The sequence below is a fragment of the Giraffa tippelskirchi genome, chromosome 11, assembly GCF_054371585.1.
Source record: "Giraffa tippelskirchi isolate mGirTip1 chromosome 11, T2T-mGirTip1v1.2.pri, whole genome shotgun sequence".
Lineage (NCBI taxonomy): Eukaryota > Metazoa > Chordata > Mammalia > Artiodactyla > Giraffidae > Giraffa > Giraffa tippelskirchi.
Window position 1 is genome coordinate 103,941,118 of NC_137285.1, and position 121,896 is coordinate 104,063,013.

General features: G+C 43.0%; 4 protein-coding genes, 1 long non-coding RNA gene and 2 other non-coding genes across 35 annotated transcripts; 4 read left to right on the forward strand and 3 right to left on the reverse strand.

Annotated features, from left to right (window-relative positions):
* The first annotated feature begins 17,238 nt into the window (after window positions 1-17,238).
* KMT2A (lysine methyltransferase 2A) lies at window positions 17,239-91,198 on the forward strand. Of its 5 annotated transcripts, none has more exons than XM_081541104.1 (37): window positions 17,239-17,692; window positions 19,785-19,883; window positions 42,294-42,363; window positions 45,196-47,849; window positions 49,139-49,316; window positions 50,176-50,410; window positions 52,178-52,242; window positions 52,868-53,245; window positions 53,575-53,648; window positions 54,614-54,745; window positions 55,855-55,968; window positions 59,205-59,351; window positions 59,736-59,831; window positions 60,038-60,158; window positions 61,700-61,822; window positions 62,384-62,568; window positions 64,928-65,101; window positions 65,784-65,894; window positions 66,195-66,268; window positions 66,866-67,059; window positions 67,370-67,476; window positions 68,319-68,456; window positions 69,615-69,773; window positions 70,023-70,140; window positions 70,260-70,338; window positions 71,378-71,538; window positions 72,802-72,987; window positions 73,201-77,443; window positions 78,119-78,199; window positions 79,087-79,151; window positions 80,463-80,633; window positions 81,545-81,619; window positions 86,105-86,283; window positions 86,444-86,547; window positions 88,471-88,554; window positions 89,027-89,156; window positions 89,616-91,198. In XM_081541104.1, exons 1-37 carry the CDS (start codon window positions 17,255-17,257, stop codon window positions 89,889-89,891), a joined length of 12,018 nt encoding a protein of 4,005 aa, XP_081397230.1. In that variant the 5' UTR covers window positions 17,239-17,254; the 3' UTR covers window positions 89,892-91,198. The 5 variants fall into 5 exon arrangements, with proteins under 5 accessions (XP_081397230.1, XP_081397231.1, XP_081397232.1 ...); XM_081541105.1 differs by having other exon boundaries at window positions 61,700-61,813; XM_081541106.1 differs by lacking the exon at window positions 19,785-19,883.
* Window positions 39,092-39,224, forward strand: LOC145528074 (small nucleolar RNA SNORA42/SNORA80 family). The gene has a single exon (XR_014070146.1). It is a non-coding gene; the product is annotated as a small nucleolar RNA SNORA42/SNORA80 family (small nucleolar RNA).
* On the reverse strand, window positions 60,833-60,967 carry LOC145528057 (small nucleolar RNA SNORA70). Its single transcript, XR_014070130.1, has one exon. It is a non-coding gene; the product is annotated as a small nucleolar RNA SNORA70 (small nucleolar RNA).
* A 2,568-nt stretch (window positions 91,199-93,766) lies between the features above and the next one.
* LOC145526156 (uncharacterized) lies at window positions 93,767-99,683 on the reverse strand. Its single transcript, XR_014068723.1, has 3 exons — window positions 99,116-99,683; window positions 95,243-95,348; window positions 93,767-94,902 (listed from the first exon to the last, which is right to left on the reverse strand). It is a non-coding gene; the product is annotated as an uncharacterized LOC145526156 (long non-coding RNA).
* On the forward strand, window positions 95,268-99,564 carry TTC36 (tetratricopeptide repeat domain 36). The gene is made up of 3 exons (XM_081541139.1): window positions 95,268-95,382; window positions 96,318-96,506; window positions 99,235-99,564. Exons 1-3 carry the CDS (start codon window positions 95,268-95,270, stop codon window positions 99,495-99,497), a joined length of 567 nt encoding a protein of 188 aa, XP_081397265.1. The 3' UTR covers window positions 99,498-99,564.
* A 69-nt stretch (window positions 99,684-99,752) lies between the features above and the next one.
* Window positions 99,753-104,266, forward strand: TMEM25 (transmembrane protein 25). 7 transcript variants are annotated; one of them, XM_081541120.1, is made up of 9 exons: window positions 99,753-99,786; window positions 100,317-100,410; window positions 100,655-100,966; window positions 101,400-101,690; window positions 101,892-102,020; window positions 102,324-102,354; window positions 102,508-102,608; window positions 102,749-102,835; window positions 102,974-104,266. In XM_081541120.1, the coding sequence occupies exons 2-9, from the start codon at window positions 100,341-100,343 to the stop codon at window positions 103,045-103,047; spliced, it is 1,095 nt and encodes a 364-aa protein (XP_081397246.1). In that variant the 5' UTR covers window positions 99,753-99,786; window positions 100,317-100,340; the 3' UTR covers window positions 103,048-104,266. The 7 variants fall into 7 exon arrangements, 6 of the variants coding, with proteins under 6 accessions (XP_081397246.1, XP_081397247.1, XP_081397248.1 ...); XM_081541121.1 differs by lacking the exons at window positions 99,753-99,786; window positions 101,892-102,020 and having other exon boundaries at window positions 100,258-100,410; XM_081541122.1 differs by lacking the exons at window positions 99,753-99,786; window positions 101,400-101,690 and having other exon boundaries at window positions 100,258-100,410.
* A 2,207-nt stretch (window positions 104,267-106,473) lies between these two features.
* On the reverse strand, window positions 106,474-121,364 carry IFT46 (intraflagellar transport 46). 19 transcript variants are annotated; one of them, XR_014068719.1, is made up of 13 exons: window positions 121,225-121,364; window positions 120,174-120,270; window positions 119,451-119,530; window positions 116,429-116,559; window positions 114,416-114,490; window positions 114,165-114,258; window positions 113,632-113,760; window positions 112,423-112,544; window positions 111,993-112,059; window positions 108,203-108,263; window positions 107,835-107,920; window positions 106,799-107,108; window positions 106,474-106,615 (listed from the first exon to the last, which is right to left on the reverse strand). XR_014068719.1 is itself a non-coding variant. In XM_081541134.1 (12 exons), the coding sequence occupies exons 3-12, from the start codon at window positions 119,493-119,495 to the stop codon at window positions 106,556-106,558; spliced, it is 870 nt and encodes a 289-aa protein (XP_081397260.1). In that variant the 5' UTR covers window positions 119,496-119,530; window positions 120,174-120,270; window positions 121,225-121,364; the 3' UTR covers window positions 106,474-106,555. The 19 variants fall into 19 exon arrangements, 13 of the variants coding, with proteins under 13 accessions (XP_081397260.1, XP_081397253.1, XP_081397264.1 ...); XR_014068722.1 differs by having other exon boundaries at window positions 107,835-107,960; XR_014068718.1 differs by having other exon boundaries at window positions 116,429-116,562.
* Window positions 121,365-121,896: the final 532 nt, after the last annotated feature.

Genomic DNA, 121,896 nt, shown 5'->3' on the forward strand with positions numbered 1-121,896 from the left:
CTGTACTTGCACCTATGTAGCTGAGTGCAGCTGGAGGAAACAGCCAAGGTGGCTAGTCTCAATATATACATGATCAAAACCTTAAGAAAGCACTTAGTGCTACCTGACAACCACACTGTGTTTCTCTGGGCTACAATTTGTATCTGCTGATGACCTGGCTTGCTACTTAACTAAGGAAACACAATTGGAGAACTTTCATTGACTCATCTCACATACTGCTATCTGCACTCATAAATATTCTCCCCCTTGCCTAGATCATGCTCCTTTTTAAAGCCAGTCCCTCCATTCAAGGTCTGTGCTGCTATCATTTCTGCCCTTTTCCTACATCATTAGTTTCTCCCCCTATTCAGTTGTTCCTAAGAGTGTATATACATATTATCTAACCCACTTTTTTTTTTTTTTTACAAAATTAGCCCCCTTTTGCAGCAAAACACCTCAAAAGTTATCAGTATCCAGTGTCTCCAAATCCTTTTCTCCCTTCAACTCATTCCAATCCAGCACTCATTCCTACCACTCCACTGGAACAGCTGTAACACATTAAATGGGTCACTTCTCAATCCTCATTTCATTTGATCTTTCAGTAAAACTGGCCTCAGCTGACTATTTCCTCCTGCTTGATGCACTCTCTGATAGACTTCCAGAGCTTTCCTTTGGCCTTCCTCCTTCCATTTTGTTCACTTCTCAGGTTCCTTTTCTGGTCTCTCCTTTCCTTTGAACTATTCCAAACATAAGGCTCAGTTCTCCCTTCCCCTCCGCCCATCATTCCATTAAAAATTTCCCTTAAAGGGAGATCTCATCTAGGCTTAGGGTTTGACACACATTAATTGACAACTCTCAAATTTATAGCTCTAGCCTACACCTCTCCTCTGAACTCGGCTTATATGCCTCTCCACCTCCACTTGTGTGTTTAATAGACACTCAATATATCCAAACTGAACTGATTTTCTTTTGCATCCCCACCCCAAACCAGCTCCATAGTTTTCCCGCTCTTAGTTGATGGCAGCTCTGTCCTTCTGGTTGCCCAGGCTAAAGACGTTTGGAGTCATCCCTGATTCCTGTCTTTGATGTTCCGCATCAATCCTTCAAGAAGTCCTATTAGTTCTATCTTCAAAATATGTCTATCTCTTACCACCTCCACTGCTAACACCAAAGTGCTGTCCTCTCACGGGGATTGCTGAAATGCCCTTATAAATGGCCTCCCACTTCCAAGATTTCCTGTCTGGTCCATTCTTTACTTCAAAGTGATCTTATCAAAAGGTAAGTCAGATCATGTCATTCCTCTGCTGAGAACACTTCACTGGTTCCTGCCTTGCTCAGATTCAAAGCTAAATCGGAGTGAGCTTACAGTAGGCTACAAGGTCCAACAAGATCTGGCTTTCACCTCCCTCCACCTTTCTCACGCTGTTCCACTGGCCCCCTTGCGCTTCTTCAAACACACCAGGCAACTCCTGCCTTAGCACTACTGATTCAGTTCAGTTCAGTCGCTCAGTCGTGTCCGACTCTGCAACCCCATGAATCGCAGCACGCCAGGCCTCCCTGTCCATCACCAACTCCCGGAGTTTACCCAAACTCATGTCCATCGAGTTGGTGATGCCATCCAGCCATCTCATCCTCTGTTGTCCCCTTCTCCTCTTGCCCTCAATCTTTCCCAGCATCAGGGTCTTTTCAAATGGCCAAAGTATTGGAGGTGGCCAAAGTATTGGAGTTTCAGCCTCAACATCAGTCCTTCCAATGAACACCCAGGACTGATCTCCTTTAGGATGGACTGGTTGGATCTCCTTGCAGTCCAAGGGACTCTCAAGAGTCTGATTACTTAGCTTGAAATGCTCTCCCTCAAGATATTCCCAGGGCTGGCTTCCTCACCTCACTCAGTATTTTCAGTGTGGGCTTCCCCAAACATCCTAACTACAATTACCAGAAACCTCCCTCCAAATACCCCTCTCCTGCCCTGCCTTTTTCCAAAAATTTCAAATTCTAACATTCCACATGATTTACTGGTTTGTTATGTTTATTGATTTACCTGGCTAAAATAAATGCAAACCCCAGAAGGGCAGAAATTTTTAAAAATCTATTTTGTTCACTGATAACATCCCAAGTTTCAAGTACATAGTCATTCAATACAGATGTGATGAATAAGTTAATTTATCCATTAATGAATCTGTACCTTTATAAATGCTATTCCCTCTGCCTTTATCCTGTTTCTTTCTACCTGCATATCTCTGTTGTGCTTTGAGAAGTCTTTTCTGATTTTTGTAAACTGCTTCCCTTTGCCCTCCTGTTGGGCCTCATACCACACAGCATTGTACCCTAATGACACATTTAACATTTGTTATTCCCATTGCTAAACTATAAGCTTTTTAAGGAAGGTACAGTGTCTAATTCAGCTTTGTAATCCTAGCCTATCACATTATCTATCTGGCTTCTATATCATAAGTTTTCAAACAGTAAATCAGCAAACTCTAACTTACCGTGTTTGGTGCTGGGTTGATAAACAGCAGGGTTTAGTGGCAGTTTGCCACAGAGGGAGATGCAGGCCTGGGGGACTCATTTCCTGAAAGCCTGCAGGCTCAGACTGCTACAAAGCTGATGCCAGCTGAGTCACTCCTGCTTCTCAACCTCTTAACTCTGAAAGTCAGAGATTTGGACCTCTGATTAGCAGACCTTCACTACCAAGCAAGGTTAAGTTAACCCAGGGCTGCCTTCTCATAAGGCCTCGGAGGGAAGAGTGAGAGGGTGGCAGCAGAAGATCCTTTACAGAAGACCTAGCCCGAAATCTGAAAATCCTAGAAATTCCTTAGGCATTGATCATTTTAACTCCCTCTTTCTCTGCCACGCCTGCCTTTCAGGATTTATATCCTTCATAGAGCTGAAAGAAGCACATCAATATCTAAGTTTGTAGCACCACACTCTTCCTGATAGGATTTACACATGCAAACTATGAAAGGATTTTTATAGGAATTATATGTTGAACTTATTGCACAAAGTAAAAAAGGTTATCTTTAGAGCCTCGAAGTTGTAATACATTCCAGTGTTGTCAAATCCAAAAGCAATTAAAACACTGTTGTATAGTTTTTGAATTACAGCCTCCTTGTTAAAATGGCTATTGTTTCCCCTAAGGATCACTTACATTTTTACCTTGATGTCATCTCACTTTAGGTCTCAAGAGGGTAAGGAAGTTAATAGAACAAGTGAATAAATATAGTTCTGAGATAACAGTGAATTCCAACATGATGGTAGTAGAAAAATGGTTACCGTTTTAATGACCTTTCGGGTGGAGGCATAGAAAGAAAGCCATGTAAGCCCAGGATTTTTGTTTTTGTTTTTAAAGTAATGTTAGCCAAGTAAATATTATCAGGAGTGATATTTTGATCATCATTGCCTTACTTTGAATCCTATTATGGTTTCATCTGCCTTGAATATTGCTAGTAGAAGGATGCCTTATTGCATGATAGCCACGTTACTGCTACATGAAGGAAACTAATTTCCACTTCACGGGAGGCTCCAAATTTCACCCCACTGCACTGAGGGTAAACACTCAAGCCAAATGGCCCGGGATTTGAGACCCTGGAGTTTGTTTACTCCATCATCACCATCTGGCCCCCCCATCCACCCATCCCAGAAGAAAGCTGCCTCTGAAGACTTAGAAGCAAGGCTCTCAAAGCTGTCTATGGGAAGGCCTACATAAAGAACATATCAGAAGCAAAACTCTTTTTCTTTTCTCTCTTAAAATGGCATCTATTGCTGCATGTTTTCCTTATTGCCGGTCTCAGCTAAGGCAAAGGCCTCCCCTTAGCTTAGAAGTTTTTAAACAAAATTTTACTCTCCTCACTTTTCAGTGCAGAATGAAATGAAGTGGAACCGTTGGCCGGAGGTGAGTGAATCAGGGTTAGAGAACTGGAATTGCAGGACCTGATTCCTGGTTTCCTAACTCTTAACTACATCTTCTCTATGCTCGGATATTTAAGCTGGTTATTGCACCCTGAGGGGCAGGAATGGGAGAGGGGGATGGTTTGCTTTTTATGTGTTTATTCACAAACTTACATCTGAACTCTAACTCATATGTAAGACACTTCAACTTCAGCAGGAACAAGTGATGATTCATAATGTATCATTTGTTTTAGAGTCCCATAATTTTTCCTGGGTCTTAAGCAATAGGATTTTCTAGATGTTACTAGACAGGACTCAGAGAAGAGAACAGGGCTAAAGAGAAAATGCTAAATGCTAATCCTAATTATTTTAAAAGTCAAATTAACCAGTGATCCTTTAACTACCAGGTCTCTACCCATAATGTTTCAAGATAAATTTCCAGTTTTTAAACTTGGTGTATAACTACACCCATTAGAGATATTAATAAATGCAGCTTTTAAAGCAGGCTTACATTTTTGTGTCACAGGTGATGAAGTCTTTCGGAGAAGGCAATGGCCTGGAGAATCCCATGGACGGAGGAGCCTGGAGAATCCCATGGACGGAGGAGCCTGGTAGGCTGCAGTCCAGGCGGTCGCTAAGAGTCGGACACGACTGAGCGACTTCACTTTCACTTTCACTTTCATGCATTGGAGAAGGAAATGGCAACCCACTCCAGTGTTCTTGCCTGGAGAATCCCAGGGACAGGGGAACCTGGTGGGCTGCCATCTATGGGGTCACACAGAGCCAGCCACGACTGAAGTGACTTAGCAGCAGCAGCAGCAGTTATGAAGTCTTTGCCTTGTGCAGTGATGGCCATGTTCTCATGCTTTTGTTTGTTTGGTTTTTTACCTTAATTATCTACCAAAAGATTTACAGTGGGCATTTTTTTAAGTCTAGGAATAAATTAAGCATAATGCATGCATTGTACTATAGAGTAAAAAACATATCAAAACAGCCTTACTCAACTTGCCTTGAAAAAAATTACCTTTGGGAAATCTTCCAGGACAGTCCTGATTGCTGGAGAGAAAATAACCAAATGTTTGTGACTCAAAGGGCTTCTTCAAGTGACAATAAATTCTAGTCTTTCAATGCTAACGTCTTCAATTGTGGAAATTGATCTCAGAATTCAGAAACTGGTAGCTTCCAGCTCCTCTGAGAATATCCCTCAATCAACAAGTTGTCCATCTAGCTAAGGGACAGCTTCCTAGAATTAAGACTGAAGAACCTAGGTTATAATTAACTCAGACTTCCTCCTCTTGTACCTTGGCCATGACCTTAATCCTCACCTAAAGTTTCCATCCCATCTACAGATAAAATTTGTTTTTATTTAGACCAACTGTATTCTAGTCTTGTTCGTTAAGGTGGGTTAGCATTGGTGACTGAAAGGAATCCTAAACCAATTTCAGACCATTTAGTTAGATTTTAAGCATGTCTCAAGAAAAGATAGACATCTTAGTGGGAGGATAACATTGTTCAGTTTTACCCTCTTTCTGCCTGTAGTTAACATAAGTTAAAACAAAAATTATATGGTAATGTTAAGTCTAGTGAATTTTTTCAAAGTAGTCTGTAGACAAGCAAAATGTTTTTAATACTAGGAACTTCAGCCTTGATAATACACAGAAGAAATTAAAAGAAATGATAAAATGGGGAGGGTTTTGGAATTTAGCAGCATTCATCTGCATGGATTTAAAGTCATTTAAGTGAGACTCAGTAGGTCCACTGACTTAACTAAATACCTCAAAGAGTTGTATTCCATGATCCCCTTGGCTCTTACAGTTTCACAAGAGGTAAGGTTTATGGGATAGAGAAGAGAATCAAGTGTCTAGTAGATAAGAAAGTTGAGATTCAAAGAAACTGTTATGCACCTTTGTTCACATGTAAGTCTTCAAGAAAAGAGGAATGACTTACCTACTACATTCAGATAAAAATGGAAACTATCTAGCACAAACCCCTTCAGTTTCCTCCCCCTCTTCAACTGATCTATTTCTAATTATACTCTTCCCTCCTTTCTCCTCCTGGAGGAAAACATTTAAAACATTCTTTCCAAAACTATCCTTCTTCATTTGCTCTTGATTCTCTGCCTTTCCACTCTTCAGCTGAAGACACCTACCCATTCCCCATTTTCATTTGTTTCATTTGTTGTTTCATTTATTTGTTCAGCAAACATGTATTACACTCTTGTTATTAAGTGCTTGGGATACCGAAAATAAAAGACACATTTCCTACCTTCAAAGAGCTCAAAGGGAAGTGGTAGCAAAATAAACAACTACAGACCACACAATTATGATACATCATGTAAAGATCAATGATAGAAGTCTGCATATTATGCTATGGTTGTGTACACAGGAGACGTTGAAGAAGGCTAGGGTGGAGGGGATGGCACCTGAGATGGCTCTAGAAGTTAGAGACCAAAAGGGGAAAGAAGGACTTTTTAGACAGAGGCAATAACATGCACCAAAGCATGATCATAGGAGAGAATTTAAAGTCCATAAGACAGGAACAAAAGGAATAGATGTGTTGGAGGCAAGGGGTGAGGGGAAAGTTAGACCAAATAACAAAGGATCATGAAGATGATAAGGAATTATCAAAGTATTCTAAGGATGGAAGTAATATGGTCAGACTTGTATTTTAGAAAGATCAGTCTTTCTATCAGAGGGTGATTAGACTGGGAACTAATTGCAGTTATCCTGAAGAGAAATGAGCAATTGGGAGTGCACAGTGGTGTAATTAGTGGAGGCTATACAGAAAGAGGCAAACTTTGGGGTAAACAGGAATTTAGTTTAAGGACATACAAGTGAAGATGCCCGACCAAGTGTTGGTTCTGTGTGTCTGAAATTAAAAAGAGTGATTAGTGCTGGAGATGTAAATTTGGAAGTGACAAGCACCGGGTGGGTATGGGGGCCTAGCTAAGGAGATGAGATTGCTTAGGAAGACTGGGTAAGCTCCAGAAGTTGAAGGCAGATGATTCTGTAGCTTTTGTTTATTGCTATATCCCCAGCACCTACAACTTGTGCCAAGTATGTAGTCAGCATTCAGTATTTGAATAAATGAATGAAATAATGAAAAGAGGATTAAGAACATAACTCTGAGAAACGTCAACATTTAGAGATGGACAGAGAAAAGAAGCAACTGGAGGGATTTGAGATAGCAAGGTTAGAGAGGTAGGAGGAAAAGCAGGAGAGTGTGAGAGGAAGCGAGCTTCTAGAAGTTCAGCAATGCTGCAAAAGACCAGGTACAACAAGAACTACAGTCTCCATCAGTTTTAGCAACTAGAAGGTCATGGGAGTTTATGATGGCAGCGGTTTCAATGCAGGTGGTGAGTGGGCAGATGATAGTGTTTGTAGAATATGTGGAAGATAGGAAGGAAGTGAGGCTATGAATGTAGGTGATTCTTTTCAGAAACTTGGCAGCATCTTCATTAAGCAGTTTTTCTTTCCTTTTTCATTGATACTACTCCTCAAGCTACAGATCTTAAAAACAAAAAACAAGAAAAAATACTTTCCTTTAATCATTCTCAACTTATTGACCTATCTTTCATTACACTTCTTCTCAAGTGAATGGAAGTATGTGACTGTATCTTGAATCCTCTTTCTTCTGTTAATTCTCCTAGCATTTCCCCTTTCCTTATTTTCTGACCTAGGCACCCCTTGTAGTGTACCACTCTATAATGAATATATACATATATATATATATATATATAATTTGTTTATTCATTTACTTATCTATTCATCCTTGCTTCTCCTCTTTCTCTCACTCCCTACATTTAATACATCAAGAAATCCTGTGTGCATGCTAAGTTGTTTTAGTTGTGTCTTACTCTTTGCGGCTCTATGGACTGTGGCCTGCCAGGCTCCTCTGTTCATGGGATTCTCCAGGCAAGAATACTGGAGTAGGATGCCATGCCTTCCCAGGGGATCTTCCTGACCCAGGGACTGAACCCACATTTCTTATATCTCCTGCATTGGCAGGTAGGTTCTTTACCACTAGTGTCACCTGGGAAGCCCCCAACAAACTCTTACTCTATCTTCAAAATATATCTGGAGTCTGCTCATTTCTCACCACCTCCACATTACCTCCCAAGGCCAAGACTCCATCACCTCTCACTTGGACCACAGCAGTCACCTGCCAACAGACCTTCCCACCTTTACCCTTGCCTCTCTATTGTCTATTTTTAGACCAACAAAGTGATCCTTTCAAGTATAAATTGACTATTTTGTCAGTCTTCTGTTAAGAGCCCTCCAGTAGCACATCATCTCATTTTAATTCTCTGTGGGATCTGAAGCATCCCCTCGCCCATTACTTGGCACAACTCGTTTCTACCACTGTTCCCGTCACTGACCTTACTCCAGCCACAATGGCCTCTTTGTTGTCCCAAACTCACTCCACCTCAGGCCATCTGCATTTTTCAGTTTATGCTCAGAACACTCTTTCCACAGACATCATTTAGTTTACCCTCTCACTTCCTCAGCACAGTGGAAGGTCTTAACCCGAAGGTCTTCGCTGGCCAGCCTTCATAAACAATTGTACCTTAGTCTCTCCCAGTTCTCCACCCTCATCATCCTACTTACATAGCGCTTGTCACCAGCTGACTTACGATGGTGACTTGTTTGTTGTCTGTTTTTCTCCACTAGACTCTGAGCACCTACAAACTGTCCCTACCAAGAGCACCTCCCTTGGAGAAGCGGAGACAAAGATAACCAAGAAACTATTCCTGCCCTTGAGGAACCCACACTTCAGTGAGTCATCCAACCTAACAAGTAATTAGAATGGAAATACTCAAAGCAGTCTGGATGCCAGAGTTAGGCCTCGGGGAGCAGTGCGGTTTGGGGTAGCAGTTCGGGCGCTCTCCCGCCAGGGTAGTAGTTACAACCATGAGTTCACTCTAAGAGAATGTGAGAAACGAAAAGCACTCAGCAGACACCAGCTAACGGGTGAAAGACAGAGGAAGCAGCCATGAAGAAGATGTGAAGACGGGCTGGAAGAATGGAAGAAAGACAAGAGAGGAGCTCACTGAGGTTGCAGCTACTATTAATAGATTATCTTTCTAGAATATTACTAACAATCATAGCAGTGAACATTTGTTAACAATTTGCTGGGAACTTCCTGGTGGTTCAATGGTTAGGACTTGGCACTTTCATTGCTGGGGCCCAGGTTCAATCCCCTGGTCGGGGAACTAAGATCCCACAAGCCAAGCAGTGTGGCAAAAAAAAAAAAAAAACAAATTTTCTACATGCCATTACTGTTCTAAGCATGTTCCATATATTCACATATTAAACCTCACAACAATCCAGGAAGTTAGGCACTAGTATGGCCCTGTTTTACAAGGAGGGAATATTTTTACTTACCCAAGGGTACCCACCTGCTGAGAAATAAAGATTAGAACCCAAATTGTTTGAGCTTGTACTCTTTTTTAAAAAGCAAAATATTTATTTATTGTTTAATTTATTTGGATGCCCTAGGTCTTAGTTGGGGGCATGTGGGATCTAGTTCCCTGACCAGGAATCGAACCCTGACCCCCTGCATTGGGAGTGTGGAGTCTTAGCCACTGGACACCAGGCAAATCCTGAGCTTGCACTCTTAATCACTATGTTGTTATCCATAATATGATACTATGCCAGGTGTATATGCCTTTTCCTATTTTATTGAGTACATATTAAAGGTCAGGTACTGTTCTAGGCATGGGCTTCCCTGGTGGCTCAGACAATAAAGAATCTGCCTACATGGAGACACAAGTTTGATCCCTGGGTCAGCAAGATCCCCTAGAGAAGGAAATGGCAACCCACTCCAGTACTCTTGCCTGGCAAATCCCATGGACAGAGGAGCCTGGCAAGCTACAGTCTATGGGGTCACAAAGAGTCAGATACGACTGAGTGACTTTTCATTGTTCTAGGCTGTGGATACAGAGCAGTGACATGGACCAGGTCCCTTCCTTCACGGAGTGCATGTCCTTGTAGGGGAGACTGACGTGAAACAAGTCCGGAGATGCAAGTGCTGTGAAGAAACACGAAATAGGGTAAGGTATCATGAATGACAGTGTTAGCCTCTCTGAGAAGGTGACATTTAAGTAGAGATCTGAGGAAGTGAGCAAGTGAGCCAAGAGGATATCTGGGGGAAGAACATTCCAGGCAGTGGGAACAGCCAGTGCAGAAGCCTTAAGGTGTGAGTGTGCCGGTGTGTTCCAGGAACTGCAAGGAGGTCAGAGCAGCAGGAGCACAGTGAACTAGAGAGAGAGTGGGAAATAAGGTTGGAAAGATACAGAAAGGCTTCCAGGATGTATGGTTAAGTGAAAAAGATCAAGGGGTAAGGCATAGTAAGTAGTTTGTATGGTATAATCACATTGAGTAAAGAAGATTGTGAGTGTGTCCGTGTGTACATCCATACAGATAAATAAATAAATAAATATTTGTTTATATTCTGAAGTAATAGACAAACTTAAAAGGGTGATTCCTTTCTGAGGAACGGAAAGGATATTTACACTTCTTATGTTATATTCTTTCCCATTGTTTGAAAAATTTTACCATGTGTATGTTACTTTTATAATAACCAAAATAATAGCTAAAAAAGAAATAAACTCTTAACCAGGTGTTAAGGGGATCCAGCTAAAATCCTCTTTCCCCTTATGGCTGAGCCTCTCCCAAGTTGCCTCCACCAGCTTCTTGCCCTCTCCCTGTTCTCTTCAACCAAACACAGACCGACTCCAGACTCTCATCTTCCTTGGCACTGTACATACAGGGCTCACCTGTGACTTCCCTGGGACCATGAGGAACACTCTTCAGTCCTTTTGCTTTTGGACCACTCTGCTACGTTTGACATTGTTTACAGCTCCTCTGTTTGAAGCTCTTGCTCCCTTGGCTCCCCTCTTGCCCTCTTTTACTCACTGATCATTCTTTTTTTTATAATTCATTTTTGAATTATTATATATATATATATTTGGCTCTGCTGTACTAAACATGTGGGTTCTTAGTTCCCCCTGTAGTGGAAGCATGGAGCCAACCACTGCACCTCCAGGGAAGTCCCACCCTGAGCGTCCTTTCTCAGTCTCATTCCACTGGCTACACTTTGTTAGCTTACCCAATAGGAAGATAGGTTTCTTCTGATTCTATTTTTGACCCATCTGCCTCTATGTGCCACACACACCCTTTTATGTGGTCTCATTCCTGCCCATAGTTTCAGCAACCCTCTTTATACTTCCAAGTCCCAGATCTGTATTTTTAGATTTTTCTCCTGAGCGCTAGCCTAAGACTCCAACTGCCTATTAGACAACTCCACCTGCAGATCTCATAGGATTTCAAACTCCACTCTTCTAAAACCAAGCTTCTCTGGTGGCTCAGTGGTAAAGAATCCACCTGCCAATGCAGGAGACATGGGTTCAATCCCTGATCTGGGAGGATCCCACATGCTGCGGATCAACTAAACCTGTGAGCTACAAAGAAGAGTAGCCCCCTGCTCACCGAAATGAGAGAAAAGCCTGCAACAGCAACAAAGACCCAGCACAACCCAAAATAAAAGTAAATAAATTTATTTTAAAAATAAATAAATAAAACCAAGCTCATCATCTCCAAGCAAAAAGATAAAGCAATTTTATCTTAGTTGGTAGTATCACCATCTGCTGGATTGACCCAGCTGACAACCTGAGACAATTCCACTTCTAGAAATTATACTACAGGTATAGTTACACATTTGCAAAATAAGATATGTTCAAGGTTGTACACTGCAGGATTGTTTGAAAGTTTGGAAATAACTTGTGTACACTAACAGAGAACTAGTTAAATAAATTATGCTTCATCTATTCCATACAGCCCCCTTCAAGAATAAGGAAATGCTGTCTACTGATCAGAATGATTTCTAAGATACAGATTTCTAAGCAGGATCCAGGAAATGGGTTTGATAGTCTTTCATTTGTGGAAAAATGTCTGTATGTATTTGCTTGTATAGGTATAGACTATCTTTTGAAGAATATACAAGAGACTGATAACCTTAGTTGCCACTAAGAAAGGATAGGGTATGTCTGTGGGAGGGAAGAGGAGGGAAGTTAAGAGTAGAGTGAAAACTTTATTTCTTTAAATTTGTAACCATATGTATTACAAATTGTATTAACATATATATAACCATTAGGTATTTGAGAAAAATAAACTGAATTAAAATTTAAAATAAAAAATAATAAAGCACATGTAGTTTACAATAACTTATGAGTAAGGCATAGAATGTCTTCTTTTAAAAAAATACATTCACATTGCTGTGACTTCCCTGGTGGTCCAGTGGCTAAGATTCTGTGCTCCCAATGCAGGGGGCCTGGGTTTGATCCCTGGGCAGGGAACTGAATTTCATATGCTGCAACTAAGATCCTGTGTGCCACAACTAAGACCTGGTACAGCCAAATATATATATATATATATATATATATATATATATATATATATATATATATATACACATATACATACATATAAAAGAGATGGGAATACCAGACCATCTGACCTGTCTCTTGAGAAACCTGTATGCAGGTCAGGAAGCAACAGTTAGAACTGGACATGGAACAACAGACTGGTTCCAAATAGGAAAAGGAGTACATCAAGGCTGTATATTGTTGCCCTGCTTATTTAACTTATATGCAGAGTACATCATGAGAAACGCTGGGCTGGAAGAAACACAAGCTGGAAGAAACACAAGCTGGAATCAAGATTGCTGGGAGAAATATCAATAACCTCAGATATGCAGATGACACCACCTTTATCGCAGAAAGAGAAGAACTAAAGAGCCTCTTGATGAAAGTGAAAGAGGAGAGTGAAAAATTGGCTTAAAGCTCAACATTCAGAAAACTAAGATCATGGCATCTGGTCCCATCACTTCATGGGAAATAAATGGGGAAACAGTGGAAACAGTGTCAGATTTTATTTTGGGGGGCTCCAAAATCACTGCAGATGGTGATTGCAGCCATGAAATTAAAAGACACTTACTCCTTGGAAGAAGGGTTATGACCAACCTAGACAGCTTATTAAAAAGCAGAGACATTACTTTGCCAACAAAGGTCTGTCTAGTCAAGGCTATGGTTTTTCCAGTAGTCATGTATGGATGTGAGAGTTGGACGGTGAAGAAATCTGAGCACTGAAGAATTGATGCTTTTGAACTGTGGTGTTGGAGAAGACTCTTGAGAGTCCCTTGGACTGCAAGGAGATCCAATCAATCCATCCTAAAGGAGATCAGTCCTGGGTGTTCATTGGAAAAACTGATGTTGAAGCTGAAACTCCAATACTTTGGCCACCTCATGCGAAGAGTTGACTCATTGGAAAAGACCCTAATGCTGGGAAGGATTGGGGGCAGGAGGAGAAGGGGATGACAGAGGATGAGATGGCTGGATGGCATCACCGACTCAATGGACATGGGTTTGGGTAGACTCCGGGAGTTGGTGATAGAGAGGGAGGCCTGGTGTGCTGCGATTCATGGAGTAGAGTTTCAGATTTATAAGACACGACTGAGCGACTGAACTGAACTGATATATATACACATTCACATTGTTGTGCAGCTATTACCACATCCATCCCTGTAACTCTTTTCATCTTATAAATCTGAAACTCTACCAATTAAACAATAACACCCCATTCTCCTCTCACTCCATCCTCTGGCAACCATTATACTTTGTCTTTATGTTTTTGACTACCCTAAGTACCTCATATAAGTGTGTGTGCTGTCGCTTCATTTGTTTCCGACTCTGTGCGATCCTATGGACTGTAGCCTATCAGGCTCCTCTGTCCATGGGATTCTCCAGGCAAGAATACTGGAATGGGTTGCCATGCCCTTTTCCAGGGGATCTTCCCGACCCAGGGATCGAACCCACATCTCTTATATCTCCTGCATTGGCAGGCGGGTTCTTTACCACTAGTGTCACCTGGGAATGAAGTGAAAGTTGCTCAGTCGTGTCCAACTTTTTGCGACCCCATGGACTATACAGTCCATGGAATTCTCCAGGCCAGAATACTGGAGTGGGTAGTCTTTCCCTTCTCCAGGAGATCTTCCCAACCCAGGGATCGAACCCAGGTTTCCCACATTGTAGGCAGATTCTTTACCAGCTGAGTCACCAGGGAACCCTAAGAATACTGGAGTGGGTAGCCTATCCCATCTCTAGTGGATCTTCCCAACCCAGGAATCAAACCCGGGTCTCCTGCATTGCAGGCAGATTCTTTACCAGCTGAGCTATCAAGGAAGCCACCTGGGAAGCCCCATATAAATGGAATCACACAATATTTATCTTTTTATGATTGATTGATTTTACTTAGCATAATGTCCTCAAGATTCATCCATCTTGTAACATATTTCAGAATGCCCTTCCTTTTTTAAGGCTAAATAATATTCTATTGTATGAGCATACCACATTTTGGTAATCCATTCATTGGTTGATGGATACTGGGTTTATATCCATGTTCTGGCTATTGTGAATAATGCTGCCATGAACATGGGTGTACAAATATCTCCTCAAGACTGTGGTTTCAAGTTTTGGGGGGTATATACCCAGAAGTGGAATTGCTGGATCATATGGTAATTCTTTTTTTTCTAAGGAATCACCATACCGTTTTCCACAATGGTTGCACCATTTTATATTCCTGCTAACAGTGCACAAAGGTTCCAATTTCTCCGTATCTTCACCAACACTTGTTTTCCATTAAAAAAAAAAATAATAGTCATCCTAATGAGTGTGAGGTGGCATAGTATGTCTTTCAGGGAATCAGCAGTAATGGTTAGACCCCAGTGAGATTTGGTCTTGCACTTACTTACTAGCCCTGTGATTTTGGACAACACACCAGTTTCCCCATTCATAAAATCAGAATTATCTTGGAGGGTTGGTGAGAACTGAATGTGCATAAAGCACTCAGGCTCACAGAAAGCACTCTACAGATATGTTATTCTTTCTGCCTTAAGAGCTCCAACAATAAACCAAATTCTGATTTGCTCGTGCTCCTTTTGGACTAGTCAGGAGGCAAAGAGACAAATTAGATGATTTTATCAAGGAGTTTTCTACTTGGAGGCTTGAATCTAAGGACTTCACACAGTCTTCAGGGACAGTCTTCCTTCCTGCTGTCCCCACTCAACCTGCAGACCTCCCACCTGTGCCCCAAGAAGTATGTTTGAAATGAAGAGGTTACTCAGAACCCAGCAGGTTTATGTATTCTCAGGGGTGGAGGACGGGAAGAAATCCTGTTGACACAGTTTTGTAAAGCCTGTCACTCAGTCCCCTGCCTATTACCTCTGTAGACCGTTATGCATATTAAAGAAGGGGGGGGTGGCAAATACAAAAGAAAAATAAGCGAGAGAGAGTGAGAGGGGGAACAAATCAGGATGCTTGCGGGAATCCACGTGGTCGCCAATCTGTAACTGATCAGAGCAGCGACACTGAAGCAAAACCCCCAGCGCCTAACGCTAAATATATTGCAATGGAGAAACCGTCCACAATGGGGTGTCTATGTCCTTAGCAGAGTCCTGGGGCTGCCGTTTAAGAGACTCTTCCCCTACTCCCACCCTTTTTGCACCTAGTAAACCACGCGCTGTAACAACGGAATCTGGTTCTGTGTGTGCGCTCTGTGTGAGTGTGCGCTTTGCAAACCATCTGGGCTCCATCCTGCGCGGTTGGAACCACGATCGATCCGGGACGAGTTGGGGGAGTTGAAGCTTGCCTGTGTCTCCTCCCTTTCTCCGCTCCTCTAGCCCCTCACCCCATCGTTCGCTCAGCACAAACGTTTCGCGGGTGGAGGGACGTAGGTTTTCAGCACCAGGAGGCCGTGGACCTTCTCTAGAGGCGTGCAGAGCACCCTCCAGAGGGCCAGAGCTGATTGCAACCTGCTCACCACGACCCTCCCCCTCCTCCCCAAATTCGCCGCCCCAGGCTGTTATATTACTGGCCCGGCGCCGTACGGGTGCGGGAGTCCAGGAAGGCTGCGTGACCTTCCAGCGAACTCCACCTCGGCCGGGGGGTTGGCGGGGGGATGGAGGCTGCCCCGGGGCCTGCAGGCTGTGTATCGATCCCCCAGCCTCAGCCAACGCAAGTTCTCCCAGTACAAACCCCTCCCTCCTTTCTGTGCTTTCCCAGCCTCGCAGGCTTCTAACGCCTAGCTTGAGGCGCCCTCCCCTCTTTCCCGCAATGAAGTAAACGGGGTGGATATGCATCCCCCGCCCTAACCCTCCTCCTTCCCCCTCCCCCCTCTGCCCACTAACCCCGCGCACAGAGCTCGCCGCCGGCGGGCCCCTTTCCACCCAGTGTATCATAATGCCCAACGCTCTTCTCCTCCCCCTCTCTTAATCAGAAACGTGCTGGCGAGCCCCCCTCCCTCCGCGTGCATATATTAGGGTCTGCTTTGCATGCGGCGGCAGGCAGAGAACGGAGGAAGAAGGGGGGGCGCTTTTGCCCGCCTCTTCCCTCCAGGCCCCGTTAGCCACCCAGTTTCAGCTTCGTTGTAACGCCGCCTCAATAGCGGAGCACGCCGGGGCCTCAGTGCCCGGGCCGGAGAAACAGTCCAACTCCCTGCAGAAGGGTACCAAAACCAGACGTTCCCCAGCCCCGAGTGCACAGTAAGAAGAGGAGGTGGCGGGAGCCCGAGCCACTCGGTGTACGCATTTTGGAGAGAGCTCCAGCATGAAAATGGGAGGGGCTCTTTTTTTTTTTTTAAAGCGCATTCACTAAGGGCCTTCCTATTTTGCATAGAGTAAACTGGGCAACAATTCCGTCTTGCCTGTAGCACAATAAGGGCTCTTTTATTCTAGAAGCGTTAAATCCGGGCTAACCCATCTCGCATCCGTGCCTCGAGGCGGAGAAGGCGCACTCGCCCCCGACCCGGCAGCCGCGTTAGACTGGAAGCGGCTCTCCCGGGCGGCTCGATTCCCAGCGCATCCCGGGAACGTGTGTAATCGGCCTCTCGGCTCTCGAGGCTGCGGGCGGCGGGGCTCCCTCCGCCTCCATCCTCCCCGTAGCCCTCGCCCCTCCCCCTCTCCCCGGAACCCGCGCTCCGCGTCGGGCTCCTGGGCTTCCTTCCCCCCGCCTTCTCCCGAGTCTGCCGCTCCCGGAGGGCGGGGCACGCAGTTATCCAGGTTACGGGGCAGGCGGGCGGGCGGCAGGCTGCGGCCCGGGCCTCGGGATGGCGTAGCGGCGGCCCGGCGTCGGCAGGGCGGGCCTGAGCCCGCTATACAGCTCGCTGGGCCGGGTGGCGCGGCCCGGCGCTCGGCATAACGGCGGCGGCCTGCTGGCGGCCGGGCGGCGCCGGGCGGCCCAGGCAGGTTCCGGGGCCCGCGGCCCCCCCCTCCGCCTCCCCGCCCCCCTGTGTTGTCGCCTCTCCCTCTCGCTGCTTCACTTCACGGGGCGAACATGGCGCACAGCTGTCGGTGGCGCTTCCCCGCCCGACCCGGGACCACCGGGGGCGGCGGCGGCGGGGGGCGCCGGGGCCTAGGGGGCGCCCCGCGGCAACGCGTCCCGGCCCTGCTGCTTCCCCCCGGGCCCCCGGTCGGCGGCGGCGGCCCCGGGGCGCCCCCCTCCCCCCCGGCTGTGGCGGCCGCGGCGGCGGCGGCGGCGGCGGGAAGCGGCGGGGCCGGGGTTCCAGGGGGAGCGGCCGCCGCCTCAGCAGCCTCCTCGTCGTCCGCCTCGTCTTCGTCTTCGTCATCGTCCTCAGCCTCCTCCGGGCCGGCCCTGCTCCGGGTGGGCCCGGGCTTCGACGCGGCGCTGCAGGTCTCGGCCGCCATCGGCACCAACCTGCGCCGGTTCCGGGCCGTGTTTGGGGAGAGCGGCGGGGGAGGCGGCAGCGGAGAGGTAAGGGGGCGAGGAACCCCCCAGGTCCGGGGTCTCGACCCTCTGCGGAGCCCCCCTCCCCTCCCCCATCCGGGATTGTGGAGCATCCCAATTCGGGGACCATCCCGGGGTCCCTGACCTGGGGCAGACGGCCCTCCCATCTCGGGTCCCCCATACCGGGGTGCAGACCCCCAGGCGCCCCCATCCCGGGGTTCGGACCCATCTGGCCGAGGGCCTTTGCCCCCGACCCTCCTTGCCCTGACCCTTCCTCAAATCCTTTGGCACAGACCCCTCTCCCGGGTTTCCCATCCCGGGACTGAACCCCTCCTCCCTTTCACAGATTACCTCATCCGAGCAAGATTCCTCCCTCCCTCCCTTCCTAGAGACTTGATCCCGCCACATCCCCGCCTCCCTCTCTGGGCAGATGTTTTACTCCTGGGGCAGTTTTCCTCTCGGGCATCTCTCGGGTGATGGCCTCATCCAAAGCCACGTTCTTCTCCCACCCTTAGGGATCGGTGTCCCTTCCAGCACCTTGCTTCCGAAGACCTGGTGAACCCTCGCCCGGTCCCCGGGCCAGGTCCCTACACCAGCAGCCACTCCCCCTTCCCTCACCTCCACCGGCGCCCCCCCTACCCCCAGCAGAGAGGTCCTCCCGTCATCCCGCCCTACCCCACTAGGAATAAGCTACTTTCCTCTCCACCTTTCTCCCTTCGCCTCCTTTCCCTCTGAAGATAACGGTGGTCTCTTCGTGCAGCAGTCTGTTTCCCCCCATCTTACAGAGCTGCAGTTTCTAGCCTACGGGTAGCAGGGGTTTACACTACCTTCACTCCACCCTTTCCCTCCTTTAGAATGAAGGATCAGCGGCATCTTTGCGGGGGGAAAACAGTCCACTGTCCCTCCGGCTCAGAGAAGAGCAGCTCTCCACCGTTTCCCCTGGAGAGGAGGCAGGCTTTCCCCTCCAGCTCTGGCGAAGGGGGCCCCCGTGAGGGGAGGTGTTTGTGGGGGACTTGGGCAGCATCCTCCCAGGGGAAGCAGCTGCTGCTCTCCTACCCCACCCACTGTGCCTGAGAGCAGGCAGTCTCCAGTCCTAGCTCCCTCCCGCCCCTCTCCTTTTCTCCGTCTTTTCATTATTGATCCACCTTTTCCTAGGCCAATCCTGGGGCTTGGAAGGGGTGGGGGAAGCAGGGTTGGGGTGAGGAGAGTAGATAAGGGGCAGTTTTACTGGTGGCTGCTTCTGGTGGAGAGAAAGAGGGTTATGAAGAGCTTATGAAGCAAAGTTATTCCTTAGAAGGAGTTAGGGCTTTCTCTCTGATTTGTTTTAAGGGAGACCCAGGGAGGATGAAGGGTCTCGAGCTTTGCTCCTTCCCCATTAGTACTGGGAGGAGAATGGGGAGGCTTTGATAGGCATTATTCGGCCCCCTTCAGCCAAAAGGAAAGTTGCCCTGGGAAGGGAAGTTGAGTTCAGGTTCAGCCAGTGGCGTTGCGCATTTGTTTTCCATTGGATGCAGAAGGGGGAGTTTGAATTGTAGGGGAAGGGGCAGAATGGCATGGGGGGATGCTAGGAGGAGGAAGAGCAGCTGCTTGGGGCTGAAGCCTAGTGGGTAGGGGGTTGCTGCTCTGGAGTGCTCTTGATTGAAACAGAAAGGGAAAGATAACAACCAGCCGTTTCCTGCGTGCTCTGCCGTTGGTGCACACAAAATATCCTGGGCAAACCCCTGGTCCCCTATTGTGCCCTGCGCCCCTTTAGATCTACGGAAAGTTCCTGGGAAGAAGGGGAGGGAGGAGATCCCAGGGACCCTGGCCCCTCCTTTCAAGGAGCTGGCATTTTTTAGTTGTTAGTCTTCCTGCCTCCTTTTTTAAATCGTTTCTAAGGCAGCATGATGAGACTGACAACAACCCGCCTTCTGACAGAGCAAGGAGGACATGATGGGGGCGTGTTCCTTGCTCTGTAGCTAGCTGCAGCGTCCCTCTTCCCTGCCTCTCTCTGCTCTCTCTCCACCTCCTTTTCCCAGCCTTCAGAAGGCAGCTGCAGTCAGCAGAGTTGTTTGAGACTATTTATTGGTTGCTGTAGATTATTATTTTTTTTTGAAAGGCCAATTCTGTATTTTTTAAGCTAACAACACAGATCCCATGTAGTTGGAGAACCAAAGGCCTCATACATGACAAAAAGACTGAACCGTTCAGGTTACTTGCATGGAGTTGGTGCTTAAATGTGAGTTGATTTTGCTTTTTTAAAAGATACAGCAGCAAAAAAAAAAAAATAGACTTACTGACATTTCATTTACCTGCTTATTTTCAAAACTGAGACTTGCCTGGGTATATGTAGAATTTTAGCCCATGTATACTTGAGTATAATAACGTCTCTATTAGGAGAAGTTAGTCTATTTTTAAGGGGATCCTGAGAAGCATTTTCTTCTTGTTTAGCATGCTTGTATATTTTGTATTGAAGGACCAAGTGCTTGTTCACATTCCAAATGTTGTTATCACATATTCAAAAGCAAAGTTTTATGCTGACAGCTTCCAAGCATAGCTTTTCAAGAGACTGGTTAGAAAGAGAGCCACCTGGATTCAGGGACCTAATGTCTGGGCACCAGAATATTTTATCTGTTGGTCTTTGACAAATCACCTTTAAAGTTTTAATCAGGTGCTAACATTTTCTTATCCACTGGCATTATTTTGTTTAGCATTAGTACATAGTGTAAAGCCTGTCAAGGAGTTGCAGTAATTTCAACTAAGAGCATATTAATACTTTTTTTTTCTTTAAGATTTTTGCGTGAACAGTAGTTGCTACTTCAGTATGAGAAGAGTGGTTGACTCCTTACGTTAAACTTCAGTATTTTTTCTGAATTCGGCTAGAATGAACTGTTGTTCCATTGGTAAGCCTTTCATGTGGTAGTTTGAGTTAATCTAGGATGGGTTAATGGTATATGTTCATGAGTACTCACCCATGGTATGGTTTAGTACTAAACCAAAGTGATTACATCCTTGGACCTGGTTGTTTTCAGTGTAGAAACCAAGCGTGTTGTTACAGAGTCTTACAAATCAATGATAAAAGTTCCAAAAAGGAGGTTTAGGGTTTCTCTGGACTAACATGGAGTTCTAAAGATTGTTTCTCAGAAGTTGCTCACAGATCTGTATCAAGCCTTGTCTGGTTCATGAAGGGGTAGTTTGTGATCCAGAATGATTCTGGCCTCTTTATATTCTGGTTTGCTTTAAGCGAATAATGACTATAATTTCTCCATAACAAAAGCATACTTATTGAACTGCTAAGTTCAAGTGGTTGAAAGATGACAGAACTTCCAGGTCAGTTCCCTCCTTCAAGTCCTTTAGTTGCAGAAGATTTGTCCCTTACTGCCACACATTCTGAACTTCCCTTGGGATTGAATCTCTCTCTGAGTAATAACTACATGTAAGAGTTCTTCATGATCAAATTTTGTCAGATGAGATTATTTTTTTAAAAAATCTACGTAGGTGTTGCTGGTCTCCTGTTGGGGCTTTCTTTGTCACAATTATGAAGTAGAATTAATTTGAGTTTTATTTGATTGTACACTGTAAGAAATCAAAACAGTCTGCTTTTTTGCCTTCCCTCTGCCCTGCATGGTGTCAGGGTCCTACTTTTTGAGGATTGTCTCAGGTGGTATTTATGTGAGTCTACTTTGCCATCTAAATATACATAGTTCAGCATCCTCTCTGTTGATTAGAATTGGGACTGTTTTAATATGAATCCCAGAATGGTCTACTTATCAGCATGTAGTCTTTGTTTATTACTTTCATATTCCAGTTACTGTTCATACCACCTCACAAAAGGTTAAAAGCAGTATTTTCATTCTGATTGAACATGGCAGACTTTGATTAGCTATAAATGGAAACTGAATCACAACATTGTTATGTATTTGTCTTTATACTTGAAATGGCAGTTTAGTTCAGGTAGCCCCAGGTCGACTCTTGAGTGGGGATTAGAAAAGATGGTAGTTCTGGAGTGGGAGAGCATCTGTGATTTTTTTTTTTTAATGGTCACTGGGCATATGTGCCAAGAGTGGGAGTTGCTCTTTCATTGCCCTCACAGCTAATCCTGAGCTCGGCAGAAGGAAAGTGAAACGGAGAACAAGTGGGCTGGAAGAAGCCCCTCCGAGTGGAAGTCAGTAGACATGACTTGAGTCCTCGTACTCATCTGTTTCACTCACCAGTCTGGACAATTTCACTTTTAACCTGAAACTTCCGATCTGTAAAATGAGAAGGTTGGGCCAATGTCAGTTCAGGAATCTTTTCTGCTCCAGTATTCTCATTCCTGTCTGTTATATTAATTATTTTCTCAGGTCAGAACTTATTCTTAATTTTTTTAAAGAGTCAGAGTCAGTGAACCTGTTTGGTAATTTTTAATATCAGAGTGTACATTAGCCCATTTAACTGCCATTATTATTGGGAAGAGAAATTTGAACTCGGTAGGAAAGTTTTCTTTGTATGGACAAAACGTAAGAACTCTATGGGAAAAGTTCTTAGCTGAAGTTGACCAATTTCATTTATAAGAAAACTGAAGATACAATTTTAAGTATAACTCATTATCTGGTATTTAGACGCCCTCTTGTTTGGCTAAATTTGTTTCTATGTTTTCAATATTGTTGATTCTTGACTGTCGGAAAAGAAATTATTTCCAGCCTAGGTGGTATATTCCTTTAGGTGTATAAGCTTTTAAATGGGAAAAAACACCCAAGACACTAATGTATTTGTAAGTCCAAAGTGATGGTACATACCCACATTGCAGGGAGTAGTTGTTAATAGGCTCAGAAACATACTCTGGTTTTTACTGAGCATCCCAAATGCAATCTTGAGAACTTTTCTTCATCTCTTACTGAAAGGCATATCACTTGTTTCCACCTTTGCTTTCCATCTAATTATCATAAGGCACTTGCTCTTGTAGGAAATTGTTGGGTCACAAAATAGTGATTGATCTTGATTGGAAGTTGAGAAAACACTCATCTTGACTCCCCTCCCATCTCTGCTCACCTGGGATCTGGCCTTCCACAGAACAGCTGTGCAGACTTACTACCCACTGCCTTCCTTGCCCTGTGGCTAAAGGGGGTGGTAACACTGCTATGCTTGCTCTGAGGCATAACAGACTGCACTGCCTCTCTCTCCTTTGGAGACTCACTGTTTTAATTGTAGGTCTCCTAATTAAGATCTCTTTGTGCCTGCCCACATTCCACTAGTGTTGGCACAGAACTTCAGCTTCCTTCTAGCACTTAACTGAAGGCCTTCAGTCAGGCCTTTTGTGAACATCTTGTCTCTTTCCATTCTTCCTCTGCCAAGGTGGAGAGCCCAGTGGCAGAGACCTGTGAGACTGGGGGAAGCTTTGTGACTGTCACTACTTTGGGAGGAATTTATTCTTGGATTGCTGGGATGGGACCTTCTTTTGTTTGCATATGTTATTTTCAGGAATTAAGAAAGGTTAAATTACTAATGAGTCAGACATGCGATACCTACATTTAAGTCAGATTCTTAACCCTGTAGGCACTAGTAGGAAGGAGGAAGCTAAAGCGTTTACTATTAAAAATTATTTGTTTGGGTCTTATCTACACTGATTTAAAGCTTGGTGAACAAAATCTTATGGAGTAAATCACGGACTTGGGCTTTCTCTGGTTTCGAAGATGATCAATCAAATGAAATGATTGATTAAATTGTATCAGATTTTTAAAAAAATACTTATTTTTATTTATTTATTTGGTTGCTCCAGGTTTTAGTTGCAGCACATGGGATTTTTAGTTGCTGCATGTGGGATCTAGTCCCTGACCAGGAATCGAAGCCAGACTCCCTGCATTGGGAGCTCTGAGTCTTAACCGCTGGACTACCAGGGAAGCCCACTGTATCAGATTTTAAAACATGGAGTTAACTTTGATATTTGAATTAACTTTTTTGGTTAGAGAAGATTTCCGGAAGGTATTGAAATTGTTAATTAAGAATACTCTCGTAAGTCTCCAGTATTTCTTGAGAAGATCAGGAATTGGCTAGTCTTCTAGAGTAATTTCAGAATAAGGGAAAGTAATTTTTCTGGAAAATGTAGTCTTACTCTAGTTCCCACTGTGTAAGTGCTCACAATACAGTCCTTTATATGTGGCATGTTAGAGGAACTGCAGTCTTTATGAAGAAAAAGGAATCTTGAATCCTTCACCTGGATCCAGATGGTTTCATTGATCACATCAGTATAAGACGGACAAAAGGCTACTTTTTTGTTGTTGTTATTGTCATTTCCTTGGTTGTGAAGAAAGCCTGAAAGAAGGAAGTCCGGGATCTTTATGGCATGCATGAAATGAAGCTGGAGGCCTGTACTCTTATACCTGAGTGGGTGGTTTTTATGGCCTAATTCTCTAATTGCTGGCATTTATGACAGTGTGGATGCAACTGGCTCTTGTGGCTGAGGTGGGTTATGTTGGGAATAGGGAGAAAAAAGGGGTCCATTTGTTAGCCTTTTCATTTTCCCCCTCAGTAAGTTCTCTGAGAAAGCCCTGAGGAAATACAGAGACACTTGGACTGAGGGAATGACATCCCATAAAATGGTTCTTTACGTTTTTAAAAAGGATGAGCTGCTTTTCTTGACCTATCCAAAGAAATCCATACCACCACTGTTAAATATTTCAGTGAGCTTTGTACCTTGTCAAATTACACTCCAGGGGAAGCCAACCAGGAGAAGGTTGGAGGCACTGCCAGGCGTTTGCTTTTAAAAACCAAGATATTTGAAAGAATTTTGTTGGGTGAATTTTATTGTAGTTGTTTTGGATGATATAAATCCTCTTGTAAGCTTAGTATGAAACTTCTTAGAGGCCAAACTTGGTTTAATTTTTTAGATGTTGAATATAACTATTCTAATGTGTTTTAGTTTTAAGGAAACAGTTAAAGATATAAATGGAAGAGTTAGTTGGCAGTTTTTCTGTGCTGTGTATGAAAATTCCCCTTTCTTTGAAATGAGTAGTTGTTTTTCTATTTGACAAATAGACTGAAGGGATTTCCCCAGCTATTTTACCTTTAATTATCACTACAGCAATGCCTTGTGTGGCACCAGTGGGTAGGATCTATTCAATTGGCATTTATTTCTGGAGTTGGAGTTTTTTCCCCATATATTTTATCTGTTTTCTTGCATTTCTTTTTTCGTGTTTGGTTGGAATATTTGAGTGTAGATGTTTCGATGTCTTTCAGCAGTAAGAGCTATGAACCTTTCTAACATTTGGACTGTTTCAGAGAGATCCAACCCTTACAATCCACACTTTGCTGAAGCATCGTTGTTTCATTCTCATTTTACAGCATCAAAGTAATTGTGGCTTTCTGTCTTGAATTAGGGGAATAATATTACTTGTAAGGAGTGTTTTTAGAGAAACTTTTTTTTAATGAAGCTCTCCTTTGTACTCTCTGTTCTAAAAACTGGGGAGTAGTTACACATATCTGTAATAAATATCTACACCTTGAGGAATAAATATTTACACATGCTTGTATTCAACCTCTGTCCATCCATGATTATTGACAGATTTTTTAGATCAAACACAAACATACAACATTGTCCCTAGATTATTGCCTTTAATTATAAGCAGTAAAACCATGTGGATAGCATCTCTTTAAGCTTAGTTAATGAAGAAATCCTTTTGTAATCTCTCCAGCAAGGATTTTTTATTCATGCATGTATAAATACCTTTACAAAGGAAAGGTAGAATCTCATTATCTAATCTGTAATAGTGTGAGATAGTATAGCACAATAATTAGGAGCTATTATGACCATGAGCTCTGGATTTAGACTGGCTGGGTTCAAATCTTGGCTCAGCCATTTAGTAGCTGAATGACTTTGGAAAACTTCCTTAACCTCTCCATGCTTCAGTTTTTTTCATTTGTAAATTAGTGGTAATTGTGCTTCAGAAGATGATTGTGAGGCTTAATTGAAATTATTATGCATACAAAGTATTTAACACTTTGCCTGGTACATAGCAATCTTTAATTATTGTTAGGACTCAGATTTAAAGGACAGGAGTGCTTCTTTTCCCACCGAGATAACAAGTTCTTACTACTTTGAGGTATACATATATGTGTGTGCACATATATATCTATTTGAGTGCTATAATCTTGACTTTAGAATGTCCTTGCTTTTGGTATAGGTGTCAAGTTCATCACTAAGCTAGGTGGAACCAAACTGAAGCCAGCCACTCATCTTGCTAACAGTGGGTACTATTGGTATCCAACTAGAATATAATTAGAGATAAGGCAAAAAGGCAGGGAAAAAAACAAGACAGTAAATAGGCAGGTAGGTAACCAAGGAAGACAGTGCCTTCATGAGTTGCATAATTATCAGGCCAAGGCAGCTATATTGGGGTTGCTACTCTTGGTCTCTGTAACTGGTATTCCTTATCTTTTCGAGTATGAGTACATGGTGATTTCCTGAAACAACTCAGAGGCTCTTCAGGGTGCTTGGCCCCCAGGTTCAGATTCATTAGTCTATACTTGGTAACTGTTTGACATTTGTTCTCAAGTTTCAGCTTAAGGAGAATAAGTGTAGGCCTATGGAGATCAATGCAACTACAATTTATTTACAGAAGAAATGCTAAGTTGTAGGCTGGAACTTAAACTTGAGACATAAAAATAACCACAAGTAAAATAGTCAAAAAATAAGCTTTAAGAATAGTTAGTAGAGGATAGTATGCTTAAGGAGGAAAAATATAGTTTTATCTCGCTTAAAAAATAGGTTTGCTAAAATACCTGATATACAATATTTTTTACAGATAAAAAAACAAGGTGCAGACATGTTAAATAGATTTCCTTAAGTCTTGTTGCTAGTAAGTGACAGAATGAAAATCGCTCAGTCATGTCCGACTCTTTGCGACCCCATGGACTCTCCAGGCCACAATACTAGAGTGGGTAGTCTTTCCCTTCTCCAGGGGATCTTCCCAACCCAGGGATTGAACCCAGGTCTCCCACATTGCAGGTGGCTTCTTTACCAGCTGAGCCACCAGGGAGGCTCATAAGTGATGGAGCTAGAATTCAAATCCAGACCTGTAACTATTTGAAGGCTCATTCATGCTCTTTGCACTGTGCTACCTTCTGTCCCTTTCTCTTCCCACCCCATCCAGTCAATTTCTGGGGCTTGTCTATTATACTGTTGTAGTGTTTCTTTAATCTGTCCCTGTTTTTTTCTGTTTTTATCGTCCTACTTTAAATTTCCATTACCTTTGCATGGATTATAATCATAATCTCCTAACCAGTCTTTCTGCTTTCCTTTTCACTGTATATACAGTGTTGCCAGTGGTTTTCTTAAGTACAGATCTGATTCTGTCACTTTATTTCTAAAACTCTTTGACTTCTCACTAAATGTAAAATAAGATTTAAAATTCCCAGCCTTTCATAATCTAGCTGGCCTACATTTCTACATTTTGAACATTATCTCCTGAACACACATTTTCACCTAATGTGCTTCAGCCATATTGAACTACCAGTCTGTTAGATGTTCTCCACAGTGTGTGTATACCTGCCTTTATACCTTTGCTAATGCCTCTCCTTTGCCTTAAAGTGTTTTCCCATCTTGACCTGCCTCTGACTTATTCATCTCTCATGGCTCAGTTCAGATCCCACTCTTGATGAAGCATTCAAGATACCACTACTGTCTGAAATTCAGCTTTTCCTTTTCTGTTTTCTTACTGTTCTTTATCCTACCCTTAAAGAATTCACTCCAGGATACTTTCTGTTTTACATACTTTTGATTGTGTCTGTCTTTCCCCCATTAGATTATGATTTCCTTAAGACATGGACCATTTCTGAGTCATCATTTGTGTTTTATGTTTTTTACAGTGGTGACTTTTCATTTAGAAGGTGACCAGTGAATGTTGAATTGAAAATTTGTTATACATACAACTTCCAGAAAAATTTTGTAAGGATATTCTGCCTAAGGTATTATGTTGTTCAAGACTATTAGCAGGATGATTCTGAAGCTAACTTAAGTACAGCAGAAGAAGGTCTAAGAGCCATCAAAGGACTTTTGTAAAAGTAGTGGTCGGGGCTTTAGAAATGACGTCGAGGAATCTGGATGGGGTGGTATCATCTTTTATATAGATAATGCTGGCACTGGTCACCCCCTTACTGGAGTGTTGTTTCCATTTCTAGGTTCCTCAACTTAAAAGGGATGAGGAGACCTTGGAGACGGTTCCGAGGAGACTCAAAAGATGATTATATGATTGGAAGTCAGTCCTGTGAGGAAAGGTTGGGAGAATGAAAGGTTAAGAGGCAACTTAATAACTCTTCAAAAAACATGAATGGATCCATTATTAGGAATGGTAACCAGCTGTTTTCCAGCTCCACTGATGCTCAAATAAGAGAAAAATAGGTTTAAATTGAAGCAAAGGATAGTTGTGTAAAGAACTTGGCTGCTAATGATAGTTTTTATGATAATGATGGTGAAAAGATTACTGAAATAATTTTATGATCTTCTCTGGAGGTGATTTTAAAGTACAGTCTTACATATGTGTAAAATGACTTCTCAAGCTACCTTCTAACTCTCTGAATCAATAATTTTTTTTTATTCAGATCCTGGAGGGTGTGGATCATGTTCTATACTTTTTAGTATTCCCCAAGGGGTCCTAGGGTCTCCCTGGCTCCCTGAGAAGTATTTTATTTGAATTGTCAGTTTATGGCAATAATTAACTTGCAGTAGCAAGCTCTAGAGAAAGGTCTTTATGAAATGATTTTATAGTGGTTTTATAGGAGAATAAAAACTTGGTAAATGGAGCTAAGAGGGAAATCTTAAAATCAAGAGAAACCAGGGGAGATAGTAGTTCTGGTCTCAATATAGGAAGCAAATATTTATAGCTTTAATATCCATTTTCAGTTGTAGTCTAAAGAGATGTGCTGCAGAATATTCCTTGTTGAGGGTATCACTGCTTGTGGATGCATTATAACAAGTGCTTTGTATATCGTTTCCAGTCTAATAAGGTTGGCTTCATGTGAATGAGGATTACAAAGGCCTCTGACCCTTGGCTTTTGAGGCCAGGAGGAGGGCTTGCATTACTGAGAATGAAACCTTTTTAGATATGTTGGGTTGCAAAAAGCATTTCCGGCACAGTCAGAATGAAAACTGAATTGGGATTATTCATATAGATTACCAAGAGTCTGGGCAGAACTGATATTAACACCAGCTCTTTTTCCTGCTAGCTCTTAGTCCACAACCTTGAGTGGGTTACTGAAGCTTTAGGACTTTGGAATTTAGTACTGGAATTGTGTATAAACTCCTTCTTGTAGGTAAATTGATACTAGGTTTATTTAAGGTTGTCTGGCCTTAAGTGATACAAATGTAATGAGTAGTTTCTAAGTTTCATGTAGAATGCTATCCACTATTAACCAGACCATCTCAAAATGACTGGAGTTCAGAGGTGAAGCTGGATTGTTGCAGGGATTCTGCAAGTGGTGGCAAAGTGAATGGTGGCTTGATTACCGAATTGTAAAATTGATGCCATCTGAGAAACTGGGAATTGGAAATATAAGAGAGTCCTACTTTTCCTGTGGGGTTTCCCTGGTGGCTCAGCGGTAAGAATCTGCCTGCCAGTGCACGAGACTTGGGTTCAATCCCCGGATCGGGAAGATCCCCTGAAGTAGGAAATGGCAACCTGCTCCAGTATTCTTGCCTGGGAAATCCCATGGACAGAAGAGCCTGGCCAACTGTAGTCCACAGGTTTACAAAAGAGTCAGAGATGACGTAGTGACTAAACAACTTTCTCTGTAACTTTTAATTGCTTATCATACAGGTATAAATTAAGAAAGCAAGAGATTACAAAGGCAAAGAATACTTCTCATGATTGTCTATTCTCCTTGAGAGATTCCAGTGTTAGAGTAATAACATACCAGGGGCTTTTTTGTTTTAGTGAGTTAATGCCACATAAACTTTAGTGAGCTTCTCAGAATATGATGATGATGTAGAAGTCAGTCAGTTAGTTTTTTAAGATAACAAGAACACAAAATTTCCAAATTCATACACTGAACATTAATTCTTCAAAAATGTTAGGTCATATTCTGTTGACTGATGTGGTAGCTTTGTTGTTTTGCCAAAGACAATGTTTACTTTTGTGTCTGAATTCACTTTGTTCCTTTAGAAAACTATTTGTAGAGATAACTCTATTTACCTTGAGAGGAAAGAAAGTTGTGAACTCCTCAGTGTTACTTTAGTTGCTATTGGTCATTTGACAGACCAGAAGGAAAGATGCAATCTGACTTTTGCACCAAGATCAGAACAACAAGCTGGAAGAAAAAAAAATTGAAATACTCTAGTAGAAATTTGTAATTGAATGAACATATACCTCAAAATGAAGTTAACTATTGGAAGTTGGCCTGTGGAGGACCAGAACTTCTTGTAATAAAAAGAACCATCTCTGAAAACAGTGTTGGTGTTTGTTTGTTTTAATTTTTCCAGGCTATTCAAGTGAATCTAGTCATTTTGTGGTACTTCCCTGTTAAACAAAGAAGAAACCCTGTCATTGTGTTGATTAATTTAATGTCTACAGTATATCAGTTAAGTGGGCTTTATTTCTTCTACTTCAGCAAGTAGATAAACCAGTTCAGACTTGGAACCTAGAAGTCTGAAAGTCTTTAATTTTTGTTTGTTCTGTTTTGGTTTTTTGTTTTGTTTTTAAAGATCCTGCAAAGTAATTTGGAGCATCGCCAAGAATCTGTATAGCTTACTATCTGATGTAGTGGGTTCATTTTGCCTTTTTTCTTTTTCTTTTTTTTAAAGATGATGAGCTGCTTTATGTTTGCCTCTTTTTCCGGAGCAGGATGGGTGGAGCTCACCTGTCTCTTGTGCTGTTTTGAGCATCTCTGCTTCTTGCTCCTGTTGATAAGGAGTGAGGATAAGGAGACAGTTCTTTCTCTAATTACAAAGTGGGTAGAGTTTGTGTTTTGTAAGTAACAATTGCTAGGTAGAATTGAATTAAATATTTGAGAACGATTTCATTCCTGCGTAGGTGAAAACTTAACCAACTGTTGTTACTGAGGGACAGTGGATTACTGTCTTTGCACTCTTTAATCCTAGGTGACTTTGGGGGGTTCAATATCAGAGAACATATTTAAAACAGTTGAAATCTCTTCCTTTCTATTACACATTCAAACAGCCGTAGTTCTCTTTGATGCGCCAAGAGTCAGAGAGAATCTGGCCTTGGCCCTGCCCCTGCCAATTTGTTGACAAGAGATGATGATGTCAGTTGAATAACTGTATACATCTCTAGGCTGGTTGGATTTCAGAAACCATCTTGGCTTAAGAAGTTTATCTCCTGATATCTGTATATTTGACTATGCTTGAATATTTTATACTTTTTTCTTATAAATTCAGTCAAATTATTTTTAAACTCATATCTGGAAATGATTTACAAGTGTCACTATATAGTTTTCTTTTGTAAATGATGAACAGCTTGCAAAGAGGCTTATCTTCCCCCAATGACATTCATAAACGTAGCACTCTACAAAGTAAGAGATAGCAACTGGAAATCTTAGCTATTTTTCTAAGAATGTCTTATGTACCTGGCAGATGACCAACTGTTGGGGCATTAGCCCTGAATAAGTCCCTTCCTTCATGAAACTTACTATCTAATTCCTCTTTACCGAGTTTGGCTTAAAATACAGCATGAATATAAGTACTAAAATTATAATACCTTGCAAGATTGGATATTGGTCATTTGAAGGTTGAAGCTCTCGAAGCTAGTATTAACAGAATTGTTCTTGGGAGCAATTCAAGTAGTAGTCTTTGTTTACTGATTCTTGAGTGTCAGTTATACCAAGTGTGTTTAATAGCTTTCTTTCCCTTTCCTGTTAAAAGAGAACTTAAGCACATGGGCTTCCCAGGTGGTGAAGTGGTAAAGAATCTGCCTGCCAATTCAGGAGACTCAAGGGATTTGGGTTCAGTCCCTGGGTTGGGAAGATCCCTTGAAGTAGGAAATGCAACCCACTCCAGTATTCTTGCCTGGAAAATTTTATTGACAGAGGAGCCTGGTGGGCTACAGTTCCATGGGGTTGCAAAGAGACATGACTGAGTGAGCGTGCACACACACAATCACTAGCACATCTTTCATTGCCTTCTGCAGCTGAACAAGTGCCACTCTCCACTTGTACCCTGGATTCCATCCCCTCTTATCTACTCAGGGTCATTCCTGCAGTTATCTCCTCCTCTCTCCTCCATCGGCAGTTTCTGCCTCATCAACATATAAAACTGTTTAACTGACTTAAATAGTTCTTTTAAAAAACCATGGGCCCCACATCCTTTCCCAGCCACTACCCAATTTTCTGTTCCCTTTCACAACAAAACTCCTTGAAAGTGCCATGTGTATTTGCAGGTGCCACTTTCTTACCTCTCAGCCACTCCTTGTCCCGTGCAGTTGGGCTTTTATTTATCCTCATGACTCTGTGAAATTGCTCTTATCAAAATCCTTAAGGGCGTCTTTCTTGCCAGATTGAAGAGCTAATTCTCAGTCCTTCTCCTATTCAACTTTGGGCACCTTTTGAACCAGCTGACCACTCCAGTCTTAAAACACTCCTTTCTTGGGTTCTGTCACACCACACTCCTCTATTTTTTTCTTAACTCATCAGTTATTAATTTTCAGTATTCTCTATGGCTTCCTTCCTTTGCTTAACTCGCCTGAATGTTGGAGTCACCTAGGAGTCTGCCTTTGGCCACCTTCTCTATCTGTGCATTTTTCCTAGATGACCTCATCCAGACCTTATCTGTATGCAGAGGACTCCTAAATCTTTGTCTCTAACTGTTGACTACTTCTTGTAGTCCCAGACCTATATTTCCAGCTGCCTGTTTGACACTCCATCTGCATAATAAGAACAATAAGCGTGATTAGCATTTACTGAGTGTTTGTGGTAAGCCAGGCAGTATTCTGAGTGCCTCACAGGTATTATCTCACCTAATCATGCCCACCCGCTGAGCCACTACTATTAGCCATTACTATTAGTAATTAGCCACTACTATTCCCCAGAAGGAAACGGGTATCCATTGAAGTGCTTGGATATCTAGTAGGTATCTTACACTTCCCGTGTCCAGAAAGTCTTGATTTTCTCCTTTCTCCTTGTTTCAGAATGACTCTGCTGTTACCCAGTTGCTCAGGTCTAACATATAGGAGTTATCCTTGATTTCTCCCTATATTCATATTCCAAATAACCCATCAAAAAAATCTGTCTGTATTACCTCCAGAATACCTTAAATCCAACTTCCTCGCATTCATTCTTCCAGCCCAAGAAGTCTTAGCCATTACAATCTTCTGGCTGGACTATTCCCTTATCTCCTTGCTTGTGTTCTTACCTCACTAAAGTTTGTTCTTCACACAGTAACTGTGGATTCCAAATGTAAATCCATCAATTCATACTATTTCCTCCTTTAAACCTATGGGTGTCTCTCCCTCATCTTCCCTCCCCCAACTGCTTGGATAAATCCAGGTTCCTTCCCCTGTCCTGCAAAGCTGTATGTGATCTGGCCTCTGATTGGGTCTGCTTCTCCAGCACCACCTCTTCTCATCTCTCTCACTCTGCTCCACTGCCACACTGGCCTTTTGGTCTGTCATACGTGCCATGCTCTGGGCCTTTGCACTTAACTATCTAGCTACAAAACTATGTCATCTAGATCTTTATACGTCTGTCTTTTTCTCATCATTTAGGTCTAAACCAGGATTCAGCCAGTTTTTTCTGCAAAGAGCTGAATGGTCTCTGTTGCCAGACTCCCCTCTGCTGTTACAGTCTAAAGAACAGCTGTAGACAATACAGAAACTGTGACACAAGGGGCTATGTGCCAATAAAACTTTTATTTGTGCACCATGAAATTTGGATTTTGACTAGACGGATCTTTGTTGGCAAAGTAATGTCTCTGCTTTTTAATAAGCTGTCTAGGTTGGTCATAACTTTTCTCCCAAGGAGTAAGCGTCTTTTAATTTCATGGCTGCAGTCACTATCTGCAGTGATTTTGGAGCCCAAGAAAATAAAGTCTGTCACTCTTTCCACTGTTTCCCCATCTATTTGCCATGAAGTGATGGGACAAGATGCCATGATCTTAGTTTTCTGAATGTTGAGTTTTAAGCCAACTTTTTCACTCTCCTCTTTCGTGTTCATTAAGAGGCTCTTTAGTTCTTCGCTTTCTGCCATAAGGGTGATGTCATCTACATATCTGAGGTTATTGATATTTCTCCTGGCAATCTTGATTCCAGCTTGTGCTTCATCCAGCCCAGTGTTTCTCATGATGTATTCTGCATATAAGTTAAATAAGCAGGGTGACAATATACAGCCTTGACGTACTCCTTTCCCGATTTGTAACCAGTCTGTTGTTCATGTCCAGTTCTAACTGTTGCTTCTTGACCTGCATACAGATTTCTCAGGAGGCAGGTCAGGTGGTCTGGTATTCCCATCTCTTGAAGAATTTTCCACAGTTTGTTGTGATCCACACAGTCAAAGGCTTTGGCATAGTCAATAAAGCAGAAGTAGATGTTTTTCTGGAACTCTTGCTTTTTTGATGATCCAGCAGATGTTGGCAATTTGATCTCTGGTTCCTCTGTCAATCCAACTTGAACATCTGGAAGTTCACAGTTCACATACTGTTGAAGCCTTGCTTGGAAAATTTTGAGCATACTAGCTCAAAATTTACTAGCGTTTGAGATGAGTGTAATTGTGCGGTAGTTTGAGCATTCTTTGGCATTGCCTTTCTTTGGGATTGGAATGAAAACTGACTTTTTCCAGTCCTGTGGCCACTGCTGAGTTTTCCAGATTTGCTGGCATATTGAGTGCAGTACTTTAACAGCATCGTCTTCTAGGATTTGAAATAGCTCGACTGTAATTCCATCACCTCCACTAGCTTTGTTCATAGTGATGCTTCCTAAGGCCCAGTTGACTTCACATTCCAGGATGTCTGGCTCTAGGTGAGTGATCACACCATCGTGATTATCTAGGCCATGAAGATCTTTTCTGTATAGTTCTTCTGTGTGTTCCTGCCACTTCTTCTTAATATCTTCTGCTTCTGTTAGGTCCGTACCATTTCTGTTCTTTATTGTGCCCATCTTTGCATGAAATGTTCCCTTGATATCTTTAATTTTCTTGAAGAGATCTCTAATCTTTCCCATTCTGTTGTTTTCCTCTATTTCTTTGCATTGATCACTGAGGAAGGCTTTCTTTTTTTTAACCATATAAAAAATGTTAAAAACCATCGTTAGTTCGTGGACTGAACAAACCAGGTGGCGGCCAACAGTTTGCCGGTGTTTGGTAAACTATCACTTTAGAAAAGCGTTTCCTGACCGTCCGAGTGAAAATAACTCCCACAGGTAACCCCTCATCAATCTTTAGTGCCCTCGTTTCCTCGTTATATGTTTATTTTCTCAAGGGTCAGAAATTGTGTCAGTTCTTCACCTGTGTATCTTTAGTGTCTAAAACAGTGTTCATTGACAATACATTACTTGCTGGAATGACTGAATACCAATCACATTTGAATTTTAACTGTAGACTGCTATCTGGTCTCCCTTTATTCAGTCTCTTTCCTACTCTAATTTCATATGTATATATTTAAATATCCTATCTAGAAGAAACAAATCTCAGAGTTACACCTTTTCTACATTTGAGACTCAAAAGTAGCTCCTACTGTTTAATGGCTGAGTTTTGACCATACCATCCTAGAATTAACAAGGTTCTGATAGTGCATTTGTCTTTGATCTTGGCCCTGCTGTGACTACCCCTTTCTAACCAAATCAGCTTTTTATCAATCTCTGCATCTTATTTCCTACTTCACTACCCCATCCCATTTATTCTAAATCAGCCTTGTTCCATGATTTATTTCCTTCAGAGCAGCGTGCTAAAAAAACTTTTGTGGATTGTGAGCCTCTTTGAGAATATGAAAAAATTTGTGTCTCTCCATCTGGAAGATGCCCATGTAAACAAGTTTTGCCGGTGGTATCAGAGAAATCTCTAAGCTTTCTCCTGCTTGTCAACTCGTCCACTGTTCATTGCATGCTTAGCCTCTTTCCTGGTGGGAGCGAATTCCCCTCCACTGCACTTTGCCTTCATTTCCTCTCAGTGTCCACCCCACCTTCCCATCCCTTTTCCATCTATTACTGATTTGCTGTTGAGAAATTTCAGCCTCTCCCTGGCTGCTGTGTCCTTCTTCAGCAAATGAACACATCTCAAAAAATCATCCTACCAGGCACATCCCTTCATTATGTCTGTTCTTTCCCTTCCCGTGTAATTGAGTTTTTTTCAAGAGTGGTCTATACTCACTTCTGCTGTAGTCACTTTCCAGTCACACCTCCACCCACTGCACTTGGGCTCCTCCTGCCTCTAACACTGCCTTGAAGTGGACCTCAGGAAGGTCATAGGTAACCTCCCAATTTTGATAACCTCTGTACAAGTTTCAGTCCTTGCCCAGCTCTGCCATCCCTTGATGTGTGTTCTTCCCTTGATGGTTACACAGATACAAGATTGTTCTCCTTGGCGGTTCCATCTCTGTCTCCTCCCTAAGCTTCCCTTTCCCCTGTAGGTGAAGGGTGGGTATTCCTTGGGAACCCGCCATGGGTCCCTCTTTTCTCTCTGTATTCTCTCCCTGGGTGACTGCATTTATACATACAGTTTCAGCATTCATAAATTCACTGAATCAGATGCATTTCCTCCAGATGGTTCTATCTAACAACTTGGACAGACATTTCACATTCAGTTGTCTAAAGTGATTTCCCTTCCCCCTCATAGAAGCTTCTTTCTTTAATCCCAATCTTAGAAATATCACCATAAACTTGCACGTCTTTACAGATAACCCTTCATATTAAAACCATGTTCGTTTTGCCTCCTAGCCGGCTATGTAATCTGCGCTTTCCCTCAATCCCCTGTGCCACTGCAGTCATTTTATAACTGTTCTTACTGCCTCTGGCTTTAAAGGTAATCTCTGCTTCCCCACTGCTGTCATAGTGATCTTTTGAAAATATAAATCTAATCATGCTTCTCTCCTGCCCAAAAATCTTACTGATGAGCTGGAGCTCTCAGGATGAGGCCCACACTTTCTTGAAGAGAGACTTCAAACTCATAAAGGCATTTAAGACCTTTCATGATTTGCCTCAGCCTTTTTCCCTTCAATATCTTATGCCTCTTTCCCACATCGGCCAAGGCCTCTCACGCCATGGCATGCTCTTTTGTACCTTTGTCCTTTGTATGTGTTATTCTCTCTGCCTGCAGTATCTCCCTTCAACCTTAATTTATTATCCTTCGGAAGTTGGAATAATTTTTTCATCCTTTCTGCAGTGGTTTTCCTGGCTCTTTCTCCTTGACTGAGTGAGTCACCTTTTTGCTGTGTTTCCATAGTCATTCCTCTGGCATGTGTATTCCTCTGGCATGGCAGGAAACACACTGCATTCCGTTAATTTTTTTAAATGTTTTATTTATTTTTAACATTTAAAAAACTAGAATATAGTTGCTATATAATACTAAGTTATAGGTGTACAATATAGTGATTCATAATTTTTAAGGGTTATACTACTCCATTTCTAGTTATTATACAATATTGGCTACTTATTCCATTGATTGAAAGATCTGTTTGTCACAGATTAGTAGATCCTTGAAGGCAGAAACTGTCTTTTATCTCTATATTCATTCCTTAACCCAGAAACGGGCTAATATATATTTTAATGAATGAATGGGTGAATGAATTGATTTAATCTCTCCTACCAGCCTAGAATCCCATGGATAGAGGAGCCTGGCAGGCTATAGTCCATGGGGTTGCAAGAGTCGGACACGACTTAGCAACTAAACTACCACCACCAGCCTGAGATCAATCTCCCTATGTATTCTTTTTTTTCCCCCCAAGGTTTACTTGTTTATTTATTTTATTTTTGGCTGCACTGGGTCTTGTTGCCATGAACAGGTTTTCTCTGGTTGTAGTGAGCTGGGACTCCTCTTCCTTGCTGCGCACAGGCTTCTCATTTCGGTGGTTTCTCTTGTCGCAGAGCATGGGCTCTAGGGCTCAGGGACTCAGTAGTTGTCGTGTGCGGGCTTAGTTGCCCTTCAGATGTGGGATCTTCCTGGACTAGGGGTCGAACCTGAGCCCTCAGCAGTGAAAGTGCCAAGTCCTAACCACTGGACCACCAGGGAATTGTAGCAGGTGACACACAGAGAAACGTGCCAGCAGAAGTGATAACTAACAGGAATAAATTCCCAAAGGAGAAGTGTTACTCTTTAACTGGAGCTACTGAGATGCACTGTATGCCTCCTTGATGTTTCTTCATCTTCTTTAGTTCTTAATAATTTTCATAGTTCTGTGGCCTCCTCATAGGATGGAACCATATATGATGATATCAAAAATTATAAGCCTTCAAAACAAAGAATTTCAAAGTTAGGCGTTAGGGTGCTTTTGATACAGTCTGTGGTTATGGATGTTATTTGTGAGTTGATCCATCAGTAAAACCTTTGTAGTTGAAGAAATTTGGTATTTTTAAACCCAAAAGAGTAAACATTTTGGAGACAGAAGGGTGCTAAGATACCTACCACCTAATTCAGTGCTCTGAAGTGCTGAGGAATCTCACAAGAAAAGAAAGGAGCTATGAGCAGGCACCCAAAACCTTATTCACTGAAGGCCAGATGTGCCCAAGCTTGTTTATTAGAGTAGTTTTCAAAATAACTTTGGAATCTCCACATAAAATTGGGAGATGGGAAAACTCCAGGTGAGTGATTTCTGCTCTAAGGTAAATCAGGAGGAATTTAGGGGAGGAGATAAAATCTATGCATTTTAGTTGGGAGTAGGGAGGAAAACACATTGGCCTCTATCAGTTGCAAGTTAGATCAGGTATCACTGGTATTCCTAGGAACTGTGTCACATCTAATCACCACAGATGATTTAGGTCTTGATTACTTAAACTCTCTTCGATTTCTAATGCTGGAGTGGTGCCTAGAACAACACTGAGGCATGGAGATAGACATTGCCATCCTTCGGAAGAATTTTGAAATGTGTTGCATATTTCTCCATGAACCTAATACTAATACAAGAGGAAGAATGAACTATTCCAAAATTTAAGCCAGTTTTTTAATTCCAGAATATGAATTACATGGTAATTTATCCTTCACCGACATTTGAAAGGAAGTCTGAGATTGGGCACCTGCCTATCTGCCTTAGATACTTCTTGGGAGCAGAGTCATGTCTTACTCCTCTTTTGCATCAGGAACAGATAGCGTATAAATGGTTTTTTAATGAATGGACAAGTAAAAGAAATAGTGCTTTGTTTGCAAAGTTATCCTAGTAGTACATAATTCCTTGAAATATAGAACTTCATGTATTTTTCTAAAATGTCTTCATCATTACATTTTATGTGTAAACATTATTGTCTGTAATACTTATTTTGGGTTCACTTAGGTTCTCTTGTGGAAAACATTCTTTATCGCTTCATCACAAATAAAAGAGCCATTAATGCATGGGTTTGGATTTATGGCAGGCTCGTCCCCCTGGGCCTCTCATAGTGTCCCATGCCAGAGCAAACCCAGCCCAGAACCATTGCCTGGCCTCTGCCAGTAGGCTGCAGGCACTGAAGTGGGTTGCACAGTAAAAAAAAAAAAAAGAAAAAAAAAATAAAAGAAAATAAAAGAGCCATTAAAAGATTAAAATCCTGCTATTAACATAAAATAAAAATCCTCAAATGTTAGGATATTTATGGGTAATGTAGAATTTGCTGTTAAAGATATGTTTGGAACTTCTCAAATAACCCCTAGAGATAAGGGTGGGGGTAATAAATTCTACACGTTTATTATTTTAGAATTAACTTTCACTTAGGAAATGACATTAGCTTCATTGCATTCCTAATCTCTGGAAGCTAAATATGATTTAAGGGCTTAGCTTGGCAAGGATATTTTTCTATCTTTGGTGGTAAGGAAAGATAGAATTTTGGTGATCTGTTCTCTAAGGACATCATTATCCCGAAGGAATAGGTTTGTTACCTCTTGCCTATACTTTGTCTTGGAATGCTGTGCTCATCAGAGAAAGCCAGAGTGAAAAGTGTAGCTGGCTGCTTGGGCCCAGTTTCCAGAAATACTTGGTCCCTTGTAGCATGGTGTCTCCTGTTTGCTCTTTTCAGGGCTGTCCAGGCTTATGATGCCATAGTGCCAAGGGAAAGAAAGTGAAAGTGTTAGTCACTCAGTTGTGTATGACTCTTTGTGACCCCCCCATGGACTGTCACCCTACAGGCTTCTCTGACCATGGAATTCTCCAGGCAAAAATACTGAAGTCAGTTGCCGTTCCCTTCTCTAGGGGATCTTCCCAACCCAGGGATTGAACCCTGGTCTCCTGCATTGCAGGCAGATTCTTTACCATCTGAGCCACCATGGATTTAATTGCAGCTCCTCTTTGTTATCTTTTTGTAGACCTTTGGACTTAGTCTTTTGATTTCTAGGCAACTCTGATTCCCTGGAAAGCCTGCATTGTTACCTTGTGTACTGCATCTTCCAGGAACTGATGAATTTAAAGGGGATTATGGGAGAGACTGGAGAGGCAGAAAGAACTTCATTTGTAGCACCTTTTTGCAGGATTTTTTCTCCCAGTGCTTTCTCAGCTTGGGGGGCTTTTATATGGAATTGGAAGTTCACAGTTAGTGGACCAGAGCTCTTTAACATAACAATGATGGCTTTTGTTTTTGACTGAACTGTCTAGATTGTTTAAACAATGAGTCCTTATTTTTTTAAGTGTGCTTCAAGAAGTCAACCTGTCAATATATTTCAAGTGAAAAGAAAGTCCTTGGATGGAAGTAAAGTCAGTCTTTTCTTATTCCAACTACAAGGTCACAGAGAAAGAGTTAATGCTTTCTGTCATTTTGGAAAGTACTTGGAAACTTTAAACATGGCAGTTAGTTTAATTACTGCTTGATAGCTCTGTAGTACTCTGTTTTGGAGTAGATTGAATTAGAGTTGTACAGTTACATATTGTGAAAGTTTAAAATATAGAACATAGCAATGTGAATCTCATGTTTCTTTTAAAGATTAATCATCTTTCGTTATTTCTGCTTTGGTTACTTTACCTGTTGGTTAGTGTGTGTATAGTTGCTAGAACTCTCTTGTTGCAACACTCTCAGAGCATAGAATTTATGCATTTAGCAATGTAGTCCCCTGGTAAGTGTTAGGCAATCCCCAGATGTCTTTGTGAAATGCATAGATTACCAGGTTGTTCCATAAGGATAATGCCGGAAAAGAATGAATTAAATCAGAAACTTTAAGGATTTGAAAATGGGCTTCATGTTACTTTAATAGTAGCTGAAAAAATTTATCGAATTTTGTAGTGTAGATAATTTATTGGATTCCTCTAAATATTTCTAGTTTTATATTGTAGCCATTATGGTACAAAGTTCTTTGTAACTAACTGTATGGTCTTGGGTAAGTCATCTGGCCTTTCAGAGCTTCAGTTTCTAAAATCACATCAATAATAATAACTGCAATGTGGATGCCACATTATAGTTTTCTGAGTGATTTTACATAAATTACGTAACTTCTGTAAATTATTTCATTTATTTCTTGTAACACTGCAATAAATAAAGAAATTGAGACCTCAGACTAACCCTTCCCTCTCTTCAGTGGTGTCATGTATGTACAAACAAGAGTTGAACTGGTCCCCTCTAAAACTGGAGGGGCTTTAACTGTTTGAATTTAATTTGGGGGTTATCAGTATCAGTTGGAGGTACAAGAAAACCTGTCATTAATTCCTTAATTTGTTCTTTTATGTGGATTTTGTTTCTGGCATCTGAAATTCTCTTTCTCGTCTCTTTCTAGAAAGAACTCTTAGTCTCTGAATTGGTGAATGTCTATTAATCAGGTTGTTTAAATGGACCGTGTTTCCTGAGAATTTGTTCAAAATTGGTTAAATCCTTAGTATTTTTTTTTAAAAGCAGATTAAAAGTTAGAGGGAAAGAAAAGTTTTTGCCTTTTGCCTTCTCTAGGTACAACTGAAATTAAAGTGCTTTCTTCAGTTATCCTTGGATTCATTTCACCCTTTATGTGGTCAATTCACCGTCCTTTCACAAATGCTGCTGCCCACCATTAAGTCTCTTATCACAGGGCATTTAAAAATGATGCCATAAAATGCATGTTGAGAATCTTTGGATCTCAAATGTATAGAAATCACATCTAAATGTCAATTCCTGAGTTAAGGAACTGACGATTTTGGCAATTTCAGTCTCTTAATATTTAGTAGACAAGAGATTATGATACTGTAGGTTATTCCTTATGTGTCTGTAAACTTTACTTGTTGAAAATATTTTTTATTGGGGCTGTGTATTTCTGCCATTGTACTGATTTGCTTACTTGAGTTAAAGTCATTCTTTAATTGTTTGGGGCTATATCTATAGGTTGAAATTTAGGACTGTCCCCTGTGTACTGTGCACCAAAGGTGACTTATCAATGTTCAGTTACTACACAGCTCCTGTTTGTCTGTATTGAAGCCATATGGCTGGGTCTATTTATTTCAGTATTAAGTTATTTTATAATAATATCCGTAGGAATGATGATGATTGATATATAGAGGCTAAATTTTCCAAATTCATTTGTGTCTCCTCTGGGCATTTCTTTGGGATATGTTCAAATTTATGGGTTGGTTTTTTTTTCCTGATTTTAAAATAATTTTCCTTTGTTGTAGGATGAGCAGTTCTTAGGTTTTGGCTCAGATGAAGAAGTCAGAGTACGAAGTCCCACAAGGTCTCCTTCAGGTATGACCCTTTAAACACATGACGCCTTTAAGTTTTGTTTGTTAAGAGACTGTGACTCCCCCTTGCCTTCTTTGCATGTAAAAGGTGGTCTTAGATTTCTTTTGAAGAAATCCTTCCCTTTCCCTCTCACTAAGTAGGAAATGGCTTATGAACTAGCCCTCTTTATGGGGCTCCTCTCTGTTAGATCACTTTTGATTTATCCTTAATTATGCTTCTCTATGGGAACCACCTGTGGCATGGGGCTAGATTTCTCTGGAATGCTTATAAAGCTTGGTAGGCAAATTGAAGTTTACTTACTAATGATAGTATCCTCAGATTTATGCATTTTGAATTGTATAGTACAAATAATTTGACCGTTGTTTTAAACAGATGAAATTTGGTCTACTTTTGTCAAAGAACTAAAAACAAAATATTGGCTCTCTATGAAACTGTTTTACCTGATACTTGAAAAACTATGTTAAAGAAAATAAAAATGACATGGGTGTTTCTATTTATTAACAATATTTGCCATTGTTCTCACCAAGAAAATATCTAGAATGAGTTGAAATTCTAGACTTAACAGCAGTTTCCTGTGAGATGATCCTCAGTGGAAATAACATCTAATGGCTTGCAGGATTCTGTTCTGTATAAGAGAGGGAGATAGATCTTATGATGAAAAAAAATTCCCCATTTGTGCTGCCATTCTGACTTCTTGTATGGTTGTCTTTGATTCTATGTGGATAGACAGGCTAGTTAAGTATGATGTTAGCTGTGCTTTTGGTTCTTGCTGTTGACGTTTGTGATTGTTTGTTATCACTTGCATTTCATTCAAGAGTCATCATGTACTATATAGTAATCTAACTCAAACACAGTACGTTAACAATTTTTCCTTTCCCAAATGGTGATGGTATTGCTGTTCTAGCTGGAAGGACTTAACCAGTAGTATTCCTGTACCTGTGCCATTTAGAGAGTGGCAATTTTCTCTTTTAAAATGTGGTCAAATCTTAAAACTTCATATCAGAAGGTGATTTTTGAGATTGTCTAGTCTAACCCTTCACTTATAGGTAACAAAATGAGGCCAGGAAAAGACAGACTGAGCAGTTACTTCTAACTGATTTGTGAGTTCTTTGAATATGTTGTGGATTATGGAAGTTAGCAGCAGAGCTGGACTTTTCTCTGTTGTGCTTTTTTCTACTTGTCCACCAAACGTTTCTTGTAAAAGATGGATCGAAGAGGTTTTCAGAATTAATAAAGGCCTATGAGTAGCCACATTCAGATTTACCAAGATTATAAGGAATCTTGTGATGTACATCTGGGTAGAGTTTAATTTGTTGATTCACAACCCTTGATGGTTTCCTCTTGTTTTTTTTCCCTTGGCTGTCAGTGTATCTTGAATATTGTCTTTTTTTTTTTTTTTTTACTTTAAAAAACCCATCTATATATACTTTATTATTTTAAAGAAATGAAGCATAGTTTCTCTGCTGTCCCCTAGTCCATTTTGTTGTAATTTGTTGTAATTAGTATATACTGAGAACAGATACGTGAATCCTTAATCTATTAAGAGAAGTCTCAAGTTAATTGGTGAGGAAAGCATTTATATTTAGAAAGCTCAACAATCAGACCTTTGTTGATTTCTGTTCTGTTAGCAAGCCGGTTCCATAGTCTAAAATGTTCGTCATAATGGCATAAATCTCTTCTGGTGCCTATTAGGGGAAGTTTTAATCTCAGAAGAATGTTGAGTCATATAAAACATTGAAAAGTCATGAGAGAAGAGAAGATATGACAGATGAGGCAACTCTTATTTATACATTTAGAAAGTACAGACAATACAAAGAATTTTAGGGAGTTCCCTGGTGGCCTAGTGGTTAGGATTCTGGGCTTTCACTGATGTGACCAGGGTTCAATTCCTGGTCAGGGAACTGAGGTCCTGCAAGCCTTGCAGCAACACCCCCTCCCACCCAAAAGAAAAGAATTTTAGAAAACTGTGGTTTTCTGAAGCCTCTTAATACATAGCAAATTGAGTTGATTAAAAGTTGGCAGATTCCTTTTATTTAGAATAGAAGAAATCTGATTTAAATAGTCAGTTTGCTCTTGACATCAATTATGGTTAAATCTTTTTTGTAATTTAAGACGGGTTCAAGAACCTATAGGTAGGGGAGTAGATTAATGGATATCTCATACCATTTCACTGATTAGTTCACCTGCCACTGAGTTCAGTGATCTTTTTCTGATGTCTCATGAATGAATATTTTTCTTTTCAGTGAAACTTTCTTAACTTACTTTGGCAAAGCAGATTGAAAATATAGGAAGCTGAGCAGCCTGTAGAAGTTGGTGTATTATTGTAGCCTATGGAAGTTGGTATATTATTATTGATTGGAGAGCACCTTGTTCATATTTATTAAAGCCACAATTCTGAGTTGAAAAAAATGGGATGACTTACTATAAATGTGTTCTCAAATGTTACTCTTGATGACTAGAATATGGAAAAGGTCATACAGATTTTTTTAAAACAGACTTTTTTTTTAAAATTCAGAAGAAAAGCCTTATTCACCTAAAGATGTAGGAAAATTAGTTTTGTATATTAACTGCCCAGTTGAAAACCTCTTTGATTATCTTAGTTTTTCTATCAAAAAAGGAGTTAAGGCTTCTTTTAGGTAGAATGTTATTTACTTGATTTCTTTGAGGCAGGTTTTTGGTGAAAAGAAACTAAGCACAATAAAGATGTTTTATTGACTGATTAAACCCAGATAGAGTTCAGTACAGAATGACTTTTGCTAAATTATCTTCAGTTTAGTTAAGACCTAAACTGCAAAGCTAAATATATGCTCTTCATTGTTTAATTTCTATACACAGTTAAAACTAGTCCTCGAAAACCTCGCGGGAGACCTAGAAGTGGCTCTGACCGAAATTCAGCTCTCCTCTCAGACCCATCTGTGTTCTCCCCTCTAAATAAATCAGAGACCAAATCTGGAGATAAGATCAAGAAGAGAGATTCTAAAAGTATAGAAAAGAAGAGAGGAAGACCTCCCACCTTCCCTGGAGTAAAACTCAAAATAACACATGGAAAGGACATTTCCGAGTTACCAAAGGGAAACAAAGAAGATAGCCTGAAGAAAATGAAACGCACGCCTTCCGCTACATTTCAGCAAGCCACAAAGATTAAAAAATTAAGAGCAGGTAAACTCTCTCCTCTCAAGTCAAAGTTTAAGACAGGGAAGCTTCAAATAGGAAGGAAGGGGGTACAAATTGTACGCCGGCGAGGACGGCCTCCATCAACAGAAAGGATAAAGACCCCTTCAGGTCTCCTCATTAACTCTGAACTGGAAAAGCCCCAGAAGGTCCGGAAAGACAAGGAAGGAACACCTCCACTCACAAAAGAAGATAAGACAGTAGTCAGACAAAGCCCTCGAAGGATTAAGCCGGTTAGGATTATTCCTTCTTCTAAAAGGACAGATGCAACAATTGCTAAGCAGCTCTTGCAGAGGGCAAAAAAGGGGGCTCAAAAGAAAATCGAGAAAGAAGCAGCTCAGCTGCAAGGAAGAAAGGTGAAGACACAGGTCAAAAACATCCGCCAGTTCATCATGCCTGTTGTCAGTGCCATCTCCTCGCGGATCATCAAAACCCCTCGGCGGTTTATAGAGGATGAAGATTATGACCCTCCAATTAAAATTGCCCGACTGGAGTCTACACCTAACAGTAGATTCAGTGCCACGTCCTGTGGATCTTCTGAAAAATCAAGTGCAGCATCTCAGCACTCCTCTCAAATGTCTTCAGACTCCTCCCGATCCAGTAGCCCCAGTGTCGATACCTCCACAGATTCTCAGGCCTCTGAGGAGATTCAGGTTCTTCCTGAAGAGCGGAGCGATACCCCTGAAGTCCATACACCACTGCCTATTTCCCAGTCCCCAGAAAATGACAGTAGTGACCGGAGAAGCAGAAGGTATTCGGTGTCGGAGAGAAGTTTCGGATCCAGAACCACGAAAAAATTATCCACTCTGCAAAGTGCCCCCCAGCAGCAGACCTCTTCCTCGCCCCCTCCACCCCTGCTGACACCACCGCCCCCACTGCAGCCAGCCTCCAGTATCTCTGACCACACACCTTGGCTCATGCCTCCAACCATCCCCTTAGCATCACCATTTTTGCCTACTTCCGCCGCTCCCATGCAAGGGAAGCGAAAATCTATTTTGCGGGAACCGACATTTAGGTGGACTTCTCTAAAGCACTCTAGGTCAGAGCCACAGTACTTTTCCTCCGCAAAGTATGCCAAAGAAGGTCTTATTCGCAAACCAATCTTTGATAATTTCCGCCCCCCTCCACTAACTCCTGAGGATGTCGGCTTCGCGTCCGGGTTTTCTACGTCTGGTCCTGCTGCTTCAGCCCGATTGTTTTCACCTCTCCACTCTGGAACAAGGTTCGATATGCACAAAAGGAGCCCGCTTCTGAGAGCTCCGAGGTTTACTCCGAGTGAGGCTCACTCTAGGATATTTGAGTCCGTAACCTTGCCTGGTAATCGAACTTCTGCCGGAACATCTTCTTCAGGAGTATCCAATAGGAAAAGGAAAAGAAAGGTGTTTAGCCCTATTCGATCTGAACCAAGATCTCCTTCTCACTCTATGAGGACAAGAAGTGGAAGGCTTAGCACTTCTGAGCTGTCACCTCTCACCCCACCGTCTTCTGTCTCCTCCTCGTTAAGCATTTCTGTTGGTCCTCTTGCCACTAGTGCCTTAAACCCAACATTTACTTTTCCTTCTCATTCCCTGACTCAGTCTGGGGAATCTGCAGAGAAAAACCAGAGACCAAGGAAGCAGACTAGTGCTCCAGCAGAGCCATTTTCATCCAGTAGTCCCACTCCTCTCTTCCCTTGGTTCACCCCAGGCTCCCAGACTGAACGAGGGAGAAATAAAGACAAGGCCCCCGAGGAGCTGTCCAAAGAGCGAGATGCTGACAAGAGCGTGGAGAAGGACAAGAGTAGAGAGAGAGACCGGGAGAGAGAAAAGGAGAATAAGCGGGAGTCCAAGAAAGAGAAAAGAAAAAAGGGATCAGAAATTCAGAGTAGCTCGGCTTTGTATCCTGTGGGTAGAGTTTCCAAAGAGAAGGCTGTTGGTGAAGATGTGGCCGCTTCATCTTCTGCCAAAAAAGCAACCGGGCGGAAGAAGTCTTCATCACTCGATTCTGGGACTGATATTGCTTCTGTGACTCTTGGGGATACGACAGCTGTCAAAACCAAAATACTTATAAAGAAAGGGAGAGGAAATCTGGAAAAAAGCAACTTGGACCTCGGCCCAACTGCCCCATCCCTGGAGAAGGAGAAAACCCTCTGCCTTTCCACTCCTTCATCTAGCACTGTTAAACATTCCACTTCCTCCATAGGCTCCATGTTGGCTCAGGCAGACAAGCTTCCAATGACTGACAAGAGGGTTGCCAGCCTCCTAAAAAAGGCCAAAGCCCAGCTCTGCAAGATTGAGAAGAGTAAGAGTCTTAAACAAACTGACCAGCCCAAAGCACAGGTACTCTTTTCCATCTTGCCCGTTAAAATCAACAGTTTCTCGAGCCCCTTCTAGGAGCAGGTTGAGGTTGTTTCAGTTAATATCCAGTTGTGGGAATCAGGAAAAGGTGGTGGCATTTGCAGTGGTCCTTTAAGAACAGATAGGATTTTGATAGGTAGAAAATGATAGAGGAGAACTTTTTAAAGAGGAGGAACAGTGTAGATTGAGACAGAAAAGTATAAAATATATGGGAAGAGCAGGGAATAGCTGGACTGCTTCATGAAGGCAAGTGATGAACTAATACCCAAAGGTACGTGGGACCATATTACATTGAATGCCAAGTTGTTTGTACTTAGTGGGTTAGGTGTGATGGACTCTCACTTAATTTTGAAGGTACATTTTTGCAGTCTAATTGTTTTACTGTTGTTTGCTATAGAAAACAGGGAGGGGGGAACTCTTCCCCTGAGTAGTGAGTGAATAGAACAGTAGATAACAGGTGTTTGCAGAATTCATATGAAAAGCACTTAGCCTCAAGTTGTGGTGCAGAAAAGCTGTACAATTCAGTTAGTTAAGATGATGACAAACAGATCTTTGAAAAGAGCAGCACTTTTTTATTTTTTTACAAAGTGAGCTAGACACTGGCCTTTTATGAGAAAACCTGCCAATCTTTAGATTGTTTTTTAAAATTTTTATGTAGTAGTTGCATGTTTATACTGACATATCAAGGTTAAAATGACCACAAACTTAGCCTTTAATGTAATTCAGCGTAGTGGCACATTTACATTTAGTAATTCTGCCATTTGGGAGGTCTAGCAGGAATATGATGAGACTTCTGACATCATTTTGGATGTTTTTGGTTAACCTCCTAGTGATAGGAGCTGCAGCTCTTTAAAATGTGAGACATTTCTGTTTGGAGCTGTGGCCTTTTATGCCTCCATTTGTAAGTTATTTCCCCCTACTTCTCTGCTGATCAGAGAAACAGTCTGTTGTTAGATAAGCCCTGTTTAAACGAGACTGAACTCCTTGATGATACAGACTGGCAGCTTGAATTTTTTTGAGGGGAATTTTAAAGTAGTATAATTGGAAATAGAAGCTTAGTTGATTTCTGTTTTTTTATTAGAATCCTTTTCTGCCAATTTTAGAAATAGGTGATTTCTATATATTGATATGGCATATCAGCTGGGATAACTAGAGTTGTATGTGTTGTCTCTAGACTATAATGAGTTAATCAACTATACCTTGGCTTCATTCAGTTTTGTTTTCAACACAGATGGTTGTTATTGTTTGTTCTGGGCTTGCCTCCTACTCAGGGTCAAGAAAGTGACTCCTCGGAGACCTCTGTGCGAGGACCCCGGATTAAACATGTCTGCAGAAGAGCTGCTGTTGCCCTTGGCCGAAAACGAGCTGTGTTTCCTGATGACATGCCCACCCTGAGTGCCTTACCATGGGAAGAACGAGAAAAGATTTTGTCTTCCATGGGAAATGATGGTAGGTTGGGGATGACCTTGGGTTTCTGTGCTGATCATCCTGTGGGTACGCAGTGGGCTCTGCACAGCGTTGTGTGTTAGGCTGGGCCCCCCAGGAACCAGATGTCAATGGGAGGATTGACCAGGTAAGGATCTTATTAGAGGAAATGACTGAAATATGGGGAGGGAGTCAGGAAAGCCTGGGGGAGCTGTCAACCTGCTCTGTAGGTCTGACCCTAGTGAAGGAGAGCGGGAAGGAAGGCCGGGCAGAATCTTCCTGGAGGCCGTGCAGTATGAGACAGCTCGGCAAGGCTGTCACGGAGCCCTTGGGCAAACACGGACTGTCCGGGGAGTCTCATGTCTCCTCAGAGCAGGGCCTTAGTGTCGCTGCCATACTCGTCACAGACCGAGAGCAGCCCCTGTGGTGAGTGTGGCCCTCGTACCCCTGGATTTCAGAGTGCCGCAGCTGGGGCCCGTGGTCATGTATGCTCTCTGCGGTTGAGGTCCTGAGACATATTCTCGTGGCTACCATATCGTACCTAAATTCTGGGTGACTGCGCAAATGAAATTTAGAGGTTAGAGACTTCAGAAGCCTTCAGTTCATATTCTTGACTTTTGATCACACTGTACTTTGTTTTCAGCGTTTGGATTTTTGCTCTTGTCAAGCTGCAAGTTGTAGGCATTTTGAAACTTTTAAGTAATTACTTAAAACAAGCTCTGAGTTCTGCTTATGACTATTATAGTGAATTTCATTTCTGGTGTTCCGGTTAAAAGAAGGTTTGAATGTGTATACTGACATCAGTAGGTTGTGAGAATCTCCCCTCTGCTCACGGGAAGCAACCAGATATTCCCTCAGAGCTGATGACGCATTCCTTTAACAGACAAGTCATCAATTGCTGGCTCAGAAGATGCTGAACCTCTTGCTCCACCCATCAAACCAATTAAGCCTGTCACCAGAAACAAGGCGCCTCAGGAACCTCCAGTGAAGAAGGGACGGCGGTCCAGACGGTGCGGACAGTGTCCCGGCTGCCAGGTGCCTGAGGACTGTGGTGTTTGCACTAACTGCTTGGACAAGCCCAAGTTTGGTGGCCGCAACATAAAGAAGCAGTGCTGCAAGTGAGTGTGCGTCCCCCTGGGGGGCTGGCCTTGGCCGCTGTCCTGGCCTGTCGCAGAGAAAAACGCGTCCCAACATCCAGTGTGCTTGTGCTGAGTCTCTTTGAGTTGCACAATGAGTTGCACAGTTGGATTTTGTGCTGTGCCGGGTTTGGGTCGTGCTTAAATAAGAAAACCTTGGGGGCAGTGCTGGGAACCTTCTATATCTGCTCAGGTCAGTCAGGTAGCCCTTAGCCACATGGCTTGGTTAGCACCTGAAACGTGTTTGGTGTGACGGAGGAATGAAATTTTCATTTAATTTTAAACTTAGCCACATGCGCCTAGAGCTACCATTTATCCGTGCAGTTCTGAAGGGTTGCTACTTAAATGCTGACAAATTTAGGCATAGTATTTGTTAGGTCGGCTGAAATTACCTTTATGGCATTCAGGAAATATTGGTGACATAAGTCTCTTTGTTCTGTAACTCTCAGAATGTTTTCATGCCTGTGGAAGCCTCTCCCACCCTCCATACAGCCTGCAGAATCTTAGTTCCCTGACCAGGAACTGAACCCAGGCCATGGCAGTGAGAGTGGAAGTCCTAACCACTGGAGTGCCAGGGAATTTTCTGGAAGTTTTGATTACTCTACCTTTTCCCTCTTTTTTCAGTCAGTTTGTAAATGCACTTTCTACTCTCTGGGATAATTTGTTTAAAATGGATCCAGAGGGTTGCATAAACAGAAATTTTGGTGTCTGAATATCTCATCAGGTGCCTGGCACCAGGAATTGATATTATCCATAAATATTTGCTGAATGAATGAATAACATAAATGATTTATATAAAATATACTTGGGAAAAATGCTGCATTATTTACTTAAGGTGAGACAATTTCTAGGACAAGCTAGGTAGTTCTGGGCTTTGGTTTAGTCTGGCCCTAAGCAAGAATCTTGTCTTGGTCCCATTAGTGGAAAGAAGTGAGACAATTCACAGATCAAAAAAAAGGTATACAATAGCAAGATAAACTTACACTAAAATAGGCATTGCAGTGGATTCAGTTCAATTTTAGACTTCAAATTGAGTTTCATTAAGTTGAGGACTGAAATATATATAGCCAAGCCCTAAGACAGACCCTGTAGCATTATAGCGGTAGACAAAGGACTTGTTGAGTATTTTCAGTCCATTTTGTATTCAGATTACTATGAATATTAATCTCATAAGAAAGCAGAACTAATTTGACTACAAGAAATAATGACTGATCGTTTTGTGTGGTGCTAGTCAGTATTCTTGCCTGGAAGATCCCATGGACGGAGGAGCCTGGTGGGCTGCAGTCCATGGGGTCGCAAAGAGTCGGACACGACTGAGCGACTTCACTTTCACTGTTCGCATTCATGCATTGGAGAAGGAAATGGCAACCTGCTCCAGTGTTCTTGCCTGGAGAATCCCGGGACAGAGGAGCCTGGTAGGCTGCCGTCTATGGGGTCACACAGAGTTGGACACGACTGAAGCGACTTAGCAGCAGCAGCAGCAGCAGCAGCAGTCAGTACTGGGAAGCAAGACATTTGAGTCCCATTTCAAAAATAAATTGATAATTTCTCCTTTAAATCCTCGAGGTAGGTGAAATTGCTGATCAAAGAATTCAGAGACTTGGATTTAATCTAAATAATGAGCAGTCCTTTTTTCAACTCCCAAAATGACCCTGAATAAAGTTTCACTGATTCTTGCCCTCAAATTAACACTTGTTTCAGTTGCTTCTCCTAAATGAAGTTTGCTTATGGTATTCCTTGTTATTCTAGGATGCGAAAATGTCAGAATCTACAATGGATGCCTTCCAAAGCCTACCTTCAGAAGCAAGCAAAAGGTAGTGTTATAAAAAGATCTTTTCTAAAATGCTTCCTGCTTTAATGTCATGTAGTTGTGTACACCTAGTGTAAAGAGAATACGAGATTCTTTTCAAGAACTGCTCTTTCCCAGGATGGTTGTTGAAGCTGGGTGATAGGTACATGAAAGTTCATTTTACTATTCCTTGGAATATGTTTGAAAATTTCCATAATAAAAATTTTTTTAAAAATCATATAAAATTACATTATGTTTCATTTCCTTAAAGTAATAAAAGTATACCGATTTGACTTGCCAACTTGGCATTAACTTTCTTGAGCCTTTCAGGGTCAATGTTAGCTGTAGGAAACTCAGATTAAGATTGTTGCATTCCTATACTTATATTTTATTTATTTATTTTTATCTTTATTATTTATTTAAATAATGCTGGGCCTTCACTGTGGTACTTGAGCTAGAGAATTCTAGAGCCCATATCATGAGGACTTCTCTAGTTGCACCGTGCGGGCTTAGTTTTGGCATGTGGAATCTTAGGGATCAAACCCAGGCCCCCTGCATTGGTAGTGCAGTCTTATCCACTGGAAAGTCCTTTTACTTATATTTTCAATAGAATTTTCTTGCGTAAAATTGCTTTCTGCACCCCCCTCCAGCTGTGAAAAAGAAAGAGAAGAAATCTAAGACCAGTGAAAAAAAGGAGAGCAAAGAGAGCAGCGTTGTGAAGAACTCGGTGGACTCCAGTCAGAAATCTACCCCATCGGCAAGAGAGGATCCTGCCCCTAAGAAAAGCAACAGTGACCCTCCTCCCCGCAAACCCGTGGAGGACAAGAGTGAGGAAGGGAACACAGCCACCCCAGGACCTGAGGCCAAGCACGTGGCCACGCCTGCTTCCAGGAAGTCTAGCAAGCAGGTCTCCCAGCCGGCACCAGCCATCCCCCCACAACCCCCCAGCACAGCACCACCGAGAAAAGAAGTTCCCAAGACCACTCCCAGTGAGCCCAAGAAAAAGCCACCTCCACCTCCAGAATCAGGTGAGTGAGGATGGCAGATGGAGCAGCCAGCACAGGACGCTGGAGTCTTAAACAGCATCTGGAAACTTGAAATGTCTGTTTTTAAGTTTTTGGTACAGGAAAATTAGCTCTTTTCTAACTGTTAAATAATAATAAAAAATAGAAGCGAAAACCAGTGAAGTTGGAGATGCTGTGTTAATTTCCTATTTAAAGCCTAGAGTTTACATAGTTTTTTGTTTTTTCTAATGCCCCCTTCCTCACAGAGCCATCAGTCCTAGAGTCATCATTGCTATTTAGCATTAACTGGATGTTTAGTGGCATCTGACTGCAATTTATTTTGAATCCTTTAGGTCCAGAGCAAAGCAAGCAGAAAAAAGTGGCTCCTCGCCCAAGTATTCCTGTAAAACAAAAGCCAAAAGAAAAGGTGAGGAGAGATTTGTTTTCTCTGCTATTTCTCAAGCATGGGTTCTGTTCTGTAGGAAGGTGGCCCAGTCCTGAACAATTACAGGATTGAATGATACTTCATTTTTGCTTCTGCATAGATGGCAGTGGAGTTTCTTAAAATTAGCAAACTTGAGGTTTAAGCTTTAGCTCCCTTTTTTCCCCTGGTTGTTTTCCCCTTCTTTGTAACCCCACATGCTTATGTGTACGTTACAGGCTGCTTAGTATAATTTTCCCCCCTCAACATCCTTTAGCAGTATTTGTCTATAACAGTCACCCTTCTCTGTGTCCACTGTTTTTATGTGGAGACAGAGGTCTTTAAGAATCTTCTGGTTCTTTCTGTGCCCCCATAGTGGTGTGCATGCACGTCTAGGCCGATGCTTTGGAGCATATCGGCAGTGCTGAAAAGAGAGGCAAATGCCAAGTTCTATTAAGTCGTGCTCCAGAGTCATTGTCTGTTTCTAACTGTGATGATGAAGTGTGGTCCTGCTGCAAATTTGAAATCACTGATGATCACAGAGCTGGGAAAATTGTCTTGAATATCATAAGCAGGTTACACAGGTGTGGAGCGATCAGCTCCAGATTTGATGTGTGCAACTCCCAAGATCTAGAACAGTGTCAGAATAACCTGCTCCCATCTCATCAGCGTGGCATCATTGTACTGACAGCCTCAGCAGGCATCATGGACCACAAGGAAGCAAGACGAAGATGCATGAGAGGGAAAATCCTGGCATGTTTTTTCCAGGGATATAATACATACATGCCAATAAAATGCCTCAGTGGGGGGAAAAAAACTGAAGATTGCTTCTCTGTCTCTATAGGATACTTAAATGGGAAGCATGTTTTCCAGAACTAGTAGTACGGTTTGTTGTTTGCGTTATTATCTGTTGTGAGAGTAAAGGCAAGCCGGATGTGGATTTGTTCTTTATCCATCTTCTGTTCCCACAGGAGAAACCACCTCCGGTCAATAAGCAGGAAAATGCAGGCACTTTGAACATCCTCAGCACTCTCTCCAATGGCAACAGCTCCAAGCAAAAAGTTCCAGCAGATGGCGTCCACAGAATCAGAGTGGACTTTAAGGTAAGGTAAAAGTGTTCAGTGACCATGGAGTGTATTGAGTGTTATGGATTTTATGCATTTATTTTTAAATTTTTTTTACTTTTGGCTGTCTTTATTGCTGCATGCAGGCTTTCTCTAGTTGGAGGAGAGTGGGGCTACTCTCTAGCTGTGGTACACGGGCCTCTCACTGTGGTGGCTTCTCTTGTAGAGCACAGGCTCTAGGCGCACGGGCTTCAGTGTTGTGGCACAGGGGCTCATTAGTTGTGACTCATGGGCCCTAGAGCATCTAGGCTTCAGTATCTGTGGAGCATGGGCTTCATTGCTCTGTGACATGTGGAATCTTCCCGGACCAAGGATCGAACCCATGTCCCCTTCATTGGCAGGCACATGCTTAACTACCCTGCCACCAGGGGAAGTCCGAGTGTTGTGGACTTTAAATCAAGAAAATGATGTTACCTGGAGAAGGAAATGGCAACCCACTCCAGTATTCTTGCTGGGGAAATCCCATGGACAGAGGAGCCTGGTGGTCTACAGTACATGGGCTCACAAAGAGTCGGACATGACTCAGGGACTAAACAACAGAACAGTTTAGGAAATGGGAGTGTAGTGTTAAACAAGTAAAAAAAATAAAATGATGTTACCAAAGGCATTGAAAAAGAGGAAATCCTTGCCGGGGGCAGTGGGGGTGGGTGAAGAGCTGCCATTAATAGAGGAGTGCAAGTGTGTAAGAGCTCTGGTCACTTGTTACCAGGTCAGTGTGTGAACTGACTGGAGGACAGAGGCACGGAGACAGCCCTGCCCATCCTGAGCTCTAAAGTGCATTTCGATGAGAACAGTGTCTGAGGAAGTGATTGTTTCACATGGAAATTATCAAACCATGATGATCACTTGAATCAGCCAAACTCTAAGGGAAATCCAGTCCCAGTAAATTTTTGCATTGTAGTTAACAGGTGAGCCTTTTAAGAGATTGTGTTTGAGATTTAAAATTTTCAAAGCAACAGTTTTGAACTCATTGAAATGAAATATTCTTGACATTCTGGTGTCACTCTGTTTTTATGCTCTTCGTCCTTATTTTCAATGCAGTGTTGTGTCATATGGCTCTTGTAAATGATCTTTCTCTCTCTCCACAGGAGGATTGTGAAGCAGAAAATGTGTGGGAGATGGGAGGCTTAGGAATCTTGACCTCTGTTCCTATAACGCCCAGGGTAGTTTGCTTTCTCTGTGCCAGTAGTGGGCATGTAGAGGTAAGATCTCCTGCTTCTTGGTACCCCAGACAGTATGAGAGATTATTTTGCTGTGATGAAAGAAATCATTGTATTCTGTTTCTTTGGTTTATAGCAGGCACTATACCCTGTTTAAACCAGCAAATGAAATGTTTTTGTTTTTTAGAAATTTCAGGAAGGAGTCTGCTTTTTATTAGAGTAGCGGTTATTGAGTATGAAAAGTTTTAACAATTTCATCTCATATAATAGAGTTCTGATTTTTCTTCTAGGTATCCAAACAAATGATAAATGCTTTTCTAGAAAAAGAGTTGCTGTTGGTAGTTGTTTGATAGTTTTGAGTAGTGAAACTACCTTGTCTGTAAAGAGCTCTCAGCAATTAATATGAAAAAAGAATAACACCCAGTTAAAAAAAATAGTCTAAGGACAGGAATACGTAATTCACAAAATGAGAAGTAAAAACATGGTGTGTGGGGAATGTCAAACTTTCCTATTACCATACACTATAAATTAAAACATGATAAAAAGGATCAAGTGTACAATGGAGACTTCTTGTTTCTGAAAATCTAGTTAGAATTTTTCTGAGGAGATTGTTTGGAAATATGTATTTATCTTTAAAATGGGTATACCCTCTAACCCAGCACTTGCACTCCAGGCATTTATCTTGAGGATATAATTAGGTAACCTGGCAAATATGTATATGTATGTATATATGTGTTTCTATATGTATACATATTTGTATGTACATATGATAAACAGAAGGGCTTATTTCAGTATTTATGATATTGAAAAACTGGAGACAACTCCAGAAGTTATCAATAAGGGGCTGCTACCTTGGTTAAAATAATTATAAGACATGCATATAATGGCAAATATGAAGTCCTTAAGATAATATAGGTTCATATTGACATGGAAAGATGTCCGTGACACATCACTGAGTTAAAAGAACAGGTCACAAAATAGTATGTAAAGCACAATCCCATTTTGGTTTGGAAAAATGTTTTTGAAATATATACATAGGAAGAATTCTGAACTATTTACACCAAAATCTTAAGCATGTAGTTGGATTATTGGTGACATTTGTTATTTTCTTTATTTTTTTGAGTGTTTTTGCAGTGAGTATTTGCCACCTGTACATTAAAGGAGAAAAAGATAGCACAGTTCTAAATAGGAAAAAGTAATATTTTCATTCATGTAATTCTCAATTCCTGAATACCTCCTTAGCTTATTATCTCATATGTATTCTGAAGTCATAAAACCCAAAGCCAAGTTGTAATCCAGATGTTGAACAATCACTGGCTAAGAGATTCAGTCCTGCCCACTTGCTATTTTAAATTAAGCATTAGCAAAATTACAACTTATTGCCTGGTATTCATTCTTTGGGCTTCCCTGGTGGCTCAGATGGTAAGGAATCTGCCTGCAACACAGGAGACCTGGGTTTGATCCCTGGATTGGGAATATCTCCTGGAGAAGGGCATGGCAACTCACTCTAGTATTCTTGCCTGGAGAATCTGCATGGACAGAGGAGCCTGGCAGGCTCTAGTCCATGGGACTGCAAAGAGTCAGACATGACTGAGTGACTAAGCACAGCACAGCACAACACATTCAATCTTTGGTTCCCTGGTGGCTCAGTGGTAAAGAATCTGACTGCCAATGCATGAGATGCAGGTTTAATCCCTGGTCTGGGAAGATCCCCTGGAGAAGGAAACGGCAACCTGCCTCCAGTATTCTTATTTGGAAAACCCTATGGACAGAGGATCCCAGCAGGCTACAGTCCATGGGGTCGCAAAAGAGTCAGACACAATTTAGTGACTGAAGAACAACAATTCATTCTTTAAGGAGATATTTTCTTAGTGTTTGTTACAAACAACATACTGTTCTAAGTGCTAAGGTTGCTTTAGATAGCACTGAAGCTAAGACTATTCAGTCTGTAAGTGCCAGGCATCTACTGTGTCTCTTTTCCTACTGAATCTAAGGCTTTCCATGCACACACATGCTCTGCACAGAAGTTACTCAGTTTTGTAACACCAGTGCTTCAGCTTCTGTGTTAACACATGTTGCTTTTTTTCCCAGAGTATAATTGCTCAAATTTAAATTGTATAGCTGTGCATAGCAGTCCCACAGGATTCCTAAAAACTGAATTAGCAAATGAACAGCCCACTGCCCGCACTGCACTCCTAAAACACAACCAGTGATTGGGGAACTCTCCCACCATTGAAACCTTTTCTATTGACATGATTTCAGATTTACAGAAAAGCTGCAAGAGTGCTGCAAAGAATTTCCATATACCCTCTACTTGGATTCTACAAACATTAATATTTTTAATTTACCTTATCCTTTTCTCTTTGTATATGTATTTTACAGAATAAGAAATAAAATATATGTTTTACATGTAGACATTTTTTCTTAAATTTGAGAGCAAGTTGCAGACATAGGCCCTTTTAAAAACCTCTAAATATTACACGATGTATTTCCAAGGACATCCTCTTATATAGTCACAGTATAATTATCAAAATCAGGAAATTAACATTGGTATATTACAGTTATCTAAGTAGACTTTATAGTTTTGACCCACTAATTCTTTTATGACAAAAGAAAATTATGAGTCACCCTCATTTGAATTTTTGAAAATCCCTGTTTCAGAATGAGAATAACATGTTTCTAAAATAAGAGATGGGGAGGACAAACCAGAACTTACAGTTTAGTAGATTGTAGAAAACCTTTAAAACCCTCCTTATTTCCCTATACGGCACTCTTTTACATTGCCTTAGTGCTTTATTGATAACTTCTTTTATGGCACTTAGCACATTCTATTAAATTTCAGATTATATATCTATTTAATTATTTTATTTTATTTAAAAATATTTATTTATTTAGCTGCACCGGGTTTTAGTTACGGCATGCAGGATTTTTTAGTTGCGGCATGTGAACTTTTAGTTGCAGCATGTGGGATCTAGTTCCCTGACCAAGGATGGAACCTGGGCCCTCTGCCTTGCAAGTGCAGAGTCTTAGCCATTGGACCGCCGGGGAAGTCCCAGCTTAGTTATTTTATAATTTTATTATTATTACTTTAGTCCTCTGAAGCTCCTGCAGTTCCCAGTATTCTGGGGTTTTTTTTTTTTTAACATAATCATTGCTTAGTGAACATATTGAATAAAAAGTGTATACTACTGGACTTCTAAAGTCAAAATAAGCAGGTAGGATTTGGTTGATATTTCTACATGGTATTTCATAACCTCTATGCTCCTGTCTTACCCTAGTTTGTGTATTGCCAAGTCTGTTGTGAGCCCTTCCACAAGTTTTGTTTGGAGGAGAACGAGCGCCCTCTGGAGGACCAGCTGGAAAACTGGTGTTGTCGCCGCTGCAAGTTCTGTCATGTTTGTGGGAGGCAGCATCAGGCTACAAAGGTACAAAGCTCGGTGATGGAATCACTTAGCGTGTTACTCTCTATCTCCATTTCTGCCTTTTAATTTAGAATTTTGTATCTATATTTTTTTCTCTGTTGGCTTAGTCTGGTTTGACTATTTAACCCAGTATAATCAGTTGACATCAATATAGCAGAAAATGTGGTATTTGATAAAAATCCTCAAATCTGCTTCGTCAGAATGTTTATCACCGAGTACCTTTGGCAGGAAATAAATCCCTTTGCCTTGAGAGTAATTTATGAGGAAATTTAAACTGTTACAGTGATGTGCTGGATTACCTGAGAAATATGAAGTGGGGTACTAAGTGGCAGGTGTTCACTGGAGGTGAGATGACATCCACCGTTTTGCTCTCTTATTTTCCTACAGCAGCTACTGGAGTGTAACAAGTGCCGAAACAGCTATCACCCTGAGTGCCTGGGACCAAATTACCCCACCAAACCCACAAAGAAAAAGAAGGTTTGGGTGAGTACACACAATGTGAACTTTCAAGAATTGTCTTGGGGCTGGGCTGTTGGGCTTGCACAAGTTGTAAGAGGAGTAGCCTGCTTGAGGGAAGAAGAGCGTTCCAGTCGAGAAGTCAACTCTGGAAATGGATTTCTTTAAGATCTTCTTAAATAAGAAGAGATATTAAAAATAAGAAGTTCCGACTGACTTTCCATCTCTTCCAGATCTGTACCAAGTGTGTTCGCTGCAAGAGTTGTGGATCCACGACTCCCGGCAAAGGGTGGGATGCACAGTGGTCTCACGATTTCTCACTGTGCCACGATTGTGCCAAACTCTTTGCTAAAGGTAACTCAGAAAAGCTAGCTTTGTCAACTTTTAGAGGTTGTACTTAGTGTTTGGGAGGTGAAGTGGACACTGCAGTGGAAGGACCATTCTTGTCAAGGATACCATTTTGAACACATTTCCTGAGTTCCTGGTCTTGCTCTTTTCTTTACACATGGAGTTGTAGCAACTAGAAAGGTTTTCTTATCTTTTGGGGGGTGAATTAAGGGGACATTTTTTTTGACAGGAAAGTTGGATTTATTGGTGGGCATGAGTAAGGATAGGACACTGCCAAGGCTGTCATGCATGCAAGACCCGCCGTTTATCCAAGGGGCCACAATTAGGGATTATATTTGACCCCCCCACAGCCATCTGGGATAAGCTGCTTTTGAGGAAGAAGAGCTGTTCAGTTGAGAAACAGAAACACATTTGAAACCATGCTTTCAAATTCATCCCTGGTACACTTAATAAATCTCTGCTTCTTAGAGATGTGGCTCTTCTGGCAGCCAGGGAACTTGAACTTGGCCCTGTGGAGGGCCTCAATTACAGGCTCCTTGTTCTGCTTGGTGCAGATGGACATTATAATTGGCCAATGTGGACCCTGGGCACTGTCCTTGGGGCTCTCCAGAGGCTCCGGATACAGTTGTCTGGAGCATGGATTGGGGACAACATGCTAGTCATGAACATCCACTGGAAAGGGCTGTCTCTAAGATCCTTTAGGGCAACCCGTACAGGTAACAGGCTGCCTGCACTACCAAGGAGGCTGCTGTTTGCAGCCATTGCACGCTGGGCCCCCATGGGGAGAAGAGCACAGTCTGCTTAATTGGCTTTAGAGGGGACTGTTTATAGTAACTCACCACAAAGAAATGCTCTAAAGCGTTACTTCCCAAAGTGAGGTAAATATACGTTTGATTGTTTCAGAAATGATTTTAGGTGGTACTGAGTCCAAGATTTTAACAGTTGTGCTAGAAAAAGATTATAGCCAATACATTAAACTGACTTAGGATAATAATGATATAAAGTTCACTATTGAAGTTACTTAAATTAAGCAAATCAACATTGTATATTAAGTAAAAAATAGTAGGTGATACACAGATAAAACAAACTGATGAAGGTTGTATATTTTTCTGAATTTTAGGAAGCACTGCTCTGAACTGTAATGTAAAAGCACTAGGAATAAGGGAGAAGTGTAAATTAAATGTGTTTTTTACTTGCATTACCTTCTCCTCTTTTTAAAAAAATTTCAACATTTCTTTGAAATGTTTTAAGAGAGAAAGTTGTGTCTTCCATTCTCTATTATCTTATCTATAAAAGCTACCTTGTGACCTTTAAAAATGGGTCTAAAGAAGAGATCTAGTGGAATATTCTGTGAGCTCAGAATAATCTTGACACTTTACAGATGTGTGAACATTTCATGGTAGATACAGGCTGGCATTTGTAAGTAGTTTCAGAAGCAGACTGTGGTAGCTTACATTTTAGATCAGATTGGCCATATGTGAGTCAAGGGTGTTAGAGGCATTGGTGTGTGAACCAAAGCACTGCTGAAAACTTTGCTTTGCTTTCAGGAAACTTCTGCCCTCTCTGTGATAAGTGTTATGATGATGATGACTATGAGAGTAAGATGATGCAGTGTGGGAAATGTGATCGATGGGTCCATTCCAAATGTGAGAATCTTTCAGGTACAGAAGGTTGGAGTCTTTTTATTACAATTTCCTTCTTTCTTGGTACACTGCACTAATAGCCACAAAGTACTATAAACATAACATTACAGTAGTGCTGTTACTTGAAGTCTTTTTAAATTTATTTTCTGGTCTCTGAAATAAGATCATTGTATCACATTGTGCTCATTTACCTTGAACACATACTTTAAAATACTTAAATGTTGTCCTTTGTGGATACCATAACCTATTGGCTCTCCAATAACTGAATCCTGAGTTAGTGATAATACTGTCCCTTTGAAAATCAATACGTATGAGTTCTTAGGGGGTGTGAGAGATTTAATAACGTTCCTAACATATAGCCTATGGAGAAGGCAGTGGCAACCCACTCCAGTGTTCTTGCCTGGAGAATCCCAGGGACGGGGGAGCCTGGTGGGCTGCCGTCTATGGGGTCGCACAGAGTCAGACACGATTGAAGCGACTTAGCAGCAGCAACGTATAGCCTAATGTTAAGTTCAGCGGAATAACTTCCTCTTTTCCCCCTCTTCCACTCTGAGAGCACCTTGTCACTGAAGGTTTTTGTCTCCCCAGATGAGATGTATGAGATTCTGTCTAATCTGCCAGAGAGTGTGGCCTACACGTGTGTGAACTGCACAGAGCGGCACCCTGCAGAGTGGCGACTGGCCCTTGAGAAAGAGCTCCAGATTTCGCTGAAGCAAGTACTGACAGCCTTGTTGAACTCTCGGACCACCAGCCACCTGCTGCGCTACCGACAGGTAGGCCCAGGTGTCTTTCTTATCCTGAGAGCTTGTTCTTTGGTCGTTTTTACCTAGCTGTGGAATGTGTCAGTTTTTGTGTCTGTGTGCTTCTCAGTTTGTTTTCTTTTGCTTCATTCTTCATTTAGATTTGTAGAGTTCCTTGTTTTGGCCTTAGGCCAGTAAGAAAAACTTTAGCACCAAGAGTAAAACGCTTCTCTGGGGTGAAAAGAAGGAAGGGGCCATGTCTCTTTCAGAGGTCTTGCTATTGTAGTACTAAATTTGAACTTTGTATTCTAAAGGCTATGGCGAGTCAATGAAGGACTTCACTCAAAAGAGGAACCTGATGAGAGTTACTTTTTCGATTCAGCTCAGTTCAATTCAGTCACTCAGTCATGACTGACTCTTTGTGACCTCATGGGCTGCAGCATGCTAGGCCTCCCTGTCCATCACCAACTCCCGGAGTTTACTCAAACTCATGTCCATTGAGTCAGTGATACCATCCAACTATCTCATCCTCTGTTGTCCCCTTCTCCTCGTGCCTTCAGTCTTGCCCAGCATCAGGGTCTTTTCAGATGAGTCAGTTCTTCACATCAGGTGGCCAAAGTATTGGAGTTTCAGCTTCAACATCAGTCCTACCAATGAACACCCAGGACTGATTTCCTTTAGGATGTACTGGTTGGATCCCCTTGCAGTCTAAGGGACTCTCAAAAGTCTTCTCCAACATCACAGTTCAAAAGCATCATTTCTTCAGCACTCAGCTTTCTTTATAGTCCAACTCTCACATCCATACATGACCACTGGAAAAACCATAGCTTTGACTAGATGGACCTTTGTTGGCAAAGTAATGTCTCTGCTTTTTAATATGCTGTCTAGGTTGCTTTTTAGAGGAGAAAAAAAAAACCTGTAACAATGACTTGAGTGAGACGGAAGATTGGCAAGGACTGGGCCTAGAGGTGGGAGCCATGGTTGGGAGGCAGGTATAATGCTTTAGATAAGAGGGAGCAGGGTGGTGGCCTGATCTACGAGGGTGGTAGTGGGGCCAGAGGTCCTTCGGCTCCAGGACAGTTCCAGGACTCCTCAGGACAGTTTGAAAATCAGTACGTTTTGTCCATTCAAGTCATGAACTATACATAAATTCATCATTGGGAACACAGGTATAACGTTGGAAGAACTACATAACTAACTTGAACTCAGAGCTAAGCCGCTGCTCTCTCTTTTTTAAAAATAATTTAATGTATTTATTTATTGTTGGCTTTGCTGGGTCTTTACTGCTTCATGGGCTTTTCTGTGATTGTAGCAAACAGGGGCTACTCTCTAGTTGCAGTGCACAGGCTTCTCATTGAAGTGGCTTCTCATGGTGGAGCACAGGCTCTAGACATGCAGGTTTCAGTAGCTGCAGTACATGGGCTCAGTAATTGTGGCTCTCTGTTCTAGAACACAGGCTCAGTGGTTGTGGTACATAGGCTTAGTTGCTCTGTGGCATGTAGGATCTTCCCATTGCAAGGATTGAACCCGTGTCTTCTGCATTGGCAGGTGGATTCTTCACCACCAAGCCACCAGGGAAATCCTGCTTTATCTTTTAATAAAGTCTATTTTTTAAATAGGAAAATTAGCTGCTGTCTTACTCAAAAGGAATTAGATGGTTTCTGTTTCTTCATACTAGGTTGGGAGTTACCAAGCAAAGCTCCTAAGTTAGCCTAGCCAAGCTCTTAGATAGCTAGTTCATTTTAACTTTCCTTTTCTATTGTTTAAGAAATCTCTGATAATTTTCAAGTTCTTTGGGTTTTTATAATACGCATCATCCAGTTGGTGTTCAGTTGCTAAATCGTGTCCACTTCTTTGCCACCCCATGGATTGCAGCATGCCAGGCTTCTCTGTTCTTCACTATCTCCTGGAGTTTGCTCAAATTCATGTCCATTGAGTCAGTGGATGCTATGTAACCATCTTGCCCTTGGCCACCCCCTTCTTCTTTGGCCTTCAATCTTTCCCAGCATTAGGGTCTTTTCCGATGACTCAACTCTTCACATCAGGTGGCCAAAGTATTGTAGTTTCAGTTCAGCATCAGTCCTTCCAATGAATATTCAGGGTTGATTCCTTTAGGATTGACTGGTTTGACCTCCTTGCTGTCCAAGGGACTCTCAAAAGTCTTACCCAGCACCACAAGTCGAAAGCATCAATTCTTTGGCACTCAGCCTTCTTTATGGTTCAACTCTCAGATATGTACATGAATACTGGAAAAACCATAGCTTTGACTATATGGACCTTTGTCAGCAAAGTGATGTCTTTGCTTTTCCAGTCTCTATTCACTTTTTAAATAAAATTTCCATGGGTATACCTCATTTTCAGTGTTAGATAAACTTTTATCTCCTGACAACAGGCTGCCAAACCTCCAGACTTAAATCCTGAGACAGAGGAGAGTATACCTTCCCGCAGCTCCCCAGAAGGACCTGATCCACCAGTGCTCACTGAGGTCAGCAAACAGGAAGATCAACAGCCTTTAGATCTGGAAGGAGTCAAGAGGAAAATGGACCAAGGGAACTACACATCTGTGGTATGTCTAAACAGCAAACTACCCAAATTTCCAGTGCCAGTTTAGCTTCCTTGAGTCTTTCTAGGGATAAGGCTAGATGTTTGCACTAAAAGATGATTTATTAGCATTAAAAAATAAGTGATGTTTTAGTTCTGTGTTTTGGAAGATGGGTTATGATAGGGTATTGTCTTTTTATTTGACTTTCATCTGAGTTCTTTTAAAGTTATTTTTATATTAAAACTGTTTATGCAGAAATGCTAATGTGAAGTTAACGGGTTTGCCTCTTGTGAGATACACCTGAATAATGTGTCTTTTTACATTGGATGTTTATTTGAAGATAGAAGTCTTTTAATTTTATGGTTTGAAGAATGTGTAGGAAATGATCATCTGTTGTCTCATATCCGCCATTCATTTGTTTATTCATTTCAGTCTAAGTGAAAAATCATGGCCCAGTGTGGATAACTTACCATTATACAGCTAACTTATTTGCATTCTTGCCTTATTAGTCTGGAATCTCCTGATTTGCCGCAAGTTAACTATGAACTAAATCACAGAGGCCTCCACTAAAGAGAAATGATACCATATTAAATTAGGGTTTCCGTTTTCTCTTGGATCTCTTTGCTGGATGAGTTAGGAGGGAAAAGGAAGTGATTTTGAGAGCACACTATTCTGTGAATAATTAATACTTTGTTTTTGTATACAGTTGGAGTTCAGCGACGATATCGTGAAGATCGTTCAAGCAGCCATTAATTCAGATGGAGGGCAGCCAGAGATTAAAAAAGCCAACAGCATGGTCAAGTCCTTCTTTATTCGGGTGAATGATACTAATAGTTCATGTCTTTGATACTTAATCTGTGAGTTGTTACCCCAGGAACAGAACAGACTTGTTCTTGTCTGTGTTGTGCTTTGCCATGTGTATAAATCATTTTGGTTTAATTAGTTCCTCTGATTTTTTGGGAGGAGATTGGTGAGGTCCCAGAGAGGATAGACTTTCTCGTGGTGTGACCTTAAATCATCCTTATATTGACAATGAAGCTGGTGTGAAGTTGTTAGTTTTTATGTGCTTTCCAAATGAATGGTCAACATGCTTACATTTTGTTTATTTCTCTGTTAGCAAATGGAACGTGTTTTTCCATGGTTCAGTGTCAAAAAGTCCAGGTTTTGGGAGCCAAACAAAGTATCAAGCAAGTGAGTAAATTCCGTTATTACTTTTTTTTCTCCTCATCAGAAATCTGAGTTTTCTTAAATTTTTAGATTGAGGTTATTTTTTAGACTCAGTTTTATTATTGAAGATTAATCAGTTGAATGCCTTTTTATTGATTTAGAGACAACATTTACTGTTTATTGTAATCTGTTGCCCTTTTCTTCTTTATGTATTTGTTACGTTTTAGGGAACTTGTGGCACATATACAGTACGTGTACTATATATATATCCTAGTCATTGGGCTAATTATTACTGCGTTCTATTTTATTTACTTCAAATGATGCTCTCAACAGTTTCTGATTCTCCATATGTAACCTTAAACTTTTTTATTTATTCCAGTAAATCCTTTTGATTTTCAGGGTTATCATTTGTTTCTAGAAGTTTAACCAAGAGTCACAATACATCAGGATTTTATTTTTAAAAATAATAAAGTCCTGTGTAGGCAGTTTTCAAATTCTGTGACTTGTTGTTATATACTGCACAGGCTTAAGACCTGATGATATCAAGAATTTGACTGTTTTATTCAGTTTTGGGTATCTTGTAGGAGTTCAATAAATACTTGTTGAATCGATTGTTTCCAGCAGTGGGATGTTACCAAACGCAGTGCTTCCACCTTCACTTGACCATAATTATGCTCAGTGGCAGGAGCGAGAGGAAAACAGCCACACTGAGCAGCCTCCTCTAATGAAGAAAATCATTCCAGCTCCCAAACCTAAAGGGCCTGGAGAACCAGACTCACCAACTCCTCTGCAACCTCCTACACCACCAATTTTGAGTAAGACACCAAATGAAGACTTGTTATCCATTTCTAAGTGCAAATGATTGACTTTGTGAATCTAAATTTAATGTAATTCCATACTGGAAAACTTTCAGGTGATCCTTAAATGTACTAAAATCATTTCTGTTTCACTTGAAATGTTACCAAAGAATTGATACAAGTAATGTAACAGAAAGCAGATAGTAAGATAGCATTACTTTGAAAGTGTTTCATAGGCTATAGACTATTTAAGCTATATTGTTTTCTTTTTTACTGATAATCAGACATGGTGTTAATAGTTTTAACTGGATGTCTTTTGGGTTCCAAGGTACTGATAGGAGTCGAGAAGATAGTCCAGAACTGAACCCACCCCCAGGCATAGAAGATAATAGACAATGTGCATTGTGTTTGACATACGGTGACGACAGTGCTAATGTGAGTACTTTGGTGCACTGAGTTGTGCTTAATATACTAGCCCGTGATGAACTATTTGTGTCTAAACTTGGTGACCAGTTTAGACTTTTTATTTAATGAATAAAATGAATATTTGTCACTTAGTTTGTGGTACTTGGGATTTTTTTCTATAACTGATTTAGTTGATTTAAAAGATGACTTACCTTGTAAACGTGCTGGTTTCTCATAAACTTCTATAGGCAGTTTCTCAAAAAAGACTTATGCAAGTCAATAAAATAGAAGTCGCGCATTAAACAGCTGTGTTTAATGTAGTTAGCAAAGTGGTTAAAATTCCTAGTTCTGACAGATTGCCTGGATTCACTTCTGTGCTTGGCCACCTACTTGTTGACCTTGGCAAGGAGCTTAACCTCTGACCCTCAGTTTCATTTTTTAAATAAGGATAATAATTCTTACCTCAGAATAGTTATGAGGATTAAAGGAAATAATGTATGTACAGCCTTTTGTAGGGCCTGCCTGGCACATAGTAAGCTTATAAGTTTTTTAAAAAAATTTTTAATGCAAGCTGAGAGAACTGGCTTTGAAAAATGGTTTTAAAGAAGTCAGTGGGCACTTCTATAAACTTAACACATTGCTTATTTTTTAATTCTTTATGTTTATAAAATATTTCCAGTCTATGGAAAAGGTAAAGAGTTGAAAAGTGAAAAGAAAGAAACTTCGAATTGTGATTTTTGTTTGCACCCCTGAGTTAAAGAATTCGAATTGATTTACTGAAGTTATCCTGACTCAGGTAAAGCCAATACCAAGGAAAACCCTATTTGATGTTACATTCTTTAAAGAAAAAAGGAAATCTCGTTGTTTCACAGGATGCTGGCCGTTTGCTTTACATTGGCCAAAACGAATGGACACATGTAAATTGCGCTTTGTGGTCAGCAGAAGTGTTTGAAGATGATGATGGATCACTAAAGAATGTGCATATGGCTGTGATCAGGGGCAAGCAGCTGGTAAGAACTTGTGGGTGAATGTCACAGAAAAGACTCCCTCTCAGTTTCCAGATGTTCTTTCTGAGGCTCAGTGCTGCCTCGCTGACGTTTCTCTTGGTGCCTTCAGAATGGTTTGCTGCTGCTGCTAAGTCGCTTCAGTCATGTCAGACTCTGTGCGACCCCATAGATGGCAGCCCACCAGGCTCCCCCGTCCCTGGGATTCTCCAGGCAAGAACACTGTAGTGGGTTGCCATTTCCTTCTCCAGAATGGTTTAGCCAGCAGCAAATATTGGTGTGCATTGTAGGCAGATTGCTCTTCTGACCCTTGGAGGATGGGTGCAAAAGAAATGGGAAATAGTCTTACCTGGTTAGAGACAATTCAGATGCTCAGGAAAGGTATTCATTTATTAAGTGATTTAGGCAAAATGACCTTAAAGGTTCCAGTTGAATCAGCACTCTGAGGCTCCTTAGGATAAACCCACAAAGTACATACACAAAGAGGGCTATAGAAAGTGATTAGTAGCAGCTGAGAGTAATCAGAAAAGGCCATGAAGGAGTAGAATTTTTAAAGCTGTGTTTTGAAGAAGGCAAGAAAATGAAGGATTATCAGAAAGCAACAAAAATAGCACATGCATAAGAAACGTAAGGAAATGTGTGGAGGGCACCAAGAAAAAGTCTGCCCTGGAGAGGAGCCCAGATTGTGACTGTGACAGAATGAGGTAGTGACATACAGCCTGGTTGAAGAAAATCTTTGGATCATATAAATTCATCAGTTAAGCCTACTAATTAAGAACTACTGTGTTTCTGACTAGTATGATCATTCTAGAACTGAATTCTTTTGGATATAGTAGCTTTCTTCCAAGATGATGTTTTTAACAATGATGTTCAAAGTTTCATTTTCTCTGAATCAATTGTGCATCTTAGAAAAACCTGTTTTGATCCAAGTTCTAAAGCAAATCATCATATTTAAATTTAATCATTCTAGGCCCCATGGGCTGTGGGAAAGAAAGGATTTGTAGAGGAGGCTCTATGGCTCATATCACTTCTCTGTAATTCAGCAGATTACAATAACAAAATGAACTGTGGGAAACCCAGAATGGGGTGACTCTGTAGAGAAGATGAAGAATGGCTAAAACATCTGAAAGTCTGACTCAGACTCTCTTCTTTTTGGATTGTTAGAGATGTGAATTCTGCCAAAAGCCAGGAGCCACTGTGGGTTGCTGCCTCACATCCTGCACCAGCAACTATCACTTCATGTGTTCCCGAGCCAAGAACTGTGTGTTTCTGGATGATAAAAAAGTGTATTGCCAACGACATCGGGATTTGATCAAAGGCGAGGTAAGCTTTAGTTGCTTTTTGAATTCTCTGGGAAAAGAGGATGAAGATATTAAAGCAAGGTGGTGAGCTTTATTATACCTTCCTACTAGATGCTTCTAGAATCACTTCCTCTTGGGAGAATTATCAAAGGCTCTGCTAGTGAAACAGTAGGGTGATTTAGAGATACGCCTTGTCTTTCCTGATGAGTTAATATCATGAGAATAGTGTATAAAGGGAGAGCCTAACAGCTACCCTTGCCTTTCATTTAAGGTGGTTCCTGAGAATGGATTTGAAGTTTTTAGAAGAGTGTTTGTGGACTTTGAAGGAATCAGCTTGAGAAGGAAGTTTCTCAATGGATTAGAACCAGAAAATATCCACATGATGATTGGTAGGACATGGGCCTTGGTTGTTGGGGAGGCTGGCTGTATTACTGAGGTACTTAAGTCTTCAGTTACAAAGTGGGCCTTCTCATAGTCACCTCTAATCAGTTCTTCTTTCCTTACTCAGGCTCCATGACAATTGACTGCTTAGGGATTCTGAATGATCTCTCTGACTGTGAGGATAAGCTCTTTCCTATTGGATATCAGTAAGTAACTCTATGGAGAGAAGACAGCAGCCCTACCACGTGAACACCCTGAGGCAGTGACTGGGTCCTTTAATGCAGAGCCATACTTGTTAGCAACTTTCAAGTAATTGCTTTTTTTTTTTTTGCCACATCTCATAGATTGGGACTCAGGTATTGTTTTATGTCAGCTAGATCCAATTGTAGAAGGAAAGAATTGTTGACAAATTTCAGAATCATTTCCAAATAAAACCTAAGTAGAAAACACCAGGTCAGTCTCTTAAGAATCCACTAAATTCCATTCACTTCAGTTCATAAGTCCAGTTTGTTGTCAGGCATGAAACACCTTATGCCTCTGTCCTCTTTTTACATTTTATGTTTATCGGTCCTTCTGAAAATATAAACCCCCACAATAACAATCAGATTCTCCAGTAAGAATTTATCATCTCCCAAAGGCAGCAAATTGTTTAGCTGGCAATATAAATTTAAAATTCTCTTTCTCTCTCTTCCCCTTTGGAGTCTCATTTGTTCTATATATACACCAGTTTATTCTGCATTTCAGTTCTGTCAACAGTCTCTGCTCCACATCTAGCTGGCAGCACTTTGTGTAAAGCACTAGGGTCCACCAGCATCTAGCTGATTTAAAGCAGTTACGTTTCTCTTGTCTCATGGGACTTTTCTTGCAAAGGAAACATGCCAGGTGTGATCTTTCCTCACTTTGTATACATTGTGGGCCAGTTATCCCTTCCTGAAGGCCCATAACTATGTCTTGTAATAGTTCGTGGTTTTTTTTCTTTGCATTTTAGGATATTTTACTAATTTTTCCCCTGCTTACAACACAATAAAAAAAGATTTGATGCTGTTTTCAAGGGGCCAGGAAAAAATCAAGAACTTCAAAAAACTCAGAAAACCCTAACTAGGGGACTCTCTAATAAGAATCCATGAAAGAAAGCTAAATTCTGTAAATCAAGGAGGCCAGGGAACCTTGGCTGAGAAGAGGTTTTGACAGACTCAGTATCTGCTTCTGTCCTCACTGACGGTGATCATCACCATCTGCGCGCAGGTGTTCCCGGGTGTACTGGAGCACCACGGATGCCCGCAAGCGCTGTGTGTACACCTGCAAGATCGTTGAGTGCCGTCCTCCGGTGGTAGAGCCAGACATCAACAGCACGGTTGAACATGATGAAAACAGGACCATTGCTCACAGTCCACCATCTTTTGCAGGTTACTCTTTAAAAAGTGTTTTATTGAAATATAATTGCTTTATAATATTGTGTTAGTTTCTGCCATACATGAAAGTGAAATCAGTTATAGGTATGCCTATATCCCCCCTCTTTTTTTATATTTCCTTCCCATTTAGATCACCACAGAGCATTAAGTAGAGTTCCTGTGTTATACAGTAGGTTTTTATTAGTTATCTCTTTTACATATAGTAGTGTATATATGTCAGTCCCAATCTCCCAGTTCATCCCACGCCTTTCCCCCTTTCGTTTGTTCTCTACCTCTGTCTCTGTTTCTGCTTTGCAAATAAATTTATTTGTACCATTTTTCTAGATTCCACATTTAAGTGATACAATATTTGTTTTTCTCTTTCTGACTTACTTCACTTTGTATGGCAGTCTCTAGGTCTTTCCACATCTCTGTAAATGGTACTGTTTCATTCCTTTTTAATGGCTGAGTAATGTTCCATTGTATATATGTACTATATCTTCTTTATCCATTCCTCTGTTGATGGCTACTTAGGTGGCTTCCATATCCTGACTGTTGTAAATAGTGCTGTAATGAATACTGGTGCATGTATCTTTTTGAATTATGGTTTTCACCAGGTATATATGCCCAGGAGTGAGATTGCTGTCATATGATAGTTCTATTTTTCGGTTTTGGAGGAACCTCTATACTGTTCTCCACAGTGGCTGTACCAATTTATATTCCCACCAACAGTGTAGGAGTGTTCCCTTTTCTCCATATCCTCTCCAGCATTTATTATTTGTAGATTTTTTGATGATAGCTATTACGACCAGTGTGAGGTGATATCTCATTGTAGTTTTGATTTGTATTTCTCTGATAGTTAGTGATGTTGAGCATCTTTTCATGTATGCATTTGCCGACTGTGTGTCTTTGGAGAAATGCCTGTTTAGGTCTTCTGCCCATTTTTTTCATTGTTTGTTTGTTTGTTTTGATACTGAGCAGCATGAACTATTTGTATATTTTGGAGATTAATACCTTATCAATTGCTTCATTTGGAAATATTTTCTCCCATTCTGGGGATTGTCTTTTCATTTTATTTGCAAAAAAGTTGGGAGTTGAATTTGATTTGTGGGAATACTATGATTGAAGGGTAGGGAAAAGGCATTGCTTTGTGAGGTGGCATTTGTTTCTGTTTTGGTATTTATCTGATAGCTGGCTTTTCTTGGCTCATTTGATTTTTTTTTTTTTTTGATATTTTAATTAAACTTTTTTAGTAAGAGTTTTTATTTCTTGCCACAGAAATTTCACCTAAGGAAAGTCAAAACACAGCAGAAATTGTAAGTCCTCCATCACCAGATCGACCTCCTCATTCCCAAACCTCCGGTTCCTGTTTCTATCATGTCATCTCCAAGGTCCCTAGGATTCGAACACCCAGCTATTCTCCAACACAGAGATCTCCTGGCTGTCGACCACTGCCTTCTGCAGGTAAAGAACTTCACTGACCTACTTGACCCAACAAGGTCAGCTCTAGATTAGTTTGTAATTCTTTCAGGCAACTTTATCTTAATGATGTTTGCCAATTGAAAATGTTGATTTTCTGTTACCTGTTAACATACATAGCCAAGTCATTGAAACCAGAGACTACAACACGTTTATTCTATCTGTAATAGATTTTGTTACTTTTTCTCTTTCATTTAGGAAGCCCTACCCCAACCACTCATGAAATAGTCACAGTGGGTGACCCTTTACTCTCCTCTGGACTTCGAAGCATTGGCTCCAGGCGTCACAGTACTTCTTCCTTATCACCCCAGCGGTCTAAACTCCGGATAATGTCTCCGATGAGAACTGGGAGCACTTACTCCAGGAATAGTGTTTCCTCTGTCTCCACCACAGGGACCACTGCAGATCTTGGGTCGAGTGCCAAAGCAGTTGATCATGTCTTAGGGCCACTGAATTCTAATACTAATTTAGGGCAGAACACTCCCACCTCTTCAAATTTGCAAAGGACAGCGGTTACTGTGGGCACTAAAACCAGTCACTTGGATGGCTCTTCATCTTTAGAAACGAAGCATTCCAGTGCTTCAGACTTGACATCCAAGAGCTCCTCTTTGAAGGGAGAGAAGACCAAAATGCCAAGTTCCAAGAACTCAGAGGGATCGGCCCATAATGTTGGTTACCCTGGCATTCCGAAACTGGCCCCACAGGTTCATAATGCAACAACTGGAGAATTAAATGTTAATAAAATGGGCACTTTTGCTGACCTTTCTTCAGTGCCATTTTCTTCTAAAGAGGGCCTCCCCTTCCCACCACTCCATTTGAGAGGGCAGAGAAACGAGCGAGACCAACAGACAAATGGCAACCAGTCAGCAAACCCCAATCCCGATGAAGATGCTGAAGTCAAAACCTTGAAGCTGTCTGGAGTGAGCAGCAGATCATCCATTATCAATGAACACGTGGGAGCCAGCTCCAGAGATAGGAGACAGAAAGGGAAAAAATCTTGTAAAGAAACTTTCAAAGAAAAGCATTCCAGTAAACCTTTCTTGGAACCTGGTCAGGTGGCAACTGGTGAGGAAGGAAACCTAAAGCCAGAGTTTGTTGATGAAGTGTTGACTCCTGATTTCATGGGGCAACGACCATGTAATAATGTTTCTTCTGAGAAGATTGGGGACAAAGTCCATCCTATTCCAGGAGTCCCCAAAGCTCCATCCATGCAAGTGGAAGAGAGGTCTGCAAAGGAATTACAGACACCCCGGAAACGCACAGTTAAAGTAACACTGACACCTCTAAAAATGGAGAGTGAGGGTCAGTCTAAGAACACCCTGAAAGAAAGTAGTCCCGTTTCCCCTTTGCAGATAGAGTCTGTGTCTCCAACAGAACCGGTTTCCGCCTCAGAAAGCCCAGGAGATGGTCCTGTGGCCCAGGCAAGCCCCAATAATACCTCATCCCAGGATTCTCAAAGTAACAACTATCAGAATCTTCCAGTACAGGACAGAAACCTGATGCTTCCGGATGGCCCCAAACCTCAGGAAGATGGCTCTTTCAAGAGGAGATACCCCCGCCGCAGTGCCCGGGCACGCTCTAACATGTTCTTTGGGCTCACCCCACTCTATGGAGTAAGGTCCTACGGCGAAGAAGACATTCCATTTTACAGCAGCTCAACTGGGAAGAAGCGAGGCAAGAGGTCTGCTGAAGGACAGGTGGACGGGGCAGATGACCTGAGCACTTCAGACGAAGATGACTTATACTATTACAACTTCTCTAGGACAGTGATTTCTTCAGGTGGAGAGGAACGGCTGACACCTCATAGTTTATTTCGGGAGGAAGAACAGTGTGATCTTCCAAAAATCTCACAGTTGGATGGCGTTGATGATGGGACAGAGAGCGATACCAGCGTCACAGCCACAACTCGGAAGAGCAGCCAGGTTCCAAAAAGAAACAGTAAAGAAAATGGAACAGAGAACTTGAAGATGGATCGGCCTGAAGATGCTGGGGAAAAGGAACATGTCATTAAGAGCTCAGTTGGTCACAAGAATGAGCCAAAGATGGATAACTGCCACTCTGTGAGCAGAGTGAAAGCACAGGGGCAGGATTCCTTGGAGGCTCAGCTCAGCTCATTGGAGTCAAGCCGCAGGGTCCACACAAGCACCCCTTCAGACAAAAATTTACTGGACACCTATAACACTGAGCTCCTGAAGTCAGATTCGGATAACAACAACAGTGACGACTGTGGGAACATCCTGCCCTCAGACATTATGGACTTTGTCCTGAAGAATACTCCGTCCATGCAGGCTTTGGGTGAGAGCCCCGAGTCCTCTTCGTCAGAACTCCTCAACCTTGGTGAAGGCTTGGGTCTTGACAGCAATCGTGAAAAAGACATGGGTCTTTTTGAAGTGTTTTCCCAGCAGTTGCCGACAACAGAGCCTGTGGACAGTAGTGTCTCTTCCTCCATCTCAGCAGAGGAGCAGTTTGAGTTGCCCTTAGAGCTGCCATCAGATCTCTCCGTCCTAACCACCCGGAGTCCCACAGTCCCTAGCCAGAACTCCAGTAGGCTAGCCGTGATCTCAGACTCGGGAGAGAAGAGAGTAACCATCACAGAAAAAGCCTCCTCTGAAGGTGACTCCTCCCTGCTGAGTCCAGGAGTAGACCCCAGTCCCGAAGGCCACATGACTCCCGACCACTTTATCCAAGGTCACATGGATGCAGACCACATCTCCAGCCCTCCCTGTGGTTCCGTGGAGCAAGGTCATGGCAACAGTCAGGACTTAACTAGGAACAGCAGCACGCCTGGCCTTCAGGTACCCGTTTCCCCTACCGTTCCCATCCAGAATCAGAAATACGCACCCAACTCCACCGACAGCCCTGGCCCGTCTCAGATTTCTAATGCCGCTGTCCAGACCACTCCGCCCCACCTGAAGCCAGCCACCGAGAAGCTCATTGTTGTTAACCAGAACATGCAGCCGCTCTATGTCCTCCAAACCCTTCCAAATGGAGTGACCCAGAAAATCCAGCTGACCTCGTCTGTAAGTTCGGCACCCAGTGTGATGGAGACAAATACGTCTGTGTTGGGGCCCATGGGAAGTGGTCTCACCCTCACCACAGGACTCAACCCAAACCTGCCAGCCTCTCAGTCTTTGTTCCCTCCTGCTGCCAAAGGCTTGCTCCCCATGCCTCATCACCAGCACTTACATTCCTTCCCCGCCGCTACTCAGAGTAGCTTCCCACCCAACATCAGCAGTCCTCCTTCAGGCCTACTTATCGGGGTCCAGCCTTCTCCAGATCCCCAGCTTTTGGTTTCAGAAGCCAGCCAGAGGACAGACCTGAGTACCACGGTAGCCACTCCATCCTCTGGACTCAAGAAAAGACCCATATCTCGCCTGCAGACCCGAAAGAATAAGAAACTTGCCCCCTCTAGTGCCCCTTCCAACATTGCCCCTTCGGATGTGGTTTCCAACATGACTCTGATTAACTTCACTCCCTCCCAACTTCCGAATCATCCCAATCTCTTAGACTTGGGGTCACTGAATACTTCATCTCACCGAACTGTCCCCAACATCATAAAAAGGTCTAAATCTGGCATCATGTATTTTGAACAGGCACCCCTGCTGCCACAGAGCGTGGGGGGGACTGCTGCCTCGGCGGCAGGCACTGCCACCATAAGTCAGGATACCAGCCACCTCACGACAGGGCCCGTGTCTGGCCTGACTTCTGGTTCCTCCGTCCTGAACGTTGTATCCATGCAAACTACCACCGCCCCCACAAGTAGCACATCCGTTCCAGGACACGTCACATTAACTAACCCCAGGTTGCTAGGTACCCCGGATATCGGCTCCATAAGCAATCTTCTAATCAAAGCCAGCCAGCAGAGCCTGGGGATTCAAGACCAGTCTGTGGCTTTACCGCCAAGTTCAGGAATGTTTCCGCCACTGGGGACGTCACAGACTCCATCCACGGGTGCGATGACTGCGGCATCCAGCATCTGTGTGCTCCCCTCGACCCAGACCGCGGGCGTCACAGCTGCTTCGCCTTCCAGGGAAGCGGAAGAACACTATCAGCTCCACCACATGAGCCAGCTCCTCGCCAGCAAAACCGGGCTTCTCTCTTCCCAGCGGGATCTTGATTCTGCTCCAGGGACCCAGGGATCCAGCTTCACCCAGACAGTAGATGCTCCTAGTCCCATGGGCCTGGAGCAGAACAAGGCTTTACCCTCAGCTATGCAAGCCAGCTCCGCCTCTCCAGGGGGTTCCCCATCCTCCGGACAGCGGTCAGCAAGTCCCTCAGTGCCGGGGCCCACGAAACCCAAACCAAAAATCAAACGGATTCAGCTGCCTTTGGACAAAGGGAGTGGCAAGAAGCACAAAGTTTCCCACTTGCGGACCAGTTCTTCTGAAGCACACATTCCAGACCAAGAAGCCAACACGACACCCCAGACCTCAGTCACAGGGTGAGAGATGCGGACCTCGGCTCTGCAGGGTCTGAGGGATTTCATGCTCTGGCTTAGAGGCTGTTGAAGTGGTCTTCTGAGAGGGACACGCCTCTGCCCAAGTGGCATTACTCAGGTTTTCTGGGCTTTGATTTTTTTTTTCCTCACAGTGGTAGTTTATAGAGTAATATTTAATTCCATTCATAGCAGTTTGTCCTGTGGACAGAACCACATCTTTAATCACTCTCTGCTCTGATTTAGAACAGTGCTACTGTTTGCTCATGTTTCTTTTTGCTGAGGCTCAGTTAGACTAAGGGATGATGATTCCTGTCTGGAGGGCAAAACCACCTGTTGCAGATCCTCCTGGTGTCCTTTTCTGAAACAACATCATTAAAATATACGTAAAGTACACAAGTGAATTTTTACCTAGGTATGCACCTACAAGGCTGCCATTTAGATCATCATATAAAATATTTCTAGTATTCCAGAAGGCCCCTGGTACCCTCTCTTAAGTCAGTACCTCCTCGAGGCGCCACTGGCTAGGTTAGACTTACTGACCTGTATCACCACAGGTTAGTTTTCCCAGCCTATACATTTTATGTGATCCTGTTAGAGTCATTTCTTTAGACTAACCTCCGTGTTGGGTACATATTTACTGTTGTTTTTCCTGAAAAGATCCAAATGATTCTGTTCCAGGACTCCGGGAGCAGAGGCTGAGCAGCAGGATGCAGCTAGTGTGGAACAGTCACCACAGAAGGAGTGTGGGCAGCCTGCAGGGTGAGTACAAAACTTAGTTCCCTAAGATGAAACCCTCAGCTCTGTCTACCTCATTTTACAAAATAGTCCTTCCTGATTTGTATTGATTTTTTTTTAATGGAATTAATACATGCTTGTTAAAAAAAACTCATAGAATTACTTAAATAGTAGATAAAGATTCCACATTCATCCTGCCTACCCCTTTCCCAGTTTATTGCCTAGAGGTAATCATTACTTGTAATTTGTTTTCATTCATGCCAGCATTTCTGTGCATATTGATTTACATGGTATACGCATGAATATGTATATACCTTTTTTACATAAAATGAATAATGCTGTACATACCGTTCTGTACTTGTTTTCTTTGCCTATTATATTGTATTGTGTACATATTTCTATGCCACTTCATTTTTTAATGACTGCCTCCAGGTCCATTGTGTAGACGCTACAGTAATTTGACTAGTCTCCTGTTGATCTACATCTGGATTGTTTGCACGATTTATTTAATTTTAAAAAGTGAAAATTGATGTGGGTTACTGGCTTGTGCAGCCTGCTTTTGTTTTTAGTTAAACCAGCTAGCTCACTTAAGCAACTCCAGAACTGCTTCTAACAAGTGTCTTTTTTTTTTTTCTGACACTTAAGGGTATGAGAAGAATTTCAAGAACACAATCTACAATTCCAAAAGCAGAAACTTAATGTCAGTGGGGAAGAATCTCTCAAAAGATAGTTGATGTTGTGTATCATACAGTATTGTGGTGGTGTGTCCATTCGGCAGGTTGTAAACAAAGCATCCTGTGGTTCATGTCTGGTGTAACTGATAGCCGTATGGCAGGTTGTAGACAGTTTTTATCTTTGAATTGAAGAACTTGCTGGCATTGCATCTCCTGTTTGGTTTTCTTTTCATGTAGGCAAGTGGCTGCTCTTCCTGAGATTCAGACAACCCAGAATCCAGCACATGAACAAGAAAATTCAGGTATGTGGGTGGGTAACATGTTAGACCAGAATCCAGCACATGAACAAGAAAATTCAGGTATGTGGGTGGGTAACATGTTAGAATTTCAAAGCCAGAAGCACTACAAAAATCACCTTGGGGCTTCACTGGTGGTTAAGACTCCATGCTCTCAATGCAGGGGGCCCTGGTTCAGTCACTGGTCAGGGAACTAGATACTACATGACGCAGCTAAGCCCTCACAGGCCACAACTAAAGAGCCCACATGTCACAAGCAAGACCCTGCACAGCCAAATAAATAACTAAATGTTAAAAAAAAAATCGCCTTCTCCACCTACTGATTTTCTAGATTAAAGGAAAAAGAAGTCAAAACTCTAAAAAACTTATGTGATTGGCCAAAGGACACCAGACTAAGACCTATACTATAAATACTCGACTGCTCTGTTTGTTGTGACAGCAGTGTGACTTTAATAGCTCACAAGGAGCTGCCTTCATCCTTTAGTTGTCACTAGTGAAAACCAAGAACCATTCTTATTCTATAATATAGCCAGATTTAGGTTATGACACCAGATACATCTCCATAGCACTTCCATCTGTCCTGATAAATTTCATCAGTAAACAAGTAGTCACTTCAAGACTAGAGAGCTATGGATATAAGTCTTTGCTCTTTTCCATTGAGGGGATTCCTGGAAGAAAACCAAGTAGAGAAAATGCTTAGGCATAAGGTTTGGGCAGTACTCACATTCTGCTGATTTGCTGATTCCGGGAGGGGATTGATGCGTCTCTGTGTCAGCGGGCAGTATGAGGGGTAGAGGGTTAGTGGCTGAGTGCAGACTCTGGAGCCACGTAGGTTGAAATCCCAGCTTTACCACATTAGCTGTATGAACTTGGACTCCTTGACCTCTCTCCATCTCAGTTTTCTCACCTTTAAAATTAAGATAATAATGTCACCTGCCTCACTGGATTGTTCTGAGGTTTATCTGAGTTAATTCCTGGAAGCGTGCCTCATACATGTTAACCATTGTTATTTTTTAGCTTTGACTCTATTGAGGGCAATTACTTAGTGTAAAACAGTCAGATTGTGATTATAGAAACTCACTAGAGAGACAGTATAACTTCACGTAAAAATATGTGTGTATATTCTTGTTTTTGTCATTTTCTAGCTCTAACCTCAGGCAAGCTGCTCCACTTCTTTGAGCCTCAGGTGTGTTATCTGTAAATGGGAATGATAAAGCCAGCTGTGAAATGTTGTTAGGCTTAGAGATGACGTGTGTAAAGGACTCAGTACGTGTGTGCTGCGGCATCCACTCTGGCCCCTGTTTTTCTCCCTCACAGAACCTAAAACGGTGGAAGAGGAAGAAAGTAATTTCAGCTCTCCACTGATGCTTTGGCTCCAGCAAGAACAGAAGCGGAAGGAAAGCATTGCTGAGAAAAAGCCCAAGAAAGGACTTGTTTTTGAAATTTCAAGTGACGATGGCTTTCAGATATGTGCGGAAAGTATTGAAGGTGAGTGGATTAAATTAGGTCGGCCTGACAGCACAGGCTCTGTTCAGCCAGGGCTGCACTTTATCTGTAGGAGTACCATTTATGAGGGCGGCTCCGAATATGACACGTTGGATTGGAGACACTAGAAGGCAAGAGGCCACTAGTTAGAGTTTTGCTGCAGTAGAGATGTCAGGTAAGAAAGCCCACTTCTGGAAGGAGAGGAAAGGAAAGGAGGGAAGAATGGACACATTCATGACTGCTTGGATGTAGAGGGCAGAGAGAGATGAGTCAAAGAAGACTGAGATTCAGGCCTGGGTGACTAAAAAGAGTGATATGTAAAGCGAACAAAAAAATAAGTGTGCAAGTTCTATATAGGATGTATTGAGTGCAGAGTATAGGAGGAGAGATCACAGACTCAAGTTAGAGGTGGAAGGGATTGTGAAGGTTTTCTGGTTACACCCCTTAATTATAAGGAGCTTAGAGGTTGTGGTCTCTTTCCCACAGTCCAGGTTAACCATTATTGCTGTTACTGTGTTGGTTAGGGGTACAGGGAGTGCAGAGTTCATACCACATATTCAGGTTTGGGACCTGAACTGCCCTCTAGGGGAGTGAGTGCTTGGGGATCAGGGGTCGTTTTCAGAAGATAGGCATCTCCTCACTGCTTTTGCATCCTTTGTAATAGAAAGGAGCCCTGCTGGGTGGGACACCTTCCCAGCTTTCTTATTCACTGAACTGATTTAAACTAAGAAAACAACATAAAGCTGATTTAGCAGGGGAGATTTTCACTACATTGGTATTGAGATGTTTGACTGAATGTCTTCTAAAAAAAAAAATTTCTTATTTTATATTGCAGTATAATCAATTAACAGTGTTGTGATAGTTTCAGGTGCATCACACAGCGACACTTAACTGAGTATCTTACTTCCTTACAGATGCCTGGAAGTCACTGACAGACAAAGTCCAGGAAGCTCGGTCAAATGCCCGCCTGAAGCAGCTCTCATTTGCAGGTAATGCTACAGAGATCATCTTCTGCCTGTTTCAGTATCCTCTGGTAGCTTGTGACTCTAAGCTACAGGGTTGATTCTACGCCCTAAAAAAAAATCATCCTCCTTTTTAAAAAAAAATCATTTTTCATACTTTAGTGAGATATAAACCTTCTACTACACAGTATACCCATTTAAAACATACAAATCAATGGCTTTTAGTGTATTCACAGAGCTGTGCAAGCCATCACTACTGTAGAATTCCAGAACATTTTCATCATCCCTAAAAGAAACCCCATACCCATTAGTGGTCATTCCTCAGCCCCAGCCCCTGGCAGCCACTCCTCTGCTCTGTCTCTGGATGCGCCTACTCATACATTTCCTGCAGAAATGAATCATACAGGACATAGCCTCTTGGGCCTGGCTGCTTTCATTTAATATAACTGTTTCAAGATTTCTCTACTGTAACATCACCTCAGTACTTTATTCCTTTTTTTCTTCTTTTTTACAATTTTTATTGTAGTAAAATACACATGACAAAATTTTTTAATTAGAAATAATTTTAAATTATTTGTAAGTATACACTTCAGTGGATTAAATACAGCCACCTTGTGCAGCCATTGCCACCATCCATCTCTATAACTTTTCTTCATCTTATTTGTTTATTTATGTTTTTGGCTGCACTGGCTCTTCATTACTGTGTGGGGGCTTTCTCTAGTAGCAAGTGGGGGCTACTCTCTAGTTGTGGTGCATGGGCTTCTCATTGTGGTGGCTTCCCTTGTTGTGGAGCACAAGCTCTAGGGTGCACGGGCTTCAGTAGTGGTGGCACATGGGCTTAGTTGCCCTGCAGCATGTGGAATTTCTCCAAACCAGAGATGAATCCATGTCCCCTGCATTGGCCAGCAGATTCTTTAAACCACTGAACCACTAGGGAAGTCTGTGTAACTTTTCATCTTGTAAAACTGAAACTCTATATCCATTAAACAGTGACTCCTATGCTCCCCTTCCTACAACTTCTGGTAGCCACCACTATTCTTTCTTTCCGTCTTTGTGATTTTAACTATTTGAAGCACCTCATGTGAGTGTTTGTCCTCTTGTGCCTGGCTTAGTACACTCAGCATAATGTCCTCAAGGTGCATCCTTGCATGTTGCAGAACTTCCTTTTTCAGGCTGAATAATATTCCATTTAATGTATATTACATTTACTTTATCAATTGATCCATCAGTGGGCACCTTCTTCAGGGTATCTTCCCGACCCAGGGATCAAACCCACATCTCTTAGGTCTCCTGCATTTCAGGCCAGTTCTTTACTAGTAGTGCCACCATGGGGAAGCTAAAAAAAAAAAAAAAAAGCGATACAAATGAACTTATATACAATCCACAGACATGGAGCTTCCCAGGTGGTGCTAGTGGTAAAGAACCCGCCTACTATTGCAGGAGATGCTGGATTGGGAAGATCCCCTGGAGTAGGGCATGGCAACCCACTCCAGTATTCTTGCCTAGAGAATCCCATGGACAGAGGAGCCTGGCGGGCTACAATCCATAGGGTCACAAAGGGTCAGACATGACTGAAGCAACTTAGCACGCACAGACATAGAAAACAAAGTAGTAGATGCTGGGAGTGAACCACACTGATCACTGTGTTCCATAATCCAGAACCTGTCTATCATTCACCATCTCCCAGGCTACTACCTTGTCCTTGTCCTCACAACCTTATGTTCTAGTGGCAGCTGTCAGTACTCGGAAGAAGATAAAATGGAGTGATGAAAGAGTCTGACACAAGGGTAGGTAATTGCTGGTAGGGAGTCTTTTCTAGATAAGAGGGTCAGGAAAGGCATTTCTTGAGGTGACATTAAAACTGAGACCTTCCTGTCTCAGGTAACTTCCAGTTATGTTCACCTTTGTTTTCCCAAGATTCTTTCTGCCGCAGTGGATAGACGGAACGAATGTGGGTGATACAGCAGGTGATCAGTAAATATTTGTTGGATGAGTAAGTGAATCGCCCACAAGAGACGAGGTTGTTCCCACAGTACTGTATTCTACACATTTATCTAGTTGCTTTCACATTGCGAGGTTTGTGTACGTAATATACCTCTCTCTGCCAAGGGCTCCTTGAGAACAGGCACCATGCATAACTCATCTTTCTTTTCCTGTTATTGACACAATGTCTAATCTCATTGTAAGTCCTCTAGTAAATGTAGCGTTAAACACTCAGACTAAACCTTAAAATGAATTTTGTGAAAATACCCATAAGTATCTTTTTAATGGCTTTTTCTGTCGGAATGCACAGGAATCTAAAACTTGTAGGAAGAAATTCTTGGGGAAAAGCAGTGTTCTTTAGAGAAAAAAGTGGGACTCGCCTGGGGGTTCAGTGGCTAAGACTCTGTGCTCCCAGTGCAGGGGGTCCAGGTTTGATCCCTGGTCATAAACTGGATACCACATGCTGCAGCTAAGAGTTTGCTTGCTGCAACTAAAAATCCCTCGTGCCACACTGAAGACTGAAGATACCACGTGCTGTAACTACGACCTGGCACAGCCCAATAAATAAATACATGTACATATATATTTAAAATGTTTGTCATTGCCTTTTATGGCTTAAGCTCTTATATTGTCAACTTGTGTTTTATACTTGTATAGGTTGAGTTATAATCAGAACAATAATTTTATCATAAGAATGTTGCTTATCTGGAGACTTACTTTCTGCTTGCCTCTAGAACCAAATTATATCCCTTAGAAATTCTCTTAAGTGAAGTGGAAATTAGGCATCTAATAATAACTTTTCCCTTTTTAGAAAAATTATCCAAGATGTAAAATTTTACAAGTTGAAAAAACTAACTACCACAATAACAAATTCAAAGGTAGGATGAGGTTGTGATTGTTAACATTTAAACACAGATATCCTTCCAGACAAAACATAAGGCCCCCAAATTACACTGGGGTTCAGTTCAGTTCAGTTGCTCAGTCGTGTCCGACTCTTTGCGATCCCATGAATCGCAACATGCCAGGCCTCCCTGTCCATCACCAACTCCCGGAGTCTACCCAAACTCATGTCCATCGAGTCAGTGATGCCATCCAACCATCTCATCCTCTGTCGTCCCCTTTTGCTCCTGTCCCCCAACCTTCCCAGCATCGGGGTCTTTTCCAATGAGTCAGCCCTTCACGTGAGGTGGCCCAAGTATTGGAGTTTCAGCTTCAACATCAGTCTTTCCAATGAACACCCAGGACTGATCTCCTTTAGGATGGGCTGATTGTATCTCCTTGCAGTCCAAGGGACTCTCAAGAGTCTTCTCCAACACCACAGTTCAAAAGCATCAATTCTTTGGTGCTCAGCTTTCTTCACAGTCCAACTCTCACATCCATACATGACCACTGGAAAAACCATAGCCTTGACTAGACGAACCTTTGTTGGCAAAGTAATGTCTCTGCTTTTTAATATGCTATCTAGGTTGGTCATAACTTTCCTTCCAAGTAGTAAGCGTCTTTTAATTTTATGGCTGCAGTCACCATCTGCAGTGATTTTGGAGCCCAACACTGGGGTTACATCTCTATAAATATGCTTTATATTTAAGCAATGTGTCCGTTGGAATTACTTGTATTCCACTGGAATTCCATGTATTCTAGCACAGTTAGGCCTGTGAAATATGTATCTTGTCTACAATACACACCATTATTATTTTGTTATCTACTAATAATACCAAAAACAGTAATTGTGAATGAAATAATACTGTTTATTTAATTAGCTATTTGCTAGTGTCAAAAAGAGGGTTGGCGGTTATTACTCTGTCCCATTCGTTAATGGAGGAAGACAGTCATTTCAGAAAGCATTTCACCATCTATGCCAGCAGACTTACATAAATGTTGTTTTTTATAAAATAAAAAGAAATAAGTGCTCATTAATGGATTAAGACTTAGAGTAAAACAAAGTGGCTATTGGGTATATTTCTCCATACGTTCACTGTAATAACATGGAAGAGAGTTCTCTGTTAGGGTTTACCAACATTCCTTATAAATTTTAGTGAGGTGCCTGTGTGTATGTGTATGAGCTTATAGAATCCAGGTGCTCCATTACCTATAAACAAAAATGGAATCATAGTTGGAGTTACACAGTCCAAGGTTCAAATTCTGTCACACTAGCTAGGTTACCTTAGGTGTGAATCTAGATTTACTTTCCTTGAGATGAGGCTAGTAATTCCTGCCTCATCTCATAATTCATGGTCATTATAACTATATAATGAAATAACACCACATTTCCCATGTACATAAGAACATAGAAAGGAAAATAGTCCAGAATTGGATGGCACGCTTTTTTCACTATCGCAAGTGTTTTCCATATGGATCTGTATCCACATTATTTCATTGGCTACCTAATGCTCATTTCTAGCTCATCTTTATATAATTCACTCTTGAGCACCCTCTGGCAGAGTTGTTCCCTAGCTTAGGCATTTCTGTGGTTATATCTGTCTTCTTTTGGCTGGGTTCTTCATTACCCTGGTGCCTTCAATCCTACAGGTGTGAACGGTTTGCGGATGCTGGGGATTCTTCATGATGCTGTTGTATTCCTGATTGAGCAACTGTCTGGTGCCAAGCACTGTAGGAATTACAAATTCCGTTTCCACAAACCAGAGGAGGCCAATGAGCCCCCACTGAACCCTCACGGCTCAGCCAGGGCTGAAGTCCACCTGAGGCAAGTTCTTTTCCTTTCCTTAAGCAGTTTGTGGTCTGGATTTTATTGTCTACTGGTATATTTATTTTCCCACTTAACCTCTGAGACTTCCTGTTAACACTGTCCTTCACTGGTTCTGCTAAACTATCTCTCTAAACATATCTTAATCTTTTGGCTCCAGGAAGTCAGCATTTGACATGTTTAACTTCCTGGCTTCTAAACACCGGCAGCCTCCTGAGTACAACCCCAATGATGAGGAAGAGGAGGAGGTACAGCTGAAGTCAGCTCGGTAAGTCTGGAGTAGAGAGAGGTCATCAGAAATACTCTTTGTGAATGAAATAATACCATTTGCAGCAATATGGATGGACCTAGAGATTATACTAAGTGAAGTGAGAAAGAGAAAAGCAGATATTATATGATATCACTTATATTATGTGGAATCTAAAATATAATACAAATGAACTTATTTTACTAAACAGAAACAGACTTACAGACATGGAAAACAAACTTACAGTTACCAAAAGGAAAAGGGGGTAGGGATAAATTAGGAGCCTGGGATTAGCAGATACAAACTACTACTATATATAAAATAGGTAGAGTACATCATAAGAAATGCTGGGCTGGAGGAAGCACAAGCTGGAATCAGGATTGCCGGGGGACTATCAATAACCTCAGATACGCAGATGACACCACCCTTATGGCAGAAGCAAAGAAGAACTAAAGAGCCTCTTGATGAACGTGAAAGAGGAGATCTCGTGAAAAAGTTGGCTTAAAGCTCAACATTCAGAAAACTAAGATCATGGCATCCGGTCCCATCACTTCATGGGAAATAGATGGGGAAACGGTGGAAACAGTGGCTGACTTTATTTTTTCGGGCTCCAAAATCACTGCAGATGGTGATTACAGCCATGAAATTAAAAGACGCTTACTCCTTGGAAGGAAAGTTATGACCAACCTAGACAGCATATTAAAAAGCAGAGACATTACTTTGCCAACAAAGGTCTGTCTAGTCAAGGCCGTGGTTTTTCCAGTGGTCATGTATGGATGTGAGAGTTGGACTGTAAAGAAAGCTGAGCACCAAAGAATTGATGCTTTTGAACTGTGGTGTTGGAGAAGACTCTTGAGAGTCCCTTGGACTGCAAGGAGATACAACCAGTCCATCCTAAAGGAGATCAGTCCTGAATATTCATTGGAAGGACTAATGTTGAAGCTGAAACTCCAATACTTTGGCTACCTGATGCGAAGAGCTGACTCATTGGAAGAGGCCCTGATGCTAGGAAGGATTGGGGGCAGGAGGAGAAGGAGATGACAGAGGATGAGATGGTTGGATGGCATCACCGACTCAATGGACGTGGGTTTTGGTAGACTCCGGGAGTTGGTGATGGACAGGGAGGCCTGGCATGCTGCGGTTCATGGGGTTGCAAAGAGTTGGACACGACTGAGCAACTGAACTGAACTGAACTGAAGGTCCTACCATGTAGCACAGGGAACCATAGTCAATATCCTGTAATAAACCATAAAGGAAAAGAATATGTAAAAGAATATAAAGTACAATCACTTTGCTATGCACCAGAAATTAACACACCATTGTAAATCAACTATATTAAAAAATAAAAAAAGAAACTCTTTGCTTCCCTCTCTTCCAGTTTTGCTTGGATCAGAATATCCCAAATAATGTTTAAGAAGAGGAATATAGTTTGTGTTGAAGTAGCAGTAGCTGGCTGGCAGAGAGGAATATGTTACAGAGGAGAAATTCAAATAACTATAAGATGTATATTTTATTCAATTATGGTATACTCTGTCAGCTTTGGGTGTACCACCATAGACTTCATATATAACATATTATAGGCATAATTTTATAAGGTGGGCTTCCCTCGTGGCTCAGTAGTAAAGAATCCTTCTGCCAATGCAGGAGCTTCGGGTTTGATTCCTGGGTCAGAAGGATCCCCTGGACTAGGAAATGGCACCCCACTCCAGTATTCTTGCCTGGGAAATCCCATGGACAGAGGAGCCTGGCGGGCTACAGTCCATGGTATCACAAAAGAGTGGGACATGACTTAGCAACTAAGCAACAATAAATTTTTATAAGGCACTTGTTATGCTTAGCATTGAACACACAGTGTAGTCATATGCTTTAGGACCCTTCAATCCAAGACTCAAAACTGATGATTTCCTAAAGAGAATTTATTAATAACGAGCCTTCTTTCTTTAGGAGGGCAACTAGTATGGATCTACCAATGCCCATGCGTTTCCGGCACTTAAAAAAGACTTCTAAGGAGGCAGTTGGTGTCTACAGGTATGGCTAAAATTATAGAAAGAATTCTAGAGAACTAATGAAGTTTTCCAAAATAAAAGTGGACCAAATGCTGAAATCACCTCCTTCATTCAGTAAGTGAGGTTTTTATCAATATTACTAATTGAACCTGATGTCCTGGGATCCTGGAGCTCCTTGCGTTGAACAAGGAATTTAACAGTGAGCATTAAAGTAGTGCTACTTCTAGTGGGTTATGGAATGGAGAAATCTTTAATCCTTGGCCATTTGTTAGAATAATTAGTATATTCACTCAAATCAAGTGGGTCCAGTTTTTCTTTCCCAAGTGTCTGTCTCTCCTGGAGAAATAGAGACCAATAGATTCTATTGAATAGAACCAATAGAAATAGGAACCAATAAATCTCTTCATAGACCTGGAGATTTTATTCATGTATTCACACATTTAACCTTATTTGCAAAATCGGTGGCTGACGTCTTTTCCATCTTTACGTCCTAGGTCTCCCATCCACGGCCGGGGTCTTTTTTGTAAGAGAAACATTGATGCAGGTGAGATGGTGATTGAGTACGCTGGCAATGTCATCCGTTCCATCCAGACTGACAAGCGAGAGAAGTACTATGACAGCAAGGTGAGTCCCACACTTGCACTCTCCAGTTCTTTTGTTATGGAAGGGGCCATCACCTTCAAAGATGGTCCCCAGATCCCAGAGGAATTCATGTATTTTATTAATTAGACACTGTTTTTTATTACATTTTAACATCTCTGAATTTGTAGTGGGCCCAGTCTACTCGAGGGATTAGCTCACAAAGATACTCTTTGAAGATTTGTCTGAATGGATCCCGGGATTGAAAGCACATTGTGACGCCAGTTGTAGGTTTCTCTTGTGGAGACGTTAATAAACCCGTGGTCCGGTGCCCGTAATCTAGGGATTTCTCGAGGAAGCATCCTGAAAGATGGGAGAAATCCAGAAATTTTACCAGGAGGAACTTTGTTCGTCAGTGGCTAAGATCACATCAGAAAAAGGTTGGGTGTTGTCAGGCCTGAGCTGTAATCATCGCCAGGCTCTTCTCTGTCCTCCTTCCTGCAGGGCATCGGCTGCTACATGTTCCGCATCGATGACTCCGAGGTGGTGGACGCCACCATGCACGGGAATGCCGCCCGCTTCATCAACCACTCATGTGAGCCCAACTGCTACTCTCGGGTCATCAACATCGATGGGCAGAAGCACATTGTCATCTTCGCCATGCGCAAGATCTACCGAGGGGAGGAACTCACTTACGACTATAAATTCCCCATTGAGGACGCCAGCAACAAGCTCCCCTGCAACTGTGGTGCCAAGAAATGCCGGAAGTTCCTAAACTAAAGCTGCTCGTCTCCCCAGTATCGGAGTACTAGGACCCAGGGCCTCCACAGCGATGCCGAAGGCCTTTGCCAGCAGCCAGGTATTCCAGGATTGAGCGGGCACAGTTGAGGGGCCTCTGTGACGGCTGGGCTCCCTTGGGTCCCATATTCACATTCTACATGTGATCATAGTCCTGGAGAGAGATGAGGTCTAGAAGAAAAGATCCGCGATTGGCTTTCTACTGGGGCCCCTCTGATTGTGTGCCGTTAAAAAGTGGGAGAAGGTCCCTAGCAGACTTGCCTGGAAGGAGCCTGTAGAGGGTTAGTTGTGTAGGGAGATTGGCCTGAGCACCTCCTCAGAAGTTGCCATCCTCGTCTTGGCGTTTCCGAAGCACTGTAAGCGAGGGGTCAGGCACAGCCCTGGTGCGGGGTTGGTTGGAGACCTGACAGTTTGCCAGCCGGGCCCAGCCTGTAGCTGTGTGTTGAACAAGGAGAGACGGTCTGGTGGTTTTCCCTACTATCCTCCCAGTTGAGAGTTCCCTTCTGGTTGGGAGACAGGATTCTTAGCACCTTTGGTGTCAAAAGCTGTCTTGGGGTTGTGCCAATTCATTACCAAACATTGAGCCTATGGGCTTTAAGTGGGAGTGTTACCCCCATGAGCCTTATCTCAGTCAGTCACCTTCCTAAACAATAGGAGCGGCTTCCCTCTCATTCCTTCTCTTCACTCCAGTTTCTCGTTTCCCCATTCTGCATCCCACTGCTTTCCTGTTCTCTCTGGGTGGTAGGGGAGAGTGACTCCCTGTGTAAGAACACTTCCTGTTGGGCATAGTATGTGCCTACAAGACGTTCCCTGAGCCTGTAAGCACTCCCAGTGGGAAAGTGGACAGGAGCCATTGGCCGTAACCAGACAGAATTTGGAGATGTTTTCATAAAGCTCCACTGAGAGTTTTAAAGAAATATATGTAGAAGAGGAAGATTATTTAAATAGGATTTGAATCATGCAACAGTCAGAGTTTCACAACCAGGATGACCCCTGGGTCCCATTCCTAGGACATGGTAACTTTATTTTCCCCTTGTTAAGACATAGGAAGACTTAATTTTTAAATGGTCAGTATCCAGTTGAAGGCAGAACACTAATCAGATTTCAAGGCCCAAAACTTGGGGACTAGACCACTTTATATCGAGGGACGTCTGCCACCTGTGTAAAATCTGTGGCTAAAGCAAATGAAATGAAATGACACTACTGCCCTGATTACTCCTTAGGATGTGGTCAAAACAGCATCAAATGTTTCTTCTCTTCCCCAAGACGGTGTCCTGAACTTGTTAAATTAAGTCATTGGATTTTACTCGGTTCTGTTTACAGTTTACTATTTAAGGTTTTATAAATGTAAATATATTTTGTATATTTTTCTATGAGAAGCACTTCATAGGGAGAAGCACTTATGACAAGGCTATTTTTTAAACCGCGGTATTATCCTAATTTAAAAGAAGATCGGTTTTTAATAATTTTTTATTTTCATAGGATGAAGTTAGAGAAAATATTCAGCTGTACACACAGAGTCTGGTTTTTCCTGCCCAACTTCCCCCTGGAAGGCGTCCTTTTCGTTGTTTAACGTGTAGCTTGTTTGTGCCCTGTTGACATAAACGTTTCCTGGGTTTGCTCTTTGACAATAAGTGGAAAAGGAAGGTGCCCCCAGCTCCATCGGGCCACTCCCCTCCTTCCCCAGCCAAAGCTCCTGAATGGCTGCGGTAGGATCTCGACACAGCGGTTCCTCCTCCTCTTGCCTGCCTCTCTCCCTCCTTCCTGGCACAGCCCAGTGCTGAGAGGTGAGCGCCAGCACTTCCCTGTCTTTCCTCCTTCAGAGTTAGCAACCAAGCTGAATGGCAACCTGACGTTTTCCATCATCACCTGCCTCGTAGGTCACCTCGTCCCCCCTCTCTCTGCCCACCAAGTCCTCACGCCTGCAAAGACCCCCTGGGTCCCCCCATGCCCTCTTTTGGGGCAGCCCGTTGAAACTGAAGCACAGTCTGACCACTCACGATAACGCAGATGCTCCTCGGCCTCTGTCAGCCACGAGGTTTCAGAGCAGCGTAGTCCAGTGGAGGGCCGGGCGCCTCTTCTCACCACGAGAGGCCCATTCCTCCAGAAGGAAGTCTAGCAAAGCAATACGACTCAGCCCAGCGCTCTCTGCCCCGGGACTCACGGCTCTGCTGTGCCTTCCACCCTGGGCTCCCTGTTCTTCCGTGACCTTAATTAAGAACTTTGGTGGCTCTGCTGGAACACTGTCACTGTTTTCTCTGTTGTGCAGAGAACCCAGCACTGTGGCCAGGATGGCAGAGACTCCCTGTCATCTCAGAGAAGTGCCAGCAGGGGCCTGGGGCAAAGCAGTCTGCCCAGACCTCACCTCCCTTTCTCCTTTTGCCCGTGAACAAGATACAGTGGCCCAAGGGGTTCCACTGGTGTCTGGTTTCCTTTATTATTGCACTGTGTGAGGTTTTTTTGTAAATCCTTTTATTCCTTTTTCTTTTTTTTTAAAGAAAAAAAAAAAACCTTAAGCTGCATTTGTTACTGAAATGATTAATGCACTGACGGGTCATGAATTCACCTTGAGGAAGACCCAAAGGCCAGTCGGGAGTGGGGGAAACTCAGCTCAGTAGACCTAGTGATTGCCCTGCTAGGCCGTGCTGTGCTGTGAGCCCCCTCCTCATCTCTTTCTACCAACCCCAAACCCTGAGGCCAGGGGAGGAACCCCCAGCTTCCTTCTCCTGCCAGCTGCAGATGGTTTGCCTTGCCTTTCCACTCCCTAACTGTCAACCACAGAAATGAGGAGTTCCTCCTAGATCTCAGCCTTGAGTCCATTGCCAAAATTCAGCGTACCTGCCAGCAACTTGGGGATTAAGCTAAGGTTTTCCCTGCAAGAGGGAAAGAAGGCGGGAAAAAAAACAAAACAAAACCGGCATAGCTATCTCCAAGACACCTCTGAGTCTGTTGTGAAAGTGACCAAGGGAATCTCCGCACAAAAGTGCAGACTGAGGAACTGTGGTGGGTTGTTCCCAAGAATCCCCTAAGGGGCACCCCAAATCCCTAAGGAGTCACAGCTGCAAACCTGGTCAGTTCTCAGTGAGAGAGCCAGCTCACTTACAGCTTTGCTGCTAGAACCTGTTGTGGCTGCATTTCCTGGTGGCCAGTGACAACGGTGTAACCAGAGGAGCTGCATGGCACTGACCCTTTGGCCGGAGCTTGGTCCCTTTGGCTCCCTCCGTTACCGTCCGCCACCTCCAGCCCAGCCCCTCCTGTTTTTAGACCAGTAACCAGAATCAAGGGGGAAGCCCTGGCAGCTATATATACATATAAAAGTTTTCAACCAGACTCCTTTGCCGGGATCCACTCCGCCACCCCGCTTGCCTCTGTCAACCCCCCCGGCCAATGCTGTGAGCACCATGCAGCTCCCTTGATTTAAAAAAAAAAAAAAATACAACAACAACAAAAAAACAACAAAAAAAAAAACCTTCTAATGAATGTATCTTTCTAAAGGACTGACGTTCAATCAAATATCTGAAAATACTAAAGGTCAAAACCTTGTCAGATGTTAAGTTTGATTTGGGATTTTTTTTTTTTTTAATAGAAATCAAGTTGTGGGTTTTTTGGTGTTTGTTTTGTTTTTTTTTTAAAGGAAAAGCGGGTCATTGCAAAGGGCTGGGTGTGATTTTATGTTTCGTTTCCTTCATTTTAAAGCAATACAAGGTTATTGAGCAGATGGTTTTGTGCCGAATCATGAATACCAGTCAAGTCTCACACTCTGAAACCTTGCAACTTTTTTGTTCTGGTTTTCAAATAAATATAAATATGATATATATAGGAACTAATATAGTAATGCACCATGTAACAAAGCCTAGTTCAGTCCATGGCTTTTAATTCTCTTAACACTATAGATAAGGATTGTGTTACAGTTGCTAGTAGTGGCAGGAAATTGTCAGTCTGGCGCTCCTCTGATCCCCCCACGTGGGAGGAGACTCCAACTCTAAGGGGATGGCAAAACAGTCCCTTCCCGGGATCGGAGAGAAATGCAGAAATGGTGTCACCTGGGTTTTTTCTGCCTGTGAATGTTGCCAGTCAGTACCTGTACTCCTTGTTTCTCTATTTTTGGTTATGAATGTTGGGGTTACCACCTGCATTTAGGGGAAAATTGTGTTCTGTGCTTTCCTGGTATCTTGTTCCGAGGTACTCTAGTTCTGTCTTTCAACCAAGAAAATAGACTTGTGGTGTTTCTTTTATTGAACTTTTAACAGTCTCTTTAGTAAATACAGGTAGTTGAATAATTGTTTCAAAAGCTCAACAGATGACAAGCTTCTTTTCTAGGAATAAGACATTTCTTGACAACTTTATCATTGTATAACAGATCTTTCGGTTTGTTTTTTTTTTCCCTTGTGTTCTTCCAAGCTTCTGGTTAGAGAAAAAGACAAAAAAAAAAAAGGAAAAAAATGTGTCTAAAGTCCATCAGTGTTAACTCCCTGTGACAGGGAAGAAGGAAAATACTTTAATAGTTCAAAAAATAATAATGCTGAAAGCTGTCTACGAAAGACTGAATGTAAAAGTAAAAAGTGTACATAGTTGTAAAAAAAAAAAGGAGTTTTTAAACATGTTTATTTTCTATGCACTTTTTTTTATTTAAGTGATAGTTTAATTAATAAACATGTCAAGTTTATTGCTGCACATGGTTGAACTTTCTTTTGGCTTTGGCTGAGGTGGGGGGGCCATGGCCCATGACCTGATTACAAAATCCCTTCCACAGTCCTTTCTTTTAAGGTGGAATCTTGAAATCATTCCCTTCTGTCAGGCCTCACTCTATCCTGCCTCTCTTAATCATAATTTCTTCTCTTGTTCATCAGTGATGTATATTTGGGACTTAATTAACTCTGGATGTGAGGAAGGGGTCAAGAGAACAAAAGAATAGTTCCTTTACTTCCTACAAATACCCTGTCTTCATCCACAGGCAGTCAGGCATTGGCTTCTTAACAATTTCTTCCCAAATCTGTGAGTATAAAGAAAGCATTTCAGGGAGATGGTCAGTGCCCTCTCTCTTGGCTCCACTCCACCTTAAAGCTGAAATGGGATTTACTTTTCCTGTTTCTCCCTCTGAGTGGGGTGGAGATAGGGAAGCAGTTGAGAAATTTTTGTAAATATTCAGCCAAGCCAGAGTCACTGTCCCCAGGCTGAAGGGGGTTGAGTTTCTACTTTAGCCAAAGACTGGACAACACTCCTCTTGGGGGCTGGTCCTCAAACTGACCTCCTCCCCCTGGATCAAGTAGAGGCTTAAAACTTGCAAGAGGCTCAGCCCGCAACCCTTTTTCCTTTTCCTCATTGTGAGTCACCTTTTTGATCCGGGAGTTGAACACCATGGGGACTCCAAATGATCAGGCCGTCTTGCAGGCTATCTTCAACCCCGACTCCCCATTTGGAGATATTGTTGGGTTGGACCTGGGAGAGGAAGCAGAGAAGGAAGTAGATGAAGGTGAGTATTTGACCTGGAATCCAGCTCTCCACATTGGCTGGTCTGCTGCCTCGCTGGGTGGCAGAAGTAGGTGGTCTTACAAGGCTCCTCATCCCCTGACACTTGGATGATGGCTGCCGATCCTCAGTGCACTGATGGAAGCTTGCCCAGAGGAGAAAGCTAGGGTTTGTCCTCCAACCCTGCCCCAAGTTTAACTGTGGTGGCGGGGAGCAGGGCCATGTGAAATTCACACACCTTTGTCAGAACAGAGGGTATCACCCTCCACAGCATGGAAGATAGAAACAGGGCAGGGGGTAGCTCAGCTAACCAGTTTCAACTAAGCAAGCATTCAGTGTCACCTTTAAATGCCAAGCCCTGAGCTAATGCTTCCAGATTGAATGTGCTCACTGGCTTTTCCACTGGTCCCCTAAGAGGGACTGTCACCGTCCGGAAGTTTTGATGCTCTTTGTTTCTAAAGGAGCGAAGCCTAAGTCTTAATGAAACTTTAGGCTGAAAAGCTGAGGGAAACATGGGAAATGGTTTTCATGACCCTGTATCATGGAGGCCTTCCTGTTGGAAGCAATGCACTAGAACAAAATGGGGACAGACTAGTGAGTCGGAAAGACCTGGATTCCAGTCCAATCTGTGCAACTTCTGGGGGGGTGTGACCTTCTACCAGTCATTTAGCTAAAGGCTAGAGAGTTTGGGTTTCATTCTCTTGGCACTGGGGAGCCAACCAAGGCCACTTTCCCAGGCCTCTTTGGAACTAGGCAGTGCCAGAGCTCTGCCTCAGTGACCTCTGCTCCCCCTGCCCCAAACACTGCATCTGATTGTAGTGACCTACACCCTGCCCGGTCAGCCCTGGCTCATGTCCCAGGTTTCCAAAGCCCAAGGGGACTGTTGCTTCCTGCTGCCAACCACACAGCTATCTCCTCCTGGCTCCCTCCCCGGTACAGATGAAGTTTTCCCGCGAGCACAGCTGGAGCAGTCCAAGGCCCTGGAGCTGCAGGCTGTGATCGCAGCTGAGGCCGGCGACCTCAACACAGCCCTGGAGAGGTTTGGCCAAGCCATCAACCTATTGCCTGAGAGGGCCTCAGCCTACAATAACCGAGCCCAGGCCCGACGTCTCCAGGGAGATGTGGCAGGTGAGGGGAGGGTCCCTGGAGCCTGTGCAGGGGGTCTGGGAGGACACAGACCAGAGATGGTGTGGCCGTGGGGCTTGGACGTGGAGTGTGGGAAGTCACCAAGCTCCTGTGGAACCTACATCCCTACTCATAAGAGATATGTTCTGGGCCCTGCTAATCTTGGGGATATTGTGAGAGACTACAGTCTGTTTATTTACAACTTTTAATGAGAGCCTATATTGTAGCAGTGCGTTAGGCACTGAGGACTCTTCTTATAGCAATTACTACTATGTGCCAGGCATTAAGCACTTTTATGTATTATCTTAATGGTAACTTTATTCTCCTATTTTCTAAATCTGTTAACCAACACCCTTCTGCATCTTGTCCTTCCTCGTTAATCATGGATTCAGAGATTCCGTTTTTGGGGTTTTTTTTGTTTTTTATTTTGGTTTGCACTAGGTCTTTGCTGTGGCACATGGAGGGGGCTTTTCTATTAGTAGTTAGGCGCACGGGCTTAGTTGCCCCATGGCATGTGGGAATCTTAGATCCTTGACCAGGGATCAAACCCCCAGCCCCTGCATTGGAAGGGGACTGAACCACTCGGGAAGTCCTGTTTTAAAAAAATAAATAAAGGTTTTTTAAATTTATTTTTTGGCCATACCCTGCGGCATACAGGATCTTAGTTCCCTGACCAGGGATCAAACTCATTCCCCCTGCAGTGGAAGTGCAGAGTCTTAACCACTGGACCACCAGGGAAGTCCCCTGACTAAGCACTTTACATGTTAGTTGTTATCATTTATTTAGCCCTCATGATAACCCTAAAAAGGTGCATGCTCTTGTTGTCTCCATTTGACAGATTATACACTAAAGCTTGGAAGTTAAGTAAAACAGCTTTCTAGTCATATAGCTGAGAAGTGGCAAAGCTGGGATTTGGTTCAGGTGGCAGGGCTTAATCCCCACGTGATACCGCTTTTCACGAAGCTCAGCCTAGAGGGCAGGACAGACACACAAACCTGATAGCCACATAGCAAGCTGAGAGGGTTCAGCCTGGGGTCTGTTCCTGAGGGGTGAGTTTTGAAGATGAGTAGGAGTTAGCTGGTTGGAGGGCAGTGAGTGAGGAAGGCACGGCGTGTAGAAGTCCAGGAGTCATGGACAGGTACAGGGAGCTTCAGAGCCTGGAGAGGTAAACAGAGGCCAAGAGAGTGAGGAACTGGTAATATGAGGCCAAGATCGAACTCTGTCTTGAAAACACCAGGAATTACTGAAGAGTAAACCACAGAAGCGTAGTAGGGAACTACTAGGGAACTCGTGGGGGTGGAGGTGTTCTGGGGCCAGGAATGCCAGGCTGGGGAGACTGGACTTCATTCTGAGAATATCAGGGAACTCTGAGGGCCCCTTTCCCTGGCTTGTCTGCCACCAGTTTGGCAGAGCAGGGCCATAAAGGCCACTGGGGAAAGCCTGCAGACCAGAACCCCAGAGAACATCCAAGGGGTTTCTGCTTGGAGGCCTTCAATTCCTCCACACCAGCTCCTCTGAGGGAAATCAACAAATGCTGTGATTAGAGAGCTTCTCAACCGACCAGTTAGGGTAGGGAGCAGAGCCCCTGCTGGGTTCTGGGGACCAAAACACAGAGGGCGGGGGAGATCAGCCTTGGTGTAGGATGCTGCTGGCACTCCCCTAGCGCCCTGCCCTGACAGGCTCTATAGACTAGAGGACAGGAGTGAATGGAAGCAGAGCCCAAAACAAATGCAGCTCGATGGACCTACAGTGGGTACCAACTGGCTGCCTGAGGCTGAGTTCAGAGATCTGATGCCTAAGAAGCCAAGTATTTACGAGGATGACAAAAATAAAAGTGCTGCAGGCCAGCTCTGGTTCCAAGACCTCCTTCAAAGAAAATTAGATACAAAATAAGAAAGACCAAGGAAATAAAGAATAAGGAGAGGCAGTCAGTAGAGAACGCAGGTGAGAAGCTATTTTAAGGCATACAGTGGAAAAGCGAGAGATGTCTTGAAAAGTTAGAGAAGGATGTCTCTGGTGATCCAGTTGCTAAGACTACGTGCTCCCAATGCACAGGACCCAGGTTTAATCCCTGGTGAGGGAATTAGATCCCACATGCTACAACTAAGACCCAGCACAGCCAAATAAATACATATTAAAGGGGGAAAAAACGTTAGCGAGGGACTTCCCTGGTGCTCCAGTGGTCCAGACTCTGCACTTCCACTGAAGGGGCACGGGTTCAATCCCTGGTCAAGGGATTAAGATCTCGAATACCGCCCGATGCAGCCAAAAAGGAAACAAAACAAAACAAAACAACGGACTTTATGTGTAAGAAATGGTTGTCAGTTAATACTAACGCTTTTGGACCCTGGGATTCAGAGTCAGTCACCTGGCACAGGGTAGAAGGTTAATAATGTATGTGTGGAAGAAACCACCTGCTTGGTGCCGGGCAACAGGAGCAGATTCATAATACAGTGACCACCCCTGTTTTGATGTATCAGATGGTGGAAAATAACACGGACAAGGCGAGACCTGGACTTCAGTCCCAACTCTGCCACTAACTGGCTGTGCAGTCTAGGCCGAGTTTTGCCCACTCTTCCAGTCTTATCTCTGCGTAACGGGAATAACAATACCGATCTCGAGGGTCGTGTGCGGGTGGGATGTAAATGGCTGAGCTCCAGTGCTTGCACTTGGGGCCGGATCTTGCTGGCCGCGGCCCTGACCCCTGCCCATCCGTCCGTCCGTCCCGCAGGCGCCCTCGAGGACCTGGAGCGCGCTCTGGCGCTGAGCGGCGGCCGGGGTCGCACCGCCCGCCAGGGCTTTGTGCAGCGCGGGCTCGTGGCGCGGCTGCAGGGCCGGGACGACGACGCCCGCAGGGACTTCGAGCAGGCGGCGCGGCTGGGCAGCCCGTTTGCGCGCCGCCAGCTGGTGCTGCTCAACCCTTACGCGGCGCTGTGCAACCGCATGCTGGCCGACGTGATGGGGCAGCTGCGCCGGCCCCGCGACGGGCTCTGAGCGCTGGCAGGCGGGCAAGGAGTGGGCGGATGCGCCAGTAACCAATAAAGCTGTCGGTTCGCCCAGCCCCCGCCTGTGTCCGCTTCCGCTCGCCGTCCCTCGCAGGGATGGGCGCTCAGAGGTCCCCTGCGCGCGAGGCGGTCCTGGATCCGCCGCCGGGGAGGAAGGGCCCACCGGGCCGAGATCGGGCATCTATTGGCCCTGCCTGGCGCAGCCCCGGCCCCTGCGGCTGACTGCGGTGCTCCGCAGGCCTGAGCAGTCGCTCTGGTTGCCTTCGGGGAGTGAGCCGGTGAGCCGCCCAGGAAGGCTGGGCGGAGGCGGGAGCGGGGATGCTTGTTCTCTACCCCTGCGTCCTGGATCACCTTGTCTTTGGCCCGGATCCGGAGGATGGGAAAAGGGGTGTAGATGGGAGAGGGAAGCGGGCAGGAGGGAAGCCGGGGTCGGGAGAAGGACGGTCCCTTTTGGGGAGGGGCACTTATACCCGAGTGTCTGCGTGTGTGTGTATGTTGTGTGTCTTGGCCTGGTGCGAGCTGCACGGTTGCTGGTTGTTTCTGTGTACCTGCGAGCATGTGCCTGTTTGTCCTTTGGAGTCAGGGCTCAATTCTGCGCGCGCAGGGTGTACGGGTACCTACCAGCCTGGGTTTGGACCATGGGGCTTGATCATTTGCGTCTTTGCCTTCACCACTGTGGCTCATTCTACATTTGTGTTTCCGTGCATGGTTCATTTTTGTTTCTGAGACAAAATTCCTGGACGAGTTACTAAACTTGCCTGCTCTCACATGGCTACTAACATCGAGGCCCACCCCCTTCTCTCGGCAGCCTGGGGCCCAGGCCTGCGCCACCATGGCGCTGCCTCCAGGGCCAGCTACCCTCCCGCACACACTTCTGCTCCTGCCCGCCCTTCTGAGCTCAGGTACACCCCTGTTCATCCCTTGGCATGTGTTTGTGGGTTCAAGTCTCTGTCTCTCCCCTCCTTGCCTGCATCTTCAGTTTGGGTACCCACTTTAGGCACCAGAACTGGGTGCTCCTCATCCACCTACCAAGGTCCAGCCAGTCCCTGGTAAGAGAACCTAGGTCCCTCTGGAACTGGACCTCACCCGTGTCACATAACAGTACTAACCCTCCACCAGCTCTCCCAAGACCCCACTATGTTCTAGGTTGGGGGGAGCTGGTGCCACAAATTGATGGTCAGACCTGGGCAGAGCGGGCACTTCGAGAGAATGAACGCCATGCCTTCACCTGCCGGGTGGCAGGGGGACTTGGCAACCCTCGATTGGCCTGGTACCTGGATGGACAGCTACAGGAGGCCAGCACCTCGAGACTGCTGAGTGTGGGCAGGGAGGCCTTCTCTGGAGGCATTAGCACTTTCACTGTCACTGCCCAGCGGGCCCAGCATGAACTCAACTGCTCCCTGCAGGACCCAGGCAGTGCCCAGTCAGCCAATGCATCCGTCATCCTCAATGTGCAATGTGAGTACCCCTCGGGTGGACAGAGAGGGGTTCTCTGCCCAGGGACCCCCAACAGCCACCAGGCAGGCAGTTTGCTAGGACATTTTAACAAACACTTAAGCACTTTGCAAATATTAACTCACTTTATTCTCACAACAATCCTATGAGTTAATTACTATTGTCCCCATTTTATAAACCAGAAAACTGAGGCACAGAGAGGTTAAGCAATCTGCCCGGGTCATAGAGCTGGTAAGTAGCAGAGTCAGGATTCTGGACATTTGGTTCTAGTGTTTATGCCTTTATGAAATGCTACCTCTGGCAGACCCAGCCATCCTTTTTGCTGGTGCCCCCTAAGGAAAGGTTCAGGCCCCTGGCTCCCTTCTGGGTTTGGGAAGAAAGGGCAAGGCAAGCAAGGGGCTGTGGCAGGAACATATTGGTTTCTGCTTTGCAACAGTTAAGCCGGAGATTGCTCAGGTTGGGGCCAAGTACCAGGAAGCTCAGGGCCCGGGCCTTCTGGTCATCCTCTTTGCCCTCGTGCGTGCCAACCCGCCTGCCAACGTGACCTGGATCGACCAGGATGGGCCAGTGACTGTCAACACCTCGGACTTCCTGGTGCTGGATGCCAAGAACTACCCCTGGCTCACCAACCACACCGTGCAGCTGCAGCTCCGCAGCCTGCCACACAACCTCTCAGTGGTGGCCACCAATGACGTGGGTGTCACCAGTTCCTCGCTTCCGGCCCCAGGTGAGCACTGCCAGCCACGGGCCCAGCAGAGCCTTGGGTGGGTATGGGGTCATGGTACAGAAATGGGAAGACTTGTCTTTTGGGTGAGTTCTCATAAAGGCTGTCCCCAGCCACCTTGAGCAAAGAGGACAGAGTAGGGACCTGTGGTGTCTTCAAGTCGGGGTCATGCCCGCTTGGAACTAACCAGAGGACCACCTGCAGGGCTCCTGGCCACCCGGGTGGAAGTGCCACTGCTGGGCATCATTGTGGCTGGAGGGCTTGCCCTGGGCACCCTGGTGGGGTTCAGCACCTTGGTGGCCTGCCTGGTCTGCAGGAAAGAGAAGACCAAAGGTAAGGCCAAAGCAAGGTGGGGACAGAGGATGCTGGGAGTGCGGAGATGAGGTCAGGGGTGGGGGTAAGGGCACAGGCAGCGACTGGAGCTGGGCAGGTCTCTGACAAGTGGTAGGACAGGTCTTCCTGGGTGTGGCCATGGTTTAGACCACATACGTCCCAGGGAGCTTCACTGGGCACTGAGAACCCAGTCTGGTCATCTGAGAGGCCCCTTGCCTGAGGGACCTGGGCCTGAGAGGGCAAGGGACAGAGCCCAGAGGGGGTGGGCGCACTGAGACAGTGCTGTGGTTTCTCTCCCCTCAGGCCCCTCCCGGCGCCCATCCCTGATCTCTAGGTAACTCTCCTGGGGCTGCATGGAGGGGCCAAATGGAGAGGCAGCATGGGGACAGGTGGGATTCTGGGCTTTCTGGTGTTTCTGGAATGGCCTCCAAGCAGAAATCTATGCCCACTGGTGCCAGGGCCCATCTGAGCCTTTGTCCTCCTCTAGTGATTCCAACAACCTGAAACTCAACAACGTGCGCCTGCCACGCGAGAACATGTCCCTCCCGTCCAACCTTCAGCTCAACGACCTCACTCCAGACTGCAGAGGTACACCCAGGAAGCTGTTTGCCCCACCTTTATCTTCAGAGGTGCTTCTGAGAAAAAAAGAGACGCTGCACCTTAGGAGGGGCTAGGCCCCACTGGGCACACGCCTCATCCCGGGCACCACCCCCTTTGTCACCCCACAGGGAAACCAGCAGACCGGCAGACGGCTCAGGACAACAGCCGGCCAGACCTTCTGGACCCAGAGCCTGGTGGCCTCCTCACCAGCCGAGGTAGGGAAAGCGGCCTGCTGCCCTGCTCCCTTGCCCTCCCACGTGTGCCAAAGGCCTCTGAGTCCTCAAGGGCAGAGTGGTTTCCCAGCTTCCAAGAAATGAGGGTGACTGAGTCTTCTGGGATCTCTGACCCTGCAGGTTTCATCCGCCTCCCAATGCTGGGCTACATTTACCGGGTGTCCAGTGTTAGCAGTGACGAAATCTGGCTCTGAGATGAGGCCAAGACAGAGGGTAACTTCTTGGCCCCTGGGCATCCTCCTGGTCCTCCTCCATGGCATCCTCTGCCTGGCCATGTGGCCAATGGGAAGAGGCCAGGCCTCTGCCACTTTTACTTGCCTGGGGGCATGGGTCTTCTTGGCCAGGCTACCAGCTGGACCTACTCCTGGCTGGACTTGGACCTGTTCTGACTCCAGCTGGGGGCCTGCATGACTGCCTGTGCCCAGGTGGATGGAACTGTCTGTCCAGGTGTGCCTGGAGGTCAGCCAGCATCTAAGCATGGCATGGCCCTGCTGGCTTGGGCTGACTCTGCCCCGCACCAGTGCTCCTCAGCACCGTGTACAGCAGGCATGGGGCATGCCTGGTTGGGGGACGGGGGGCCCTGCATGTCCTAGATTTCCTTCACATGCTATGCAGCTATGTTCCCTCAGGGAAAATTTAGGACCCTGCTAACTGTAGAGAACCAACCTGCCCTTTCCACACGAACCCACCCCTGATCCAGGGGTGCTGGCGAAGCACAGACCAGTCCTTTTTGCTGCATCTCTCTGCCCCTTTGTGCCCACCCCCTCTTGGGCATGTAGGTTATACGCTGGACCTTCACTTTTTCACTGGGCACTAGACTTCCCCACTGGCCTGGGCCCTAGTGGTGTCAGAGCCTCGTATTAGCACAAGTCAGGAGACAAGACGGAGGTGAGAAGTCTGGTGCCTCCAGGACTGCATGTAGCTATGCCTTGTTTTCTTACCGTGGTAGCACTTTAAGCACATCTCCTGGGAAGGGAGTGACTGGGTCCCTGGGCCCTGCCTGTGGCTTCCCCACGTTTGGCCTTTTTATGATTCACTGTGAGTGCCCTGAGCCCTTGGGGTTGATGGGTTTCTGCTCAAAATATCTCCCCCCTTCCATGGGAGCCTAGCCCTGACCTCCCCGTCAGCAGGAAACTGTTCTTGTCCCATCCTCCGTTCTTTAGGGGATGGTCACAGTAGCACATAATTTGACAGTGCTGGAAACCTTAGGGAGACATGGGAAAGGAGGGAGATCACATATCCCAGAACAATCTAAGTACACTGTTGAAAAGCAACATGAAAAAGATTGCAAATTAATAGCGTGCAAAGTATATTTTTCCCTTGTTGATACCTTGTTTTGTAATTTTTCTTGATACTGCCAAGGACAGTGCTGAGCACACAGTAGGTTCAATAAACTTGACTGAGTGAATGTTACATGTCTGTTTTATTCCTTCAAAAAAAATTTTTTTTTAATTCTCCATTTATCTCTGCTCTAATCTTTATTTCCTTCCTTCCACTAGCTTTGAGTTTAGTTTGTTCTTTGTCTAGTTCCTCGGGTTGTAAAGCCAGACTGAGTACTTAAATTTACTGCTTTATTTGACTGCTCCCAGTCTTACTTGTGGCATGTGACATCTAGTTCCCCAACCAGGGATCGAACTTGGGCCCCCTGCACTGGGAACTCGGGAGTCTTAGCCACTGGACCACAACGGAAGTCCCATAAGTACTTTTTTAATGTAAGCATTTATAACTATAAATTGTCTCTGAGCAGTGCTTTTGCTGTATCCCATAAGTTTTGGAATGTTGTGTTTTCTCATTTATCTCTAAGAATCTAAGTATGTTCCAATTTCCCTTGTGATTTCTTTGCCTCACTGGTTGAATATCGTTTAACTTCCACAGAATTTTTCAATTTTCCTTATATTATTTATTTCTAACTTCTCTTCATTATGGTCTGAGAAAGTACTGTGTATGCTATCTACCTTTTAAAATCTGTTGAGACTTAATTTGTGCCCTAACATATGTTCTATCCTGGAACACGTCCCATGTGCACTTAAGTGTATTCTCTGCTGTTGGCTAGAGTTCTGTTTATGTCTATTAGAACTAGTTGGTTTACTGTGCTGTTCAGGCTATTTCCTTACTTATCTTCAGTCTGGGTGTTCTATCCCTTATTGAGAGTGTCTTGCTATTACTGTAAAACTCCTTCTCCCTTCAGTTGTCAACTTCACCTCATATATTCTGACAGTCTGTTATTAGGTGTTTAAATGTTTATAATTGTTGTATCTTCTTGCTGTATGGTATGTTCCTTTTATAAGTCTCCTACTTTTATTTCATAGATGTGGCATTTTCTTATCTCTCTTTGACAGTGGTTCTCAAATTTGTCTGCATATTGAAATAATCCGAGGAGCTTAAGAAATACAGATTCTTATATCCTACCTCCAGAGGTTGTGATTTTATTAGTCTAGTGTATTGTCTGGGAGAGGAAACTTATCTTTAGAAGATCTCCAGTTGATTTTAGCATGCAACCAAACTTGAGAACTACTTCTCTATGGATATTATAGTTAAAAAAAAGTTTATAGTTTCTCTGATTTTCTTTGCTGTATTTTAGTCTTTCTTTTTCTGGCTTTCTTCAAATGCCTAGTGACTATACATTCATATTTAAGAATGAGAGCTGCAAGCATGCCTATGTGTATACAGCACAGACACATATATACACACAAGAAGGAGATACCCCAAAGCTGAATGCAAGTTGATGGGTAGGTAGGGGGACCAAGACATTTGCTTAGATTACCCCATCAATATCTTTAGGTCTTTTCTCTTTGGCTGCTTGGGACTCTTCCAGTATTCTGCTTTGGAGGGATAATGGAAGAGGGCTGAGAGCCTCACTGCTCATTCCTCTATTTTATCCTCTTATTTTAAACTTGGCCCCTTATTCCTGTCCTCAGAGTTGCTTGGTATTCTCATGTCCATTATCCATCCAGCTGCTCAAGCCCCAAACCTACGAGTCATCCTTGATTTCTTCTCTTCCATCCCCCACATCCACTCTATCACCAAGTGCTGTTGGTTCTACCTCTGCTGGTTATTTCTCTGTTGTCTCTTACCCTACACCCTCCCTTCTGTACTCTATGCTACCCAATTTTCCAGATTCCCTTGCCAGCTGTTAATTTCTACCAGTAGGAGGCACTTGGCAAAACAGGAGAGGGTAGGAGAGAGGAGGGTGGCTGTCACCTGGGGAGAGGGGCTATGGACCTGCTCGCCAGTCCTGACCCCAGTGGCAGCTCTTCTGTTTCTAGCCCCCGCAGTGGATACTAAACCCTTGCTCCTTCAGCACCCTCCATTCTCCCTTTTGTTTCTTCAGCCCTTCAGACACTTTTGTAACCAGTTGCCCATACTTAACATCCTTTGTTAGAATTTGTCTGAGTGGAATTTAGCTGATAGAACCTTCAGAAAATTTCCCTTCAGAAAATTTCCCCAATCTGTCCACCTCTACCATTGCCACCCTAATCCAAGACCCCAGCCTCTCTCACCTGGGTGGCTGCAGTAGCTAGGCTCCCTGAGACCACAGCCGGACAGTCTGGGGCCAGACAGGCAGGCAGCACTACCTGGTGGGTGACTCCCAGAAAAATGTTTCCCCTCTACTGCCAACCTTGAAGGATTGGGGTTTGATTTTATTTCTGAAGGTTGATTTGCTTAAACTGCAAGTCACTGAATGCCTCTAGGCCGAGTTTCTCATCTCTGCCTACGGTCAGTCTGCCTTCTCTCTTCTGTATTAAAGGACAGCAGGATAACCTGAAAGATAAGAGCATTTTATTTGTAAAACCTTTGCCAATTGACTTTAAGAATGAAAGAAAATAATCCTATTGCTATCTCAAAAAGAACATCTTTTCAGCCTTCCTCCCATCCTGAGCATCCTGGGATTCCAGGAATTCCAGTGCTTCTGGCTTAAATCCCCACAGTGGTGTCAATGCATACTTCCCGTGTGAAGGAGCTCTGAAACAGGCACTGGGCATTTAATGACTGTGAGCGGTGCTTTCTGGCAGAAACAGTAGTAGGATATGCGCTGTGCCCGAGTCAAGGTGTGAGGCAGGCAAGGCTGCCAGGAGGCTGACAGTGATCCCTCCTCAGCTAGGGCAGAGGAGCTGGCTCAGCTGTGAAACAGACGACATGGGAGGACATGGGAGGTGTCTCAGCTGAAGGTTAACGCCTCGGCATCTCCAGCCTGGGAGTTGGAGTTGGATGGAGGTGTGAATGCTGTTTTGCCTTCAGCTAGAGCTTTAAAATGCTGTGAGGAGAGAGAAGAGGGAATATGGAGGATCTGGGGATATGCTAGTTAAGACATTTTATCAAGAACTAACCTCTTCATAGGGCTTCCCAGGTGACTCTAATGGTAAAGAACCTGCCTGCCAGTGCAGGAGATGTAAGAGACATGGGTTTGATCCCTGGGTCGGGAAGATCTCCCAGAGGAGGGCATGGCAACCCATCTATTATTCTTGCCTGGAGAATCTCATGGACAGAGGAGCCTGGTGGGCTACAGTCCATGAGGTCACAAAGAGCTGGACACAACTGAAGCAACTTAGCACACACACAACCTCTTTACAACCCTTTAAGCTCCATTTTTCTCCCAATTCTACTCCCAAAACAATTTCTTGGTGTTGTCTTTGAAAAATAGCTAGAAATGTGCCTTACCTCCTTCAAACATGAAGCCCCCTTTTTTCCTGCTTCCATTCATTAGGCCACTAGGTACTATAAGATTGAGTGTCTACTGTAGATCCTCACCTAGCCTGTCTAAGGCCCACATGGCTTCTATTTCCCCTTCCTTTACAAGCCCCACCCCTGCCTGCCTCGCAGTTCCCTCCATTATGGGGACGCAGTTCCCTCCATTATGGGGAGGGTAATGGTAACTCCAGGCAGAGACCTCTTCCACTGTCACAGGCAGAATCACAGCAGACCGAAGACAGTGGCAACAGCAGTCACTACAGCTTAAGTCAATCTCTAGTGCTGGTCTTACCTGTGAGTTCTTGAATTCTGAGTAGAGGGAAAAGAGCAGATGGAGGGACTGAATTCGACTCTTGTAGACAGGGATGTCTAGGATGGCTGAAATCGAGAACTCCCATGAGCAGAAACAAACAAAAATCTGGGAATTATGGGGCATTCTGTTTAGGTGGCCAGTTCCTTCCCGGATGGAATGTTTTACTGTAACTCTAGGGGTTAAATACCCAGCAGGTAGTCACAAAAACCCAAACACCACCCTCAAGTGCTGCCAAACAGCACAACTGGCTTAAAGAAAAGGCTGTAACTCAGAGTAAAAAAGCCTTTTCAACAGCCCACAGTGAACTTATCCAGAGATGGGGCCAAGGAAGGGACGGGAGGGCTTACCACAGATCATATCAATGTACTCTGCCAGGCTACAATCAATCTCTGCTGTGGGCAGGCTCACCTAGGACAGGCACGGGACAGACGCAAGTCAAAAGGCTGAAATTTCAGTGGTCCTAGCATCATTCTCTTTCTCTGAAGGAAAAGAGCTCCAAGCATAAGGGGTGTGATGGGCTGAATTGTGTTCTCCTCAAATTTATATGCTAAAGTCTTGACCCCAAGTGTGTGTCAGGTGGTGTATTTACAGATATTGTCATAAAAGAGATAAGTTAAAATGAGGTCATTAGGATGAAACCTAATCCAGAGTGAATGGAATCCTTATAAGAGGAAATTAGGACTCAGACACACATAGAGGAAAGACCACATGAAGACACAGGGAAGAGACAGTCAAGGAGAAAGGCTTTAGAAGAAATCAGCTCTGTGCACAGTTTGATGACCAACTTGCAGTAGTGTGAAAGAATAAATTTCTTTTGCTTAAGCCACCCAGCTTGTGGTACTGTGTTATGGCAGCCTGAGCAAATAATACAATTTTTTTTTTTTCCCTGATCAGTAAAATGGAATTGGTCATACTCATTAACCACTGAAGTAGCAGAAGATATAATAGGACTAAAATATTTTATAAGTAAAATACACTGCCATGCAGTCTTCCTGTATTTATGAAGAAGAAACTGGACCCAGGTTATGGCCAAGTATTTATAGTTACTTGGAGTTACAAGGCCTAATGGTCCTTGGATACCACAGGAACAGAAAAAGGGACATGACATCTCAGATGACAGGCTCCAGATCAAAACCAGTTCATACTGTAAGTTTAAAAACCGTTAGCATCTTAAAAATTTTTTTGTTCTCTTTTTATAAAAATCAGGGTGTAATTTTATAAAAATCAGGTTCTGCAATTTCCTTTTTCCAACATATAATTGATACTTCTCTGTATCAGAGCAAAATAAGGCCAAATAATTCACCGTGTGAGTATTTCACTGACTGGATGTACCACAATCTGTCTAGTAAGTTCCCTAGTCAGACATGTTTTCCTCAGCTACAGCTTTAAAATGCTGTGATAAAAGAGATTGTTTTCAAATTCTTTGCTTTTTACACTAATTTCTCAATAAACATATACCCAAAAAAAACGTTCTTCATTAGCTTACATTTTAGTAGGGAGAAACAAAAAGCAAAATAAGGTATGCAATATGTCAGAAGGTAAGTACTATGGAGAAAAAGCAGGTAAAGGGCTTGGGGAACATGGGGTAGCAGTTTTAAATACCATAACCAGGAAGGACCTGTTATCATCTTTGCTCAGTTTTCTTGATATGTAAGAGCTCTTTGGGCTTCCCTGGTGGCTCAGTGGTAAAGAATCTGCCTGCAGTGCAGAAGCCTCAGGAGACACATGTTCGATCTCTTGGCACACATGCAAAAGCTCTTTGCTTGGGTAGTAATGTTGTCAAATATATATGTAAGTAACTTCTTGGTCCATCACTTGTTTTTCAGCCACGCCACTCAGGAGCTTAGGTCCCGGAACAGGGATTGAACCTGTGCCTTTGGCAGTGAAAGTGCAAAGCCCTAACCACTGGACCGCCAGGGAATTCCCAGTCCATCATATTTTAAACCTTGTTTATGGTAACTGTTAGAATTTTATTTGTATGAGTCTAAACTGTCACATTTTCCACATGACTTTTAAGATTCTTATTATGCAAAGAAATACCTCACCATCCCAACAGTCGTATTGGGTTGGCCAAAAGGTTTGTTTGGGTTTTCCCATAACATCGTACAGGAAAACACGAACGAACCTTTTGGACAACCCAATATTTCTCCTATGTAAAAAAAATGGTACTTGTAATAGCTTTATTTTTACTTTATCTGTTTAACTCATTTGGAATTCATATGGTTGGGGCTTCCCTGGTGGTTCAATGGTGAAGAATCTGCCTGCAGTGCAGGAGACTCAGGTTTGATCCCTGGGTAGGGAAGCTCCCCTGGAGGAGGGCAAGGCAAGCCACTCCAGTACTCTTGCCTGGAGAATCCCCATGGACAGAGGAGCCTGGCGGGCTACAGTCCATGGAGTCTCAGAGTCCGACATAACTAAAGCAACTAAGCAGCAGTGTGCGTATGGTTGAGGCATAGATCTATTTTTCCCAAGTGCTGGTCAGTAATCTCATCACAACCCATTCTACTTGTAATCATTTAACCTTCTTTCTTGGGCTTCGTGGTGGTCCAGTGGTTAAGATTCTGTGTTTCCTCTGCAGGGGGCGTGGGTTTGATCCCTAGTGGGGGAACTAAGATCTTGCATGCTGCAAGGCATGGCCAAAAAAAAGGAAAATAACCATCTTTCTTATACAGCAAATTTCCACATTTACATGGGTTTTTTTCTGGGTTGTCTATATGCTGCTGATGTAGCTCTGTTCCTAACCAGAACATTATTATTTACTATAGCTCTATAATGTGTTTCTAATGTCTGACAGGGCAAATCCTCCATCATTTTTTCCCTGAAATTTTAATTAGACTCTCAGATAACCTTTGTTACAAAAATTTCAATTTCTAAAAAAAAAAATGCAATTAAAATCCTAACTGAAATGGCATTCAACTGCCATGGTGAACCAGGGAGGATTGACAGTGCCTTCCAGGAACATGGCTTGACTCCTCATTCACTCCGAGCTTGTGCCTGCCCTTCACTCAAGCTGTATAATTTGCTTTCAAAAAGGTCTTGACAATTTCTTATTAAATATATTCCTGGGCACTTTTTAAAAATTTAGGATCATTATGAATGGGACATCAGCCACTCAAAACAGCATATATACCTCTGTGGAAAGGGTTAAGTCTACAGTGGTAATACTTTAGGTATGTACATTCACCAAAAGTTATGTGTTCAAAGCAATAGTATAGTAATGTTACAGAGTGATTTATAACAACTCAAATCTGGAAGCTACTCAAATAGCTATCATAGAATGGATAAATAAATTGTCATATATTGAAACAATCAAATACCAAACAGTAATGAGAATAAATGTATAGCCACAATGTAAGAAACAATATGGATAAATCTCTACATGGATGAACAATACAGATGAGCAAATAAACAAGACACAAAGGAACATGATTCGACTTAGATAAAATACAAAACAGGCAAACCTAATCTGTGCTGTTAGAAGTCAGGATAGCAGTTACATTGGGAGATAGAAGCCTGAGGGGGCTTCCAGGGTGCCAGCAACGTTCTGGTTTTTTTGATCAGATGTGTTGGTTACACAAAGGTATTTGGTTGGTGAAAATTAATCAACATTTAATGTGTTTGTTTCTGATTTTGTATTATACTTCAATTTAAAAGTTAATGATAACCCACTCCAGTACTCTTGCCTGGAAAATCCCATGGATGGAGGAGCCTGGTGGGCTGCAGTCCATGGGGTGGCGCACAGTCAGACACGACTGAAGCGAGTTAGCAGCAGCAGCAGACATTTTCATGTTTTTATGCATTTAGACATTTTTTTTTTTTTTTTGCATTTAGACATTTAAGAAATAAAAGCTTCTGTTGTACCTGTTTGTTGATGATCTGTGTTCATGTTTAATGACCACTTTTTCCGTCTTTAGTTTTTGACACCTTTCGGATAGCTACGTAATGTTACATTGTATTAACACTGTTTCATCAATTTATATTTTGAAGTGATTTGTACTGTTTTGTTATTGTTAATTATACTTATTGACAAAAAATAAATAAATAAAAGTTAATGATAATAGTAATATAAGAAGAAAGGAAACCATGGTCCCTAGAATGAATGCCACACTTTCTGAGCTCCTGGTACCTTCCACTCACCTTTCCCAAAAGTTCCTCAAACTCTGGAGACCACTCCTGCATCAGTGTGTCAATATCGGGCATCGGCCTAGAAGTATAGAGGCAAATGTGAACAGAAAACATGGGCCAGTATCAGCAATCTCTGCATCAGGATATTCTAGGCTGAAGAGAGGTTCTCAACCTGGCACATTAGGATTTCAAGAGAACACAGACTGGGTGGGCCAAACTTACCCAAGACCTGGGGTTTGGAGAAGCTGGCTAAATAATAATACCAGGTAAACCATAATCTTTATGTCTGCAATCTTAGCCAGTAGTGGCCAGTATCCATAGGTCCTGGGTTGATATATCTCAAATATGTCCCAATCTTGACACCTTCTCCTCAGAAGCAATGACTTCCTAGGTGGTGAAGATTACCATGGGTTACTATGGTGAAGAATGTGCTATTTCTTACCTGGTATAGTGCACAGTTGCAGGGGGCTTGGAACGGTGTAACTCAGAGATGCTCTCAATCCATGTGTCAATGGCTTTGGGATTCTTTTCTGCATCTTCCAGACTCTTTACTTTCATATGTTGCTAGAAAAACAACAGGAAAACCAGGCTGATGGCAATGAAATGGCAATGAAATAGCTCCCTTGTCTTCACAGAGAAGCTCATCGTATGCTGCTATTTCATATTCGAGGTAACTGATGAAAAGGGAAGCCTGCCAGCAGCCAAATGAAGATGATAGAAAACCCTGATAAAGTCTTCTGGAGCCAGGGGAAAGGTGCAAGTCAACAGGACAGGAATGACCACAATGAGAGACCATTTCAACTTACTAGGATGGCTAGAATAAAAAAGACAGACAATACCAAGTGTTGGTGAGGATGTGGAGAAACTGGAACTCTCATTCATTGCTGATGGGACTATAAAATGATTCAACCACTTTGGAAAAGAGTTTGGCAGTTCCTCATAATATTAAATAGTTTCCATATGGCCCAGTAACCCTATTCCTACCTATACCCAAGATACTCAAGACAGACAATAATATATGTCCATGCAAAAACATGTACATGTTCATAGAAGCATAATAGAGGTGGGATTAACAGGTAAATGCATAGACAAAATGTGATATATCCATGCAATGGAACATTATTCAGCCATAGAAAAGGGAATGAAGTAGTGACCAGGGTTTAGGAGCAGGGGGAAAGAGGAGAGGAGTGACTACTAATGGGTATAGGGTTTCTTTTTGTTTGTTTTTGTTTCTGTGTTTTGGCTGCACTGAGTAGCTTATAGAATCTTAGTTCTCTGATCAGGGATTGAATCGGGCCCACAGCAATGCCGAGCCCTAACCACCTAGTGGGGTAATTCCCCACTAGGGAATTACCAAGGGGTTTCTTTTTGGAATATGAAAATGTTCTTAAATAATGGTGATGGTTGTATTAGCTCTGTGAATATTCTAAAAATCACTGAACTGTACATTTTTTTTTTTGAAGTGTACAATTTTAAATGGTGAATTTCACAGTAGTTACATTACATTTTAATACAACTGTTATCTAAAAAATAGGGCTGGCTGAAATCATAGCCATCCCTTTTAACAGGCAGTAAGTTGATTGTTCAAATACTAGCAAGGCTTCTACCCTTAGCCCCTTGAGCTAGGGCCTGTGCTAGGCCAGTAGCTTACTGTGATGTTGTGCTGTTTGGAATTCTCTGTTAACCACAGTGAGAGCACTGTAGCGTCTGACTGCTTTGTTGAAGGCTCATCCAATACCAATAGGCCAAGGTTGTCAGGCTTTCCATCAGGACGTGGAACCTGGTAAGGAGAAAGGTAACAACATGCAAAGGCACACTTGTTTCCAATAAGCTGAGAAAGAAGAACTTTTCTGGTTACTATTACTAGTGTTAAAAAGCATGTCTATATATCATGCTGTACTAAAATACTATATAGAAAAAAATACATGACCTTAAATATAAAGCTGAAGTTATGGATAATTAGGAGGCAAATATATGACAAATTTTTAACACATAATGAGATAATCAATTATTTACCTATTAGCAATGAGTATAATTTCGAGTTGAGAGCAAGTTAAAAATTCCAGTGGAATGAAGAATATATACTAAGGTAGTTATTGCTAGTCAAGGAAATTAAGTTTAACTGTTAGAGTAATAGAGGGGTTAGAAGAAACACCTAAGGAGTCATTTTTAGGACATTCTGACCTTTAAGAATGCATCAATATCCCCAACAGCTGGGATGAAATCAGGAATGAAAGGTTTCAGTTTGTGGTCCAGGTCAATCAACTGTGGTGTATACCTAGGAGATATTGCCATGGGAAGGTGGAGACCATCAGTGAAACTTACTTTTATTATTCAGAATGAAAAAAACCTAAGGGGAATGGTCATGTTTCAGACAAGAGGAAGGAAAGGGCAAGGCAGGGCTAGGGGTTATGGTGGGAGGTCCTGGTACTCACCTGCTGATATACTGGAAAAGCTCCTTAATCTCAGCAGAAACTGGCAAATGCTCATAGTCTGCAGGATCGTACGCCCTGGGGAAAGGAAACCATGGCTCAAGGTGGCCAGAGAAGAGTGGGGGTTGCTGAGTCCTAATTCAGCAACAGAGCACGTGACTCTAAACCTAGTTTCTGCTCCACCCACATCTGCCTCTTCTGAGTGGCTTGCAAGGCAACTTTAAAACTGATTCTAATTAGCTCTCAGTTCTCTCTGACAATGAAGAAAAAGTTACAGAAAATCTAAAACATAATTTTGAAAAATTTTAGAGTGTAGCAGAAATGGTTTTCTTTTTAAATGAAGGGGATAAAGAGAAAAGATAGAATGAGATCTTAATTTCTGACATGAAAATGTTTTGTCCCAAGAAAAAAAGGAGTTTTTACAAAGATGGTTTTCAGTGTTACTTATAAAAGTAAAAAATTAGAAACAAATAAAATGTCTAACACTTGAGAGATAGATAGGTCAAGTTGAACATTGCAGTTACTGAAAGGTACTCACATTAATACATGAAATGTATACAGTAAAAAAAAAAATAGTAGACCACATATTAATGACTATAAGTAAGTAAAATGTAATGAATTGACAGGGCTTCCCGGATGGCTCAATGGGAAAGAATCCGCCTGTCAATACAGGAGATGCAGTTTCGATCCCTGGGTCAGGGAGATCCCCTGGGGAAGGAAATGGCAACCCACCTCAGTGTTCTTTCCTGGAAAATCCTATGGACAGAGGAGCCTGGAGGGCTACAGTCCATGGGGTCACAAAAGAGTTGGACGTGAATGAGTGACTAAACAACAATGAATTGACAAAGTATATAAGTGACTTGCAAAGTTATTTAAGGTTCTTCTGGGGAGAGTTGCTTAAGACAAAAACTAAATAGATTACTTAAAGTTTACCTTTCCCCAGATTATAATTTATGGAAGCAGGATCATGAAGTAAACTGCAAAGCATGAAAAGTCAGGCTGGTATTAAACACTTGCCTAATTTACTTAGTGTCTACCTGCAGGTGGATAATTAAAATGTAACTATTTTTATTTTTATTAAACTACTTCATTGAATAAGTGATGCATGAACATGATAGGAAATAAAAGATACAAAATGTATACAGTGGAAAGTTATGCTTCCCTCCCAAGAGTGATCAGTATTATGAGCTCCTAGTGTAGCTTAGAGATAGCTTATGTAATATGTATTTGATATACATGCTAGCACAACACAGACTTCTACACCTTTTTAAAATATAACAATGTCCCTTGAAGATTGTTCTTTACCACTACATAAGAGTGTTGGCTCATACTTTTTAATGGCTAGGAAGAATTATACTGATTTGGCTACACCATCTTTTATTTAACTAGTAATTGTATTTTAGGTGAAAGGGCCTTAGAATTTACTTTGATTAAAACCTACCAGGGTGGGTCATGATTAATCTAGCACCAGGGCTGGAACAGGGTGAGAAGAATTTTTACTGAGGCATCATCCAGGAACATTTTGCTTCAACATGGGAGAATAGAGCCCCTATTCTCCACCTGTCCTAAAAGGATCTGAGCCTAAAATAGAAATGCTCCTGCACATGGATGTTTTCCTCACTAAATAAAATTGCTTTGGTGTATAATTTCATCTTCTCTTGTATATATTTAATATAAATATAAATTTATATTTATAAATTTATCTTTTCTTCCCTAAAATGTAAACTTCCTGGAGTCAGAGACCATCAGTTAAATTGACTCAGCAAAGCCTCCTGAAATCCCTGAGCCCACAGATGTTTCAGACAGTGCAAGTGACATCATAGTGACATCATAGGACTCAGGCAGTGGAGCCAGAAAAGAAGGAAAACTCATTAGGTTGGGTTTCTGAGCATCTGATAGATGCATCCTAAATAGAGGAGATCAAAAGAGCTGCTGGAAGTTCACTTCTCACTGACATCCTCCTGCCCAGTGTTTTGAAGGAGGAGTTTCCCTCCTTCGCTAGGGTGCTCTCCTTACCCTTCCAGAGGGGCCCCATGCTCTTCATCATCATCATCATCATCAGAATCAGTTTCAGATGAGTCATCATCGTCGTCATCATCATCGTTCTCACTAAATCTCCTCTGAGGCGTCAGCTGTGAGGTCTTCTTCTTCTCCTGAGACAAAGCAGGGTAGGCATAGAAAGCTTCCGGTTAGGAGAAATTGGGGAGAAGGAAATGGCAACCCACTCCAGTATTTTTGTCCGGAAAATCCCACTGACAGAGGAGCCTGGTGGGCTACAGTCCGTGGAGTCACAAGAGTAAGACACGACTTAGTGACTAAACCACTAGTGTACTTGTGCCCAGTTCTCTCTTAGCGCTCTAACCAGAACCCTCCCACTTGGCACTAATTCACTGGAAAGAGAAGGAAGCCCTCCCCAGAACAGCCCCGAGAACCTTCTTCGTTCCTTCTTAGCTACTGAGTCCCCACTTTCTATAACCATAGTCTAATCCTCTGTGTGTGGCTTGGGTATACTTTATTCAGTACATCTCTCTTTTACCTCTCACTTAGGAGATCCTGAGAACTCTGCATAAACTTTATCCAGTCAGCTTCAACTCTAAAACTGAGGGACTTCTGAAGAAGAAAGCACCTCTAAATAGTTATTTGGGGAGGAAACAGGGGGAAGATGAAGAGGGGAAGACACATTTTAGGGGATCTTAACACTCACAAAGATCACAGGGAGGAAATCTAGTATTTAATTTGCAAGACTGCCCAGGGTAAGCTGCTTATAATTTACAAAGAAAAATCATACTCAATCCTGTGCCTGGATTCTGACCAGCAGTTCCAGAGACTGTGGGTTTTCCCTTCCATTCAATGGGTATCTGACCTATTCATGGTCTCCTTTCCTTCCCCCACAAGTTAAATAAAATAACTGTACCTTATATCTCAAGATAGTCATGTATGGATGTGAGAGTTGGACTATAAAGAAAGCTGAGTGCCGAAGAATTGCTGCTTTTGAACTGTGGGGTTGGAGAAGACTCTTGAGAGTCCCTTGGACTGCAAGGAGATCCAACCAGTCAGTCCTGAAGGAAATCATCCTGAATATTCATTGTAAGGACTGATGCTGAAGCTGAAACTCCAGTACTTCGGACACCTGATGAAGAGCTGACTCACTGAAAAAGACCCTGATGCTGGGAAAGACTGAAGGCAGGAGGAGAAGGGGACGACAGAGGAAGAGATGGTCGGATGGCATCACTGACTCGATGGACATGAGTTTGAGCAAGCTTCGGGAGTTGGTGATGAACAGGGAAGCCTGGCGTGCTGCAGTCCACGGGGACACAAAGAGTCAGACACGACTGAGCGACTGAACTGAACTGATATCTCAAGATAAGAGACTCTTCTCTTCTTGGCATTTTGACTTACCTTTCTGAGCTTCTGGTTCTCAATGTACCATCTCACTCCCTCAAGCCCATGAGAGGGGGTCTGGTGGTGCTTAGGCTTGCCAGGGCAGTTGGGATGTCTTTGCCTCTAGGGCCTGAAGCCTGTGGTATGCCTTCACGTAGGATGTGAAAGGTGGCCAATTGGCCCCCTTTAAAAATGGGTTTTCAAGCTCAGTTTCCATATGGCTTATACTGAGGTTAAGAGATGTTTGGTTCCAGTTTTAAAAATTATTTAACGATTCTTTTACATTAAAGTGGCTTCTGACATATAAAACTGTGACATATTATAGACATCCAAAAAAAAAAACTTTCGGTTACATTTTCCTCTAAGCATAACACAGATTTATTATACATCAACAAAAATGTATTTTAACTAATATGTAACATATGGTATAGATGACAATTGCAGAAATTGTCTTACTGGTATACAGTTGGTAAGGATCTCCCACAGTGTTCTTTACTAATTCAAAATCTGCCCAAATTATTCTTGGGTCACATCAGAAGCAGTCTGGCAAGGGAAGCTTTTTAAGAATATTGTCAGCTTAAATATTATTCAAAAGTGGATCCTTTTTGTTGATTCTGGGTGTATATTAAATTGGAAAGATAAGTGAGCCTTTAATATTGACTATATCATGTGAAGATGAAAAATTCAGGATGAATACACAAAATTAGGAGGTCAATTTAGGAAAATTGTTCACTTTTCTTTTGTCTGCTTCTTCAAAGTAGTGCTTTGCAAAATCTCTGACCTAAGGCAGAAGACTTTATATACCAAACAAAATGCCAAAAAATTACTTTGTAGGTGAGATGTCAAACAGCAATAGTCACAAAGCAGAACTATCTCAAAACATTACCTTTTAGACTTCCTATGAAATCCATCTCTCTCACTGTAGCTTTCTGTATTACTTTGAATACTCTCCTTCACTTGAGTCCTCAAAACTCCTATTCTTGGAGGATAATTAAAGCATAGGCATTGGACAATGTGCTAAGGCTAACCACAAGGGCTATTAGGCAGTGCACATGTACAAATTTAAGGCCCTATCCATCTAGAGCTGTAGGCATTTTCTCATCTCTCTTTCAGAGATGGTGATTCTCTTGGTTCATAAAATAACAACAAAGTGACATATGGGCCTTAAGACTTCAAAATTTAAGTCTCTTTCACAAAATACTGGCAGTATTACAAATGTTGACAATGAACAAATGTCAGGACCAGTCATTTCAAACTTGCTTTATCATAAGAATTATTTGCAGTGCTTGCTCAAATATATTTACATTTTCAGGTTTTTATCTTCAAAATTCCAATTAGGTAGTGCTGGGTGGGGACTGGTAAATTTTTTTAGTAAGTACCCAAGTCGATTAATGTGACCAGAAAAGTATGTGAAATCCTGGACTGTGTTATATGAAATTTCTTGCCAAGAAGTCAGCTATAACAATAACCTTTATTCCTGAAGGAGAATCACAATCTTAAGGCTCTTGGCTCTTGACTGTTCTCTATGAGCTTAAAGGCACCCAACCACTAGTGGTGAGTATTCAAGAAATATTTGCTTCTGAATTGGTGTCACTTTAAACTAGCTACAAAAAACACAAAGCAGCAATTTCACAAGAAGCTGTGGGTTATACTGCACCTTGTTATTTTCATCTTCATACTCATCACTGCTGTTATCAGCCATAGTCTTGTTAGAAAGATGGGAAGAACAAGGAACTCCTTAGAAGAAAAGTTTTGCCATTAGGTTATTGTTAAAATGATTTTTAAAGAGATATTTTTCATTTATAATATTTTATGCTCTAACAATTTTACAGAACAGGATTGATAAGAATAGCTAACTGAAATATACGAAACTGAATTCTCACATGGCTCTGTCAATTCAAGATACACTTACTAAGTATTATTATGCTTAAGGCATTGGGTTAGACATTATATTAATACTGATTATCTGCTATCACATAAATAGCATAAAATCTGCCCTTAGTTTAAATATTGTTGAAATAAAGTCAGTAACTGGTGAAGCAAAAGGAGTGCTGGATTTATCGTCAGAAGACTGGGTTTAAAGGACAACTCTATCACGTGGACAAAACGATTTAACCTCTCTGGGTGTCAGCAGTCCCACCTCTCAATGGGGTCAGTAATACTTGTCACTCAGGACTGTTGCAAGGATCAATTGAAAAAACCTTCATGTGGAAGGATAGGACCTAGTTCCTGGTAAATAATATTCACCAATATGAATCTGAATCAGTTTTTTACTTTACAAGTTTTGGTTTATTTTTAATAACCAGTGACTTACAATTGCAAAACAAAACGAAAAACAAAAACAACCATTTCTCTTCTTTGCTCTTCATGCCTATCTTACCTTTGTGTTTCGTGGCTGGAGTATAAATACTTGCAACCTCTTCGGAGTCGTTAATCTCTAGACGCTCATCATACGTCTGGTTTTCAACAATCTTGGTCTAAGCGAAAGGAAGTATGACTACATAGCTTCTATCACAGGACATTAAGCACTCTGTGGAGAGGCGGATTCCAAACCAGCAATGGTTCCTCTTTCTTACCCAAGACATCAGTTTTACCTGAAACCTTTACCCCGCTGGTGGTTTAGACGATAAAGAATCTGCCTGTCAGTGCAGGAGACACAGGTTCGATCCCTAGGTCGGGAAGATCCCCTGGAGGAGGGCATGGCAACTCACTCTAGTATTCTTGCCTGGAGAATCCCATGGACAGAGAAGCCAGGCGGGCTACAGTCCATGGGGTCGCAAAGAGTCGGACACGACTGAGCGACTAACACTTCCACTTCCACTTTACCCCCATTCAAACTTTCCTTAAGGCTTCTTGGCCCCAGGTCACGCAGTTAAGTCACTTTGCTGCAGCCCTTATTTAGGGACTGCTGGCAGGCTGCCTGAGGAACCAGGGAATCGAGGAGAGAAAAGACAACCAGTGTCTGCAGCAGATACCCAAAGCTGCTAAGATACGCGCGCGAGGGCAATACAGCGTCCTTCTGTAGACAATGGCTCTCTCCTCGGGTTCGGTCAGTGTCCCAATGCTGCCGGCGTTTTTCAGGGGAGCCTGTGGAGGCTCTAGAAAAAGTTCTGTCTCTCGGGTTACCTGGGGGGAAGGGGCGTTCCGCGAAGCGAGGGTAAACTCGGCTCTTGGTCCCATCCAATAGTCCCGAAAGCCATCACCCTTATCCCCACCATCCCACCCTCGTCTTGTAGGTCGGATCCCACTTAAGTTTCTCGGGGAGTAAAGGAAACAAAGATTGGCGAGGGCGTGAAGGAAGAGGAGAAAGAATACTTGTCAAGAAGACGGGAAGAGGTGAAGGAGGTTGGGGAGAGGGAACGGGAGTCCTTCCTATTCCTCTTGGGAAGGAGAAAGAGAGTTCTCTTTCTACTAGAATGAGTACGAATTACCTGTAGCCCCTCTGAATCCGTCTCCTCTATATGGAAAGAACCCCAGCCTAGGACTGGGGTCTCACTCCAATCTGAGGCCTGGCCACTTCTACTTGGAAGAGAGCCACGGCTTCTACTCGGAGCTTCTACTCGGAGAAACTGGCCTGTTGTCAGTTGCTAAGGAAAAAAAAAAGGAAAAATCGCGAGACTTTCCTCCGCTCTCGTGAGATCTTCTCCACTCCAGCGCGTTACGTCTCTTCCAGCGAAGGCTCCAAGGAGGATCGAGAGGGGCTCGGATCCTGTTTGGCTAGAGTTTCAAAAAATACGTCTGTGGCGGCATCTAGCGTCGGGGAGCGGCAAAGCTGATCGATGAATTTCGGTCCGTCTACAGTTAGCCTTCCGGAGAAGGCAGTGGCAACCCACTCCAGGGCTCTTGCCTGGAGAATCCCAGGGACGGCGGAGCCTGGTGGGCTGCCGTCTATGGGGTCTCACAGAGTCGGACACGACTGAAGCGACTTAGCAGCAGCAGCAGCAGAGTTAGCCTTCCCATCCGGAAATAAGGTGTGTATTTTCTTCCCAGATCAAGGATCACTGGGCTGCAATTCCTACTAAATCAGTCCAGACAAACTAGGCAAACTCGGAAGTTTGCTTAAATTACCACGACACTTTGTACGACCTTTTATAGCATTTATA

Coding starts and splice junctions, on each gene's coding strand:
- KMT2A (XM_081541104.1), top strand. CDS start 17,255: ATGGCGCACAGCTGTCGGTGGCGCTTCCCCGCCCGACCCGGGACCACC. Junction 69,774..70,022: donor GGGATTTGATCAAAGGCGAG/GTAAGCTTTAGT, acceptor CTTTCATTTAAG/GTGGTTCCTGAGAATGGATT. Junction 77,444..78,118: donor CCCCAGACCTCAGTCACAGG/GTGAGAGATGCG, acceptor ATTCTGTTCCAG/GACTCCGGGAGCAGAGGCTG.
- TTC36 (XM_081541139.1), top strand. CDS start 95,268: ATGGGGACTCCAAATGATCAGGCCGTCTTGCAGGCTATCTTCAACCCC. Junction 95,383..96,317: donor AGAGAAGGAAGTAGATGAAG/GTGAGTATTTGA, acceptor TCCCCGGTACAG/ATGAAGTTTTCCCGCGAGCA. Junction 96,507..99,234: donor TCTCCAGGGAGATGTGGCAG/GTGAGGGGAGGG, acceptor TCCGTCCCGCAG/GCGCCCTCGAGGACCTGGAG.
- TMEM25 (XM_081541117.1), top strand. CDS start 100,435: ATGTGTTTGTGGGTTCAAGTCTCTGTCTCTCCCCTCCTTGCCTGCATC. Junction 100,967..101,399: donor CGTCATCCTCAATGTGCAAT/GTGAGTACCCCT, acceptor GCTTTGCAACAG/TTAAGCCGGAGATTGCTCAG. Junction 101,691..101,891: donor TTCCTCGCTTCCGGCCCCAG/GTGAGCACTGCC, acceptor GACCACCTGCAG/GGCTCCTGGCCACCCGGGTG.
- IFT46 (XM_081541124.1), bottom strand. CDS start 119,495: ATGGCTGATAACAGCAGTGATGAGTATGAAGATGAAAATAACAAG. Junction 114,259..114,415: donor CTTTTCCAGTATATCAGCAG/GTGAGTACCAGG, acceptor AATATCTCCTAG/GTATACACCACAGTTGATTG. Junction 113,761..114,164: donor ATATTGATGCATTCTTAAAG/GTCAGAATGTCC, acceptor TCTCCTTACCAG/GTTCCACGTCCTGATGGAAA.